The sequence below is a fragment of the Meleagris gallopavo genome, chromosome 29 (assembly GCF_905368555.1).
Source record: "Meleagris gallopavo chromosome 29, MGAL_WU_HG_1.1, whole genome shotgun sequence".
Classification (NCBI taxonomy): Eukaryota; Metazoa; Chordata; class Aves; order Galliformes; family Phasianidae; genus Meleagris; species Meleagris gallopavo.
The window spans coordinates 590,270-723,728 of NC_139432.1; the positions used below are offsets into that span (position 1 = coordinate 590,270).

General features: G+C 50.0%; 23 protein-coding genes and 1 pseudogene across 25 annotated transcripts; 12 read left to right on the plus strand and 12 right to left on the minus strand.

Annotated features, from left to right (window-relative positions):
• Window positions 1-4,297: 4,297 nt before the first annotated feature.
• On the minus strand, window positions 4,298-4,627 carry LOC100549445 (feather keratin 1-like; annotated as a pseudogene).
• A 5,101-nt stretch (window positions 4,628-9,728) lies between these two features.
• LOC109365212 (feather keratin 1-like) lies at window positions 9,729-10,542 on the plus strand. The gene is made up of 2 exons (XM_085210961.1): window positions 9,729-9,851; window positions 10,207-10,542. Exon 2 carries the CDS (start codon window positions 10,228-10,230, stop codon window positions 10,540-10,542), a length of 315 nt encoding a protein of 104 aa, XP_085067087.1. The 5' UTR covers window positions 9,729-9,851; window positions 10,207-10,227.
• Window positions 10,543-14,294: 3,752 nt separating this feature from the next.
• On the minus strand, window positions 14,295-14,995 carry LOC109364833 (feather keratin 1-like). The gene has a single exon (XM_019611431.3). It carries the CDS (start codon window positions 14,993-14,995, stop codon window positions 14,681-14,683), a length of 315 nt encoding a protein of 104 aa, XP_019466976.1. The 3' UTR covers window positions 14,295-14,680.
• A 2,677-nt stretch (window positions 14,996-17,672) lies between these two features.
• LOC146542549 (feather keratin 1-like) lies at window positions 17,673-18,486 on the plus strand. The gene is made up of 2 exons (XM_085210963.1): window positions 17,673-17,795; window positions 18,151-18,486. Exon 2 carries the CDS (start codon window positions 18,172-18,174, stop codon window positions 18,484-18,486), a length of 315 nt encoding a protein of 104 aa, XP_085067089.1. The 5' UTR covers window positions 17,673-17,795; window positions 18,151-18,171.
• A 3,752-nt stretch (window positions 18,487-22,238) lies between these two features.
• LOC146542550 (feather keratin 1-like) lies at window positions 22,239-22,939 on the minus strand. The gene has a single exon (XM_085210845.1). It carries the CDS (start codon window positions 22,937-22,939, stop codon window positions 22,625-22,627), a length of 315 nt encoding a protein of 104 aa, XP_085066971.1. The 3' UTR covers window positions 22,239-22,624.
• A 2,677-nt stretch (window positions 22,940-25,616) lies between these two features.
• Window positions 25,617-26,430, plus strand: LOC109364338 (feather keratin 1-like). Its single transcript, XM_085210962.1, has 2 exons — window positions 25,617-25,739; window positions 26,095-26,430. Exon 2 carries the CDS (start codon window positions 26,116-26,118, stop codon window positions 26,428-26,430), a length of 315 nt encoding a protein of 104 aa, XP_085067088.1. The 5' UTR covers window positions 25,617-25,739; window positions 26,095-26,115.
• Window positions 26,431-30,568: 4,138 nt separating this feature from the next.
• Window positions 30,569-30,883, minus strand: LOC104917389 (feather keratin 1-like). Its single transcript, XM_010728571.3, has one exon. The coding sequence runs from the start codon at window positions 30,881-30,883 to the stop codon at window positions 30,569-30,571; it is 315 nt and encodes a 104-aa protein (XP_010726873.1).
• A 2,678-nt stretch (window positions 30,884-33,561) lies between these two features.
• Window positions 33,562-34,375, plus strand: LOC146542551 (feather keratin 1-like). The gene is made up of 2 exons (XM_085210989.1): window positions 33,562-33,684; window positions 34,040-34,375. Exon 2 carries the CDS (start codon window positions 34,061-34,063, stop codon window positions 34,373-34,375), a length of 315 nt encoding a protein of 104 aa, XP_085067115.1. The 5' UTR covers window positions 33,562-33,684; window positions 34,040-34,060.
• Window positions 34,376-38,127: 3,752 nt separating this feature from the next.
• Window positions 38,128-38,828, minus strand: LOC146542552 (feather keratin 1-like). Its single transcript, XM_085210895.1, has one exon. It carries the CDS (start codon window positions 38,826-38,828, stop codon window positions 38,514-38,516), a length of 315 nt encoding a protein of 104 aa, XP_085067021.1. The 3' UTR covers window positions 38,128-38,513.
• Window positions 38,829-41,484: 2,656 nt separating this feature from the next.
• LOC146542553 (feather keratin 1-like) lies at window positions 41,485-42,298 on the plus strand. Its single transcript, XM_085210990.1, has 2 exons — window positions 41,485-41,607; window positions 41,963-42,298. The coding sequence occupies exon 2, from the start codon at window positions 41,984-41,986 to the stop codon at window positions 42,296-42,298; it is 315 nt and encodes a 104-aa protein (XP_085067116.1). The 5' UTR covers window positions 41,485-41,607; window positions 41,963-41,983.
• A 3,752-nt stretch (window positions 42,299-46,050) lies between these two features.
• On the minus strand, window positions 46,051-54,945 carry LOC146542554 (feather keratin 1-like). 2 transcript variants are annotated; one of them, XM_085210797.1, is made up of 2 exons: window positions 54,666-54,945; window positions 46,051-46,501 (listed from the first exon to the last, which is right to left on the minus strand). In XM_085210797.1, the coding sequence occupies exons 1-2, from the start codon at window positions 54,943-54,945 to the stop codon at window positions 46,437-46,439; spliced, it is 345 nt and encodes a 114-aa protein (XP_085066923.1). In that variant the 3' UTR covers window positions 46,051-46,436. The 2 variants fall into 2 exon arrangements, with proteins under 2 accessions (XP_085066923.1, XP_085066924.1); XM_085210798.1 differs by lacking the exon at window positions 54,666-54,945 and having other exon boundaries at window positions 46,051-46,751.
• Window positions 49,431-50,244, plus strand: LOC146542555 (feather keratin 1-like). The gene is made up of 2 exons (XM_085210800.1): window positions 49,431-49,553; window positions 49,909-50,244. Exon 2 carries the CDS (start codon window positions 49,930-49,932, stop codon window positions 50,242-50,244), a length of 315 nt encoding a protein of 104 aa, XP_085066926.1. The 5' UTR covers window positions 49,431-49,553; window positions 49,909-49,929.
• An 8,495-nt stretch (window positions 54,946-63,440) lies between the features above and the next one.
• On the minus strand, window positions 63,441-64,841 carry LOC146542556 (uncharacterized). The gene is made up of 3 exons (XM_085210777.1): window positions 64,707-64,841; window positions 64,126-64,278; window positions 63,441-63,776 (listed from the first exon to the last, which is right to left on the minus strand). The coding sequence occupies exons 1-3, from the start codon at window positions 64,839-64,841 to the stop codon at window positions 63,441-63,443; spliced, it is 624 nt and encodes a 207-aa protein (XP_085066903.1).
• A 1,432-nt stretch (window positions 64,842-66,273) lies between these two features.
• LOC146542557 (feather beta keratin-like) lies at window positions 66,274-67,325 on the plus strand. The gene is made up of 3 exons (XM_085210778.1): window positions 66,274-66,300; window positions 66,487-66,639; window positions 66,990-67,325. The coding sequence occupies exons 1-3, from the start codon at window positions 66,274-66,276 to the stop codon at window positions 67,323-67,325; spliced, it is 516 nt and encodes a 171-aa protein (XP_085066904.1).
• Window positions 67,326-72,310: 4,985 nt separating this feature from the next.
• LOC146542558 (uncharacterized) lies at window positions 72,311-73,711 on the minus strand. Its single transcript, XM_085210779.1, has 3 exons — window positions 73,577-73,711; window positions 72,996-73,148; window positions 72,311-72,646 (listed from the first exon to the last, which is right to left on the minus strand). The coding sequence occupies exons 1-3, from the start codon at window positions 73,709-73,711 to the stop codon at window positions 72,311-72,313; spliced, it is 624 nt and encodes a 207-aa protein (XP_085066905.1).
• A 1,432-nt stretch (window positions 73,712-75,143) lies between these two features.
• LOC146542559 (feather beta keratin-like) lies at window positions 75,144-76,195 on the plus strand. The gene is made up of 3 exons (XM_085210780.1): window positions 75,144-75,170; window positions 75,357-75,509; window positions 75,860-76,195. Exons 1-3 carry the CDS (start codon window positions 75,144-75,146, stop codon window positions 76,193-76,195), a joined length of 516 nt encoding a protein of 171 aa, XP_085066906.1.
• A 4,984-nt stretch (window positions 76,196-81,179) lies between these two features.
• Window positions 81,180-82,231, minus strand: LOC146542560 (feather beta keratin-like). Its single transcript, XM_085210781.1, has 3 exons — window positions 82,205-82,231; window positions 81,866-82,018; window positions 81,180-81,515 (listed from the first exon to the last, which is right to left on the minus strand). The coding sequence occupies exons 1-3, from the start codon at window positions 82,229-82,231 to the stop codon at window positions 81,180-81,182; spliced, it is 516 nt and encodes a 171-aa protein (XP_085066907.1).
• A 1,186-nt stretch (window positions 82,232-83,417) lies between these two features.
• LOC146542561 (uncharacterized) lies at window positions 83,418-85,064 on the plus strand. Its single transcript, XM_085210782.1, has 3 exons — window positions 83,418-83,591; window positions 84,227-84,379; window positions 84,729-85,064. The coding sequence occupies exons 1-3, from the start codon at window positions 83,418-83,420 to the stop codon at window positions 85,062-85,064; spliced, it is 663 nt and encodes a 220-aa protein (XP_085066908.1).
• A 4,985-nt stretch (window positions 85,065-90,049) lies between these two features.
• Window positions 90,050-91,101, minus strand: LOC146542562 (feather beta keratin-like). Its single transcript, XM_085210783.1, has 3 exons — window positions 91,075-91,101; window positions 90,736-90,888; window positions 90,050-90,385 (listed from the first exon to the last, which is right to left on the minus strand). The coding sequence occupies exons 1-3, from the start codon at window positions 91,099-91,101 to the stop codon at window positions 90,050-90,052; spliced, it is 516 nt and encodes a 171-aa protein (XP_085066909.1).
• A 1,186-nt stretch (window positions 91,102-92,287) lies between these two features.
• On the plus strand, window positions 92,288-93,934 carry LOC146542563 (uncharacterized). The gene is made up of 3 exons (XM_085210784.1): window positions 92,288-92,461; window positions 93,097-93,249; window positions 93,599-93,934. Exons 1-3 carry the CDS (start codon window positions 92,288-92,290, stop codon window positions 93,932-93,934), a joined length of 663 nt encoding a protein of 220 aa, XP_085066910.1.
• A 4,984-nt stretch (window positions 93,935-98,918) lies between these two features.
• LOC146542564 (feather beta keratin-like) lies at window positions 98,919-99,970 on the minus strand. The gene is made up of 3 exons (XM_085210785.1): window positions 99,944-99,970; window positions 99,605-99,757; window positions 98,919-99,254 (listed from the first exon to the last, which is right to left on the minus strand). Exons 1-3 carry the CDS (start codon window positions 99,968-99,970, stop codon window positions 98,919-98,921), a joined length of 516 nt encoding a protein of 171 aa, XP_085066911.1.
• A 1,186-nt stretch (window positions 99,971-101,156) lies between these two features.
• On the plus strand, window positions 101,157-102,803 carry LOC146542565 (uncharacterized). The gene is made up of 3 exons (XM_085210786.1): window positions 101,157-101,330; window positions 101,966-102,118; window positions 102,468-102,803. Exons 1-3 carry the CDS (start codon window positions 101,157-101,159, stop codon window positions 102,801-102,803), a joined length of 663 nt encoding a protein of 220 aa, XP_085066912.1.
• Window positions 102,804-106,761: 3,958 nt separating this feature from the next.
• Window positions 106,762-108,266, minus strand: LOC100548829 (feather beta keratin-like). Its single transcript, XM_085210787.1, has 3 exons — window positions 108,216-108,266; window positions 107,447-107,599; window positions 106,762-107,097 (listed from the first exon to the last, which is right to left on the minus strand). The coding sequence occupies exons 1-3, from the start codon at window positions 108,264-108,266 to the stop codon at window positions 106,762-106,764; spliced, it is 540 nt and encodes a 179-aa protein (XP_085066913.1).
• A 10,655-nt stretch (window positions 108,267-118,921) lies between these two features.
• Window positions 118,922-130,067, plus strand: LOC100548520 (gametocyte-specific factor 1-like). Of its 2 annotated transcripts, none has more exons than XM_010724429.4 (7): window positions 118,922-119,110; window positions 124,095-124,186; window positions 125,537-125,663; window positions 126,599-126,685; window positions 127,128-127,188; window positions 128,081-128,169; window positions 129,428-130,067. In XM_010724429.4, coding segments are annotated over exons 1-7 (480 nt in total). In that variant the 5' UTR covers window positions 118,922-119,088; the 3' UTR covers window positions 129,430-130,067. The 2 variants fall into 2 exon arrangements, with proteins under 2 accessions (XP_010722731.1, XP_010722732.1); XM_010724430.4 differs by having other exon boundaries at window positions 128,087-128,169.
• The last annotated feature ends 3,392 nt before the right edge of the window (window positions 130,068-133,459 follow it).

Genomic DNA, 133,459 nt, shown 5'->3' on the forward strand with positions numbered 1-133,459 from the left:
TCCGGGGGAAGAATGGAGCTGAATGAGGAGCAGTCTGCCAGCCCTCAGTGAGAGAGTTAAGGCACATGCTACCTGTGGAGCTGGAGGCCATGTAAGGATGCCAGCAGGTCTTCTCCTACACTTTGGTCCTCATGGGCCTGGCCAATATCTGTCACTTTCAGTTAGGTCTCCTTTAGACCATAGGTCAGGAGACACCCCAGCTAAGATCCAGCATCTCTCTGTTACACACTGCTGCCTCACTCCTTCTCCTGTATTTAGCTGTCACCCCAGTACCCAAAGTAAGATCAAGGCACAAGCGCGTGCTGAGAAATCCCCAGGGATGGTGGTGAGTAGAATGAGGAGGAGTGTGGCCTTCAGACTCACCTTGTTCCCAGATCACTGGAGGCAAGAGGAGTGGATGTGAGGGGGAGAAGAAGGGCCTGCTTTTATACTGTCCTGATATTGCCTCAGGCCTGAAGTCACTTTGCGTGGGTAGTAATTTGCCAACAGACTCACCTCAAATGCAAATTAGTCTTCCTAATCGCACAGGTTTTGTTTTGCTTGCTGTCAACTCTGCAATTACATTTCCTCATTTCTGACATGCCTATACTGTCATGTAGACTTTTTTCAAGTGCTGTTTTCTGAGACTCAACAATTAAGCAAGTAGAGTCACGTTAGCATAGGCAGAAAAGGAGCCCCATGTGTTGGAATGGTCACATTCACTCTGGGGACAGGGCATGTCTTGTGGCACCATGGGGGAATGGTTAACACTGTTAATCATTGATGATGTCCATCATTTTTAAGTGTTACTGTACTGAAATGAACACTTCACGATTCTATTCCTTAAGGACTTGTGTGGCAAGCCAAAGAGGCTTGTGGTTCATTATATTGGTCTCCATCTCTCTGTATTAAGACTTGGGACAGAGTTGAGGTGTTGGCTGAGCAAGGCTGTGCTTTTATTTATTAAAATATGGGTGAGAAAGAGAGGAAAAACTAAAGAAGAGAGGAAGTAGAGAAAAAAATGGAAAGGAAAGAAAAGCAAGTTATCACTGCAGATTTCTTCATGTCCTCAGGATCCATCCTCCTTCTTGTTCTTCTGGGTGGTTGAGGATTTGGTAGGATGAGCACCAGAGGCAGTGGGGTTGGCAACGCTTTTGATGTCATATGAAGATCCCTTACAATTGGGCCAGGAGTTATTGTCAGGCGGAGAGTATCTAGAATCATGTGCCATCCACATGCTGTACCACAGTCCTTCTCACTTTGGATGGTGGTTGTGAAGGGCCTTGGTTGTGTGTGGGGACAACAACGACCCAAGACCACCTTAAACAAGATGACTAACTCTTGGTTTCCTCTCACAGGAGAGTTATAGTTTTCATTCTGAGGCCTTCACAAGATTGTTAGTTTTGTCTGTAGGCAACAGTTAGATGCAAGTCCATCTCTTAACCAATCAGTGAAAATTCACAATGTTACATTCTGTATAGTGTTGTCACAGAGTCTGAACCAGAAAAAAACATTGCACTTCATTCCCACAGATGTGCCACATGGATCTTTCTTCAGCCTCTCTCTTGGCTCACTCTGACATTCACTGGCCATTGCCTTCACTGGCATCCAGGCTCTCCCAATGGATGTCCTCCTCTTAATCTTGTTAGCTGTAGAGAGAAAGCTTGCCAGTCTGTCTGAGAATGCAGTCTTAGTATTGGGAAAGCCAGTGCCCTACTGGAGTTGAGTCAGGCAAAAGACAAGGAAAGCATGAAGAAGACCTTCTTGGCAGATAAGTAATAAGATCAAGGCTAAGGCAAAGGGTGCTGCAGTACTGAAGGGGCGTCTTACTCGGGAACAGGGCACAAGGAGGAAGTGGAGGTGCTCAAAAGGTTCTTGGCCATGGTTTTAATGTGAAGATTTGATCCTGGCAAAGTTTGAGACTTCCTTTTAGTAGAGGATCAACAGACTGGAGTTAAATGAATGCACACACACAAGGGATTGGCAGATATCACTGCAAGGCTTCTCAACTGACTTTCAAAGTTGTGAAAAGCAAAGAGCATACAAGCAGGTGATAGTGAGTGGTCAGCATGGATTTAGAAAGAGGAAGCCAGGCCTGGACTGCCTCATAGTCTTACAACTGTCAGCCAAACTCAAACAAAAAGTATGAAGATTCTGAAAGATGGAAGTAATGTCAGGTAACCTGGGAGGAGTACAGTCACAATGTCCAGGCAGATAGGGATCAAGTAAGGAAAGCGAAAAGCCTGATAGACTTCAACCTGAGAAAGGAAATCAAGGACAACTAGAAGGGCTTCTACAAGTAATTCAGTGGCAAAAGAAAAACTAGAGAATATATGGATGCTCTCTTGAATGAAACAGCAGACCTGGTTACTTGGGACAGTAAAAAAGGCTAATTACTGAATGCCTTTTTTGTCTCTTTCTTATCTAGCAAGGCTGACCTTCAGGAATCCCAGGGCCCAGAGGCCAGGATGAATGGCTGGATGTAGCAAGATGTATCTTTGGTAGAAGAGGATTAGTTCATGGAATATTTGAGCAAAATGGAAGTTTGTAAGTCCATGGATCTTGATGGGATGGATCAGTAAGTGCTGAGGGAACTGGCAGATGTGATTGCAAGACAACTATTAATAAGCTTTATTCAGCTGTAGGAGCTGGGAGATGTGCCTGGAAACTGGAGTAACTAGCAGGGACTGCACCAGGAGTTCAAAAAGGTGAAAAAATATACAAATATCTAAACAGTAGGAGATTTTGGGGAGGGCATTTGCAAGCAGCAGTACAATCCAGCTGCCTTGAAGGGAAAGAACAATGACTGATGGAGCAGGTGTGAAGGTAGGCAGGGAGGGAGAAGGACAGAATGCATTCAGGGGAAAAGGAGCCCTTGAATATCCAAAACAGATCAGAGGATATGTGCACTTTTACAACAAAGTTGCAAAGAAGAACAGGATACTTCCACAGACATCTAACACCTGCTGGGACCGATCTAAGGGCTTGGAGTATGATATCTGCCAGGACTGTAGTGTTGCTGCCGAGTAAATCCATACACTCTTAATCCTAGAACTTGAAAGGAGTCTCTGTGAGCAAATGAGGAGGTCAGAAATGAGGAAATGAAATGCCTAAGTTGACCGAAAAAAAAAAACAAAGAAAAGATTATGCCATTAGGAAGGCTAATTTGCATTTGAGGTGAGTCTGCTGGCAAATTACTACCCATGTAAAGTGACTTTAGGCCTGAGGCAGTATCAGGACAGTATAAAAGAAGGCCCTTCTTCTCCCCCTCACATCCTCGTGGCCCTCGTCTGGACACTCCAGAAGCTCCAAAACTTCCTTGTGCTGCTGGCCCCAGGCCTGAACACAGTACTCCAAAATGGAGCCTCACAAGGACAAAGTAGAGGGGTGCAATCACCCTCCTCGCCCTGCTGGCCATCCCTCTTTTGGTGCAGCCAATACTGCTGGCTTTCTGGGCTGAAAATACACATTTCTGGCTCATCTCAAGTATTTTATCCACTTCCCAGCAGAGCTACTCTTCATACACTCATCACCCAGCCTGTATTGATGTTTGGAATTGCCATGATCCAGGTGTTGACCTTGAAGTTGATCTTGTTGAACTGCATGAGATCCACACATGACACCTCTTGAGCTTTGCAAAATCTTTCTGGATGGCATTCCTTCCCTCCAACAAGTTGACAGCACCATGTAGCTTGGTGTTATCTGCAAACTTCAGAAATGCATGCTCAATCCAACTATGTCACTGACAAAGATGATAAAATTTAGTGATCCTAGTACTGTCACCCATCTGCATTGGAAGTCATTTCTTAGGAAAAAAAAAAAAAAAAGAGAGAGGGAGAGAGTAAAGAGTACACACAACTAAGCATACTTAATGCAAGTCTGTGTTAACTATTGCTCATCAAAGCCAGTGCCATCAACACAATTCCGGAACTACTGAAGAATAATGTGTTTCTCCTCAGGCTTAAGTAGGACAGTGTCTTTAAGGGGAAGATTAAGTACAGAGGCTCAGGATAGTATGCAGCAGAACTTTAATTAGCTTAAAGAAGTAAAAATTTTCCTGTGACTGGAGGCTCCAGTGGTAGAGGCATCACAGAAAGATGAAAGTCTCTGCTATGTAACAAGTATTCGCCTGCTCACTCCAGAAAAGGAGAAGGGCCAGTAGCTTGTTCCTAGCCCAGGCTAGACCTATCCTTTTCCTATTGCAAGAGTTGCTATGTATCATCAAACCGATGGAAAACAAGATCCCAAAACTTTGTCCCCAGTTCTCTACAAACTTCAGGGTCAGGGGGAACTTTATTGAGAGCAGTGGCCAACAACTTCAGCAAGGGAGGCACCTCCTGCCACAGTTGAGGCTGATGAACCTGGAGAAGCCAAAGCCAGAGAGGCCAAAGCCTCCAGAAGAAATAGGCACACCCTCAGAACTGAGGATGCTGCCAACGGCAGCGGAGGTGGAGGATCCCACGGCGGTGCTCTGTGGGAAGGAGCTGAGGATGGGTCCGGGCAGGGTCACCACCATGGGAGAGGGCTGGATGACGACGTTGGAATCCTGGCACTGCCTGACGCAGGGCTTGTTGCAGCTGTTGGCCAGCAGAGTCGGGCCACAGGGCTAGCATGGCAGGTGTGGAGGGCACTGGTCATAGCAGGACATGTTTTGTGTCTAGTGGGGCACCTATTAGGACAGAGGGCCATGCAAAGAAAGGAGAGAGTGAGGAGCATCCTGCCATCCCAGCAGGAGAGAGTCAAGGCACTGTGCTGACTGAGGATATGGACGCTGTGTAAGGAAGCCCATGGTCTTCTCCTTCCCTTTGGCCCCATTGGCCCTGCCAAGAGCAATCAGGCACAGACAGGTTGCTGCCTATCCTGTGGCAGAGGAAACAGCTCATGCAAGACCCAGCATCACTTGATGCCACACAACAGCTGCCCCCTTCCCTCAAACAAGGCAAGCTGTCATTCCAAGACTATTTGTGGGGTTTCATATGTGCACCGAAATCTTAGAGGAGGAGGGGTTGTTGAAAGGGCTTCAGACTCACCTCGTTCCCAGGGAGATGGAGGCAAGAGCAGTGGATGAGAGAATAAGGAGATAGACCCATGTTCATACCACTCCAGCACCACCCCAGGCCTACAGTCACTCCACACAAGAAGCAATTTTCCAGACGAATAATCTCAAATGCAAGCTATCCTTTCTAATGGCGCAGGTTCGTTTTTTTAGTTTCTGTCAATTCTGCCATTTCATTTCCTTATTTCTGACCTTCCCAATTCGGCCATGATGACTCATTTCAAGTTTCAGAATGAGAGATGCAAGGAGTTTCCTTGCAGAAACACGTCAGTATGGGTAGAAGGCATTTTCGAAGTGCTGTAGGGGTTCTGTGTTGCAGGCAGGAGACATTTGCCTGGGGTAATGTCACGACGTTATTCTTAACCACCTCTGCCATCTTTACCCCTCTGGCACCACCCCAGTCCAAGAGTCACTCTACATTGGCATTAGTTTTCCAGCATACCTCAGCTCCAATTATCCTTCCTAATGGCACAGTGTTATTGTTGTGGTGGGTTTTTCATGTTGTTTTTTTGTTTGTTTGTTTTTCTGTTTTTCATCACTTCTACCATTTCATTTCCTCATTTCTAACATGCCTATCTGGCTATGCTATTTTCTTTCAAGTGCTGTTATGAAAAACCCAGGAAGTAAAGATCACAATCCTACCAGTAAAGGTAGGTCCTACAAAAAGGACCATCAGGTACTGGGATGATTGCATTAAAGCAGAGAACAGGGAAGGACTCAGTGGGCTGTAGGGTAATAACTGGTGACTTCTTTTGTAGAAAGAAGCCAAGCTCTTCACAGCATTGCAACTCTGTAGCAAGGAAAACTGCTCCAGGTAGAGTAGGATCAGGCATGGAAATGGTTAAACAAACTAAGCTGATACAAGTCCGTGGGACCTGATGGCATGAACATGAGGTAGGTGAGTAATGTTAGTGCAAGGCTGCTCTTAACTGATTTTCAAAGTCATGGAATCCAGGAAGCTTATCCTGTACTATCCATAGTCCTCTTAGTCTTCGACTACAAGGTATCATCAGACTCTGTGCCCTGTGAAATAGTTCAAGAAGGAAATGAACTCTAGAATTATAGGGAACAGATGAAAGACAGTCAAAGAAATAACAATCCAGACACATACATGGGGCAGCAGCCAAGGGAGTGTAGGGAGATGCCCAACATCCTTGCAAGGCCTCTCTCTATCTCCTTTACAAGTCTGTGGGAGAAAGGTAGATGTCTCAACCATCTTCAGAACAGACCCAAAGGACTTCCTAGATAAGAACAAGCTGGTCGGCACCTTTTCAGTTTTTCAATGCTGTCTCCTGCAAGAGTCTCATATCCAACCGCAGACATGATGGTGTATTACTGGATGAGTAGAATGACTCAGGGGTGGTGGCAGAATCTGCTTCCATCAAGTTGGTAGAGGGCAGCAACAGGAAACCAGCTCCGGGGCAGTGCTGCCAAACAGGGAGACCTTAACAGGCTGGAGGAATGAAGGAACCTCCTGGGATTCTAGAAGGCCAAATGACAAGTCCTGCAACCAGGAAGGAACAATCTCTCGAAGCAGCACAGACTAGGGACTGAACTACGCTACGGTCCTAAAATCACTGGACTTCCTCCAAGAAGGTCTACATCCAGGGTAGACATCAAGAATAGAAGTTTATAGATACATAGGCCTCATCATCCTGGCCAAAGAGATGGAGCTGTGTTTAGAAAGTTACATGAATGCTTTGTGGAAGGAAAGAAAGGATTGAAGAAAATATCTTCTCACTGCCTTAGACTCTTCTCTGTTTCCCAGGTGATAAGTTGTCTCCCAGCATTAGAGTGTCTGCACATCTCCCGTCTCATGTTCCAAAGCCCTCCTTAACCCAGAGCAAAACCCAACACTACTGGGGAAGCAAGGAAACTCCTGACCAATGAGCAAGGGCTGACAGGACCTCACACTTGCACATATCTGGAATGTTCATGAAGACAGTGTGCTCAGGAGGACCTTTGGCATAAAAACTTCTCCCAAACTCCATCAGGGAGGCTGCATGAATAATGCCCTTCCATGCCCTGAAGACATGGAAGGAGCAGGGACATGCTCCAAGAGTGCAAGTTTCTTGAAGATACTCTCCCTACAAATGGCAAGTCACAATCTAATTTTGGAGTGGCCATGACCAGTCTTTAGACATTAAGCAGTCAAACCAGAGTTCGTGCTGTCTACAAGCCTGAGTACATTATAGGGGAGACTCCTCCACCAGCCAGGACAACTTCATCTTTTCCCAGAGAAAACCAGTACTGAGAACCACGTTGTGCCTTGACACACAGCACCAGGCAGTCCCAGTGGCTATCCCCCTCCACCATGACCTTCTTGCCAACACTCCAGCAGCTCAGGCAGCTCAGAGGATGGTCAGCATGTTTTTCACAAGTGGTCAGGCCTTTGGGTTTGCTGCTTGTGAATATAACACTCTTTAACTGTATGGAAGGATCAGACTCTACAGAACTTTCTGAGTAATGGCTTGAGAGCAGCCCTGAGGAGAAGGATTTGGGGGGTGCCAGTTGATGAAAGGTTCAACATGAGCCAGCAGTGTGTGTTTCCAGCCCAGAAAGCCAAATGTATTCTGGGTTGCATCAAGAGCAGCATGACCAGGAGGTCAAGGGTGGTGATTCTGCTGCTCTATTCTGTTCCTGAGAGACCTCGCCCGGAGTACTGCATCCTGCTCTGGGATCCCTAACTCAAGAACAGCATGGATTTGTTGGAGCAGGTCCAGAGGAGGGCCACAAAGATGATCAGAGGGCTGGAGAACCTCCCCTATGAGGACAGGCTGAGAGAGCCAGAGCTCTTCAGCCTGGAGAAGAGAATTTTCTGGGGGAACTTTATAGCGACCTTCCAATACCTGAAGCGTTCCTACAGGAAATCTGTGGAGGGACTTCTTATGGGGGCAAATAGAGACAGGATGAGAGGAAATGGTTGTAAACTGGAAAAGGATCGACTTAGACTAAATATTAGGAAGAATTTCTTTACTGTGAGGGTGATGAGACACTGGAATAGTTTGCCCCGTGAGGTTGTGGATGCTCAATCCCTGGAGGCATTCAAAGCCAGGCTGGATGGAGCTTTGAGTGACTTTGTGTAGAGGGAGGCATCCTTGTATATAGCAGGGGGTTGGAACTAGATGAACGAAAAGGTCCCTTCCAACACAGACCATTCTATGATTCTATGATTCTGTGATTCTATGATTAATCACTGGATTTGGGATGGCAACATTATCCTTTTGGAAAACAGCTCTCAATACAGATTGTCATATGAACTCAAGTCTGCAACAAGATGGGATGAGGTCAGACAAACTAGCAAATTTCCCACTAAAAAGAGAAGTCTTGGGTGACCATGTATGAACACCATAGTAAAACTGCCTAAGCAGGCGATAAGCACTGTTTGGTGAAGAGGTCTTGAAGAAAATAGGGGAAAGAGAAGAATGTGTATTCTTCACTAGCAAAGTAGCTTTTTAGCATATAGATAGGAACTACATTAGCAGAAAGCTATGCGATCAATCGTTCGTGGAAACTGTAAAAGAAGCTTCCATTCCACGACCATCCCCAGCCACATGACACTTCCGGGACCCAGCAGCCCTTTTTCATTTCTGGCGAGCTTGCTTGCCTCTTCAACTGAGCTGTTTTTTCCTCCGTGCACTCATTCAGTCCATTCTTCCACAGCTTCACTAGGACCATCTCACGGAGGACAACGACAAAAGCCTTTCTGGACTCCAGCAAGGAAGTACACAGTCCTCTTCCCACATCCTTCAGGCTTGTTGTTTCTTTGTGATGAATCACCTTCATCAACCCATGACTTCTCCATAGTGAATCCACGCTGCGTGAGACACTGTAGATATTTTCATCCTTCATGAGCAGGGCTTTCCAGGATGCACTGTTCCGCCTCCTATCAAGAGACTGACCTGAAGACTCGGGTCCCCTAGCTCCCTGCTTCCACTCTCTCGGTCTTCTTAAACAGGAGTAACACGCACTTTCGCCCAGTCTTTGGGACACTTCTCCCAGTCACCAACCTACGCTCATCAAGTGGGGACAGCTCCCTCAGCTCTCATGGACTCATCTCATCATAAGACAAATAAGCCTAATGTGTTACACAGATCCAGTTTCCTCGAGGTTTCCCTGATCCAAAGCTACATCTCGACTGCTCCAGCTTTTCAGCGTGGCCTCTGAGCCATGGAATTCTTGCAAGCCACACTTGCTGGATAAGAAAGAAACAAAGAAGACAATCAGGACCTCAGCATTTTTGCTGTCCCCAGTAAGCAGGTCACCCATTTCCATGAGGAGAACACCCACCTAATTTTCCTTTCACCACTGAGATCTGTGTAGGAACCCTCTTTGTTGCCCTTCACGTCCCTTGACAGACTGAGTTCTGTCAGGCCTATGGCTCTCCTCACTTGATTCCTGACTGCACACACACTATGGCTGCATTCCTCTCACGTTACTCAACCGTGCTTTCTTCCCCAAGAGGCTTCGTATTGCTGTGTTTGTGTTTGGCCAACAGCATTTTCTTCACCCAGTTCTGCTCATTTTGGTGGTGTTGCCCTGGCGTAATCCTTAGGTCTCTCGCACCAACACCTGAAAGAGGTCAGCCTGGAAGAATTGGCGTTTCAGAAATGAGGAATGGAAATGAGGGAAACAAAACCACAACCTGCACCACTGGTCAGCATAATTTGCATGTGAGGTGAGTCTCCTGGAAAATTACTGCTCGCGTGCAGTGACTGTAGGCCTGGGGCGGTGCCCGTGCAGTATAAAAGCGGGCCCATCTTCTCTCTCTCTCATCCGCTCCTCTTGCCTCCATCACAAATAAGGAACAAGGTGAGTCTGAAGCCCTTTCATCACTCCGTCCTCCTCCGGAATTTCTCTGCACATACAGGTGCCTTCATCCTCTGCTGGGTCTTGGGAAGGCAGCTAGTGCAGGGAGACAGGAAAGGGCAGTCGGTGTGGTGTCAACAGATGCTAGGTCTCGCCGGAGGTGTCTCCTGAGCTATGGGCCAGGCAGCACCCTGAATGTGCCTGGTCACCCTTGGCGGGGCCAAATGTAAGGAGAAGGCCACAGGTCTCCTTGCACAGACTCCGTGTCTCCAGTCAGCACTGAGCCTTGGGACACTTGCGCTGGGAAGGCAGGCTGCTTCTTACTCTCCTCTTCTTTTGCTCCGGCCTCTCTGTCCCAACAGGTGCCCCTCCACACTCAAGACATGTCCTGCTACAACCAGTGCGTGCCACGCCTGCCCTGCCAGCCCTGCGGCCCCACCCCTCTGGGCAGCAGCTGCAACGAGCCCTGCGTCAGGCAGTGCCAGGACTCCAACGTCGTCATCCAGCCCTCTCCCGTGGTGGTGACTCTGCCCGGACCCATCCTCAGCTCCTTCCCGCAGAGCACCGCCGTCGGATCCTCCACCTCCGCTGCCGTTGGCAGCATCCTCAGCTCTGAGGGTGTGCCCATCTCCTCTGGAGGCTTTGGCCTCTCCGGCTTCGGCAGCCGCATCTGTGGCAGGAGGTGCTTCCCCTGCTAAAGCTGCTGGTGATGGTCCTGGAGGATTAGCTCTTGGGACGCAGAATTTGATAGCGGCCCTCGGAGAGAGAGCACGGAGAACTTCCTTTCATAGGGACAAGCAACACCTCTTGCAAAAAGCCGGGGCAAGCGTGAACTCTCAGAATGCGCTGCCCGCGTCTGCCTTTCCCCTCTTCCACTCCCTCCTTTTCCTCCTGACTTCTTATTTGTCACCTCTGCTCCTCTGGTCTGTCAAACCCAGAAGACCAGCCGAGGGAGGAGCTGATGGCACTTCTCCCTCTGTGGAAGAATGGCAGATGGACACCTGGCGGGGTATCCACCATGCCCATTAGTGCAGACTCTGTCCCTGCTGCTTCCTGCTTGATGTCCCCCCCTTGAAGCAACTTTCTTTCCCTCTTTTGACTCAATAAAGTCGTGGTGCATCTCAGTCTGTGCCTCTGCATCACTCACTCTACTCTGCAAGCACTGCACGTGCCTGCAGGATGTCTGCTACTCTGAAGACTTCTTCAGAGCAAACGTGTGTGACAGGTGGGGACCTCACCTTTTCCCCATCAGACCCAGCCTGAAAAAGTGTGCTGTTGGCTTTGACAGTCACCACTGTGGCAGAAGGTTCCTTCCTGCTAAATCTGCTGGCAATGGCCCTGTAGAAAGACCTCCAAAGTCCGTGAAGTTTGTAGCAGTCCTGAGAGAGAGCCCCGGCTCCAGCTTGGTCGTTCCCCCTGCGGGATGCCGCTCGTTACCAGCCTCCACCTGGACACAGAACCATTAATCACCACTCTCTGTCTGCGGCCTTTCAACCAATTCTTTATCCATGGGGTGGTCCACCCATCAAATCCACATCCCTCCAACTTGGAGACAAGGATGTGGTGGGGAACCATATCAAAGGCCTTGCTCAAGCTCAGGTCGCCTTGCCGTGACATCGGTCGCCTTGCCTTTGTCCACCAACATCGTCACTCCGTCACAGAAGGCCACCAGATTGGTCAAGCATGACCTTCCCCTTGTGAAGCCTTGTTGGCTGTCTCAGATCACACGCTCATTCCTCATGTGATCAAGCATGTCATCCAGGAGGATCTGTTCCATGATCTTCCCAGATGAGGTACAGAGGTGAGAGTCACTGGCCAGTAGTTCCTCAGATCCTCCTTACTCTCTTTCTTATCAATGGCAGTGACAGGACCCTTTTTCCCATTCACCTGATACCTCAACTGACGGCCACAACTTTTCTCTTATGACAGAGAACCAGCCTAGGGAGGACCCACTGGCCCTATGCTGCCTGTGGATAAGGCAGAAGGACAGCTGGAGGCATGGCAGCCATGGTCACGCAGCGCAGACTCCTTGGTCCTTCTGGCAGCAAGGCCTCCCCTTGCAGTGAGCTTGTTTCCAAATATTCACTCACCAAAGATCTCCTGCATCCCAATCAGCACGTCTGTCTTATTCCTCCCCTTGCAAAGGTGCTCCAAGAAGGGTGGGGAGAGAGATGTTTCTCAGCAGCGATCCTGGGAGGTGCTTCTGAAAGGTTTTCTGAACAAATGGTAAGAAATCTCAGCGGTCTCTATTCTCACCACTGCTTTTTAACAAGTTTCTCAGAGCCATGAACAGCGGGATTGGCTGTGCCCTCATGAGTCAAATTAGGGCTGCATGAAAGTATCCAGTGTAGTTCCGTGAGTGCTATCCACTTAGCTGTTCACACTAGTTCTTTTTTACCGATAAGCTCGGCAGTGTGAAGCAAGAAGTAAGGAAGGTGGAGGAAAAGCCCTGCTACCAATAGCACCACAGAACTCACTCCACTCGCCCCATGTCTTCCTTGCAACAGAGTCCAGTTTGGGGCTGCATGGTAGCGTGGCAAGAGAAAGCAAGCATTCTCTACTTCCCATCAACTAGTGATATTCTATCATGCTATGGCATGCAGGGAGTCCATAGGCCTAGGAGTTGTTTGGGAGGACAGAAGTTTTCATAACGAGACACTCCCTTCCTCCTTCCCCTTCTCCACCTTCATTGTTGGTGTGATGTCACATGGCATGGAGTACCCCTTGCATGAGAAACACTTGCAGTCAGTAAGTTTGACTCCGGAAAGGACCTCAGTGAAGCAGCATATTTTCGTCGCAATTGCAGTGGTAGACATACAGTCTCTTGAGGCAAGAGAGAAACTGCACGCCTTCTCAGCAAAATATCCCCTGCTACTTGTACCAATGCATACTACCATGTCTCTTAGTTTCTCATTGTTTGAGTATCCCAGGCTCACAATCTTCTCCACACAGTCACCAAGGAATATTTCAATATTAGATCCGCTTCCAATCTGTTGTTTTTAAGTATATTTTGTATTTCTCCATAGAGGTAGGAGGGCAATAATTCTTAAGGTTATGGCGTTCATTTTACAGGTTAAGTTTATATAACCTTTGTCCTGCCCTGTGCTAAGGATTAAAATTATCCTTGTCATTCTGCCCTCTCCTATGTCTACCCTGCAGATTTGCCTTCTCTCAGAACACACCGGTTTCTGCTTTTAAGCATGGTATCTGACGTGTCTTCTGCTAGCCTCTGCCCCAGCAACTTTTTGGAAAAGCATCCTATGCTGCATTTCATACGAAGGTTTAGGAAAGGCCAAACTTTGCTCTGAGAAGCTTCTAGTGCAAAACCACAATCCAACTCTCAGCCTCGAGTCTCTTGACGTCAGATGCCCCCTTGCTGCCTCCTCCCCACAGCTTGCCTTCCCCCAGCGTACAGGCTTTTGTTGGAGAGAGGTTGGAGAAAGCCTCGATGCCGTGCTTGCACTGCTCTGCAAGAGACAAAACGGTGGTATGATATCAATCACAGAACGACGGAGCACAGGGGTCGGAAGGGACCACTGGAGATCATCTAGCTCAAGTCCTTGCTAAAGAAGGTTCCCCACACTAGTTTGCAGAGGAAAGAATCCAAGAGACTTTTGAGTATCTCCAGAAAAGGAGACTTCGCCACCTCTCTGGGCAGCCTGTTCCAATGCTCCGTCAGTCAGTGCTGTACTAGTTTCTCCTGGGCTTTCTTCCAGAGGCTCCAGGCGCGGCCATTCTCCCCTGTTGTGCTAGTAAGCCCACTTTGCAGAGCCGGTGCTGCACGGACAGGCCCAACAACCACTGCACAAATGCTTCTTCATGTTTAATCTGTTCAAAGGCTTGATGATGCTCAGGACCCCAGTCAAGGAAGGCCCTCTTTCAACTCCCTCCCTGTAGAGGGCACTCAAGCTGACTATGGGCTGGAAGGTGCATTTTCCAGGACCCCACAGGAAATACCATGGGAAGGCATGCCTTTCTTTCCTAAAGGCTGCTGGGGACATAGTTGCTACCTTCCTGCTCTCATCCATAGAGACGTGGAAAATGCAACCTGAAGTTTTATTCTGAAGAAACGGACCTCTTCTTTGCAACCACTGACTTCCCCTCGCTTTACGTCAAAGCTGACCATTAGAAGAATTTGCACTGTTCTCTTACCTTTCTCAAAAACTTCCTCTGCTGTGTTACCCCAGACAAACATGTCTCTGAAAAGTTGTTAAAAAGTGCTGGTCCAAGTAAAGACCCTTGAGACCGCTACACAAGCCAAAATGTTTAGAAACCGGAGGGCAAAGTGATTCCTCCCCAGGCATGCCTAATACAATAGAAGCCTGTAGTACCAATTGTTCCAAGGAGAAGGAAGAACCCTTTCCCAGAACCAACACTTTGAAACATCTCTCCCCTACCCTCCACTGGGCAGCCTTTGCAAGGGAAAGGATAACACAGAGGTGCAGATTCAAATGCATTAAATCTTTAATGAGTGAAAATTTGGAATCTAGGTCCATGCAGGGGGAGGCCCTGCTGCCAGAAGCACTAGGGGCAGAGGAGATTCTGAGCGGCATGATCATGGCAGCCATGCCTCCAGCTCTGCATCTGCCCTTTGCGTGGATGGCACAGGGCCAGTTGGACATTCCGAGGCTGATTCAATGGCAGTCACAGTCCAGGAAAGTTGACAGAGAGCAGGAAGGACACAGGGAAAAAAAAAAGAAAAAATGATGGAAGAGGGGAAAAGAAGTCATGGAGCATGTTTTCTGAGAGATGAGATTTGCCCCGGTGCTCTCTCTCAGGTCTTCTTCAAACTTCATGGACTATGGAGGTCTTTCTCCGGGGCCATGGCCAGCAGCTTTAGCAGGGGAAGCATCGCCTGCCACTGAAGCCGCTGCCGAAGCCGGAGAAGCCAAAGCCTCCAGAGGAGATGGGCACACCCTCAGAGCTGAGGATGCTGCCAACGGCAGCGGAGGTGGAGGATCCGACGGCGGTGCTCTGCGGGAAGGAGCTGAGGATGGGTCCGGGCAGGGTCACCACCACGGGAGAGGGCTGGATGACGACGTTGGAGTCCTGGCACTGCCTGACGCAGGGCTCGTTGCAGCTGTTGGCCAGAGGGGTGGGGCCGCAGGGCCGACACTGCAGGCGTGGCACGCACTGGTCGTAGCAGGACATGTTTTGTGTCTGGAGGGGCACCTGTTGGGACAGAGGGTCAGGAGGATCTCAGAAGTGAGTGAGAAGCTGCCTGCCATCTCAGGAGGAGAGAGTCAAGGCACAGTGCTGCCTAGGGATATGGTGGATGTGTCAGGAAGCCCATGGGCTTCTCCTTCCCTTCCACTTCCTTTTGGCCAAGAGCGGACAGGCACAGCTAGGTCCTTGACTAGCTCATAGCTAAGGAGACACCTCAAGTATTGCCCAGCATCATGCCACACTGGCTGCCCCCTTCCCTCTCTCAGGGCAACCTGCTTCCCCAAGATCCAACCTAGGATAAAGGCACGTAGACGCGCAAACAAATCCCTGAGAAGCAGGTGATGGTAAAAGGGATTCAGACTCACCTCGTTCCCTGGGAGATGAAGGCGAGAGGTATGGATGATTGAGAGAGTGAGGAGACGGGCCTTCTTTTATACAGCTCGTGCTCTGCCCCAGGCCCACAGTCACTGTACTCTGGCAGTACTTTTTCAAGAGACTCTCCTCAAATGCAAATTATCCTTTCTAATGGCACAGGTTGTGGTTTTGGATTCCGTCAACCCTGTCATTTCATTTTCTTGTTTCTGACCTTCCCAATTTGTCCACGGAGGCACCTTTCAAGTTCCAGGATGAAAGGCACAAGGAGTTCCCTTGCAGAAACACGTCAATGCGGGTAGAAGACGTATTCTGTGCTTCAGGCACAGAATGGCATGTGTGTCTTGGGAAATGTCAGGACCTTATTTGTAACCGCCTTTGTAGCAAGGCAGGCATATCCTCATGTCAGTGCGGCCCACTTCTGAACACTCTGGACCTGCTTTGCCCGGGGACACATTTTGTCCTTCTCCATCAAGGTCTGTCTCTCAGACTACCCCACGAGCCTCTGTTCGTTCCCTAAGAAGCCAGGTGGGATGTTCTGCTGCTAGCAGATGTCTTCACCCACAGCTTACTCTTCTGGATCAGACATTTCTGTGTTTATTTGGCATTGTGCGCTCTCATCACAGTCTCCAGGCACGGAAACTATAGCACACCATCAGTTATTCTGTGGAAGGAGAGTATTGCCTTCCAGAGCCCTGCTCTAACCTAAAAAGCACCACGGAATAAGGTCCGTCCTTCTGAGTTGACGGCCTTGCTGCTTTTCTTTACAGTGCCTCGCTCCTCCTCTTCTCAGGGACGGGATTGCCTGGTGCGAGTGATGCTCAGGCCTGCCGACAGCATGCCCAGATGGGGAGACCCACGCCAAAAGGGTCACCCGTGGCAATGCAAAATTAGATTGTAAATTGCCTTGCACAGGGAGAGTCTCTTCAGAAAGATTTCCATAGGAATAAAGACATTAGCAAGCACTTTTGCACCACAACACATCTCCCTCTAGGTCAGCAGGGCAGAGAAGTGTTTTGTCCATGCAGCAAGGATGCATTGCTTCTTTGATTGAGTCTAGGAGAAACTTGTGAACATACGCCCTTCTTCATCACTTCCATTCCACGACCATCCCCAGCCACATGACACTTCCGGGACCCAGCAGCCCTTTTTCATTTCTGGCGAGCTTGCTTGCCTCTTCAACTGAGCTGTTTTTTCCTCCGTGCTCAGGAGCACTCATTCAGTCCATTCTTCCACAGCTTCACTAGGACCATCTCACGGAGGACAACGTCAAAAGCCTTTCTGAACTCCAGCAAGGAAGTACACAGTCCTCTTCCCACATCCTTCAGGCTTGTTGTTTCTTTGTGATGAATCACCTCCATCAACCCATGACTTCTCCATAGTGAATCCATGCTGCGTGAGACACTGTAGATATTTTCATCCTTCATGAGCATGGAAATGGGTTCCAAGCTCCAGGGCTTTCCAGGATGCACTGTTCCGCCTCCTATCAAGAGACTGACCTGAAGACTCGGGTCCCCTAGCTCCCTGCTTCCACTCTCTCGGTCTTCTTAAACAGGAGTAACACTCACTTTCGCCCAGTCTTTGGGACACTTCTCCCAGTCACCAACCTACGCTCATCAAGTGGGAACAGCTCCCTCAGCTCTCATGGACTCATCTCATCATAAGACAAATAAGCCTAATGTGTTACACAGATCCAGTTTCCTCGAGGTTTCCCTGATCCAAAGCTACATCTCGACTGCTCCAGCTTTTCAGCGTGGCCTCTGAGCCATGGAATTCTTGCAAGCCACACTTGCTGGATAAGAAAGAAACAAAGAAGACAATCAGGACCTCAGCATTTTTGCTGTCCCCAGTAAGCAGGTCACCCATTTCCATGAGGAGAACACCCACCTAATTTTCCTTTCACCACTGAGATCTGTGTAGGAACCCTCTTTGTTGCCCTTCACGTCCCTTGACAGACTGAGTTCTGTCAGGCCTATGGCTCTCCTCACTTGATTCCTGACTGCACACACACTATGGCTGCATTCCTCTCACGTTACTCAACCGTGCTTTCTTCCCCAAGAGGCTTCGTATTGCTGTGTTTGTGTTTGGCCAACAGCATTTTCTTCACCCAGTTCTGCTCATTTTGGTGGTGTTGCCCTGGCGTAATCCTTAGGTCTCTCGCACCAACACCTGAAAGAGGTCAGCCTGGAAGAATTGGCGTTTCAGAAATGAGGAATGGAAATGAGGGAAACAAAACCACAACCTGCACCACTGGTCAGCATAATTTGCATGTGAGGTGAGTCTCCTGGAAAATTACTGCTCGCGTGCAGTGACTGTAGGCCTGGGGCGGTGCCCGTGCAGTATAAAAGCGGGCCCATCTTCTCTCTCTCTCATCCGCTCCTCTTGCCTCCATCACAAATAAGGAACAAGGTGAGTCTGAAGCCCTTTCATCACTCCGTCCTCCTCCGGAATTTCTCTGCACATACAGGTGCCTTCATCCTCTGCTGGGTCTTGGGAAGGCAGCTAGTGCAGGGAGACAGGAAAGGGCAGTCGGTGTGGTGTCAACAGATGCTAGGTCTCGCCGGAGGTGTCTCCTGAGCTATGGGCCAGGCAGCACCCTGAATGTGCCTGGTCACCCTTGGCGGGGCCAAATGTAAGGAGAAGGCCACAGGTCTCCTTGCACAGACTCCGTGTCTCCAGTCAGCACTGAGCCTTGGGACACTTGCGCTGGGAAGGCAGGCTGCTTCTTACTCTCCTCTTCTTTTGCTCCGGCCTCTCTGTCCCAACAGGTGCCCCTCCACACTCAAGACATGTCCTGCTACAACCAGTGCGTGCCACGCCTGCCCTGCCAGCCCTGCGGCCCCACCCCTCTGGGCAGCAGCTGCAACGAGCCCTGCGTCAGGCAGTGCCAGGACTCCAACGTCGTCATCCAGCCCTCTCCCGTGGTGGTGACTCTGCCCGGACCCATCCTCAGCTCCTTCCCGCAGAGCACCGCCGTCGGATCCTCCACCTCCGCTGCCGTTGGCAGCATCCTCAGCTCTGAGGGTGTGCCCATCTCCTCTGGAGGCTTTGGCCTCTCCGGCTTCGGCAGCCGCATCTGTGGCAGGAGGTGCTTCCCCTGCTAAAGCTGCTGGTGATGGTCCTGGAGGATTAGCTCTTGGGACGCAGAATTTGATAGCGGCCCTCGGAGAGAGAGCACGGAGAACTTCCTTTCATAGGGACAAGCAACACCTCTTGCAAAAAGCCGGGGCAAGCGTGAACTCTCAGAATGCGCTGCCCGCGTCTGCCTTTCCCCTCTTCCACTCCCTCCTTTTCCTCCTGACTTCTTATTTGTCACCTCTGCTCCTCTGGTCTGTCAAACCCAGAAGACCAGCCGAGGGAGGAGCTGATGGCACTTCTCCCTCTGTGGAAGAATGGCAGATGGACACCTGGCGGGGTATCCACCATGCCCATTAGTGCAGACTCTGTCCCTGCTGCTTCCTGCTTGATGTCCCCCCCTTGAAGCAACTTTCTTTCCCTCTTTTGACTCAATAAAGTCGTGGTGCATCTCAGTCTGTGCCTCTGCATCACTCACTCTACTCTGCAAGCACTGCACGTGCCTGCAGGATGTCTGCTACTCTGAAGACTTCTTCAGAGCAAACGTGTGTGACAGGTGGGGACCTCACCTTTTCCCCATCAGACCCAGCCTGAAAAAGTGTGCTGTTGGCTTTGACAGTCACCACTGTGGCAGAAGGTTCCTTCCTGCTAAATCTGCTGGCAATGGCCCTGTAGAAAGACCTCCAAAGTCCGTGAAGTTTGTAGCAGTCCTGAGAGAGAGCCCCGGCTCCAGCTTGGTCGTTCCCCCTGCGGGATGCCGCTCGTTACCAGCCTCCACCTGGACACAGAACCATTAATCACCACTCTCTGTCTGCGGCCTTTCAACCAATTCTTTATCCATGGGGTGGTCCACCCATCAAATCCACATCCCTCCAACTTGGAGACAAGGATGTGGTGGGGAACCATATCAAAGGCCTTGCTCAAGCTCAGGTCGCCTTGCCGTGACATCGGTCGCCTTGCCTTTGTCCACCAACATCGTCACTCCGTCACAGAAGGCCACCAGATTGGTCAAGCATGACCTTCCCCTTGTGAAGCCTTGTTGGCTGTCTCAGATCACACGCTCATTCCTCATGTGATCAAGCATGTCATCCAGGAGGATCTGTTCCATGATCTTCCCAGATGAGGTACAGAGGTGAGAGTCACTGGCCAGTAGTTCCTCAGATCCTCCTTACTCTCTTTCTTATCAATGGCAGTGACAGGACCCTTTTTCCCATTCACCTGATACCTCAACTGACGGCCACAACTTTTCTCTTATGACAGAGAACCAGCCTAGGGAGGACCCACTGGCCCTATGCTGCCTGTGGATAAGGCAGAAGGACAGCTGGAGGCATGGCAGCCATGGTCACGCAGCGCAGACTCCTTGGTCCTTCTGGCAGCAAGGCCTCCCCTTGCAGTGAGCTTGTTTCCAAATATTCACTCACCAAAGATCTCCTGCATCCCAATCAGCACGTCTGTCTTATTCCTCCCCTTGCAAAGGTGCTCCAAGAAGGGTGGGGAGAGAGATGTTTCTCAGCAGCGATCCTGGGAGGTGCTTCTGAAAGGTTTTCTGAACAAATGGTAAGAAATCTCAGCGGTCTCTATTCTCACCACTGCTTTTTAACAAGTTTCTCAGAGCCATGAACAGCGGGATTGGCTGTGCCCTCATGAGTCAAATTAGGGCTGCATGAAAGTATCCAGTGTAGTTCCGTGAGTGCTATCCACTTAGCTGTTCACACTAGTTCTTTTTTACCGATAAGCTCGGCAGTGTGAAGCAAGAAGTAAGGAAGGTGGAGGAAAAGCCCTGCTACCAATAGCACCACAGAACTCACTCCACTCGCCCCATGTCTTCCTTGCAACAGAGTCCAGTTTGGGGCTGCATGGTAGCGTGGCAAGAGAAAGCAAGCATTCTCTACTTCCCATCAACTAGTGATATTCTATCATGCTATGGCATGCAGGGAGTCCATAGGCCTAGGAGTTGTTTGGGAGGACAGAAGTTTTCATAACGAGACACTCCCTTCCTCCTTCCCCTTCTCCACCTTCATTGTTGGTGTGATGTCACATGGCATGGAGTACCCCTTGCATGAGAAACACTTGCAGTCAGTAAGTTTGACTCCGGAAAGGACCTCAGTGAAGCAGCATATTTTCGTCGCAATTGCAGTGGTAGACACACAGTCTCTTGAGGCAAGAGAGAAACTGCACGCCTTCTCAGCAAAATATCCCCTGCTACTTGTACCAATGCATACTACCATGTCTCTTAGTTTCTCATTGTTTGAGTATCCCAGGCTCACAATCTTCTCCACACAGTCACCAAGGAATATTTCAATATTAGATCCGCTTCCAATCTGTTGTTTTTAAGTATATTTTGTATTTCTCCATAGAGGTAGGAGGGCAATAATTCTTAAGGTTATGGCGTTCATTTTACAGGTTAAGTTTATATAACCTTTGTCCTGCCCTGTGCTAAGGATTAAAATTATCCTTGTCATTCTGCCCTCTCCTATGTCTACCCTGCAGATTTGCCTTCTCTCAGAACACTCCGGTTTCTGCTTTTAAGCATGGTATCTGACGTGTCTTCTGCTAGCCTCTGCCCCAGCAACTTTTTGGAAAAGCATCCTATGCTGCATTTCATACGAAGGTTTAGGAAAGGCCAAACTTTGCTCTGAGAAGCTTCTAGTGCAAAACCACAATCCAACTCTCAGCCTCGAGTCTCTTGACGTCAGATGCCCCCTTGCTGCCTCCTCCCCACAGCTTGCCTTCCCCCAGCGTACAGGCTTTTGTTGGAGAGAGGTTGGAGAAAGCCTCGATGCCGTGCTTGCACTGCTCTGCAAGAGACAAAACGGTGGTATGATATCAATCACAGAACGACGGAGCACAGGGGTCGGAAGGGACCACTGGAGATCATCTAGCTCAAGTCCTTGCTAAAGAAGGTTCCCCACACTAGTTTGCAGAGGAAAGAATCCAAGAGACTTTTGAGTATCTCCAGAAAAGGAGACTTCGCCACCTCTCTGGGCAGCCTGTTCCAATGCTCCGTCAGTCAGTGCTGTACTAGTTTCTCCTGGGCTTTCTTCCAGAGGCTCCAGGCGCGGCCATTCTCCCCTGTTGTGCTAGTAAGCCCACTTTGCAGAGCCGGTGCTGCACGGACAGGCCCAACAACCACTGCACAAATGCTTCTTCATGTTTAATCTGTTCAAAGGCTTGATGATGCTCAGGACCCCAGTCAAGGAAGGCCCTCTTTCAACTCCCTCCCTGTAGAGGGCACTCAAGCTGACTATGGGCTGGAAGGTGCATTTTCCAGGACCCCACAGGAAATACCATGGGAAGGCATGCCTTTCTTTCCTAAAGGCTGCTGGGGACATAGTTGCTACCTTCCTGCTCTCATCCATAGAGACGTGGAAAATGCAACCTGAAGTTTTATTCTGAAGAAACGGACCTCTTCTTTGGAACCACTGACTTCCCCTCGCTTTACGTCAAAACTGACCATTAGAAGAATTTGCACTGTTCTCTTACCTTTCTCAAAAACTTCCTCTGCTGTGTTACCCCAGACAAACATGTCTCTGAAAAGTTGTTAAAAAGTGCTGGTCCAAGTAAAGACCCTTGAGACCGCTACACAAGCCAAAATGTTTAGAAACCGGAGGGCAAAGTGATTCCTCCCCAGGCATGCCTAATACAATAGAAGCCTGTAGTACCAATTGTTCCAAGGAGAAGGAAGAACCCTTTCCCAGAACCAACACTTTGAAACATCTCTCCCCTACCCTCCACTGGGCAGCCTTTGCAAGGGAAAGGATAACACAGAGGTGCAGATTCAAATGCATTAAATCTTTAATGAGTGAAAATTTGGAATCTAGGTCCATGCAGGGGGAGGCCCTGCTGCCAGAAGCACTAGGGGCAGAGGAGATTCTGAGCGGCATGATCATGGCAGCCATGCCTCCAGCTCTGCATCTGCCCTTTGCGTGGATGGCACAGGGCCAGTTGGACATTCCGAGGCTGATTCAATGGCAGTCACAGTCCAGGAAAGTTGACAGAGAGCAGGAAGGACACAGGGAAAAAAAAAAGAAAAAATGATGGAAGAGGGGAAAAGAAGTCATGGAGCATGTTTTCTGAGAGATGAGATTTGCCCCGGTGCTCTCTCTCAGGTCTTCTTCAAACTTCATGGACTATGGAGGTCTTTCTCCGGGGCCATGGCCAGCAGCTTTAGCAGGGGAAGCATCGCCTGCCACTGAAGCCGCTGCCGAAGCCGGAGAAGCCAAAGCCTCCAGAGGAGATGGGCACACCCTCAGAGCTGAGGATGCTGCCAACGGCAGCGGAGGTGGAGGATCCGACGGCGGTGCTCTGCGGGAAGGAGCTGAGGATGGGTCCGGGCAGGGTCACCACCACGGGAGAGGGCTGGATGACGACGTTGGAGTCCTGGCACTGCCTGACGCAGGGCTCGTTGCAGCTGTTGGCCAGAGGGGTGGGGCCGCAGGGCCGACACTGCAGGCGTGGCACGCACTGGTCGTAGCAGGACATGTTTTGTGTCTGGAGGGGCACCTGTTGGGACAGAGGGTCAGGAGGATCTCAGAAGTGAGTGAGAAGCTGCCTGCCATCTCAGGAGGAGAGAGTCAAGGCACAGTGCTGCCTAGGGATATGGTGGATGTGTCAGGAAGCCCATGGGCTTCTCCTTCCCTTCCACTTCCTTTTGGCCAAGAGCGGACAGGCACAGCTAGGTCCTTGACTAGCTCATAGCTAAGGAGACACCTCAAGTATTGCCCAGCATCATGCCACACTGGCTGCCCCCTTCCCTCTCTCAGGGCAACCTGCTTCCCCAAGATCCAACCTAGGATAAAGGCACGTAGACGCGCAAACAAATCCCTGAGAAGCAGGTGATGGTAAAAGGGATTCAGACTCACCTCGTTCCCTGGGAGATGAAGGCGAGAGTATGGATGACTGAGAGAGTGAGGAGACGGGCCTTCTTTTATACAGCTCGTGCTCTGCCCCAGGCCCACAGTCACTGTACTCTGGCAGTACTTTTTCAAGAGACTCTCCTCAAATGCAAATTATCCTTTCTAATGGCACAGGTTGTGGTTTTGGATTCCGTCAACCCTGTCATTTCATTTTCTTGTTTCTGACCTTCCCAATTTGTCCACGGAGGCACCTTTCAAGTTCCAGGATGAAAGGCACAAGGAGTTCCCTTGCAGAAACACGTCAATGCGGGTAGAAGACGTATTCTGTGCTTCAGGCACAGAATGGCATGTGTGTCTTGGGAAATGTCAGGACCTTATTTGTAACCGCCTTTGTAGCAAGGCAGGCATATCCTCATGTCAGTGCGGCCCACTTCTGAACACTCTGGACCTGCTTTGCCCGGGGACACATTTTGTCCTTCTCCATCAAGGTCTGTCTCTCAGACTACCCCACGAGCCTCTGTTCGTTCCCTAAGAAGCCAGGTGGGATGTTCTGCTGCTTGCAGATGTCTTCACCCACAGCTTACTCTTCTGGATCAGACATTTCTGTGTTTATTTGGCATTGTGCGCTCTCATCACAGTCTCCAGGCACGGAAACTATAGCACACCATCAGTTATTCTGTGGAAGGAGAGTATTGCCTTCCAGAGCCCTGCTCTAACCTAAAAAGCACCACGGAATAAGGTCCGTCCTTCTGAGTTGACGGCCTTGCTGCTTTTCTTTACAGTGCCTCGCTCCTCCTCTTCTCAGGGACGGGATTGCCTGGTGCGAGTGATGCTCAGGCCTGCCGACAGCATGCCCAGATGGGGAGGACCCACGCCAAAAGGGTCACCCGTGGCAATGCAAAATTAGATTGTAAATTGCCTTGCACAGGGAGAGTCTCTTCAGAAAGATTTCCATAGGAATAAAGACATTAGCAAGCACTTTTGCACCACAACACATCTCCCTCTAGGTCAGCAGGGCAGAGAAGTGTTTTGTCCATGCAGCAAGGATGCATTGCTTCTTTGATTGAGTCTAGGAGAAACTTGTGAACATACGCCCTTCTTCATCACTTCCATTCCACGACCATCCCCAGCCACATGACACTTCCGGGACCCAGCAGCCCTTTTTCATTTCTGGCGAGCTTGCTTGCCTCTTCAACTGAGCTGTTTTTTCCTCCGTGCTCAGGAGCACTCATTCAGTCCATTCTTCCACAGCTTCACTAGGACCATCTCACGGAGGACAACGTCAAAAGCCTTTCTGGACTCCAGCAAGGAAGTACACAGTCCTCTTCCCACATCCTTCAGGCTTGTTGTTTCTTTGTGATGAATCACCTCCATCAACCCATGACTTCTCCATAGTGAATCCATGCTGCGTGAGACACTGTAGATATTTTCATCCTTCATGAGCATGGAAATGGGTTCCAAGCTCCAGGGCTTTCCAGGATGCACTGTTCCGCCTCCTATCAAGAGACTGACCTGAAGACCCTGGTCCCCTAGCTCCCTGCTTCCACTCTCTCGGTCTTCTTAAACAGGAGTAACACGCACTTTCGCCCAGTCTTTGGGACACTTCTCCCAGTCACCAACCTACGCTCATCAAGTGGGGACAGCTCCCTCAGCTCTCATGGACTCATCTCATCATAAGACAAATAAGCCTAATGTGTTACACAGATCCAGTTTCCTCGAGGTTTCCCTGATCCAAAGCTACATCTCGATTGCTCCAGCTTTTCAGCGTGGCCTCTGAGCCATGGAATTCTTGCAAGCCACACTTGCTGGATAAGAAAGAAACAAAGAAGACAATCAGGACCTCAGCATTTTTGCTGTCCCCAGTAAGCAGGTCACCCATTTCCATGAGGAGAACACCCACCTAATTTTCCTTTCACCACTGAGATCTGTGTAGGAACCCTCTTTGTTGCCCTTCACGTCCCTTGACAGACTGAGTTCTGTCAGGCCTATGGCTCTCCTCACTTGATTCCTGACTGCACACACACTATGGCTGCATTCCTCTCACGTTACTCAACCGTGCTTTCTTCCCCAAGAGGCTTCGTATTGCTGTGTTTGTGTTTGGCCAACAGCATTTTCTTCACCCAGTTCTGCTCATTTTGGTGGTGTTGCCCTGGCGTAATCCTTAGGTCTCTCGCACCAACACCTGAAAGAGGTCAGCCTGGAAGAATTGGCGTTTCAGAAATGAGGAATGGAAATGAGGGAAACAAAACCACAACCTGCACCACTGGTCAGCATAATTTGCATGTGAGGTGAGTCTCCTGGAAAATTACTGCTCGCGTGCAGTGACTGTAGGCCTGGGGCGGTGCCCGTGCAGTATAAAAGCGGGCCCATCTTCTCTCTCTCTCATCCGCTCCTCTTGCCTCCATCACAAATAAGGAACAAGGTGAGTCTGAAGCCCTTTCATCACTCCGTCCTCCTCCGGAATTTCTCTGCACATACAGGTGCCTTCATCCTCTGCTGGGTCTTGGGAAGGCAGCTAGTGCAGGGAGACAGGAAAGGGCAGTCGGTGTGGTGTCAACAGATGCTAGGTCTCGCCGGAGGTGTCTCCTGAGCTATGGGCCAGGCAGCACCCTGAATGTGCCTGGTCACCCTTGGCGGGGCCAAATGTAAGGAGAAGGCCACAGGTCTCCTTGCACAGACTCCGTGTCTCCAGTCAGCACTGAGCCTTGGGACACTTGCGCTGGGAAGGCAGGCTGCTTCTTACTCTCCTCTTCTTTTGCTCCGGCCTCTCTGTCCCAACAGGTGCCCCTCCACACTCAAGACATGTCCTGCTACAACCAGTGCGTGCCACGCCTGCCCTGCCAGCCCTGCGGCCCCACCCCTCTGGGCAGCAGCTGCAACGAGCCCTGCGTCAGGCAGTGCCAGGACTCCAACGTCGTCATCCAGCCCTCTCCCGTGGTGGTGACTCTGCCCGGACCCATCCTCAGCTCCTTCCCGCAGAGCACCGCCGTCGGATCCTCCACCTCCGCTGCCGTTGGCAGCATCCTCAGCTCTGAGGGTGTGCCCATCTCCTCTGGAGGCTTTGGCCTCTCCGGCTTCGGCAGCCGCATCTGTGGCAGGAGGTGCTTCCCCTGCTAAAGCTGCTGGTGATGGTCCTGGAGGATTAGCTCTTGGGACGCAGAATTTGATAGCGGCCCTCGGAGAGAGAGCACGGAGAACTTCCTTTCATAGGGACCAAGCAACACCTCTTGCAAAAAGCCGGGGCAAGCGTGAACTCTCAGAATGCGCTGCCCGCGTCTGCTTTTCCCCTCTTCCACTCCCTCCTTTTCCTCCTGACTTCTTATTTGTCACCTCTGCTCCTCTGGTCTGTCAAACCCAGAAGACCAGCCGAGGGAGGAGCTGATGGCACTTCTCCCTCTGTGGAAGAATGGCAGATGGACACCTGGCGGGGTATCCACCATGCCCATTAGTGCAGACTCTGTCCCTGCTGCTTCCTGCTTGATGTCCCCCCTTGAAGCAACTTTCTTTCCCTCTTTTGACTCAATAAAGTCGTGGTGCATCTCAGTCTGTGCCTCTGCATCACTCACTCTACTCTGCAAGCACTGCACGTGCCTGCAGGATGTCTGCTACTCTGAAGACTTCTTCAGAGCAAACGTGTGTGACAGGTGGGGACCTCACCTTTTCCCCATCAGACCCAGCCTGAAAAAGTGTGCTGTTGGCTTTGACAGTCACCACTGTGGCAGAAGGTTCCTTCCTGCTAAATCTGCTGGCAATGGCCCTGTAGAAAGACCTCCAAAGTCCGTGAAGTTTGTAGCAGTCCTGAGAGAGAGCCCCGGCTCCAGCTTGGTCGTTCCCCCTGCGGGATGCCGCTCGTTACCAGCCTCCACCTGGACACAGAACCATTAATCACCACTCTCTGTCTGCGGCCTTTCAACCAATTCTTTATCCATGGGGTGGTCCACCCATCAAATCCACATCCCTCCAACTTGGAGACAAGGATGTGGTGGGGAACCATATCAAAGGCCTTGCTCAAGCTCAGGTCGCCTTGCCGTGACATCGGTCGCCTTGCCTTTGTCCACCAACATCGTCACTCCGTCACAGAAGGCCACCAGATTGGTCAAGCATGACCTTCCCCTTGTGAAGCCTTGTTGGCTGTCTCAGATCACACGCTCATTCCTCATGTGATCAAGCATGTCATCCAGGAGGATCTGTTCCATGATCTTCCCAGATGAGGTACAGAGGTGAGAGTCACTGGCCAGTAGTTCCTCAGATCCTCCTTACTCTCTTTCTTATCAATGGCAGTGACAGGACCCTTTTTCCCATTCACCTGATACCTCAACTGACGGCCACAACTTTTCTCTTATGACAGAGAACCAGCCTAGGGAGGACCCACTGGCCCTATGCTGCCTGTGGATAAGGCAGAAGGACAGCTGGAGGCATGGCAGCCATGGTCACGCAGCGCAGACTCCTTGGTCCTTCTGGCAGCAAGGCCTCCCCTTGCAGTGAGCTTGTTTCCAAATATTCACTCACCAAAGATCTCCTGCATCCCAATCAGCACGTCTGTCTTATTCCTCCCCTTGCAAAGGTGCTCCAAGAAGGGTGGGGAGAGAGATGTTTCTCAGCAGCGATCCTGGGAGGTGCTTCTGAAAGGTTTTCTGAACAAATGGTAAGAAATCTCAGCGGTCTCTATTCTCACCACTGCTTTTTAACAAGTTTCTCAGAGCCATGAACAGCGGGATTGGCTGTGCCCTCATGAGTCAAATTAGGGCTGCATGAAAGTATCCAGTGTAGTTCCGTGAGTGCTATCCACTTAGCTGTTCACACTAGTTCTTTTTTACCGATAAGCTCGGCAGTGTGAAGCAAGAAGTAAGGAAGGTGGAGGAAAAGCCCTGCTACCAATAGCACCACAGAACTCACTCCACTCGCCCCATGTCTTCCTTGCAACAGAGTCCAGTTTGGGGCTGCATGGTAGCGTGGCAAGAGAAAGCAAGCATTCTCTACTTCCCATCAACTAGTGATATTCTATCATGCTATGGCATGCAGGGAGTCCATAGGCCTAGGAGTTGTTTGGGAGGACAGAAGTTTTCATAACGAGACACTCCCTTCCTCCTTCCCCTTCTCCACCTTCATTGTTGGTGTGATGTCACATGGCATGGAGTACCCCTTGCATGAGAAACACTTGCAGTCAGTAAGTTTGACTCCGGAAAGGACCTCAGTGAAGCAGCATATTTTCGTCGCAATTGCAGTGGTAGACACACAGTCTCTTGAGGCAAGAGAGAAACTGCACGCCTTCTCAGCAAAATATCCCCTGCTACTTGTACCAATGCATACTACCATGTCTCTTAGTTTCTCATTGTTTGAGTATCCCAGGCTCACAATCTTCTCCACACAGTCACCAAGGAATATTTCAATATTAGATCCGCTTCCAATCTGTTGTTTTTAAGTATATTTTGTATTTCTCCATAGAGGTAGGAGGGCAATAATTCTTAAGGTTATGGCGTTCATTTTACAGGTTAAGTTTATATAACCTTTGTCCTGCCCTGTGCTAAGGATTAAAATTATCCTTGTCATTCTGCCCTCTCCTATGTCTACCCTGCAGATTTGCCTTCTCTCAGAACACTCCGGTTTCTGCTTTTAAGCATGGTATCTGACGTGTCTTCTGCTAGCCTCTGCCCCAGCAACTTTTTGGAAAAGCATCCTATGCTGCATTTCATACGAAGGTTTAGGAAAGGCCAAACTTTGCTCTGAGAAGCTTCTAGTGCAAAACCACAATCCAACTCTCAGCCTCGAGTCTCTTGACGTCAGATGCCCCCTTGCTGCCTCCTCCCCACAGCTTGCCTTCCCCCAGCGTACAGGCTTTTGTTGGAGAGAGGTTGGAGAAAGCCTCGATGCCGTGCTTGCACTGCTCTGCAAGAGACAAAACGGTGGTATGATATCAATCACAGAACGACGGAGCACAGGGGTCGGAAGGGACCACTGGAGATCATCTAGCTCAAGTCCTTGCTAAAGAAGGTTCCCCACACTAGTTTGCAGAGGAAAGAATCCAAGAGACTTTTGAGTATCTCCAGAAAAGGAGACTTCGCCACCTCTCTGGGCAGCCTGTTCCAATGCTCCGTCAGTCAGTGCTGTACTAGTTTCTCCTGGGCTTTCTTCCAGAGGCTCCAGGCGCGGCCATTCTCCCCTGTTGTGCTAGTAAGCCCACTTTGCAGAGCCGGTGCTGCACGGACAGGCCCAACAACCACTGCACAAATGCTTCTTCATGTTTAATCTGTTCAAAGGCTTGATGATGCTCAGGACCCCAGTCAAGGAAGGCCCTCTTTCAACTCCCTCCCTGTAGAGGGCACTCAAGCTGACTATGGGCTGGAAGGTGCATTTTCCAGGACCCCACAGGAAATACCATGGGAAGGCATGCCTTTCTTTCCTAAAGGCTGCTGGGGACATAGTTGCTACCTTCCTGCTCTCATCCATAGAGATGTGGAAAATGCAACCTGAAGTTTTATTCTGAAGAAACGGACCTCTTCTTTGGAACCACTGACTTCCCCTCGCTTTACGTCAAAGCTGACCTTTAGAAGAATTTGCACTGTACTCTTACCTTTCTCAAAAACTTCCTCTGCTGTGTTACCCCAGACAAACATGTCTCTGAAAGGTTGTTAAAAAGTGCTGGTCCAAGTAAAGACCCTTGAGACCGCTACACAAGCCAAAATGTTTAGAAACCGGAGGGCAAAGTGATTCCTCCCCAGGCATGCCTAATACAATAGAAGCCTGTAGTACCAATTGTTCCAAGGAGAAGGAAGAACCCTTTCCCAGAACCAACACTTTGAAACATCTCTCCCCTACCCTCCACTGGGCAGCCTTTGCAAGGGAAAGGATAACACAGAGGTGCAGATTCAAATGCATTAAATCTTTAATGAGTGAAAATTTGGAATCTAGGTCCATGCAGGGGGAGGCCCTGCTGCCAGAAGCACTAGGGGCAGAGGAGATTCTGAGCGGCATGATCATGGCAGCCATGCCTCCAGCTCTGCATCTGCCCTTTGCGTGGATGGCACAGGGCCAGTTGGACATTCCGAGGCTGATTCAATGGCAGTCACAGTCCAGGAAAGTTGACAGAGAGCAGGAAGGACACAGGGAAAAAAAAAAGAAAAAATGATGGAAGGGGGGAAAAGAAGTCATGGAGCATGTTTTCTGAGAGATGAGATTTGCCCCGGTGCTCTCTCTCAGGTCTTCTTCAAACTTCATGGACTATGGAGGTCTTTCTCCGGGGCCATGGCCAGCAGCTTTAGCAGGGGAAGCATCGCCTGCCACTGAAGCCGCTGCCGAAGCCGGAGAAGCCAAAGCCTCCAGAGGAGATGGGCACACCCTCAGAGCTGAGGATGCTGCCAACGGCAGCGGAGGTGGAGGATCCGACGGCGGTGCTCTGCGGGAAGGAGCTGAGGATGGGTCCGGGCAGGGTCACCACCACGGGAGAGGGCTGGATGACGACGTTGGAGTCCTGGCACTGCCTGACGCAGGGCTCGTTGCAGCTGTTGGCCAGAGGGGTGGGGCCGCAGGGCCGACACTGCAGGCGTGGCACGCACTGGTCGTAGCAGGACATGTTTTGTGTCTGGAGGGGCACCTGTTGGGACAGAGGGTCAGGAGGATCTCAGAAGTGAGTGAGAAGCTGCCTGCCATCTCAGGAGGAGAGAGTCAAGGCACAGTGCTGCCTAGGGATATGGTGGATGTGTCAGGAAGCCCATGGGCTTCTCCTTCCCTTCCACTTCCTTTTGGCCAAGAGCGGACAGGCACAGCTAGGTCCTTGACTAGCTCATAGCTAAGGAGACACCTCAAGTATTGCCCAGCATCATGCCACACTGGCTGCCCCCTTCCCTCTCTCAGGGCAACCTGCTTCCCCAAGATCCAACCTAGGATAAAGGCACGTAGACGCGCAAACAAATCCCTGAGAAGCAGGTGATGGTAAAAGGGATTCAGACTCACCTCGTTCCCTGGGAGATGAAGGCGAGAGGTATGGATGACTGAGAGAGTGAGGAGACGGGCCTTCTTTTATACAGCTCGTGCTCTGCCCCAGGCCCACAGTCACTGTACTCTGGCAGTACTTTTTCAAGAGACTCTCCTCAAATGCAAATTATCCTTTCTAATGGCACAGGTTGTGGTTTTGGATTCCGTCAACCCTGTCATTTCATTTTCTTGTTTCTGACCTTCCCAATTTGTCCACGGAGGCACCTTTCAAGTTCCAGGATGAAAGGCACAAGGAGTTCCCTTGCAGAAACACGTCAATGCGGGTAGAAGACGTATTCTGTGCTTCAGGCACAGAATGGCATGTGTGTCTTGGGAAATGTCAGGACCTTATTTGTAACCGCCTTTGTAGCAAGGCAGGCATATCCTCATGTCAGTGCGGCCCACTTCTGAACACTCTGGACCTGCTTTGCCCGGGGACACATTTTGTCCTTCTCCATCAAGGTCTGTCTCTCAGACTACCCCACGAGCCTCTGTTCGTTCCCTAAGAAGCCAGGTGGGATGTTCTGCTGCTTGCAGATGTCTTCACCCACAGCTTACTCTTCTGGATCAGACATTTCTGTGTTTATTTGGCATTGTGCGCTCTCATCACAGTCTCCAGGCACGGAAACTATAGCACACCATCAGTTATTCTGTGGAAGGAGAGTATTGCCTTCCAGAGCCCTGCTCTAACCTAAAAAGCACCACGGAATAAGGTCCGTCCTTCTGAGTTGACGGCCTTGCTGCTTTTCTTTACAGTGCCTCGCTCCTCCTCTTCTCAGGGACGGGATTGCCTGGTGCGAGTGATGCTCAGGCCTGCCGACAGCATGCCCAGATGGGGAGGACCCACGCCAAAAGGGTCACCCGTGGCAATGCAAAATTAGATTGTAAATTGCCTTGCACAGGGAGAGTCTCTTCAGAAAGATTTCCATAGGAATAAAGACATTAGCAAGCACTTTTGCACCACAACACATCTCCCTCTAGGTCAGCAGGGCAGAGAAGTGTTTTGTCCATGCAGCAAGGATGCATTGCTTCTTTGATTGAGTCTAGGAGAAACTTGTGAACATACGCCCTTCTTCATCACTTCCATTCCACGACCATCCCCAGCCACATGACACTTCCGGGACCCAGCAGCCCTTTTTCATTTCTGGCGAGCTTGCTTGCCTCTTCAACTGAGCTGTTTTTTCCTCCGTGCTCAGGAGCACTCATTCAGTCCATTCTTCCACAGCTTCACTAGGACCATCTCACGGAGGACAACGTCAAAAGCCTTTCTGGACTCCAGCAAGGAAGTACACAGTCCTCTTCCCACATCCTTCAGGCTTGTTGTTTCTTTGTGATGAATCACCTCCATCAACCCATGACTTCTCCATAGTGAATCCATGCTGCGTGAGACACTGTAGATATTTTCATCCTTCATGAGCATGGAAATGGGTTCCAAGCTCCAGGGCTTTCCAGGATGCACTGTTCCGCCTCCTATCAAGAGACTGACCTGAAGACCCTGGTCCCCTAGCTCCCTGCTTCCACTCTCTCGGTCTTCTTAAACAGGAGTAACACTCACTTTCGCCCAGTCTTTGGGACACTTCTCCCAGTCACCAACCTACGCTCATCAAGTGGGGACAGCTCCCTCAGCTCTCATGGACTCATCTCATCATAAGACAAATAAGCCTAATGTGTTACACAGATCCAGTTTCCTCGAGGTTTCCCTGACCCAAAGCTACATCTCGATTGCTCCAGCTTTTCAGCGTGGCCTCTGAGCCATGGAATTCTTGCAAGCCACACTTGCTGGATAAGAAAGAAACAAAGAAGACAATCAGGACCTCAGCATTTTTGCTGTCCCCAGTAAGCAGGTCACCCATTTCCATGAGGAGAACACCCACCTAATTTTCCTTTCACCACTGAGATCTGTGTAGGAACCCTCTTTGTTGCCCTTCACGTCCCTTGACAGACTGAGTTCTGTCAGGCCTATGGCTCTCCTCACTTGATTCCTGACTGCACACACACTATGGCTGCATTCCTCTCACGTTACTCAACCGTGCTTTCTTCCCCAAGAGGCTTCGTATTGCTGTGTTTGTGTTTGGCCAACAGCATTTTCTTCACCCAGTTCTGCTCATTTTGGTGGTGTTGCCCTGGCGTAATCCTTAGGTCTCTCGCACCAACACCTGAAAGAGGTCAGCCTGGAAGAATTGGCGTTTCAGAAATGAGGAATGGAAATGAGGGAAACAAAACCACAACCTGCACCACTGGTCAGCATAATTTGCATGTGAGGTGAGTCTCCTGGAAAATTACTGCTCGCGTGCAGTGACTGTAGGCCTGGGGCGGTGCCCGTGCAGTATAAAAGCGGGCCCATCTTCTCTCTCTCTCATCCGCTCCTCTTGCCTCCATCACAAATAAGGAACAAGGTGAGTCTGAAGCCCTTTCATCACTCCGTCCTCCTCCGGAATTTCTCTGCACATACAGGTGCCTTCATCCTCTGCTGGGTCTTGGGAAGGCAGCTAGTGCAGGGAGACAGGAAAGGGCAGTCGGTGTGGTGTCAACAGATGCTAGGTCTCGCCGGAGGTGTCTCCTGAGCTGTGGGCCAGGCAGCACCCTGAATGTGCCTGGTCACCCTTGGCGGGGCCAAATGTAAGGAGAAGGCCACAGGTCTCCTTGCACAGACTCCGTGTCTCCAGTCAGCACTGAGCCTTGGGACACTTGCGCTGGGAAGGCAGGCTGCTTCTTACTCTCCTCTTCTTTTGCTCCGGCCTCTCTGTCCCAACAGGTGCCCCTCCACACTCAAGACATGTCCTGCTACAACCAGTGCGTGCCACGCCTGCCCTGCCAGCCCTGCGGCCCCACCCCTCTGGGCAGCAGCTGCAACGAGCCCTGCGTCAGGCAGTGCCAGGACTCCAACGTCGTCATCCAGCCCTCTCCCGTGGTGGTGACTCTGCCCGGACCCATCCTCAGCTCCTTCCCGCAGAGCACCGCCGTCGGATCCTCCACCTCCGCTGCCGTTGGCAGCATCCTCAGCTCTGAGGGTGTGCCCATCTCCTCTGGAGGCTTTGGCCTCTCCGGCTTCGGCAGCCGCATCTGTGGCAGGAGGTGCTTCCCCTGCTAAAGCTGCTGGTGATGGTCCTGGAGGATTAGCTCTTGGGACGCAGAATTTGATAGCGGCCCTCGGAGAGAGAGCACGGAGAACTTCCTTTCATAGGGACCAAGCAACACCTCTTGCAAAAAGCCGGGGCAAGCGTGAACTCTCAGAATGCGCTGCCCGCGTCTGCTTTTCCCCTCTTCCACTCCCTCCTTTTCCTCCTGACTTCTTATTTGTCACCTCTGCTCCTCTGGTCTGTCAAACCCAGAAGACCAGCCGAGGGAGGAGCTGATGGCACTTCTCCCTCTGTGGAAGAATGGCAGATGGACACCTGGCGGGGTATCCACCATGCCCATTAGTGCAGACTCTGTCCCTGCTGCTTCCTGCTTGATGTCCCCCCTTGAAGCAACTTTCTTTCCCTCTTTTGACTCAATAAAGTCGTGGTGCATCTCAGTCTGTGCCTCTGCATCACTCACTCTACTCTGCAAGCACTGCACGTGCCTGCAGGATGTCTGCTACTCTGAAGACTTCTTCAGAGCAAACGTGTGTGACAGGTGGGGACCTCACCTTTTCCCCATCAGACCCAGCCTGAAAAAGTGTGCTGTTGGCTTTGACAGTCACCACTGTGGCAGAAGGTTCCTTCCTGCTAAATCTGCTGGCAATGGCCCTGTAGAAAGACCTCCAAAGTCCGTGAAGTTTGTAGCAGTCCTGAGAGAGAGCCCCGGCTCCAGCTTGGTCGTTCCCCCTGCGGGATGCCGCTCGTTACCAGCCTCCACCTGGACACAGAACCATTAATCACCACTCTCTGTCTGCGGCCTTTCAACCAATTCTTTATCCATGGGGTGGTCCACCCATCAAATCCACATCCCTCCAACTTGGAGACAAGGATGTGGTGGGGAACCATATCAAAGGCCTTGCTCAAGCTCAGGTCGCCTTGCCGTGACATCGGTCGCCTTGCCTTTGTCCACCAACATCGTCACTCCGTCACAGAAGGCCACCAGATTGGTCAAGCATGACCTTCCCCTTGTGAAGCCTTGTTGGCTGTCTCAGATCACACGCTCATTCCTCATGTGATCAAGCATGTCATCCAGGAGGATCTGTTCCATGATCTTCCCAGATGAGGTACAGAGGTGAGAGTCACTGGCCAGTAGTTCCTCAGATCCTCCTTACTCTCTTTCTTATCAATGGCAGTGACAGGACCCTTTTTCCCATTCACCTGATACCTCAACTGACGGCCACAACTTTTCTCTTATGACAGAGAACCAGCCTAGGGAGGACCCACTGGCCCTATGCTGCCTGTGGATAAGGCAGAAGGACAGCTGGAGGCATGGCAGCCATGGTCACGCAGCGCAGACTCCTTGGTCCTTCTGGCAGCAAGGCCTCCCCTTGCAGTGAGCTTGTTTCCAAATATTCACTCACCAAAGATCTCCTGCATCCCAATCAGCACGTCTGTCTTATTCCTCCCCTTGCAAAGGTGCTCCAAGAAGGGTGGGGAGAGAGATGTTTCTCAGCAGCGATCCTGGGAGGTGCTTCTGAAAGGTTTTCTGAACAAATGGTAAGAAATCTCAGCGGTCTCTATTCTCACCACTGCTTTTTAACAAGTTTCTCAGAGCCATGAACAGCGGGATTGGCTGTGCCCTCATGAGTCAAATTAGGGCTGCATGAAAGTATCCAGTGTAGTTCCGTGAGTGCTATCCACTTAGCTGTTCACACTAGTTCTTTTTTACCGATAAGCTCGGCAGTGTGAAGCAAGAAGTAAGGAAGGTGGAGGAAAAGCCCTGCTACCAATAGCACCACAGAACTCACTCCACTCGCCCCATGTCTTCCTTGCAACAGAGTCCAGTTTGGGGCTGCATGGTAGCGTGGCAAGAGAAAGCAAGCATTCTCTACTTCCCATCAACTAGTGATATTCTATCATGCTATGGCATGCAGGGAGTCCATAGGCCTAGGAGTTGTTTGGGAGGACAGAAGTTTTCATAACGAGACACTCCCTTCCTCCTTCCCCTTCTCCACCTTCATTGTTGGTGTGATGTCACATGGCATGGAGTACCCCTTGCATGAGAAACACTTGCAGTCAGTAAGTTTGACTCCGGAAAGGACCTCAGTGAAGCAGCATATTTTCGTCGCAATTGCAGTGGTAGACACACAGTCTCTTGAGGCAAGAGAGAAACTGCACGCCTTCTCAGCAAAATATCCCCTGCTACTTGTACCAATGCATACTACCATGTCTCTTAGTTTCTCATTGTTTGAGTATCCCAGGCTCACAATCTTCTCCACACAGTCACCAAGGAATATTTCAATATTAGATCCGCTTCCAATCTGTTGTTTTTAAGTATATTTTGTATTTCTCCATAGAGGTAGGAGGGCAATAATTCTTAAGGTTATGGCGTTCATTTTACAGGTTAAGTTTATATAACCTTTGTCCTGCCCTGTGCTAAGGATTAAAATTATCCTTGTCATTCTGCCCTCTCCTATGTCTACCCTGCAGATTTGCCTTCTCTCAGAACACTCCGGTTTCTGCTTTTAAGCATGGTATCTGACGTGTCTTCTGCTAGCCTCTGCCCCAGCAACTTTTTGGAAAAGCATCCTATGCTGCATTTCATACGAAGGTTTAGGAAAGGCCAAACTTTGCTCTGAGAAGCTTCTAGTGCAAAACCACAATCCAACTCTCAGCCTCGAGTCTCTTGACGTCAGATGCCCCCTTGCTGCCTCCTCCCCACAGCTTGCCTTCCCCCAGCGTACAGGCTTTTGTTGGAGAGAGGTTGGAGAAAGCCTCGATGCCGTGCTTGCACTGCTCTGCAAGAGACAAAACGGTGGTATGATATCAATCACAGAACGACGGAGCACAGGGGTCGGAAGGGACCACTGGAGATCATCTAGCTCAAGTCCTTGCTAAAGAAGGTTCCCCACACTAGTTTGCAGAGGAAAGAATCCAAGAGACTTTTGAGTATCTCCAGAAAAGGAGACTTCGCCACCTCTCTGGGCAGCCTGTTCCAATGCTCCGTCAGTCAGTGCTGTACTAGTTTCTCCTGGGCTTTCTTCCAGAGGCTCCAGGCGCGGCCATTCTCCCCTGTTGTGCTAGTAAGCCCACTTTGCAGAGCCGGTGCTGCACGGACAGGCCCAACAACCACTGCACAAATGCTTCTTCATGTTTAATCTGTTCAAAGGCTTGATGATGCTCAGGACCCCAGTCAAGGAAGGCCCTCTTTCAACTCCCTCCCTGTAGAGGGCACTCAAGCTGACTATGGGCTGGAAGGTGCATTTTCCAGGACCCCACAGGAAATACCATGGGAAGGCATGCCTTTCTTTCCTAAAGGCTGCTGGGGACATAGTTGCTACCTTCCTGCTCTCATCCATAGAGATGTGGAAAATGCAACCTGAAGTTTTATTCTGAAGAAACGGACCTCTTCTTTGGAACCACTGACTTCCCCTCGCTTTACGTCAAAGCTGACCATTAGAAGAATTTGCACTGTACTCTTACCTTTCTCAAAAACTTCCTCTGCTGTGTTACCCCAGACAAACATGTCTCTGAAAAGTTGTTAAAAAGTGCTGGTCCAAGTAAAGACCCTTGAGACCGCTACACAAGCCAAAATGTTTAGAAACCGGAGGGCAAAGTGATTCCTCCCCAGGCATGCCTAATACAATAGAAGCCTGTAGTACCAATTGTTCCAAGGAGAAGGAAGAACCCTTTCCCAGAACCAACACTTTGAAACATCTCTCCCCTACCCTCCACTGGGCAGCCTTTGCAAGGGAAAGGATAACACAGAGGTGCAGATTCAAATGCATTAAATCTTTAATGAGTGAAAATTTGGAATCTAGGTCCATGCAGGGGGAGGCCCTGCTGCCAGAAGCACTAGGGGCAGAGGAGATTCTGAGCGGCATGATCATGGCAGCCATGCCTCCAGCTCTGCATCTGCCCTTTGCGTGGATGGCACAGGGCCAGTTGGACATTCCGAGGCTGATTCAATGGCAGTCACAGTCCAGGAAAGTTGACAGAGAGCAGGAAGGACACAGGGAAAAAAAAAAGAAAAAATGATGGAAGAGGGGAAAAGAAGTCATGGAGCATGTTTTCTGAGAGATGAGATTTGCCCCGGTGCTCTCTCTCAGGTCTTCTTCAAACTTCATGGACTATGGAGGTCTTTCTCCGGGGCCATGGCCAGCAGCTTTAGCAGGGGAAGCATCGCCTGCCACTGAAGCCGCTGCCGAAGCCGGAGAAGCCAAAGCCTCCAGAGGAGATGGGCACACCCTCAGAGCTGAGGATGCTGCCAACGGCAGCGGAGGTGGAGGATCCGACGGCGGTGCTCTGCGGGAAGGAGCTGAGGATGGGTCCGGGCAGGGTCACCACCACGGGAGAGGGCTGGATGACGACGTTGGAGTCCTGGCACTGCCTGACGCAGGGCTCGTTGCAGCTGTTGGCCAGAGGGGTGGGGCCGCAGGGCCGACACTGCAGGCGTGGCACGCACTGGTCGTAGCAGGACATGTTTTGTGTCTGGAGGGGCACCTGTTGGGACAGAGGGTCAGGAGGATCTCAGAAGTGAGTGAGAAGCTGCCTGCCATCTCAGGAGGAGAGAGTCAAGGCACAGTGCTGCCTAGGGATATGGTGGATGTGTCAGGAAGCCCATGGGCTTCTCCTTCCCTTCCACTTCCTTTTGGCCAAGAGCGGACAGGCACAGCTAGGTCCTTGACTAGCTCATAGCTAAGGAGACACCTCAAGTATTGCCCAGCATCATGCCACACTGGCTGCCCCCTTCCCTCTCTCAGGGCAACCTGCTTCCCCAAGATCCAACCTAGGATAAAGGCACGTAGACGCGCAAACAAATCCCTGAGAAGCAGGTGATGGTAAAAGGGATTCAGACTCACCTCGTTCCCTGGGAGATGAAGGCGAGAGGTATGGATGACTGAGAGAGTGAGGAGACGGGCCTTCTTTTATACAGCTCGTGCTCTGCCCCAGGCCCACAGTCACTGTACTCTGGCAGTACTTTTTCAAGAGACTCTCCTCAAATGCAAATTATCCTTTCTAATGGCACAGGTTGTGGTTTTGGATTCCGTCAACCCTGTCATTTCATTTTCTTGTTTCTGACCTTCCCAATTTGTCCACGGAGGCACCTTTCAAGTTCCAGGATGAAAGGCACAAGGAGTTCCCTTGCAGAAACACGTCAATGCGGGTAGAAGACGTATTCTGTGCTTCAGGCACAGAATGGCATGTGTGTCTTGGGAAATGTCAGGACCTTATTTGTAACCGCCTTTGTAGCAAGGCAGGCATATCCTCATGTCAGTGCGGCCCACTTCTGAACACTCTGGACCTGCTTTGCCCGGGGACACATTTTGTCCTTCTCCATCAAGGTCTGTCTCTCAGACTACCCCACGAGCCTCTGTTCGTTCCCTAAGAAGCCAGGTGGGATGTTCTGCTGCTTGCAGATGTCTTCACCCACAGCTTACTCTTCTGGATCAGACATTTCTGTGTTTATTTGGCATTGTGCGCTCTCATCACAGTCTCCAGGCACGGAAACTATAGCACACCATCAGTTATTCTGTGGAAGGAGAGTATTGCCTTCCAGAGCCCTGCTCTAACCTAAAAAGCACCACGGAATAAGGTCCGTCCTTCTGAGTTGACGGCCTTGCTGCTTTTCTTTACAGTGCCTCGCTCCTCCTCTTCTCAGGGACGGGATTGCCTGGTGCGAGTGATGCTCAGGCCTGCCGACAGCATGCCCAGATGGGGAGGACCCACGCCAAAAGGGTCACCCGTGGCAATGCAAAATTAGATTGTAAATTGCCTTGCACAGGGAGAGTCTCTTCAGAAAGATTTCCATAGGAATAAAGACATTAGCAAGCACTTTTGCACCACAACACATCTCCCTCTAGGTCAGCAGGGCAGAGAAGTGTTTTGTCCATGCAGCAAGGATGCATTGCTTCTTTGATTGAGTCTAGGAGAAACTTGTGAACATACGCCCTTCTTCATCACTTCCATTCCACGACCATCCCCAGCCACATGACACTTCCGGGACCCAGCAGCCCTTTTTCATTTCTGGCGAGCTTGCTTGCCTCTTCAACTGAGCTGTTTTTTCCTCCGTGCTCAGGAGCACTCATTCAGTCCATTCTTCCACAGCTTCACTAGGACCATCTCACGGAGGACAACGTCAAAAGCCTTTCTGGACTCCAGCAAGGAAGTACACAGTCCTCTTCCCACATCCTTCAGGCTTGTTGTTTCTTTGTGATGAATCACCTCCATCAACCCATGACTTCTCCATAGTGAATCCACGCTGCGTGAGACACTGTAGATATTTTCATCCTTCATGAGCAGGGCTTTCCAGGATGCACTGTTCCGCCTCCTATCAAGAGACTGACCTGAAGACCCTGGTCCCCTAGCTCCCTGCTTCCACTCTCTCGGTCTTCTTAAACAGGAGTAACACGCACTTTCGCCCAGTCTTTGGGACACTTCTCCCAGTCACCAACCTACGCTCATCAAGTGGGGACAGCTCCCTCAGCTCTCATGGACTCATCTCATCATAAGACAAATAAGCCTAACGTGTTACACAGATCCAGTTTCCTCGAGGTTTCCCTGACCCAAAGCTACATCTCGATTGCTCCAGCTTTTCAGCGTGGCCTCTGAGCCATGGAATTCTTGCAAGCCACACTTGCTGGATAAGAAAGAAACAAAGAAGACAATCAGGACCTCAGCATTTTTGCTGTCCCCAGTAAGCAGGTCACCCATTTCCATGAGGAGAACACCCACCTAATTTTCCTTTCACCACTGAGATCTGTGTAGGAACCCTCTTTGTTGCCCTTCACGTCCCTTGACAGACTGAGTTCTGTCAGGCCTATGGCTCTCCTCACTTGATTCCTGACTGCACACACACTATGGCTGCATTCCTCTCACGTTACTCAACCGTGCTTTCTTCCCCAAGAGGCTTCGTATTGCTGTGTTTGTGTTTGGCCAACAGCATTTTCTTCACCCAGTTCTGCTCATTTTGGTGGTGTTGCCCTGGCGTAATCCTTAGGTCTCTCGCACCAACACCTGAAAGAGGTCAGCCTGGAAGAATTGGCGTTTCAGAAATGAGGAATGGAAATGAGGGAAACAAAACCACAACCTGCACCACTGGTCAGCATAATTTGCATGTGAGGTGAGTCTCCTGGAAAATTACTGCTCGCGTGCAGTGACTGTAGGCCTGGGGCGGTGCCCGTGCAGTATAAAAGCGGGCCCATCTTCTCTCTCTCTCATCCGCTCCTCTTGCCTCCATCACAAATAAGGAACAAGGTGAGTCTGAAGCCCTTTCATCACTCCGTCCTCCTCCGGAATTTCTCTGCACATACAGGTGCCTTCATCCTCTGCTGGGTCTTGGGAAGGCAGCTAGTGCAGGGAGACAGGAAAGGGCAGTCGGTGTGGTGTCAACAGATGCTAGGTCTCGCCGGAGGTGTCTCCTGAGCTGTGGGCCAGGCAGCACCCTGAATGTGCCTGGTCACCCTTGGCGGGGCCAAATGTAAGGAGAAGGCCACAGGTCTCCTTGCACAGACTCCGTGTCTCCAGTCAGCACTGAGCCTTGGGACACTTGCGCTGGGAAGGCAGGCTGCTTCTTACTCTCCTCTTCTTTTGCTCCGGCCTCTCTGTCCCAACAGGTGCCCCTCCACACTCAAGACATGTCCTGCTACAACCAGTGCGTGCCACGCCTGCCCTGCCAGCCCTGCGGCCCCACCCCTCTGGGCAGCAGCTGCAACGAGCCCTGCGTCAGGCAGTGCCAGGACTCCAACGTCGTCATCCAGCCCTCTCCCGTGGTGGTGACTCTGCCCGGACCCATCCTCAGCTCCTTCCCGCAGAGCACCGCCGTCGGATCCTCCACCTCCGCTGCCGTTGGCAGCATCCTCAGCTCTGAGGGTGTGCCCATCTCCTCTGGAGGCTTTGGCCTCTCCGGCTTCGGCAGCCGCATCTGTGGCAGGAGGTGCTTCCCCTGCTAAAGCTGCTGGTGATGGTCCTGGAGGATTAGCTCTTGGGACGCAGAATTTGATAGCGGCCCTCGGAGAGAGAGCACGGAGAACTTCCTTTCATAGGGACCAAGCAACACCTCTTGCAAAAAGCCGGGGCAAGCGTGAACTCTCAGAATGCGCTGCCCGCGTCTGCTTTTCCCCTCTTCCACTCCCTCCTTTTCCTCCTGACTTCTTATTTGTCACCTCTGCTCCTCTGGTCTGTCAAACCCAGAAGACCAGCCGAGGGAGGAGCTGATGGCACTTCTCCCTCTGTGGAAGAATGGCAGATGGACACCTGGCGGGGTATCCACCATGCCCATTAGTGCAGACTCTGTCCCTGCTGCTTCCTGCTTGATGTCCCCCCTTGAAGCAACTTTCTTTCCCTCTTTTGACTCAATAAAGTCGTGGTGCATCTCAGTCTGTGCCTCTGCATCACTCACTCTACTCTGCAAGCACTGCACGTGCCTGCAGGATGTCTGCTACTCTGAAGACTTCTTCAGAGCAAACGTGTGTGACAGGTGGGGACCTCACCTTTTCCCCATCAGACCCAGCCTGAAAAAGTGTGCTGTTGGCTTTGACAGTCACCACTGTGGCAGAAGGTTCCTTCCTGCTAAATCTGCTGGCAATGGCCCTGTAGAAAGACCTCCAAAGTCCGTGAAGTTTGTAGCAGTCCTGAGAGAGAGCCCCGGCTCCAGCTTGGTCGTTCCCCCTGCGGGATGCCGCTCGTTACCAGCCTCCACCTGGACACAGAACCATTAATCACCACTCTCTGTCTGCGGCCTTTCAACCAATTCTTTATCCATGGGGTGGTCCACCCATCAAATCCACATCCCTCCAACTTGGAGACAAGGATGTGGTGGGGAACCATATCAAAGGCCTTGCTCAAGCTCAGGTCGCCTTGCCGTGACATCGGTCGCCTTGCCTTTGTCCACCAACATCGTCACTCCGTCACAGAAGGCCACCAGATTGGTCAAGCATGACCTTCCCCTTGTGAAGCCTTGTTGGCTGTCTCAGATCACACGCTCATTCCTCATGTGATCAAGCATGTCATCCAGGAGGATCTGTTCCATGATCTTCCCAGATGAGGTACAGAGGTGAGAGTCACTGGCCAGTAGTTCCTCAGATCCTCCTTACTCTCTTTCTTATCAATGGCAGTGACAGGACCCTTTTTCCCATTCACCTGATACCTCAACTGACGGCCACAACTTTTCTCTTATGACAGAGAACCAGCCTAGGGAGGACCCACTGGCCCTATGCTGCCTGTGGATAAGGCAGAAGGACAGCTGGAGGCATGGCAGCCATGGTCACGCAGCGCAGACTCCTTGGTCCTTCTGGCAGCAAGGCCTCCCCTTGCAGTGAGCTTGTTTCCAAATATTCACTCACCAAAGATCTCCTGCATCCCAATCAGCACGTCTGTCTTATTCCTCCCCTTGCAAAGGTGCTCCAAGAAGGGTGGGGAGAGAGATGTTTCTCAGCAGCGATCCTGGGAGGTGCTTCTGAAAGGTTTTCTGAACAAATGGTAAGAAATCTCAGCAGTCTCTATTCTCACCACTGCTTTTTAACAAGTTTCTCAGAGCCATGAACAGCGGGATTGGCTGTGCCCTCATGAGTCAAATTAGGGCTGCATGAAAGTATCCAGTGTAGTTCCGTGAGTGCTATCCACTTAGCTGTTCACACTAGTTCTTTTTTACCGATAAGCTCGGCAGTGTGAAGCAAGAAGTAAGGAAGGTGGAGGAAAAGCCCTGCTACCAATAGCACCACAGAACTCACTCCACTCGCCCCATGTCTTCCTTGCAACAGAGTCCAGTTTGGGGCTGCATGGTAGCGTGGCAAGAGAAAGCAAGCATTCTCTACTTCCCATCAACTAGTGATATTCTATCATGCTATGGCATGCAGGGAGTCCATAGGCCTAGGAGTTGTTTGGGAGGACAGAAGTTTTCATAACGAGACACTCCCTTCCTCCTTCCCCTTCTCCACCTTCATTGTTGGTGTGATGTCACATGGCATGGAGTACCCCTTGCATGAGAAACACTTGCAGTCAGTAAGTTTGACTCCGGAAAGGACCTCAGTGAAGCAGCATATTTTCGTCGCAATTGCAGTGGTAGACACACAGTCTCTTGAGGCAAGAGAGAAACTGCACGCCTTCTCAGCAAAATATCCCCTGCTACTTGTACCAATGCATACTACCATGTCTCTTAGTTTCTCATTGTTTGAGTATCCCAGGCTCACAATCTTCTCCACACAGTCACCAAGGAATATTTCAATATTAGATCCGCTTCCAATCTGTTGTTTTTAAGTATATTTTGTATTTCTCCATAGAGGTAGGAGGGCAATAATTCTTAAGGTTATGGCGTTCATTTTACAGGTTAAGTTTATATAACCTTTGTCCTGCCCTGTGCTAAGGATTAAAATTATCCTTGTCATTCTGCCCTCTCCTATGTCTACCCTGCAGATTTGCCTTCTCTCAGAACACTCCGGTTTCTGCTTTTAAGCATGGTATCTGACGTGTCTTCTGCTAGCCTCTGCCCCAGCAACTTTTTGGAAAAGCATCCTATGCTGCATTTCATACGAAGGTTTAGGAAAGGCCAAACTTTGCTCTGAGAAGCTTCTAGTGCAAAACCACAATCCAACTCTCAGCCTTGAGTCTCTTGACGTCAGATGCCCCCTTGCTGCCTCCTCCCCACAGCTTACCTTCCCCCAGCGTACAGGCTTTTGTTGGAGAGAGGTTGGAGAAAGCCTCGATGCCGTGCTTGCACTGCTCTGCAAGAGACAAAACGGTGGTATGATATCAATCACAGAACGACGGAGCACAGGGGTCGGAAGGGACCACTGGAGATCATCTAGCTCAAGTCCTTGCTAAAGAAGGTTCCCCACACTAGTTTGCAGAGGAAAGAATCCAAGAGACTTTTGAGTATCTCCAGAAAAGGAGACTTCGCCACCTCTCTGGGCAGCCTGTTCCAATGCTCCGTCAGTCAGTGCTGTACTAGTTTCTCCTGGGCTTTCTTCCAGAGGCTCCAGGCGCGGCCATTCTCCCCTGTTGTGCTAGTAAGCCCACTTTGCAGAGCCGGTGCTGCACGGACAGGCCCAACAACCACTGCACAAATGCTTCTTCATGTTTAATCTGTTCAAAGGCTTGATGATGCTCAGGACCCCAGTCAAGGAAGGCCCTCTTTCAACTCCCTCCCTGTAGAGGGCACTCAAGCTGACTATGGGCTGGAAGGTGCATTTTCCAGGACCCCACAGGAAATACCATGGGAAGGCATGCCTTTCTTTCCTAAAGGCTGCTGGGGACATAGTTGCTACCTTCCTGCTCTCATCCATAGAGATGTGGAAAATGCAACCTGAAGTTTTATTCTGAAGAAACGGACCTCTTCTTTGGAACCACTGACTTCCCCTCGCTTTACGTCAAAGCTGACCATTAGAAGAATTTGCACTGTACTCTTACCTTTCTCAAAAACTTCCTCTGCTGTGTTACCCCAGACAAACATGTCTCTGAAAGGTTGTTAAAAAGTGCTGGTCCAAGTAAAGACCCTTGAGACCGCTACACAAGCCAAAATGTTTAGAAACCGGAGGGCAAAGTGATTCCTCCCCAGGCATGCCTAATACAATAGAAGCCTGTAGTACCAATTGTTCCAAGGAGAAGGAAGAACCCTTTCCCAGAACCAACACTTTGAAAAATCTCTCCCCTACCCTCCACTGGGCAGCCTTTGCAAGGGAAAGGATAACACAGAGGTGCAGATTCAAATGCATTAAATCTTTAATGAGTGAAAATTTGGAATCTAGGTCCATGCAGGGGGAGGCCCTGCTGCCAGAAGCACTAGGGGCAGAGGAGATTCTGAGCGGCATGATCATGGCAGCCATGCCTCCAGCTCTGCATCTGCCCTTTGCGTGGATGGCACAGGGCCAGTTGGACATTCCGAGGCTGATTCAATGGCAGTCACAGTCCAGGAAAGTTGACAGAGAGCAGGAAGGACACAGGGAAAAAAAAAAGAAAAAATGATGGAAGAGGGGAAAAGAAGTCATGGAGCATGTTTTCTGAGAGATGAGATTTGCCCCGGTGCTCTCTCTCAGGTCTTCTTCAAACTTCATGGACTATGGAGGTCTTTCTCCGGGGCCATGGCCAGCAGCTTTAGCAGGGGAAGCATCGCCTGCCACTGAAGCCGCTGCCGAAGCCGGAGAAGCCAAAGCCTCCAGAGGAGATGGGCACACCCTCAGAGCTGAGGATGCTGCCAACGGCAGCGGAGGTGGAGGATCCGACGGCGGTGCTCTGCGGGAAGGAGCTGAGGATGGGTCCGGGCAGGGTCACCACCACGGGAGAGGGCTGGATGACGACGTTGGAGTCCTGGCACTGCCTGACGCAGGGCTCGTTGCAGCTGTTGGCCAGAGGGGTGGGGCCGCAGGGCCGACACTGCAGGCGTGGCACGCACTGGTCGTAGCAGGACATGTTTTGTGTCTGGAGGGGCACCTGTTGGGACAGAGGGTCAGGAGGATCTCAGAAGTGAGTGAGAAGCTGCCTGCCATCTCAGGAGGAGAGAGTCAAGGCACAGTGCTGCCTAGGGATATGGTGGATGTGTCAGGAAGCCCATGGGCTTCTCCTTCCCTTCCACTTCCTTTTGGCCAAGAGCGGACAGGCACAGCTAGGTCCTTGACTAGCTCATAGCTAAGGAGACACCTCAAGTATTGCCCAGCATCATGCCACACTGGCTGCCCCCTTCCCTCTCTCAGGGCAACCTGCTTCCCCAAGATCCAACCTAGGATAAAGGCACGTAGACGCGCAAACAAATCCCTGAGAAGCAGGTGATGGTAAAAGGGATTCAGACTCACCTCGTTCCCTGGGAGATGAAGGCGAGAGGTATGGATGACTGAGAGAGTGAGGAGACGGGCCTTCTTTTATACAGCTCGTGCTCTGCCCCAGGCCCACAGTCACTGTACTCTGGCAGTACTTTTTCAAGAGACTCTCCTCAAATGCAAATTATCCTTTCTAATGGCACAGGTTGTGGTTTTGGATTCCGTCAACCCTGTCATTTCATTTTCTTGTTTCTGACCTTCCCAATTTGTCCACGGAGGCACCTTTCAAGTTCCAGGATGAAAGGCACAAGGAGTTCCCTTGCAGAAACACGTCAATGCGGGTAGAAGACGTATTCTGTGCTTCAGGCACAGAATGGCATGTGTGTCTTGGGAAATGTCAGGACCTTATTTGTAACCGCCTTTGTAGCAAGGCAGGCATATCCTCATGTCAGTGCGGCCCACTTCTGAACACTCTGGACCTGCTTTGCCCGGGGACACATTTTGTCCTTCTCCATCAAGGTCTGTCTCTCAGACTACCCCACGAGCCTCTGTTCGTTCCCTAAGAAGCCAGGTGGGATGTTCTGCTGCTTGCAGATGTCTTCACCCACAGCTTACTCTTCTGGATCAGACATTTCTGTGTTTATTTGGCATTGTGCGCTCTCATCACAGTCTCCAGGCACGGAAACTATAGCACACCATCAGTTATTCTGTGGAAGGAGAGTATTGCCTTCCAGAGCCCTGCTCTAACCTAAAAAGCACCACGGAATAAGGTCCGTCCTTCTGAGTTGACGGCCTTGCTGCTTTTCTTTACAGTGCCTCGCTCCTCCTCTTCTCAGGGACGGGATTGCCTGGTGCGAGTGATGCTCAGGCCTGCCGACAGCATGCCCAGATGGGGAGGACCCACGCCAAAAGGGTCACCCGTGGCAATGCAAAATTAGATTGTAAATTGCCTTGCACAGGGAGAGTCTCTTCAGAAAGATTTCCATAGGAATAAAGACATTAGCAAGCACTTTTGCACCACAACACATCTCCCTCTAGGTCAGCAGGGCAGAGAAGTGTTTTGTCCATGCAGCAAGGATGCATTGCTTCTTTGATTGAGTCTAGGAGAAACTTGTGAACATACGCCCTTCTTCATCACTTCCATTCCACGACCATCCCCAGCCACATGACACTTCCGGGACCCAGCAGCCCTTTTTCATTTCTGGCGAGCTTGCTTGCCTCTTCAACTGAGCTGTTTTTTCCTCCGTGCTCAGGAGCACTCATTCAGTCCATTCTTCCACAGCTTCACTAGGACCATCTCACGGAGGACAACGTCAAAAGCCTTTCTGGACTCCAGCAAGGAAGTACACAGTCCTCTTCCCACATCCTTCAGGCTTGTTGTTTCTTTGTGATGAATCACCTCCATCAACCCATGACTTCTCCATAGTGAATCCACGCTGCGTGAGACACTGTAGATATTTTCATCCTTCATGAGCAGGGCTTTCCAGGATGCACTGTTCCGCCTCCTATCAAGAGACTGACCTGAAGACCCTGGTCCCCTAGCTCCCTGCTTCCACTCTCTCGGTCTTCTTAAACAGGAGTAACACGCACTTTCGCCCAGTCTTTGGGACACTTCTCCCAGTCACCAACCTACGCTCATCAAGTGGGGACAGCTCCCTCAGCTCTCATGGACTCATCTCATCATAAGACAAATAAGCCTAACGTGTTACACAGATCCAGTTTCCTCGAGGTTTCCCTGATCCAAAGCTACTGCTCATCTCATTGCTACTGCAAATCTCGACTGCTCCAGCTTTTCAGCGTGGCCTCTGAGCCATGGAATTCTTGCAAGCCACACTTGCTGGATAAGAAAGAAACAAAGAAGACAATCAGGACCTCAGCATTTTTGCTGTCCCCAGTAAGCAGGTCACCCATTTCCATGAGGAGAACACCCACCTAATTTTCCTTTCACCACTGAGATCTGTGTAGGAACCCTCTTTGTTGCCCTTCACGTCCCTTGACAGACTGAGTTCTGTCAGGCCTATGGCTCTCCTCACTTGATTCCTGACTGCACACACACTATGGCTGCATTCCTCTCACGTTACTCAACCGTGCTTTCTTCCCCAAGAGGCTTCGTATTGCTGTGTTTGTGTTTGGCCAACAGCATTTTCTTCACCCAGTTCTGCTCATTTTGGTGGTGTTGCCCTGGCGTAATCCTTAGGTCTCTCGCACCAACACCTGAAAGAGGTCAGCCTGGAAGAATTGGCGTTTCAGAAATGAGGAATGGAAATGAGGGAAACAAAACCACAACCTGCACCACTGGTCAGCATAATTTGCATGTGAGGTGAGTCTCCTGGAAAATTACTGCTCGCGTGCAGTGACTGTAGGCCTGGGGCGGTGCCCGTGCAGTATAAAAGCGGGCCCATCTTCTCTCTCTCTCATCCGCTCCTCTTGCCTCCATCACAAATAAGGAACAAGGTGAGTCTGAAGCCCTTTCATCACTCCGTCCTCCTCCGGAATTTCTCTGCACATACAGGTGCCTTCATCCTCTGCTGGGTCTTGGGAAGGCAGCTAGTGCAGGGAGACAGGAAAGGGCAGTCGGTGTGGTGTCAACAGATGCTAGGTCTCGCCGGAGGTGTCTCCTGAGCTATGGGCCAGGCAGCACCCTGAATGTGCCTGGTCACCCTTGGCGGGGCCAAATGTAAGGAGAAGGCCACAGGTCTCCTTGCACAGACTCCGTGTCTCCAGTCAGCACTGAGCCTTGGGACACTTGCGCTGGGAAGGCAGGCTGCTTCTTACTCTCCTCTTCTTTTGCTCCGGCCTCTCTGTCCCAACAGGTGCCCCTCCACACTCAAGACATGTCCTGCTACAACCAGTGCGTGCCACGCCTGCCCTGCCAGCCCTGCGGCCCCACCCCTCTGGGCAGCAGCTGCAACGAGCCCTGCGTCAGGCAGTGCCAGGACTCCAACGTCTTCATCCAGCCCTCTCCCGTGGTGGTGACTCTGCCCGGACCCATCCTCAGCTCCTTCCCGCAGAGCACCGCCGTCGGATCCTCCACCTCCGCTGCCGTTGGCAGCATCCTCAGCTCTGAGGGTGTGCCCATCTCCTCTGGAGGCTTTGGCCTCTCCGGCTTCGGCAGCCGCATCTGTGGCAGGAGGTGCTTCCCCTGCTAAAGCTGCTGGTGATGGTCCTGGAGGATTAGCTCTTGGGACGCAGAATTTGATAGCGGCCCTCGGAGAGAGAGCACGGAGAACTTCCTTTCATAGGGACCAAGCAACACCTCTTGCAAAAAGCCGGGGCAAGCGTGAACTCTCAGAATGCGCTGCCCGCGTCTGCCTTTCCCCTCTTCCACTCCCTCCTTTTCCTCCTGACTTCTTATTTGTCACCTCTGCTCCTCTGGTCTGTCAAACCCAGAAGACCAGCCGAGGGAGGAGCTGATGGCACTTCTCCCTCTGTGGAAGAATGGCAGATGGACACCTGGCAGGGTATCCACCATGCCCATTAGTGCAGACTCTGTCCCTGCTGCTTCTTGCTTGATGTCCCCCCCTTGAAGCAACTTTCTTTCCCTCTTTTGACTCAATAAAGTGTGGTGCATCTCAGTCTGTGCCTCTGCATCACTCACTCTACTCTGCAAGCACTGCACGTGCCTGCAGGATGTCTGCTACTCTGAAGACTTCTTCAGAGCAAACGTGTGTGACAGGTGGGGACCTCACCTTTTCCCCATCAGACCCAGCCTGAAAAAGTGTGCTGTTGGCTTTGACAGTCACCACTATGGCAGAAGGTTCCTTCCTGCTAAATCTGCTGGCAATGGCCCTGTAGAAAGACCTCCAAAGTCCGTGAAGTTTGTAGCAGTCCTGAGAGAGAGCCCCGGCTCCAGCTTGGTCGTTCCCCCTGCGAGATGCCGCTCGTTACCAGCCTCCACCTGGACACAGAACCATTAATCACCACTCTCTGTCTGCGGCCTTTCAACCAATTCTTTATCCATGGGGTGGTCCACCCATCAAATCCACATCCCTCCAACTTGGAGACAAGGATGTGGTGGGGAACCATATCAAAGGCCTTGCTCAAGCTCAGGTCGCCTTGCCGTGACATCGGTCGCCTTGCCTTTGTCCACCAACATCGTCACTCCGTCACAGAAGGCCACCAGATTGGTCAAGCATGACCTTCCCCTTGTGAAGCCTTGTTGGCTGTCTCAGATCACACGCTCATTCCTCATGTGATCAAGCATGTCATCCAGGAGGATCTGTTCCATGATCTTCCCAGATGAGGTACAGAGGTGAGAGTCACCGGCCTGTAGTTCCTCAGATCCTCCTTACTCTCTTTCTTATCAATGGCAGTGACAGGACCCTTTTTCCCATTCACCTGATACCTCAACTGACAGCCACAACTTTTTACTTATGATAGAGAGCTGCTCAGAATCCATCTCAGCCTGCTCTTTCCGAACCCTTAGATGCATGCCCTCTGGCCCCACAGTCTTGTACACATTCAGTCTCATGCGGCTGCTTTGGACTTGCTCTGCCCTTACAGTGGGGGAGGATTTACTCCCCTGGTCCCCACCTAGATGTTTAGGGATGCACGGTTCAGGGACGTGAGAAATATTCGAGTCCTGGCTGCCACTGAAGACCGAGTGAGATAGGTGTCCATCTGTCCCACAGTATCCCTGGCTTTATGTCCAGCTTTGCTGCCTCTCCATCCTGACGTGCCCTCAAGGCCTCAGTGCACATTCTGCAGGAGGTATCCATGATGAACCTGAGTGAGGATCCTGGGGCTGCAGGAGGCTTGTGCTGAAAATGGCCCCAGAGCAAGACAGGAGAGGGAGTGAGTTAGAGAACCAGGCTGCACTTGGTATAGCTGGGATGGAGCTAATTTTTTCACCACAGCCCATATTGTGCCGTCTATCAAAGGTGTGTCTGAAACATGAGGCATAATACATCACAAGTACACTTTTAGCACAGCATCAGTTCCTGCTTTGTTTCCCCCTCTGCACCCCCGCAGGGTAGGCCCCACAACAGCCCAGTTTCTCCTGTGCTGTGGTTTGAGACAGCTACAGATTTTATCACAGCACCAGAGGGGTAAACTACAATTATCATATTCCTTTAATGGTTGCTGATCATAGTCTTTTCTGGTTTGCTCCTGAGATTGTTCTCTACCTTCCAGTTTTCTGTGATCTGTGCCACATTCTCTCTTTTGTTATACATCAGATCTGAGATCTTGTGTCTGTCTTTCTCAGAATTGGTCTTGAGCCTAATCTGGTAATCATGCCCTACATTATTCCATCTCTGAGATTCAGAAACATTGAACATTAAGTATCACAGTCTTGTTATCTTCATGTGGCAGTCAATTTGTAGATATAAGAAGTGGTACCTTCCCCTCCATTCTCTGTGGGCAACTGCGACTGCTTTGGACTATTGTGAACATCCTTGGACAACAAGCATTCTGCTATTGCCTGTTCTCCAGAAGACATTGTTTTGTTTATCTAAGGTTAAACAGTTAGTTATGAGCACTATCCCAGAATCATCCCCAGTGCAGTGTGAAAGAGGATGGCAGGGTTTGTGGGAGGATATGGACAGGTGTGTGCCGCTGCTGTCTCCTCCCATGATTTTGAACTTCACCCCAAACAAGTATGGAATCCTTAAATACTAGTAGAATGGTTGAAAGAAGACCTGGGTTGCTTCCAGATGGGGATATTCACTGAATCACAGAACCACAGAACTGTTAAGGTTAGAAGGCACCTCTAGAGAGCATTGAGACCAACCACCCAGTTTAAGTATGTTCCCCACAGCAGGTCATACAGGTACTCATCTGGATGGGTCTTGAATATATCCAGAAAATGTGACTCCTCAGCCTCTCTGAATTGCCTGACCCAGTGCTTCCTCACTCATGTTCTCATATTCTTATTTTCCATAGTTCCACAGCAATGCCAGAATGTTACAGTTTCCTGTGTAGTTTCCCCTTTAGTGAAGCGACTTCTGCTTCACATTTGTAAGAAATACATGATGGATACTCCAATCAGGACCAAAGGGTCCCTGCTTCCAGCCAGGAAGAAGAAATGGACAAACAAATTTGTTGAACTACGCTGATCTGATGAATTGGCTCCTAAGACTCACAGGTGTGTAGAAGCCTCTAGTGAGCACAAGTGCACTGTGTACCCTGAAGCTTTCACGTCACCAAAGCAGGGAACTCAGCTGTCTGCCTGCAGTGACAGGGGCATTCCAGCAGCTGTCTGTACACCTGGAATTGATTGCCCCAGGGATGGAGCATACCATACCATTTGCCACTGCTTGATCAAGACTGCACTGGAATAGCTGGGAATCTCCTGAACACCTGCACTATATTGATGACATCTTCCTGTAGGGTAACACATCAGAGGATGATTTTGAGAAATGGACAAAAATCATTCATTCATCTTCTGAAGGTTGGTATTGACATAAAATTCATTTCTAGGGTGTAAAATACAGAATTCACATTGCTGTATCACCATGGATTTGAGTAAGAAGGTAGCATCTATTCCCCCACTTGCTATTAAGGAAGAAAGACAAGCTATCTGTGGCCCTGTGGATTCTGGGGAATGCACATCCAGCCCACAGTCAGCTTGAGAGCTCTCTGTGTCAAGAGACTCAAAAGGCAAAGTACTTTGAGTGTCTTTCTGAGCAACAACAAGCCTTTGAACAGAGTAAAAAGGAAATACAAACTTTCTCCAAATTGGAAAGATATAGATTTGTTTGATGGATGTTCAGTGGAACAAAAACTGGTTGCAGGATTGAGTCCAGATAGTGGTGCTCAGTGGCTCAATATCTGCATGGGGATTGGTGATGAGTGGTGTCCCCCATGGGTTGGTGCTGGGACTGATACTTTTTAATATCTTCATCAGTGACATTGACAGTATGGTCAAGTGCACCCTCAGCAATTTGTACCAGTTTGCTGTGTCTTGCAATTGGCACACCACACCTACTGGATGCCATACCAGAGACCTAGACAGTCTTGAGCTGTGGGCTCAAGTGAACATCATGAGTCTTTCACCTGGGTTGAGGCAACCCCCACTAGCAATACAAGCTGGGAGATGAAAGGATTGAGCATTGCCCTGTCAAAAAAGACCTGTGGACAGAACCACTTTACAGAATAATCACTGACAAACATCCCAAGATATCACGGCACAAGCTTCATAGGGGAATGGATAACACAGAGGCAATGATAAGGATGCAGGTAAATTTAATGAGGCAAAAGAGAGAAACAACATCAAACATGCTAGAAGCACCAGGAACAGATAACAGTCTGCAGGACATGAAGCTGGTAGATGTACCGCCATCTATCCATCCACCTTTTCCACAGAGGGAGAAGGGCAAGCACGTCCTACAAATTGTGACTTTATGGGATTTGCAGTCTAGGGGAGCAGATGGTGAGCAGCAAAGGCACAGTAAGGAGAACAGAGATGGAAAAGGGGAAAGGAAGATGTGGATCACATTTTCAGTGTGATCAGGCTGGCTCCAATGCTCTGTCTCAAGTCCCACAGAGACTTCGTGCACCCTGAGATTCTTTCTCCAGGGCCATCACCAGCAGCTTTAGCAAGGGAAGCACCTCCTGCCACTGAAGCGGCTGCCAAAGCCAGAGAGGCCAAAGCCTCCTGAGGAGATGGGCACACCCTCAGAGCTGAGGATGCTGCCAACGGCAGCGGAGGTGGAGGATCCGACAGCGGTGTTCTGCGGGAAGGAGCTGAGGATGGGTCCGGGCAGGGTCACCACCACGGGAGAGGGCTGGATGAAGACGTTGGAGTCCTGGCACTGCCTGACGCAGGGCTCGTTGCAGCTGCTGCCCAGAGGGGTGGGGCCGCAGGGCTGGCAGGGCAGGCGTGGCACGCACTGGTCGTAGCAGGACATGGCTTGAGTGTGGAGGGGCACCTGTTGGGACAGAGGGTCAGGAGGACACAGAAGTGAGAGAGGAGCAGCTTGCCATCCCAGCAGGACGAAGCCAAGGCACTGTGCTGGCCAGGGATATGGACGCTGTGTAAGGAAGCCTATGGTCTTCTCTCTCTCCATAGCTCCATACAAACAGACAAGAGTGGCCAGGCTCAGGCAGGTCAATGCCCATCTCGCTCCTCAAGAGACACCTCTGGCAAGACCCAGCATCTCCCCATGTTGCATATGCTGCACCATTCCCTATAACAGAGCAGCTGCTCTCCCAAGCACAACATAACATGGAGGCACTTGTATGTGCAGAGAAATCCTAAAAGAAGAGCTTGTGAAAGGGCTTTGCACTCACCTCGTTCCCAGGAAGACAGAGGCAAGAGGAGTGGATGACTGAGCAAGGAGTTGGGCCTGCTTTTATACCATTCCAGCACTGCCCCAGGCCCACAGTCACTCTACGCAGACTGTAATTTTCCACGAGACTCACCTCAAATGCAAATTCTCTCTCCTAATGGCACAGGTTGGCTTTTTGGTTTCTGTCAACCCTGACATTTCATTTCCTTCTTTCTGACCTTCACAAACTGGCTGTGTGGACACCTTTCAAGTTCCAGGATGACAGGCACAAGGAATTTCCTTGCGGAAACACATCCCTATGGGTGTAAGATGCATCCCAAGTCCCCAAGGGATTCTGTGCTACAGGCACTGCACGTGTCTCAGGGGAAATGTCATGACTTATTTGTAACCACCTTATCAGCAACGAAGGCATATCCTCCTGTCAGTGCAGCCCTGTCCAGGATATTCTGAGCCTTCTTTGTCTGAGAACTCATTCTGCCCTTTTCCCTCCTTGCTCATTCCTTGGAACGGCAGGTGGGCAGTTTTGCTGCCTTGCAAATTCTTTTCCACTCAAAGGCATTTGTTCTGAGAACGTTTGAATGTTTGCTTGACTGATAATTCCACTCTCATGACATTTTCTGGGATCATCAGCCAACCCATGCCATCAGCTATTTGATGTAAGTAGAACATTGCCTTCCTGAGCCCTGTTATTACCCAAAACGCCCCATGGAATCTGGTCTCTAGAGTAGATGGCTATGCTGGTTTTCTGGACAGAGCCTAGATTCCCCTCTTCTCAGGAATGGATTTTCCATATTTGAGTAGGATTCTTCCCAGCGTGGTGTTCAGGCCTGCAAACAACACGCCTGCTGGGGAAGCCTCACATCAAAAGGCTGGCGCATGGCCGATCTAAAATTAGATTCAAAACTGCCATCTCTCAGGAGAGACTCTTCAGGAAGCCTGGCTTCTATACATATTCTTTTGCGTTTTTGGAGCACGTCTCATCTCCCCCAGTGTCTGCAGGGCAGGAAAGTGTTTTGTTCATGCAGCAATTATACCTTGCCTGTTTCATGGTGTTGGGGAGAACTTTTGTAACAATGACCTTCTTGATCACATGCATTCAGCAAACATCCCCAGCTACCCAACAGTGCCAGGACCCAGCAGTCCTTGCTCATTAGAGGGGAGGACACATGCTGCCCCAACAAAGCTGTTTTTTGGTCTGGCTAAGGAGGGCTCATTCAGACCATTCATCTACAGCTTCACGATGACCATCTAATTGAGGACAGTGTCAAAAGCCTTACTGAACTCCTGCAAAAATATATCCCGTACTCTTTCCCGTCCACCAGGTTTCTATTTCATTGTAGACACTTATCAGCTTGATCAGACCATGACTTCTCCACCGTAAATCCATGCTGATTGCTGAATCTGATACATTCGCCATTCATGTGCCGAGAAAGAATTCGAAGAATGCACTGCTCCAGCAGCTCCATATGACTGAGACAGAGAGTCCTTGTCATTCCTTCGCTCCTCCTTCTTGGTCTTCTTAAACAGGAGTGATATGCACCTTCCCCCAGTCTTTGGGACACACACTTCTCCCAGTCACCAACAGTGGGGACAGCTCCCTCAGCATTCATGGGCACATTTTACCATGGAGCAAATAAGCCTAAGGAATTAAAAATATCCTGTTTTCTCAAGCTTTCCTTGACCCAAAGGTACATCTTGAAAGCTCCCATTTTTCAGCCTGGCCCCTGAGCCCTGGGATTCCTGAAAGCCACACTTGCTGGACAAGAAAGAAACAAAGAAGTCAATCAGTGTCTCAGCATTTTCAATGCCCGATTTACAGGTCACCCATTTCCATGAGGAGAACACTCACACATTCTTCACACCTCTTGCAAAATGAAGGGGCCAGCATGGACTCTCAGAATGCTCTGCCCATGTCTGTCTTTCCTCTCTTCCACTCTCTCCTTTGCCTCCTGATGCCTTGTTTTTCAACTCTGCTCTTCTAGTCCATCAAACCCAGACTACCAGCCAAGAGAGGAGCTATTGGCATTTCTCCCTGTGCAGAAAAAATGGCAGATGGACAGCTGGAGGGATTTCCACCATGTCCATTAGTGCAGACTCTGTCCCTGGTTATTCCTGCATGTTGGCCACCCCTTGGAGTAATTTTGTTCCCCTCTTTTCACTCAATAAAATGGTGGTGCATCTCAGTCTGTGCCTCTGCATCACTCACTCTACTCCGCAAACACTCCAGCTGCCAGCAGGACATCATCAGCTGCTCTGGAGACTTCAGAGATACTGTGAGATAGCATTTGGCGACCATCACCCTTTCCCCATCAGGACTCACCTGGAACAGTGAGCAGTTGGCTCCCTTAGGGGAGCTCTATCACTAATGGGTGACAAAGATGTCCACTAGTCCCACAATACCCCTGGCCTTCAGGTCTAGCTTCATTGCCTCTATGTCCTGACGTGCCATCTCGGCCTCAGTGCACATCCTGCAGGAGGTGACCATTGCTGATCCTGAGTGAGGAGCCAGAAAGGCAAAAGGGCAGTCCCTCAGAGGAAGGAGAAGGCCTATTCTTATTTTTGATCATAATAAACGGACTTCTGCTTCATATTTAGAAGATCAGTGTGGAAAATACTCAGTCAGGAAGAAAGGGTCTCTGCCTCCAGCCAGATGGAGGAAATGGATCAACAGAGGGTGGGAAGCAAGTAAGAGTCTTGTGCCTGCCAGGTTCATTATGCTGGCTCAAAGGGCCATTCAGGAGCTCTCTGAGGAAGTGCAGTCCTCTTTTATTACTTATTACACAGTGCTGAGACCATCAGAACATAAGAAATAGAATGAACAGTAAAGTGAATGGCAGTCTCTGAAGAGCTCTGGATATTTTCATGCAGCCTTAATTTGGATCCTAGTTGTTCACCCAACCCCACTGTCCACCTCAATGAAAAACAAGAAAAAAACAGAGGTACATATAAACACCCCTGAAATGTCTTACCAGTTGTTCAGAATAACAGTCAGAACCACTTCCCAGAATGACTACAGAAAAACATAACTCTCCGAAGACATCACAGCACAAGCTTTATAGGGAATGGATAACATGGAGGCACTGATTAGGATGCGGCCTCAAAAGCGACTCAAAAGAATAACTGAGTGCAGTCTGGTGCAACATGTTTTGAACAGAATTAACAGAAAAAAGCATGTGCAGTTCTTCTCGGGCCTGACTGTGCAGCACCAGCTCTGCAAATTGGGCTTTCTAACATAGCTGAGGAGAATGGCCTCACTCAGACCCACTGGCAGAAAACTCAGGAGAAACTAGAACAGCACTCACTGACAGAGCACTGGAACAGGCTGTACAGAGAGATGGTTGAGCCTTTTTCTCTGGATGCATTCAAAATTCTCTTGGACTCTTTTTAAAGAAGGGCCCCACAAGTGAAAGTAAAAAGGCAAGAAGACTTCACAGTGACTGAGAATGAGGGGGCTGAAGGGGAATAGTTAGAGATAGTTTATAGAAGCAAGAATGTAGAGCTTGTTAGAAAATAAGAGGTGGCAGACAGTGGGTCTGGGATATTAAGTGGGATGAATGCCATAAAGATAAGGGTTTGAGAACAGCCAAAGGACATTTGTCAGGGAGGTGACTAGATGTCCACAGGGGAAGAAGAAACCAGTTTGGGGGGATGCCCCCCCGAAGGGCCAGAAGTTTACAGCAAGAAAGATCAGAAGCCTTCACAAAGAAAACAACAAATCTTCATCCCACAACCCACTAAGCAAAAGGAAGAGGGGAGGGTCTGCATGCTAATGAACTCTCGGGGGTGTAATGAATATGTATACAAATTCCGGGAAACCTATTGATTATGTATTAGTTTGGCCTATATCTATAGCACGATTTTTCCAGACGGTGTGCAAATTAGGAGGATGTATCAGCCTTGCAGCCAGTGTCTACACAGCACGGAATAAACAGTACCTTCTTTGTAATCTTACTTGGGCCCCCGTGGGCAATTGGGAAAGAAAAGAACACGGACCCAGCCTCAGCTCCTTCCCACAGAAAACCGCCGTGGGATCCTCCACCTCCGCTGCTGTTGGCAGCATCCTCAGCTCTGAGGGTGTGCCCATCTCCTCTGGAGGCTTTGGCCTCTCTGGCTTTGGCAGCCGCTTCAGTGGCAGGAGGTGCTTCCCTTGCTAAAGCTGCTGGCAGCGGCCCTGGAGAAAGACAACTCAGGATGGAGGTCCAAGAATTTATTAACAGAGCTGCTCTGGAGCATTGGGATCTTGTTTTCGTTGGGTCCAAGCAATGCCAACACAATGCCTGTTCTTGCAAATGAACAGGTCCACCATGGACTCTCAGGAAGCACTGTCCATGTTTGCCTTTCCCCTCTTCCACTCTCTCCTTTGCCTCCTGATGCCTTGTTTGTCACCTACGCCCCTCTGGTCTGTCAACCCCAGGAATCAAGCTTAGGGAGGATAGGATGGCCCTTCTTCCTCTGCGCAAAAGGCAGATGGAAAGTAGGTCGGACATCCACCATGGCCACACAGTGCCTACTCTGTCCCTAGTTATTCCTGCATGTTGGCCACCCCTTGGAATAATTTTGTTCCCCTCTTTTCACTCAATAAAATGGTGGTGCATCTCAGTCTGTGCCTCTGCATCACTCACTCTACTCCGCAAACACTCCAGCTGCCAGCAGGACATCATCAGCTGCTCTGGAGACTTCAGCGATAGCGTGAGATATCACTTGGCAACCATCTCCCTTTCCCCATCAGGACTCACCTGGAACAGTGAGCAGTTGGCTCCCATGGGAGAGAACTGCCACTACCACTTGACAAAAGCGTCCACCAGCCATAATCAGCCTCCCCCTGGATATAGTGCCATTCACCACACCCCTCTGTCTACGGCCTTCCAACCAATTCCTTATCCGCTGAATAGTCCACACCACAAGACTGTATCTCTCCAATTGAGACGTAAGGATATGGGGGGGGGACCATGTCAAAGGCCTTGCACAAACCCAGGTAGATGGCATTGGCCACTTCCCCTTCCTCCACCAATGACATCACTCCACCACAGAAGGCCACCAGACTGGTCAGGCAAAACCTTCTTCTGGCAAAGCCACGTCTTATAGGAGGATCTGTCCCATGATCTTCCCAGGCACAGCGGTGAGACTCACCGGCCTTTAGTTCCCCGGGTCCTCCTTCCTCCCTTTCTTGTGAGTGAGAGTGATGCTTCCTTTTTTTCCGTTCCCCGGGGACATCACCCAAGAGCCATGACTTTTCAAGTATGACGGAGAGCTCATCAGACACATCAGCCAGCTCCTTTAGGGCCCTGCGATGTATGCCATTTGGCCCCACAGACACGAACACATCCAGTCTCATGAAGGGTTCTCGGTCTCCCTCTGCCCTTACAGAGAGAGGGGATTTACTCTTCCAGGTCCCACCTAGAGGCCCACGGTTGCGAGCTTCAGGGACACCACAGATACAAGAATCCTGCCTGCCAGAGAAGATCGAGGCAAAACCTCATCCACTGCCTCAGCCTTCTCCATATCAGTTGTAGTCAGAGATAATTTTCTCGACCAATGCCAGGTGGTGCCATCTTCCTTCTAAAGGTGTGGCTGAAACAGCCGCAGTAACACATCACACTTTTAGCACAGCATCACTTCCTTGTCTGTTTCCCACCCACCCTGCAACCCCACCGAGCAGGCTACGATCTCACCGCGATGGAGTTAACATACCCCGCAACAGCTCACTTGGTGCTGTGCTGTAGGTTCACATAACTACACATCTGATCACGACACCAGGGGGGGAAATTACAGATATCATGTTTCTTTAACGGTTGCTGATCACAATCTTGACCGGCTTGCTCTTGAGATTGTTCTCTATCATCCTGTTTTCTGTGATCTGTGCCACATTCTCTCCTCTGCCATGCAGCCCATCTGAGAGCTTGTGTCCGTCTTCCTCCGCACCGGTCTTGAGCCTAGTCCAGCACTCGCATCCTACATGGCTATCATCTTTGCATTTCCACAACCGTCGCTTGCAGTACATTAACAACAAAAGTCTTGCTTTTCTCCTCTGGCAGTTGATTGATAAAAGATATAAGGTGTGGTAACTTTCCCTCTTTTTCCTCTGGGCCAATTACAACTGCTTTTCAGTGTTCTGAACATCCTTGGAAAACCAACATTCACCTATTTATTCCTCTCCGGTAGGTATTGCTTTATTTTTCTAAGGTTAGACAGTTAGTTAAGAGCACCAGCCTAGAACCAGCCCCAGAGCAGTGTGGAGGAGGATGGCAGGGTGGGTGGGAGGATATGGACAGGTGTGTGTCACTGCTGCCTCCTCCCATGGTTCTGAACTTCACGCCAAACTAGTGTGGAATCCTTAAACACAGATAGGATGGTTGAAGGACGTACGCTGTGACGCTGGGCTCCTTCAGCATGATCATATTCACAGAATCACAGCAGCACAGAAGCATAGAAGCAGAGAAGCACTGTCGAGAGTGGAAGGGACCTCTAGAGAGCATCAGGACCAACTGTCCCATGTGAGCACGTTCCCTACAGCAGGTAGTACAGGTAGACGTGCAGACAGGTCTGGAGTATCTCCTGAGGAGGAGACTCCACAACCTATCCAAACTGCCTGTTCCAGAGCTTCATCACTCATATTCTATTCCAGGTGACATTACACTCAGCAAGAAAAGCTGAGGAAAGAGAAGGAGGACAGGAGAGTCACCTTGCGAAAACATCTGTCCTCTCCTACCGCTTCTAAGCAATTGGACGCCGTGCATCTCTAGACATGGCTGAATATCACTTCCTGAAGGGAAGAAGAACATACCTGTTTTCTCTCTCTTTGCTTCCATGCAGCCTCTGCTTGCTTCCCCATTTCACTTGCCTTTAATTATCTTCGTCTTATCTCAAGCCCTGAGCCTTCTCTTTCCATTCAAGCTTCTCAGTCCCCTATTTCTTTCAGGAGGGCGACTGAGAGAGTGGTCTAATCAACCTCTCTTGGCTTTCATTCAGAAACCACCACAATGGGCAGAAGACTATGATGGGACGACGCATTAGAGGAAGGCCCAAATTGACCCTTGGCATATTGCATGACACATCAAATTGTGTGCAGCAATTAAACCACGGAGAGTAATTCCCAAAGGAGCCACTCCTCAGAGGTTGGGTGTACTGTTAGGATCTGACAAGTGACTGTCTTTGCATCCCTTCCTTTCCCCCTTTAGTTTTTCCTTCCCTTCTTACACTGTATTTAATTTGACACGTGAGTTCTTCTCATTCCTCCTAGTCCTATTGTGATCTCTATATCAAAGAGAGTGCGGAGCAACCGAGACTCTGGCGGGATCTTTTTTGCATACCTGGGACATTGCACTGGCTTATAGGGCCGTTTGGGAGCTCTCCAAGGAAGTGCAGTGTCCAGCAGCAAAGGCTGCAGAGAGACTGGCAGCCAAGGAAAGGGACCTGCGGAATAGCCACAGGACACAGCTGGCCACCATCACACAGGTTCTGCCAAAGCCCTGATAGGCAGCTGGCTTGAGGCCATCCAGACTTCACTTCACGTACAACTTCCGTACTCTCAGAGCCGTCACGGAGTTAACTAGATCAATCTATGCCCGTGACGGGGGGGCAGTAGGCCTCTCGGCCCCTGGGTTCAAGTGAACATTCCTGAGATATCTTACCAATTGTTCAGAACAGCAGTCAGAACCACTTCCCAGAACGAATACAGAGAAACATCTCTCCCCAAACACATTAGGGCACAGGCTTCGTAGGAGAACGGAGAACACACAGGCAATGATTAGGATGCAGTCAAATTTATTGAGGCAAAAGAGAGAAACGATGTCACACACCCAGGAAGCACCATGAACAGATGACAGCCCGCAGTGCATGAATCTAATGGGTGAACTGCCATCTATCCATCTGCCCTTTCCACAGAGGGAGAAGGGCCATCAGGTCCTCCCTCGGCTGGTTTTGTGGGACTGATTGTCCAGAGGAGCAGATGGTGATGAGCAATGGCACCGGAAGGAGACGAGAGATAGAAAAGGGGGAAGGAAGACACGGATCACATTTTCAGTGTGATCGGACTGGCTCCATTGCTTTGACTCAAGTCCCACAAAGATTTTGTGCACCCTGGGGATCTTTCTCCAGGGCCGCTGCCAGCAGCTTTAGCAGGGGAAGCACCTCCTGCCACTGAAGCGGCCGCCAAAGCCAGAGAGGCCAAAGCCTCCAGAGGAGATGGGCACACCCTCAGAGCTGAGGATGCTGCCAACGGCAGCGGAGGTGGAGGATCCGACGGCGGTGTTCTGCGGGAAGGAGCTGAGGATGGGTCCGGGCAGGGTCACCACCACGGGAGAGGGCTGGATGAAGACGTTGGAGTCCTGGCACTGCCTGACGCAGGGCTCGTTGCAGCTGCTGCCCAGAGGGGTGGGGCCGCAGGGCTGGCAGGGCAGGCGTGGCACGCACTGGTCGTAGCAGGACATGGCTTGAGTGTGGAGGGGCACCTGTTGGGACAGAGGGTCAGGAGGACACCGAAGCGAGAGAGGAGCATCCCGCCATCCCAGCAGGAGAGAGCCAAGGCACTGTGCTGGCCGGGGATATGGAGGCTGTGTAAGGAAATCTGTTTTCCAGTTCTTCCCTAAAGCTCCCATGCTACAGCCAATCGCTACCAGGTTAATGACTAGCCCGTAGCACAGCTCATGCAAGACCCAGCATCTCTCCCTCTCGCACGTGCCGCCCCATTCCCCATAACACAGTAGGCTGCTTTCCCAAAACACAACATAATGTGGAGGCACTTGTATGTGCAGAGAAATCCCAAAAGAAGAAGAGCTTGTGAAAGGGCTTTGCACTCACCTCGTTCCCAGGGAGACGGAGGCAAGAGGAGTGAATGATTGAGTGAGGAGTTGGGCCTGCTTTTATACCACTCCAGCACTGCCCCAGGCCCACAGTCACTCTACGCAGACTGTAATTTTCCACGAGACTCACCTCAAATGTAAATTCTCTCTTCTAGTGGCACAGGTTGGCTTTTTGGTTTCTGTCAACCCTGACATTTCATTTCCTTCTTCCCGACCTTCACAAATTGGCTGTGCGGACACCTTTCAAGTTCCAGGATGACAGGCACAAGGAATTTCCTTGCAGAAACACGTCACCATGGGTGTAAGATGCATCCCAAGTGCCCGAGGGATTCTGTGCTACAGGCACTGCACGTGTCTCAGGGGAAATGTCATGACTTATTTGTAACCACCTTATCAGCAACGAAGGCATGTTCTCCTACCAATGCAGTCCCTTTCAAGACACCCAGAGCCTTTGTTGCCTGCATTCCCATTTGGTCCTTCTCCCTCCCTGCCTGTGCCTCAGGCTGCTCATTCCCTGGAACGGCAGGTGGGCAGTGCTGCTGCTTGCAAATGCAGTAAGCATACAGCTTACTGTTCTACGAACACGATCGAATGTTCACCGGCCATCATCCACTCTCGTGGCAGTTTCTTGGTCATCAGTCTACCCATGCCATCAGCTTTTTTGTGGAACAACATTTCCTTCCTTTCGCCAAAAGTCCCGCGGAATCTGGCCATCCTCTAGAGTAGATGACTGTGCTGGTTTTCTCGTCGGCGCCTTGCTCCATCTCCTCTCAGGAATGGAGTTACTCTGTGCGCGGAGGATCCCTCCATGGTGCTCAGGTCAGCAGACAGCACACACAGGGTGCCAAACGGGTGGCTCATAGCCAATCCAAAATCAGATTCAGAATTGCCGTGTGTCAGGAAAGTCTCTTCAGGAAGCTTGGCTTCTAAAGATATTCTCTTTGTACTCTCAGAACGCATCCCAGCTCCCTCCGTGCCTGCAGGGCAGGGAGTACTTTGTATGGGAGATCTCCTGCAACTATGGCCCTTTTGATCACATCCATTCCTCAAACATCCCCAGCCATCTGACAGTTCTGGGAGCCACCAGGTTTCACTTGCTTGAGGAGAGGACACATGCCTCTCCAAAAGAGCTGTTTTTTTCACGAGGCTGAGGACAGCTCATTCAGAACCTTGTTCACTATTCTTCAGCAGCTTCACTATGGCCATCTTATTGAGGACAGTGCCAAAAGCCTTACTGAACTCCAGCAAGAATATATCCTGTTCTCTTCCCTGTCCACCAGGCTTTCTATTTCATTGTAGACACTTATCAGCTTGATCAGACCATGGTGAATCCATGCTGATTACAGCATCCGATACCTTCAGACTCTGTGTGCCAGGAAGCAGTTTTCAGGATGCACTGCTCCAGCAGCTCCATACGACTGAAACGTACACTCCAGTAGCTCCCTCGCATCTGCTTCTTGGTCTTCTTAAACAGGAGTGAGATGCACCTTCCCCCAGTCTTTGAGGCACTTCTCCCAGTCACCAACCGACGTTGGTGATCAAGAGTGGACAGCTCCCTCAGCACTCATGGGTGCATCTCATCATGGGACAAATGAGCCTAAGGTGTTAGAAATATCCAGTTTGCTCAGGTTTTCCTTGACCCAAAGGTACATCTCGATAGCTCCCGTTTTCAGCCTGGCCTCTGAGCCATGCGATTCACTTGCTGGACACGAAAGAAACAAAGAAGACAATCAGGACCTCAGCATTTTTGCTGTCCCGAGTGACTAACCAGGTCTCCTACTTACTTCAGGAGAACACTCACATGTTCTCTTATTTTCCTTTAACCACTCAGACCCAGCTGAAGCCTCTTTTGTTGCCCTTGATGTCCTTTGCAAGACTGCTTTCTATCAGGCCTTAGGCTTTCCCCACCTGATCCCTGGCTGCATGGACACTCAGGCGTTATTCTGCCCACGTTACCCATCCTGGCTTCCATCCTCCAGATGTTTCATATTTTTGGTTTTGGGTATTTCCAGCAGCTTTGCTTTCCCCCATGTTAGGCCACTTGACAATTTACCTGACAGAAATCTTGGTGGCTGGAGGTTCTGAGCTTGCTGCACTATTGCCTGGACTGTGAGATTTCAGTGGGAGGAGGGGACTTGAGAGAACCATGGAGCATGTCTGCGAGGATGAGAAGGTGCTAAGCTGCAGATTGTAGTGCCGTGAGGAGATGGCTCTCTTCCTACTAAGGCAATTGCCAACCATTCATTGGGTCTCTCAGCTGAGCACTTGAAAGAAGTTATCTTGGCAAAATAGTCATGACAGGAATGGGGAAATTAAATGGCAGAGTCAGGGGAATTAAAACCACCACCTCTGCCATTAGGAAGGATTATTTGCATTTGAGGTGAGTCTCTGGGAAAATTACCGCTTGCTTAGAGTGACTGCTGGCCTCAGGCAGCACACAAGCCGTATAAAAGTGGGTCCATCTCCTCTCTCTCTCACCCACTCCTCTTGCCTCCATCTCCCTGGGAACGAGGTGAGTCTGAAGCCCTTTCACCATCCCCTCTTCCTCCACAACTTCTCTGCTCATGCAAGAGTCTTCATCCTCTGTTGAGTCTTGGCACGGCAGCACAAACTGGGAGAGGAAAGGGGGCAGCAAGTGGGGTATCTGGCTAAGAGGTCTCCTGAGCCACAGGCAAGGCAGGGACCTGCCTGAGCCTGGCTGCTGCTGGCAGGACCTGTGGGGCCACTGGGAAAGACAAGAACACGGGCTCCCTTACACAGCCTCCATATCCCCGGCCAGCACAGTGCCTTGGCTCTCTCCTGCTGGGATGGCGGGATGCTCCTCTCTCGCTTCGGTGTCCTCCTGACCCTCTGTCCCAACAGGTGCCCCTCCACACTCAAGCCATGTCCTGCTACGACCAGTGCGTGCCACGCCTGCCCTGCCAGCCCTGCGGCCCCACCCCTCTGGGCAGCAGCTGCAACGAGCCCTGCGTCAGGCAGTGCCAGGACTCCAACGTCTTCATCCAACCCTCTGCCGTGGTGGTGACCCTGCCCGGACCCATCCTCAGCTCCTTCCCGCAGAACACCGCCGTCGGATCCTCCACCTCCGCTGCCGTTGGCAGCATCCTCAGCTCTGAGGGTGTGCCCATCTCCTCTGGAGGCTTTGGCCTCTCTGGCTTTGGCGGCCGCTTCAGTGGCAGGAGGTTCTTCCCCTGCTAAAGCTGCTGGCAGCGGCCCTGGAGAAAGACCTCCCAGGATCCAGAATTTATTAACAGAGCTGCGCTGGAGCATTGGGATCTTGTTTTTGTAGGGTCCAAGCAATGCCAACACAATGCCTGTTCTTGCAAATGAACAGGTCCACCATGGGCTCTCAGGAAGCACTGTCCATGTTTGCCTTTCCCCTCTTCCACTCTCTCCTTTGCCTCCTGATGCCTTGTTTGTCACCTACGCCCCTCTGGTCTGTCAACCCCAGGAATCAAGCTTAGGGAGGACAGGATGGCCCTTCTTCCTCTGCGCAAAAGGCAGATGGAAAGCAGGTCAGACATCCACCATGGCCGCACAGTGCCGACTCTGTCCCTGGTTATTCCTGCATGTTGGCCACCCCTTGGAGTAATTTTGTTCCCCTCTTTTCACTCAATAAAATGGTGGTGCATCTCAGTCTGTGCCTCTGCATCACTCACTCTACTCCGCAAACACTCCAGCTGCCAGCAGGACATCATCAGCTGCTCTGGAGACTTCAGCGATAGCGTGAGATATCACTTGGCAACCATCACCCTTTCCCCATCAGGACTCACCTGGAACAGTGAGCAGTTGGCTCCCATGGGAGAGAACTGCCACTACCACTTGACAAAAGCGTCCACCAGTGCCACGGTTTCGCTGGCCTTCAGGTCAAGCTTTGCTGCCTCCCTGTCACAGAATCATAGAATCACAGAATGATTTGGGTCAGAAAGATCCACACAGATCATCGGGTTCAACACCCCTGCACCAGGCAGGGCCACCAACCTCCAGATGTGGGACTAGAACTGGTTGCCCAGGGGCCTATCCAACCTGGTCTTGAACACCTCCAGGAATGGAGCATCCACTGCCTCTCTGGCAACCCGTTCCAGCACCTCATCACTCTCTCTGTAAAGAACTTGCCCCTGACATCCAACGTAAGCCTTCCCTCCTTGAGCTTATAACTATTCCCCCTTTTCCTATTACTGTCTACCCTTGTAAAAAGTTGATTGCCCTCCTGTTTATAATCCCCTTTTTAAATACTGGAAGACTGCAATGAGCTCTCCTCACTGTCTTTTTGTCTTCATGCTGAACAAGCCCAGCATCCTCAGCCTGTCTTCATGGTGGAGTTGCTCCAGTCCTCTAATCACCTTCTGGACCCTCTCCAACAGCTCTACATCTTTCCTGTAATTGGGTGCCCCAGCCCTGAACACAGGTCTCCAGGTGGGGTCTCACAAGGGCAGGGTAGAGAGGGACAACCACCTCCCCATCCATGCTGGCCACCTCTCTTCTGATGGAGTCTAGGGTACCATTGACCTTCCAAGCTGCAGGAGCACACTGATGGTTCATGTTTACATTTCCATCCACCAGGACACCCACCACCTTCTCCACAAGGAGATCCTCTCCCAGTCTGTATACGCATTTGGGGTTACTCCGACCCAAGTGCAAAACCTCGCACTCTGCCATGTTGAACCTCATTATGTTCACACAGGCCCAGCTTTTGAGTTTGTCAAAATCCCTCTGGATGGCTTCCCTTCCTTCTAACATGTCAGCTACACCACTCAGCTTTGTGTCATCGGCAAACTTGCTGAGGGTACACTCAAGCCCACGGTCAGTGTCATTGAGGAAGATGTTGAGGAGCGCCAGAACCAACGCCGGCCCCTGGGGAGCACTGCTCATAATCAGCCTCCCCCTGGATATAGTGCCATTCACCACACCCCTCTGTCTACGGCCTTCCAACCAATTCCTTATCCGCTGAATAGTCCACCCCACAAGACTGTATCTCTCCAATTGAGACGTAAGGATATGGGGGGGGGGACCATGTCAAAAGCCTTGCACAAACCCAGGTAGATGGCATTGGCCACTTCCCCTTCCTCCACCAATGACATCACTCCACCACAGAAGGCCACCAGACTGGTCAGGCAAAACCTTCTTCTGGCAAAGCCACGTCTTATAGGAGGATCTGTCCCATGATCTTCCCAGGCACAGCGGTGAGACTCACCGGCCTTTAGTTCCCCGGGTCCTCCTTCCTCCCTTTCTTGTGAGTGAGAGTGATGCTTCCTTTTTTTCCGTTCCCCGGGGACATCACCCAAGAGCCATGACTTTTCAAGTATGACGGAGAGCTCATCAGACACATCAGCCAGCTCCTTTAGGGCCCTGCGATGTATGCCATTTGGCCCCACAGACACGAACACATCCAGTCTCATGAAGGGTTCTCGGTCTCCCTCTGCCCTTACAGAGAGAGGGGATTTACTCTTCCAGGTCCCACCTAGAGGCCCACGGTTGCGAGCTTCAGGGACACCACAGATACAAGAATCCTGCCTGCCAGAGAAGATCGAGGCAAAACCTCATCCACTGCCTCAGCCTTCTCCATATCAGTTGTAGTCAGAGATAATTTTCTCGACCAATGCCAGGTGGTGCCATCTTCCTTCTAAAGGTGTGGCTGAAACAGCCGCAGTAACGCATCACACTTTTAGCACAGCATCACTTCCTTGTCTGTTTCCCACCCACCCTGCAACCCCACCGAGCAGGCTACGATCTCACCGCGATGGAGTTAACATACCCCGCAACAGCTCACTTGGTGCTGTGCTGTAGGTTCACATAACTACACATCTGATCACGACACCAGGGGGGGAAATTACAGATATCATGTTTCTTTAACGGTTGCTGATCACAATCTTGACCGGCTTGCTCTTGAGATTGTTCTCTATCATCCTGTTTTCTGTGATCTGTGCCACATTCTCTCCTCTGCCATGCAGCCCATCTGAGAGCTTGTGTCCGTCTTCCTCCGCACCGGTCTTGAGCCTAGTCCAGCACTCGCATCCTACATGGCTATCATCTTTGCATTTCCACAACCGTCGCTTGCAGTACATTAACAACAAAAGTCTTGCTTTTCTCCTCTGGCAGTTGATTGATAAAAGATATAAGGTGTGGTAACTTTCCCTCTTTTTCCTCTGGGCCAATTACAACTGCTTTTCAGTGTTCTGAACATCCTTGGAAAACCAACATTCACCTATTTATTCCTCTCCGGTAGGTATTGCTTTATTTTTCTAAGGTTAGACAGTTAGTTAAGAGCACCAGCCTAGAACCAGCCCCAGAGCAGTGTGGAGGAGGATGGCAGGGTGGGTGGGAGGATATGGACAGGTGTGTGTCACTGCTGCCTCCTCCCATGGTTCTGAACTTCACGCCAAACTAGTGTGGAATCCTTAAACACAGATAGGATGGTTGAAGGACGTACGCTGTGACGCTGGGCTCCTTCAGCATGACGATATTCACAGAATCACAGCAGCACAGAAGCACAGAAGCAGAGAAGCACAGCACTGTCGAGGGTGGAAGGGACCTCTAGAGAGCATCAGGACCAACTGTCCCATGTGGGCACGTTCCCTACAGCAGGTAGTACAGGTAGACGTGCAGACAGGTCTGGAGTATCTCCTGAGGAGGAGACTCCACAACCTATCCAAACTGCCTGTTCCAGAGCTTCATCACTCATATTCTATTCCAGGTGACATTACACTCAGCAAGAAAAGCTGAGGAAAGAGAAGGAGGACAGGAGAGTCACCTTGCGAAAACATCTGTCCTCTCCTACCGCTTCTAAGCAATTGGACGCCGTGCATCTCTAGACATGGCTGAATATCACTTCCTGAAGGGAAGAAGAACATACCTGTTTTCTCTCTCTTTGCTTCCATGCAGCCTCTGCTTGCTTCCCCATTTCACTTGCCTTTAATTATCTTCGTCTTATCTCAAGCCCTGAGCCTTCTCTTTCCATTCAAGCTTCTCAGTCCCCTATTTCTTTCAGGAGGGCGACTGAGAGAGTGGTCTAATCAACCTCTCTTGGCTTTCATTCAGAAACCACCACAATGGGCAGAAGACTATGATGGGACGACGCATTAGAGGAAGGCCCAAATTGACCCTTGGCATATTGCATGACACATCAAATTGTGTGCAGCAATTAAACCACGGAGAGTAATTCCCAAAGGAGCCACTCCTCAGAGGTTGGGTGTACTGTTAGGATCTGACAAGTGACTGTCTTTGCATCCCTTCCTTTCCCCCTTTAGTTTTTCCTTCCCTTCTTACACTGTATTTAATTTGACACGTGAGTTCTTCTCATTCCTCCTAGTCCTATTGTGATCTCTATATCAAAGAGAGTGCGGAGCAACCGAGACTCTGGCGGGATCTTTTTTGCATACCTGGGACATTGCACTGGCTTATAGGGCCGTTTGGGAGCTCTCCAAGGAAGTGCAGTGTCCAGCAGCAAAGGCTGCAGAGAGACTGGCAGCCAAGGAAAGGGACCTGCGGAATAGCCACAGGACACAGCTGGCCACCATCACACAGGTTCTGCCAAAGCCCTGATAGGCAGCTGGCTTGAGGCCATCCAGACTTCACTTCACGTACAACTTCCGTACTCTCAGAGCCGTCACGGAGTTAACTAGATCAATCTATGCCCGTGACGGGGGGGCAGTAGGCCTCTCGGCCCCTGGGTTCAAGTGAACATTCCTGAGATATCTTACCAATTGTTCAGAACAGCAGTCAGAACCACTTCCCAGAACGAATACAGAGAAACATCTCTCCCCAAACACATTAGGGCACAGGCTTCGTAGGAGAACGGAGAACACACAGGCAATGATTAGGATGCAGTCAAATTTATTGAGGCAAAAGAGAGAAACGATGTCACACACCCAGGAAGCACCATGAACAGATGACAGCCCGCAGTGCATGAATCTAATGGGTGAACTGCCATCTATCCATCTGCCCTTTCCACAGAGGGAGAAGGGCCATCAGGTCCTCCCTCGGCTGGTTTTGTGGGACTGATTGTCCAGAGGAGCAGATGGTGATGAGCAATGGCACCGGAAGGAGACGAGAGATAGAAAAGGGGGAAGGAAGACACGGATCACATTTTCAGTGTGATCGGACTGGCTCCATTGCTTTGACTCAAGTCCCACAAAGATTTTGTGCACCCTGGGGATCTTTCTCCAGGGCCGCTGCCAGCAGCTTTAGCAGGGGAAGCACCTCCTGCCACTGAAGCGGCCGCCAAAGCCAGAGAGGCCAAAGCCTCCAGAGGAGATGGGCACACCCTCAGAGCTGAGGATGCTGCCAACGGCAGCGGAGGTGGAGGATCCGACGGCGGTGTTCTGCGGGAAGGAGCTGAGGATGGGTCCGGGCAGGGTCACCACCACGGGAGAGGGCTGGATGAAGACGTTGGAGTCCTGGCACTGCCTGACGCAGGGCTCGTTGCAGCTGCTGCCCAGAGGGGTGGGGCCGCAGGGCTGGCAGGGCAGGCGTGGCACGCACTGGTCATAGCAGGACATGGCTTGAGTGTGGAGGGGCACCTGTTGGGACAGAGGGTCAGGAGGACACCAAAGCGAGAGAGGAGCATCCCGCCATCCCAGCAGGAGAGAGCCAAGGCACTGTGCTGGCCGGGGATATGGAGGCTGTGTAAGGAAATCTGTTTTCCAGTTCTTCCCTAAAGCTCCCATGCTACAGCCAATCGCTACCAGGTTAATGACTAGCCCGTAGCACAGCTCAGGCAAGACCCAGCATCTCTCCCTCTCGCACGTGCCGCCCCATTCCCCATAACACAGTAGGCTGCTTTCCCAAAACACAACATAATGTGGAGGCACTTGTATGTGCAGAGAAATCCCAAAAGAAGAAGAGCTTGTGAAAGGGCTTTGCACTCACCTCGTTCCCAGGGAGACGGAGGCAAGAGGAGTGAATGATTGAGTGAGGAGTTGGGCCTGCTTTTATACCACTCCAGCACTGCCCCAGGCCCACAGTCACTCTACGCAGACTGTAATTTTCCACGAGACTCACCTCAAATGTAAATTCTCTCTTCTAGTGGCACAGGTTGGCTTTTTGGTTTCTGTCAACCCTGACATTTCATTTCCTTCTTCCCGACCTTCACAAATTGGCTGTGCGGACACCTTTCAAGTTCCAGGATGACAGGCACAAGGAATTTCCTTGCAGAAACACGTCACCATGGGTGTAAGATGCATCCCAAGTGCCCGAGGGATTCTGTGCTACAGGCACTGCACGTGTCTCAGGGGAAATGTCATGACTTATTTGTAACCACCTTATCAGCAACGAAGGCATGTTCTCCTACCAATGCAGTCCCTTTCAAGACACCCAGAGCCTTTGTTGCCTGCATTCCCATTTGGTCCTTCTCCCTCCCTGCCTGTGCCTCAGGCTGCTCATTCCCTGGAACGGCAGGTGGGCAGTGCTGCTGCTTGCAAATGCAGTAAGCATACAGCTTACTGTTCTACGAACACGATCGAATGTTCACCGGCCATCATCCACTCTCGTGGCAGTTTCTTGGTCATCAGTCTACCCATGCCATCAGCTTTTTTGTGGAACAACATTTCCTTCCTTTCGCCAAAAGTCCCGCGGAATCTGGCCATCCTCTAGAGTAGATGACTGTGCTGGTTTTCTCGTCGGCGCCTTGCTCCATCTCCTCTCAGGAATGGAGTTACTCTGTGCGCGGAGGATCCCTCCATGGTGCTCAGGTCAGCAGACAGCACACACAGGGTGCCAAACGGGTGGCTCATAGCCAATCCAAAATCAGATTCAGAATTGCCGTGTGTCAGGAAAGTCTCTTCAGGAAGCTTGGCTTCTAAAGATATTCTCTTTGTACTCTCAGAACGCATCCCAGCTCCCTCCGTGCCTGCAGGGCAGGGAGTACTTTGTATGGGAGATCTCCTGCAACTATGGCCCTTTTGATCACATCCATTCCTCAAACATCCCCAGCCATCTGACAGTTCTGGGAGCCACCAGGTTTCACTTGCTTGAGGAGAGGACACATGCCTCTCCAAAAGAGCTGTTTTTTTCACGAGGCTGAGGACAGCTCATTCAGAACCTTGTTCACTATTCTTCAGCAGCTTCACTATGGCCATCTTATTGAGGACAGTGCCAAAAGCCTTACTGAACTCCAGCAAGAATATATCCTGTTCTCTTCCCTGTCCACCAGGCTTTCTATTTCATTGTAGACACTTATCAGCTTGATCAGACCATGGTGAATCCATGCTGATTACAGCATCCGATACCTTCAGACTCTGTGTGCCAGGAAGCAGTTTTCAGGATGCACTGCTCCAGCAGCTCCATACGACTGAAACGTACACTCCAGTAGCTCCCTCGCATCTGCTTCTTGGTCTTCTTAAACAGGAGTGAGATGCACCTTCCCCCAGTCTTTGAGGCACTTCTCCCAGTCACCAACCGACGTTGGTGATCAAGAGTGGACAGCTCCCTCAGCACTCATGGGTGCATCTCATCATGGGACAAATGAGCCTAAGGTGTTAGAAATATCCAGTTTGCTCAGGTTTTCCTTGACCCAAAGGTACATCTCGATAGCTCCCGTTTTCAGCCTGGCCTCTGAGCCATGCGATTCACTTGCTGGACACGAAAGAAACAAAGAAGACAATCAGGACCTCAGCATTTTTGCTGTCCCGAGTGACTAACCAGGTCTCCTACTTACTTCAGGAGAACACTCACATGTTCTCTTATTTTCCTTTAACCACTCAGACCCAGCTGAAGCCTCTTTTGTTGCCCTTGATGTCCTTTGCAAGACTGCTTTCTATCAGGCCTTAGGCTTTCCCCACCTGATCCCTGGCTGCATGGACACTCAGGCGTTATTCCGCCCACGTTACCCATCCTGGCTTCCATCCTCCAGATGTTTCATATTTTTGGTTTTGGGTATTTCCAGCAGCTTTGCTTTCCCCCATGTTAGGCCACTTGACAATTTACCTGACAGAAATCTTGGTGGCTGGAGGTTCTGAGCTTGCTGCACTATTGCCTGGACTGTGAGATTTCAGTGGGAGGAGGGGACTTGAGAGAACCATGGAGCATGTCTGCGAGGATGAGAAGGTGCTAAGCTGCAGATTGTAGTGCCGTGAGGAGATGGCTCTCTTCCTACTAAGGCAATTGCCAACCATTCCTTGGGTCTCTCAGCTGAGCACTTGAAAGAAGTTATCTTGGCAAAATAGTCATGACAGGAATGGGGAAATTAAATGGCAGAGTCAGGGGAATTAAAACCACCACCTCTGCCATTAGGAAGGATTATTTGCATTTGAGGTGAGTCTCTGGGAAAATTACCGCTTGCTTAGAGTGACTGCTGGCCTCAGGCAGCACACAAGCCGTATAAAAGTGGGTCCATCTCCTCTCTCTCTCACCCACTCCTCTTGCCTCCATCTCCCTGGGAACGAGGTGAGTCTGAAGCCCTTTCACCATCCCCTCTTCCTCCACAACTTCTCTGCTCATGCAAGAGTCTGCATCCTCTGTTGAGTCTTGGCACGGCAGCACAAACTGGGAGAGGAAAGGGGGCAGCAAGTGGGGTATCTGGCTAAGAGGTCTCCTGAGCCACAGGCAAGGCAGGGACCTGCCTGAGCCTGGCTGCTGCTGGCAGGACCTGTGGGGCCACTGGGAAAGACAAGAACACGGGCTCCCTTACACAGCCTCCATATCCCCGGCCAGCACAGTGCCTTGGCTCTCACCTGCTGGGATGGCGGGATGCTCCTCTCTCGCTTCGGTGTCCTCCTGACCCTCTGTCCCAACAGGTGCCCCTCCACACTCAAGCCATGTCCTGCTACGACCAGTGCGTGCCACGCCTGCCCTGCCAGCCCTGCGGCCCCACCCCTCTGGGCAGCAGCTGCAACGAGCCCTGCGTCAGGCAGTGCCAGGACTCCAACGTCTTCATCCAGCCCTCTCCCGTGGTGGTGACCCTGCCCGGACCCATCCTCAGCTCCTTCCCGCAGAACACCGCCGTCGGATCCTCCACCTCCGCTGCCGTTGGCAGCATCCTCAGCTCTGAGGGTGTGCCCATCTCCTCTGGAGGCTTTGGCCTCTCTGGCTTTGGCGGCCGCTTCAGTGGCAGGAGGTGCTTCCCCTGCTAAAGCTGCTGGCAGCGGCCCTGGAGAAAGATCCCCAGGGTGCACAAAATCTTTGTGGGACTTGAGTCAAAGCAATGGAGCCAGTCCGATCACACTGAAAATGTGATCCGTGTCTTCCTTCCCCCTTTTCTATCTCTCGTCTCCTTCCGGTGCCATTGCTCATCACCATCTGCTCCTCTGGACAATCAGTCCCACAAAACCAGCCGAGGGAGGACCTGATGGCCCTTCTCCCTCTGTGGAAAGGGCAGATGGATAGATGGCAGTTCACCCATTAGATTCATGCACTGCGGGCTGTCATCTGTTCATGGTGCTTCCTGGGTGTGTGACATCGTTTCTCTCTTTTGCCTCAATAAATTTGACTGCATCCTAATCATTGCCTGTGTGTTCTCCGTTCTCCTACGAAGCCTGTGCCCTAATGTGTTTGGGGAGAGATGTTTCTCTGTATTCGTTCTGGGAAGTGGTTCTGACTGCTGTTCTGAACAATTGGTAAGATATCTCAGGAATGTTCACTTGAACCCAGGGGCCGAGAGGCCTACTGCCCCCCCGTCACGGGCATAGATTGATCTAGTTAACTCCGTGACGGCTCTGAGAGTACGGAAGTTGTACGTGAAGTGAAGTCTGGATGGCCTCAAGCCAGCTGCCTATCAGGGCTTTGGCAGAACCTGTGTGATGGTGGCCAGCTGTGTCCTGTGGCTATTCCGCAGGTCCCTTTCCTTGGCTGCCAGTCTCTCTGCAGCCTTTGCTGCTGGACACTGCACTTCCTTGGAGAGCTCCCAAACGGCCCTATAAGCCAGTGCAATGTCCCAGGTATGCAAAAAAGATCCCGCCAGAGTCTCGGTTGCTCCGCACTCTCTTTGATATAGAGATCACAATAGGACTAGGAGGAATGAGAAGAACTCACGTGTCAAATTAAATACAGTGTAAGAAGGGAAGGAAAAACTAAAGGGGGAAAGGAAGGGATGCAAAGACAGTCACTTGTCAGATCCTAACAGTACACCCAACCTCTGAGGAGTGGCTCCTTTGGGAATTACTCTCCGTGGTTTAATTGCTGCACACAATTTGATGTGTCATGCAATATGCCAAGGGTCAATTTGGGCCTTCCTCTAATGCGTCGTCCCATCATAGTCTTCTGCCCATTGTGGTGGTTTCTGAATGAAAGCCAAGAGAGGTTGATTAGACCACTCTCTCAGTCGCCCTCCTGAAAGAAATAGGGGACTGAGAAGCTTGAATGGAAAGAGAAGGCTCAGGGCTTGAGATAAGACGAAGATAATTAAAGGCAAGTGAAATGGGGAAGCAAGCAGAGGCTGCATGGAAGCAAAGAGAGAGAAAACAGGTATGTTCTTCTTCCCTTCAGGAAGTGATATTCAGCCATGTCTAGAGATGCACGGCGTCCAATTGCTTAGAAGCGGTAGGAGAGGACAGATGTTTTCGCAAGGTGACTCTCCTGTCCTCCTTCTCTTTCCTCAGCTTTTCTTGCTGAGTGTAATGTCACCTGGAATAGAATATGAGTGATGAAGCTCTGGAACAGGCAGTTTGGATAGGTTGTGGAGTCTCCTCCTCAGGAGATACTCCAGACCTGTCTGCACGTCTACCTGTACTACCTGCTGTAGGGAACGTGCCCACATGGGACAGTTGGTCCTGATGCTCTCTAGAGGTCCCTTCCACCCTCGACAGTGCTGTGCTTCTCTGCTTCTGTGCTTCTGTGCTGCTGTGATTCTGTGAATATCGTCATGCTGAAGGAGCCCAGCGTCACAGCGTACGTCCTTCAACCATCCTATCTGTGTTTAAGGATTCCACACTAGTTTGGCGTGAAGTTCAGAACCATGGGAGGAGGCAGCAGTGACACACACCTGTCCATATCCTCCCACCCACCCTGCCATCCTCCTCCACACTGCTCTGGGGCTGGTTCTAGGCTGGTGCTCTTAACTAACTGTCTAACCTTAGAAAAATAAAGCAATACCTACCGGAGAGGAATAAATAGGTGAATGTTGGTTTTCAAGGATGTTCAGAACACTGAAAAGCAGTTGTAATTGGCCCAGAGGAAAAAGAGGGAAAGTTACCACACCTTATATCTTTTATCAATCAACTGCCAGAGGAGAAAAGCAAGACTTTTGTTGTTAATGTACTGCAAGCGACGGTTGTGGAAATGCAAAGATGATAGCCATGTAGGATGCGAGTGCTGGACTAGGCTCAAGACCGGTGCGGAGGAAGACGGACACAAGCTCTCAGATGGGCTGCATGGCAGAGGAGAGAATGTGGCACAGATCACAGAAAACAGGATGATAGAGAACAATCTCAAGAGCAAGCCGGTCAAGATTGTGATCAGCAACCGTTAAAGAAACATGATATCTGTAATTTCCCCCCCTGGTGTCGTGATCAGATGTGTAGTTATGTGAACCTACAGCACAGCACCAAGTGAGCTGTTGCGGGGTATGTTAACTCCATCGCGGTGAGATCGTAGCCTGCTCGGTGGGGTTGCAGGGTGGGTGGGAAACAGACAAGGAAGTGATGCTGTGCTAAAAGTGTGATGCGTTACTGCGGCTGTTTCAGCCACACCTTTAGAAGGAAGATGGCACCACCTGGCATTGGTCGAGAAAATTATCTCTGACTACAACTGATATGGAGAAGGCTGAGGCAGTGGATGAGGTTTTGCCTCGATCTTCTCTGGCAGGCAGGATTCTTGTATCTGTGGTGTCCCTGAAGCTCACAACCGTGGGCCTCTAGGTGGGACCTGGAAGAGTAAATCCCCTCTCTCTGTAAGGGCAGAGGGAGACCGAGAACCCTTCATGAGACTGGATGTGTTCGTGTCTGTGGGGCCAAATGGCATACATCGCAGGGCCCTAAAGGAGCTGGCTGATGTGTCTGATGAGCTCTCCGTCATACTTGAAAAGTCATGGCTCTTGGGTGATGTCCCCGGGGAACGGAAAAAAAGGAAGCATCACTCTCACTCACAAGAAAGGGAGGAAGGAGGACCCGGGGAACTAAAGGCCGGTGAGTCTCACCGCTGTGCCTGGGAAGATCATGGGACAGATCCTCCTATAAGACGTGGCTTTGCCAGAAGAAGGTTTTGCCTGACCAGTCTGGTGGCCTTCTGTGGTGGAGTGATGTCATTGGTGGAGGAAGGGGAAGTGGCCAATGCCATCTACCTGGGTTTGTGCAAGGCTTTTGACATGGTCCCCCCCCCCATATCCTTACGTCTCAATTGGAGAGATACAGTCTTGTGGGGTGGACTATTCAGCGGATAAGGAATTGGTTGGAAGGCCGTAGACAGAGGGGTGTGGTGAATGGCACTATATCCAGGGGGAGGCTGATTATGAGCAGTGCTCCCCAGGGGCCGGCGTTGGTTCTGGCGCTCCTCAACATCTTCCTCAATGACACTGACCGTGGGCTTGAGTGTACCCTCAGCAAGTTTGCCGATGACACAAAGCTGAGTGGTGTAGCTGACATGTTAGAAGGAAGGGAAGCCATCCAGAGGGATTTTGACAAACTCAAAAGCTGGGCCTGTGTGAACATAATGAGGTTCAACATGGCAGAGTGCGAGGTTTTGCACTTGGGTCGGAGTAACCCCAAATGCGTATACAGACTGGGAGAGGATCTCCTTGTGGAGAAGGTGGTGGGTGTCCTGGTGGATGGAAATGTAAACATGAACCATCAGTGTGCTCCTGCAGCTTGGAAGGTCAATGGTACCCTAGACTCCATCAGAAGAGAGGTGGCCAGCATGGATGGGGAGGTGGTTGTCCCTCTCTACCCTGCCCTTGTGAGACCCCACCTGGAGACCTGTGTTCAGGGCTGGGGCACCCAATTACGGGAAAGATGTAGAGCTGTTGGAGAGGGTCCAGAAGGTGATTAGAGGACTGGAGCAACTCCACCATGAAGACAGGCTGAGGATGCTGGGCTTGTTCAGCATGAAGACAAAAAGACAGTGAGGAGAGCTCATTGCAGTCTTCCAGTATTTAAAAAGGGGATTATAAACAGGAGGGCAATCAACTTTTTACAAGGGTAGACAGTAATAGGAAAAGGGGGAATAGTTATAAGCTCAAGGAGGGAAGGCTTACGTTGGATGTCAGGGGCAAGTTCTTTACAGAGAGAGTGATGAGGTGCTGGAACGGGTTGCCAGAGAGGCAGTGGATGCTCCATTCCTGGAGGTGTTCAAGACCAGGTTGGATAGGCCCCTGGGCAACCAGTTCTAGTCCCACATCTGGAGGTTGGTGGCCCTGCCTGGTGCAGGGGTGTTGAACCCGATGATCTGTGTGGATCTTTCTGACCCAAATCATTCTGTGATTCTATGATTCTGTGACAGGGAGGCAGCAAAGCTTGACCTGAAGGCCAGCGAAACCGTGGCACTGGTGGACGCTTTTGTCAAGTGGTAGTGGCAGTTCTCTCCCATGGGAGCCAACTGCTCACTGTTCCAGGTGAGTCCTGATGGGGAAAGGGTGATGGTTGCCAAGTGATATCTCACGCTATCGCTGAAGTCTCCAGAGCAGCTGATGATGTCCTGCTGGCAGCTGGAGTGTTTGCGGAGTAGAGTGAGTGATGCAGAGGCACAGACTGAGATGCACCACCATTTTATTGAGTGAAAAGAGGGGAACAAAATTACTCCAAGGGGTGGCCAACATGCAGGAATAACCAGGGACAGAGTCGGCACTGTGCGGCCATGGTGGATGTCTGACCTGCTTTCCATCTGCCTTTTGCGCAGAGGAAGAAGGGCCATCCTGTCCTCCCTAAGCTTGATTCCTGGGGTTGACAGACCAGAGGGGCGTAGGTGACAAACAAGGCATCAGGAGGCAAAGGAGAGAGTGGAAGAGGGGAAAGGCAAACATGGACAGTGCTTCCTGAGAGCCCATGGTGGACCTGTTCATTTGCAAGAACAGGCATTGTGTTGGCATTGCTTGGACCCTACAAAAACAAGATCCCAATGCTCCAGCGCAGCTCTGTTAATAAATTCTGGATCCTGGGAGGTCTTTCTCCAGGGCCGCTGCCAGCAGCTTTAGCAGGGGAAGAACCTCCTGCCACTGAAGCGGCCGCCAAAGCCAGAGAGGCCAAAGCCTCCAGAGGAGATGGGCACACCCTCAGAGCTGAGGATGCTGCCAACGGCAGCGGAGGTGGAGGATCCGACGGCGGTGTTCTGCGGGAAGGAGCTGAGGATGGGTCCGGGCAGGGTCACCACCACGGCAGAGGGTTGGATGAAGACGTTGGAGTCCTGGCACTGCCTGACGCAGGGCTCATTGCAGCTGCTGCCCAGAGGGGTGGGGCCGCAGGGCTGGCAGGGCAGGCGTGGCACGCACTGGTCGTAGCAGGACATGGCTTGAGTGTGGAGGGGCACCTGTTGGGACAGAGGGTCAGGAGGACACCGAAGCGAGAGAGGAGCATCCCGCCATCCCAGCAGGTGAGAGCCAAGGCACTGTGCTGGCCGGGGATATGGAGGCTGTGTAAGGGAGCCCGTGTTCTTGTCTTTCCCAGTGGCCCCACAGGTCCTGCCAGCAGCAGCCAGGCTCAGGCAGGTCCCTGCCTTGCCTGTGGCTCAGGAGACCTCTTAGCCAGATACCCCACTTGCTGCCCCCTTTCCTCTCCCAGTTTGTGCTGCCGTGCCAAGACTCAACAGAGGATGAAGACTCTTGCATGAGCAGAGAAGTTGTGGAGGAAGAGGGGATGGTGAAAGGGCTTCAGACTCACCTCGTTCCCAGGGAGATGGAGGCAAGAGGAGTGGGTGAGAGAGAGAGGAGATGGACCCACTTTTATACGGCTTGTGTGCTGCCTGAGGCCAGCAGTCACTCTAAGCAAGCGGTAATTTTCCCAGAGACTCACCTCAAATGCAAATAATCCTTCCTAATGGCAGAGGTGGTGGTTTTAATTCCCCTGACTCTGCCATTTAATTTCCCCATTCCTGTCATGACTATTTTGCCAAGATAACTTCTTTCAAGTGCTCAGCTGAGAGACCCAAGGAATGGTTGGCAATTGCCTTAGTAGGAAGAGAGCCATCTCCTCACGGCACTACAATCTGCAGCTTAGCACCTTCTCATCCTCGCAGACATGCTCCATGGTTCTCTCAAGTCCCCTCCTCCCACTGAAATCTCACAGTCCAGGCAATAGTGCAGCAAGCTCAGAACCTCCAGCCACCAAGATTTCTGTCAGGTAAATTGTCAAGTGGCCTAACATGGGGGAAAGCAAAGCTGCTGGAAATACCCAAAACCAAAAATATGAAACATCTGGAGGATGGAAGCCAGGATGGGTAACGTGGGCGGAATAACGCCTGAGTGTCCATGCAGCCAGGGATCAGGTGGGGAAAGCCTAAGGCCTGATAGAAAGCAGTCTTGCAAAGGACATCAAGGGCAACAAAAGAGGCTTCAGCTGGGTCTGAGTGGTTAAAGGAAAATAAGAGAACATGTGAGTGTTCTCCTGAAGTAAGTAGGAGACCTGGTTAGTCACTCGGGACAGCAAAAATGCTGAGGTCCTGATTGTCTTCTTTGTTTCTTTCGTGTCCAGCAAGTGAATCGCATGGCTCAGAGGCCAGGCTGAAAACGGGAGCTATCGAGATGTACCTTTGGGTCAAGGAAAACCTGAGCAAACTGGATATTTCTAACACCTTAGGCTCATTTGTCCCATGATGAGATGCACCCATGAGTGCTGAGGGAGCTGTCCACTCTTGATCACCAACGTCGGTTGGTGACTGGGAGAAGTGCCTCAAAGACTGGGGGAAGGTGCATCTCACTCCTGTTTAAGAAGACCAAGAAGCAGATGCGAGGGAGCTACTGGAGTGTACGTTTCAGTCGTATGGAGCTGCTGGAGCAGTGCATCCTGAAAACTGCTTCCTGGCACACAGAGTCTGAAGGTATTGGATGCTGTAATCAGCATGGATTCACCATGGTCTGATCAAGCTGATAAGTGTCTACAATGAAATAGAAAGCCTGGTGGACAGGGAAGAGAACAGGATATATTCTTGCTGGAGTTCAGTAAGGCTTTTGGCACTGTCCTCAATAAGATGGCCATAGTGAAGCTGCTGAAGAATAGTGAACAAGGTTCTGAATGAGCTGTCCTCAGCCTCGTGAAAAAAACAGCTCTTTTGGAGAGGCATGTGTCCTCTCCTCAAGCAAGTGAAACCTGGTGGCTCCCAGAACTGTCAGATGGCTGGGGATGTTTGAGGAATGGATGTGATCAAAAGGGCCATAGTTGCAGGAGATCTCCCATACAAAGTACTCCCTGCCCTGCAGGCACGGAGGGAGCTGGGATGCGTTCTGAGAGTACGAAGAGAATATCTTTAGAAGCCAAGCTTCCTGAAGAGACTTTCCTGACACACGGCAATTCTGAATCTGATTTTGGATTGGCTATGAGCCACCCGTTTGGCACCCTGTGTGTGCTGTCTGCTGACCTGAGCACCATGGAGGGATCCTCCGCGCACAGAGTAACTCCATTCCTGAGAGGAGATGGAGCAAGGCGCCGACGAGAAAACCAGCACAGTCATCTACTCTAGAGGATGGCCAGATTCCGCGGGACTTTTGGCGAAAGGAAGGAAATGTTGTTCCACCAAAAAGCTGATGGCATGGGTAGACTGATGACCAAGAAACTGCCACGAGAGTGGATGATGGCCGGTGAACATTCGATCGTGTTCGTAGAACAGTAAGCTGTATGCTTACTGCATTTGCAAGCAGCAGCACTGCCCACCTGCCGTTCCAGGGAATGAGCAGCCTGAGGCACAGGCAGGGAGGGAGAAGGACCAAATGGGAATGCAGGCAACAAAGGCTCTGGGTGTCTTGAAAGGGACTGCATTGGTAGGAGAACATGCCTTCGTTGCTGATAAGGTGGTTACAAATAAGTCATGACATTTCCCCTGAGACACGTGCAGTGCCTGTAGCACAGAATCCCTCGGGCACTTGGGATGCATCTTACACCCATGGTGACGTGTTTCTGCAAGGAAATTCCTTGTGCCTGTCATCCTGGAACTTGAAAGGTGTCCGCACAGCCAATTTGTGAAGGTCGGGAAGAAGGAAATGAAATGTCAGGGTTGACAGAAACCAAAAAGCCAACCTGTGCCACTAGAAGAGAGAATTTACATTTGAGGTGAGTCTCGTGGAAAATTACAGTCTGCGTAGAGTGACTGTGGGCCTGGGGCAGTGCTGGAGTGGTAAAAAAGCAGGCCCAACTCCTCACTCAATCATTCACTCCTCTTGCCTCCGTCTCCCTGGGAACGAGGTGAGTGCAAAGCCCTTTCACAAGCTCTTCTTCTTTTGGGATTTCTCTGCACATACAAGTGCCTCCACATTATGTTGTGTTTTGGGAAAGCAGCCTACTGTGTTATGGGGAATGGGGCGGCACGTGCGAGAGGGAGAGATGCTGGGTCTTGCATGAGCTGTGCTACGGGCTAGTCATTAACCTGGTAGCGATTGGCTGTAGCATGGGAGCTTTAGGGAAGAACTGGAAAACAGATTTCCTTACACAGCCTCCATATCCCCGGCCAGCACAGTGCCTTGGCTCTCTCCTGCTGGGATGGCGGGATGCTCCTCTCTCGCTTCGGTGTCCTCCTGACCCTCTGTCCCAACAGGTGCCCCTCCACACTCAAGCCATGTCCTGCTACGACCAGTGCGTGCCACGCCTGCCCTGCCAGCCCTGCGGCCCCACCCCTCTGGGCAGCAGCTGCAACGAGCCCTGCGTCAGGCAGTGCCAGGACTCCAACGTCTTCATCCAGCCCTCTCCCGTGGTGGTGACCCTGCCCGGACCCATCCTCAGCTCCTTCCCGCAGAACACCGCCGTCGGATCCTCCACCTCCGCTGCCGTTGGCAGCATCCTCAGCTCTGAGGGTGTGCCCATCTCCTCTGGAGGCTTTGGCCTCTCTGGCTTTGGCAGCCGCTTCAGTGGCAGGAGGTTCTTCCCCTGCTAAAGCTGCTGGCAGCGGCCCTGGAGAAAGATCCCCAGGGTGCACAAAATCTTTGTGGGACTTGAGACAAAGCAATGGAGCCAGTCCGATCACACTGAAAATGTGATCCGTGTCTTCCTTCCCCCTTTTCTATCTCTCGTCTCCTTCCGGTGCCATTGCTCATCACCATCTGCTCCTCTGGACAATCAGTCCCACAAAACCAGCCGAGGGAGGACCTGATGGCCCTTCTCCCTCTGTGGAAAGGGCAGATGGATAGATGGCAGTTCACCCATTAGATTCATGCACTGCGGGCTGTCATCTGTTCATGGTGCTTCCTGGGTGTGTGACATCGTTTCTCTCTTTTGCCTCAATAAATTTGACTGCATCCTAATCATTGCCTGTGTGTTCTCCGTTCTCCTACGAAGCCTGTGCCCTAATGTGTTTGGGGAGAGATGTTTCTCTGTATTCGTTCTGGGAAGTGGTTCTGACTGCTGTTCTGAACAATTGGTAAGATATCTCAGGAATGTTCACTTGAACCCAGGGGCCGAGAGGCCTACTGCCCCCCCGTCACGGGCATAGATTGATCTAGTTAACTCCGTGACGGCTCTGAGAGTACGGAAGTTGTACGTGAAGTGAAGTCTGGATGGCCTCAAGCCAGCTGCCTATCAGGGCTTTGGCAGAACCTGTGTGATGGTGGCCAGCTGTGTCCTGTGGCTATTCCGCAGGTCCCTTTCCTTGGCTGCCAGTCTCTCTGCAGCCTTTGCTGCTGGACACTGCACTTCCTTGGAGAGCTCCCAAACGGCCCTATAAGCCAGTGCAATGTCCCAGGTATGCAAAAAAGATCCCGCCAGAGTCTCGGTTGCTCCGCACTCTCTTTGATATAGAGATCACAATAGGACTAGGAGGAATGAGAAGAACTCACGTGTCAAATTAAATACAGTGTAAGAAGGGAAGGAAAAACTAAAGGGGGAAAGGAAGGGATGCAAAGACAGTCACTTGTCAGATCCTAACAGTACACCCAACCTCTGAGGAGTGGCTCCTTTGGGAATTACTCTCCGTGGTTTAATTGCTGCACACAATTTGATGTGTCATGCAATATGCCAAGGGTCAATTTGGGCCTTCCTCTAATGCGTCGTCCCATCATAGTCTTCTGCCCATTGTGGTGGTTTCTGAATGAAAGCCAAGAGAGGTTGATTAGACCACTCTCTCAGTCGCCCTCCTGAAAGAAATAGGGGACTGAGAAGCTTGAATGGAAAGAGAAGGCTCAGGGCTTGAGATAAGACAAAGATAATTAAAGGCAAGTGAAATGGGGAAGCAAGCAGAGGCTGCATGGAAGCAAAGAGAGAGAAAACAGGTATGTTCTTCTTCCCTTCAGGAAGTGATATTCAGCCATGTCTAGAGATGCACGGCGTCCAATTGCTTAGAAGCGGTAGGAGAGGACAGATGTTTTCGCAAGGTGACTCTCCTGTCCTCCTTCTCTTTCCTCAGCTTTTCTTGCTGAGTGTAATGTCACCTGGAATAGAATATGAGTGATGAAGCTCTGGAACAGGCAGTTTGGATAGGTTGTGGAGTCTCCTCCTCAGGAGATACTCCAGACCTGTCTGCACGTCTACCTGTACTACCTGCTGTAGGGAACGTGCTCACATGGGACAGTTGGTCCTGATGCTCTCTAGAGGTCCCTTCCACTCTCGACAGTGCTGTGCTTCTCTGCTTCTATGCTTCTGTGCTGCTGTGATTCTGTGAATATCGTCATGCTGAAGGAGCCCAGCGTCACAGCGTACGTCCTTCAACCATCCTATCTGTGTTTAAGGATTCCACACTAGTTTGGCGTGAAGTTCAGAACCATGGGAGGAGGCAGCAGTGACACACACCTGTCCATATCCTCCCACCCACCCTGCCATCCTCCTCCACACTGCTCTGGGGCTGGTTCTAGGCTGGTGCTCTTAACTAACTGTCTAACCTTAGAAAAATAAAGCAATACCTACCGGAGAGGAATAAATAGGTGAATGTTGGTTTTCCAAGGATGTTCAGAACACTGAAAAGCAGTTGTAATTGGCCCAGAGGAAAAAGAGGGAAAGTTACCACACCTTATATCTTTTATCAATCAACTGCCAGAGGAGAAAAGCAAGACTTTTGTTGTTAATGTACTGCAAGCGACGGTTGTGGAAATGCAAAGATGATAGCCATGTAGGATGCGAGTGCTGGACTAGGCTCAAGACCGGTGCGGAGGAAGACGGACACAAGCTCTCAGATGGGCTGCATGGCAGAGGAGAGAATGTGGCACAGATCACAGAAAACAGGATGATAGAGAACAATCTCAAGAGCAAGCCGGTCAAGATTGTGATCAGCAACCGTTAAAGAAACATGATATCTGTAATTTCCCCCCCTGGTGTCGTGATCAGATGTGTAGTTATGTGAACCTACAGCACAGCACCAAGTGAGCTGTTGCGGGGTATGTTAACTCCATCGCGGTGAGATCGTAGCCTGCTCGGTGGGGTTGCAGGGTGGGTGGGAAACAGACAAGGAAGTGATGCTGTGCTAAAAGTGTGATGCGTTACTGCGGCTGTTTCAGCCACACCTTTAGAAGGAAGATGGCACCACCTGGCATTGGTCGAGAAAATTATCTCTGACTACAACTGATATGGAGAAGGCTGAGGCAGTGGATGAGGTTTTGCCTCGATCTTCTCTGGCAGGCAGGATTCTTGTATCTGTGGTGTCCCTGAAGCTCGCAACCGTGGGCCTCTAGGTGGGACCTGGAAGAGTAAATCCCCTCTCTCTGTAAGGGCAGAGGGAGACCGAGAACCCTTCATGAGACTGGATGTGTTCGTGTCTGTGGGGCCAAATGGCATACATCGCAGGGCCCTAAAGGAGCTGGCTGATGTGTCTGATGAGCTCTCCGTCATACTTGAAAAGTCATGGCTCTTGGGTGATGTCCCCGGGGAACGGAAAAAAAGGAAGCATCACTCTCACTCACAAGAAAGGGAGGAAGGAGGACCCGGGGAACTAAAGGCCGGTGAGTCTCACCGCTGTGCCTGGGAAGATCATGGGACAGATCCTCCTATAAGACGTGGCTTTGCCAGAAGAAGGTTTTGCCTGACCAGTCTGGTGGCCTTCTGTGGTGGAGTGATGTCATTGGTGGAGGAAGGGGAAGTGGCCAATGCCATCTACCTGGGTTTGTGCAAGGCTTTTGACATGGTCCCCCCCCCCATATCCTTACGTCTCAATTGGAGAGATACAGTCTTGTGGGGTGGACTATTCAGCGGATAAGGAATTGGTTGGAAGGCCGTAGACAGAGGGGTGTGGTGAATGGCACTATATCCAGGGGGAGGCTGATTATGAGCAGTGCTCCCCAGGGGCCGGCGTTGGTTCTGGCGCTCCTCAACATCTTCCTCAATGACACTGACCGTGGGCTTGAGTGTACCCTCAGCAAGTTTGCCGATGACACAAAGCTGAGTGGTGTAGCTGACATGTTAGAAGGAAGGGAAGCCATCCAGAGGGATTTTGACAAACTCAAAAGCTGGGCCTGTGTGAACATAATGAGGTTCAACATGGCAGAGTGCGAGGTTTTGCACTTGGGTCGGAGTAACCCCAAATGCGTATACAGACTGGGAGAGGATCTCCTTGTGGAGAAGGTGGTGGGTGTCCTGGTGGATGGAAATGTAAACATGAACCATCAGTGTGCTCCTGCAGCTTGGAAGGTCAATGGTACCCTAGACTCCATCAGAAGAGAGGTGGCCAGCATGGATGGGGAGGTGGTTGTCCCTCTCTACCCTGCCCTTGTGAGACCCCACCTGGAGACCTGTGTTCAGGGCTGGGGCACCCAATTACGGGAAAGATGTAGAGCTGTTGGAGAGGGTCCAGAAGGTGATTAGAGGACTGGAGCAACTCCACCATGAAGACAGGCTGAGGATGCTGGGCTTGTTCAGCATGAAGACAAAAAGACAGTGAGGAGAGCTCATTGCAGTCTTCCAGTATTTAAAAAGGGGATTATAAACAGGAGGGCAATCAACTTTTTACAAGGGTAGACAGTAATAGGAAAAGGGGGAATAGTTATAAGCTCAAGGAGGGAAGGCTTACGTTGGATGTCAGGGGCAAGTTCTTTACAGAGAGAGTGATGAGGTGCTGGAACGGGTTGCCAGAGAGGCAGTGGATGCTCCATTCCTGGAGGTGTTCAAGACCAGGTTGGATAGGCCCCTGGGCAACCAGTTCTAGTCCCACATCTGGAGGTTGGTGGCCCTGCCTGGTGCAGGGGTGTTGAACCCGATGATCTGTGTGGATCTTTCTGACCCAAATCATTCTGTGATTCTATGATTCTGTGACAGGGAGGCAGCAAAGCTTGACCTGAAGGCCAGCGAAACCGTGGCACTGGTGGACGCTTTTGTCAAGTGGTAGTGGCAGTTCTCTCCCATGGGAGCCAACTGCTCACTGTTCCAGGTGAGTCCTGATGGGGAAAGGGTGATGGTTGCCAAGTGATATCTCACGCTATCGCTGAAGTCTCCAGAGCAGCTGATGATGTCCTGCTGGCAGCTGGAGTGTTTGCGGAGTAGAGTGAGTGATGCAGAGGCACAGACTGAGATGCACCACCATTTTATTGAGTGAAAAGAGGGGAACAAAATTACTCCAAGGGGTGGCCAACATGCAGGAATAACCAGGGACAGAGTCGGCACTGTGCGGCCATGGTGGATGTCTGACCTGCTTTCCATCTGCCTTTTGCGCAGAGGAAGAAGGGCCATCCTGTCCTCCCTAAGCTTGATTCCTGGGGTTGACAGACCAGAGGGGCGTAGGTGACAAACAAGGCATCAGGAGGCAAAGGAGAGAGTGGAAGAGGGGAAAGGCAAACATGGACAGTGCTTCCTGAGAGCCCATGGTGGACCTGTTCATTTGCAAGAACAGGCATTGTGTTGGCATTGCTTGGACCCTACAAAAACAAGATCCCAATGCTCCAGCGCAGCTCTGTTAATAAATTCTGGATCCTGGGAGGTCTTTCTCCAGGGCCGCTGCCAGCAGCTTTAGCAGGGGAAGAACCTCCTGCCACTGAAGCGGCCGCCAAAGCCAGAGAGGCCAAAGCCTCCAGAGGAGATGGGCACACCCTCAGAGCTGAGGATGCTGCCAACGGCAGCGGAGGTGGAGGATCCGACGGCGGTATTCTGCGGGAAGGAGCTGAGGATGGGTCCGGGCAGGGTCACCACCACGGCAGAGGGTTGGATGAAGACGTTGGAGTCCTGGCACTGCCTGACGCAGGGCTCGTTGCAGCTGCTGCCCAGAGGGGTGGGGCCGCAGGGCTGGCAGGGCAGGCGTGGCACGCACTGGTCGTAGCAGGACATGGCTTGAGTGTGGAGGGGCACCTGTTGGGACAGAGGGTCAGGAGGACACCGAAGCGAGAGAGGAGCATCCCGCCATCCCAGCAGGAGAGAGCCAAGGCACTGTGCTGGCCGGGGATATGGAGGCTGTGTAAGGGAGCCCGTGTTCTTGTCTTTCCCAGTGGCCCCACAGGTCCTGCCAGCAGCAGCCAGGCTCAGGCAGGTCCCTGCCTTGCCTGTGGCTCAGGAGACCTCTTAGCCAGATACCCCACTTGCTGCCCCCTTTCCTCTCCCAGTTTGTGCTGCCGTGCCAAGACTCAACAGAGGATGAAGACTCTTGCATGAGCAGAGAAGTTGTGGAGGAAGAGGGGATGGTGAAAGGGCTTCAGACTCACCTCGTTCCCAGGGAGATGGAGGCAAGAGGAGTGGGTGAGAGAGAGAGGAGATGGACCCACTTTTATACGGCTTGTGTGCTGCCTGAGGCCAGCAGTCACTCTAAGCAAGCGGTAATTTTCCCAGAGACTCACCTCAAATGCAAATAATCCTTCCTAATGGCAGAGGTGGTGGTTTTAATTCCCCTGACTCTGCCATTTAATTTCCCCATTCCTGTCATGACTATTTTGCCAAGATAACTTCTTTCAAGTGCTCAGCTGAGAGACCCAAGGAATGGTTGGCAATTGCCTTAGTAGGAAGAGAGCCATCTCCTCACGGCACTACAATCTGCAGCTTAGCACCTTCTCATCCTCGCAGACATGCTCCATGGTTCTCTCAAGTCCCCTCCTCCCACTGAAATCTCACAGTCCAGGCAATAGTGCAGCAAGCTCAGAACCTCCAGCCACCAAGATTTCTGTCAGGTAAATTGTCAAGTGGCCTAACATGGGGGAAAGCAAAGCTGCTGGAAATACCCAAAACCAAAAATATGAAACATCTGGAGGATGGAAGCCAGGATGGGTAACGTGGGCGGAATAACGCCTGAGTGTCCATGCAGCCAGGGATCAGGTGGGGAAAGCCTAAGGCCTGATAGAAAGCAGTCTTGCAAAGGACATCAAGGGCAACAAAAGAGGCTTCAGCTGGGTCTGAGTGGTTAAAGGAAAATAAGAGAACATGTGAGTGTTCTCCTGAAGTAAGTAGGAGACCTGGTTAGTCACTCGGGACAGCAAAAATGCTGAGGTCCTGATTGTCTTCTTTGTTTCTTTCGTGTCCAGCAAGTGAATCGCATGGCTCAGAGGCCAGGCTGAAAACGGGAGCTATCGAGATGTACCTTTGGGTCAAGGAAAACCTGAGCAAACTGGATATTTCTAACACCTTAGGCTCATTTGTCCCATGATGAGATGCACCCATGAGTGCTGAGGGAGCTGTCCACTCTTGATCACCAACGTCGGTTGGTGACTGGGAGAAGTGCCTCAAAGACTGGGGGAAGGTGCATCTCACTCCTGTTTAAGAAGACCAAGAAGCAGATGCGAGGGAGCTACTGGAGTGTACGTTTCAGTCGTATGGAGCTGCTGGAGCAGTGCATCCTGAAAACTGCTTCCTGGCACACAGAGTCTGAAGGTATTGGATGCTGTAATCAGCATGGATTCACCATGGTCTGATCAAGCTGATAAGTGTCTACAATGAAATAGAAAGCCTGGTGGACAGGGAAGAGAACAGGATATATTCTTGCTGGAGTTCAGTAAGGCTTTTGGCACTGTCCTCAATAAGATGGCCATAGTGAAGCTGCTGAAGAATAGTGAACAAGGTTCTGAATGAGCTGTCCTCAGCCTCGTGAAAAAAACAGCTCTTTTGGAGAGGCATGTGTCCTCTCCTCAAGCAAGTGAAACCTGGTGGCTCCCAGAACTGTCAGATGGCTGGGGATGTTTGAGGAATGGATGTGATCAAAAGGGCCATAGTTGCAGGAGATCTCCCATACAAAGTACTCCCTGCCCTGCAGGCACGGAGGGAGCTGGGATGCGTTCTGAGAGTACGAAGAGAATATCTTTAGAAGCCAAGCTTCCTGAAGAGACTTTCCTGACACACGGCAATTCTGAATCTGATTTTGGATTGGCTATGAGCCACCCGTTTGGCACCCTGTGTGTGCTGTCTGCTGACCTGAGCACCATGGAGGGATCCTCCGCGCACAGAGTAACTCCATTCCTGAGAGGAGATGGAGCAAGGCGCCGACGAGAAAACCAGCACAGTCATCTACTCTAGAGGATGGCCAGATTCCGCGGGACTTTTGGCGAAAGGAAGGAAATGTTGTTCCACCAAAAAGCTGATGGCATGGGTAGACTGATGACCAAGAAACTGCCACGAGAGTGGATGATGGCCGGTGAACATTCGATCGTGTTCGTAGAACAGTAAGCTGTATGCTTACTGCATTTGCAAGCAGCAGCACTGCCCACCTGCCGTTCCAGGGAATGAGCAGCCTGAGGCACAGGCAGGGAGGGAGAAGGACCAAATGGGAATGCAGGCAACAAAGGCTCTGGGTGTCTTGAAAGGGACTGCATTGGTAGGAGAACATGCCTTCGTTGCTGATAAGGTGGTTACAAATAAGTCATGACATTTCCCCTGAGACACGTGCAGTGCCTGTAGCACAGAATCCCTCGGGCACTTGGGATGCATCTTACACCCATGGTGACGTGTTTCTGCAAGGAAATTCCTTGTGCCTGTCATCCTGGAACTTGAAAGGTGTCCGCACAGCCAATTTGTGAAGGTCGGGAAGAAGGAAATGAAATGTCAGGGTTGACAGAAACCAAAAAGCCAACCTGTGCCACTAGAAGAGAGAATTTACATTTGAGGTGAGTCTCGTGGAAAATTACAGTCTGCGTAGAGTGACTGTGGGCCTGGGGCAGTGCTGGAGTGGTATAAAAGCAGGCCCAACTCCTCACTCAATCATTCACTCCTCTTGCCTCCGTCTCCCTGGGAACGAGGTGAGTGCAAAGCCCTTTCACAAGCTCTTCTTCTTTTGGGATTTCTCTGCACATACAAGTGCCTCCACATTATGTTGTGTTTTGGGAAAGCAGCCTACTGTGTTATGGGGAATGGGGCGGCACGTGCGAGAGGGAGAGATGCTGGGTCTTGCATGAGCTGTGCTACGGGCTAGTCATTAACCTGGTAGCGATTGGCTGTAGCATGGGAGCTTTAGGGAAGAACTGGAAAACAGATTTCCTTACACAGCCTCCATATCCCCGGCCAGCACAGTGCCTTGGCTCTCTCCTGCTGGGATGGCGGGATGCTCCTCTCTCGCTTCGGTGTCCTCCTGACCCTCTGTCCCAACAGGTGCCCCTCCACACTCAAGCCATGTCCTGCTACGACCAGTGCGTGCCACGCCTGCCCTGCCAGCCCTGCGGCCCCACCCCTCTGGGCAGCAGCTGCAACGAGCCCTGCGTCAGGCAGTGCCAGGACTCCAACGTCTTCATCCAGCCCTCTCCCGTGGTGGTGACCCTGCCCGGACCCATCCTCAGCTCCTTCCCGCAGAACACCGCCGTCGGATCCTCCACCTCCGCTGCCGTTGGCAGCATCCTCAGCTCTGAGGGTGTGCCCATCTCCTCTGGAGGCTTTGGCCTCTCTGGCTTTGGCAGCCGCTTCAGTGGCAGGAGGTGCTTCCCCTGCTAAAGCTGCTGGCAGCGGCCCTGGAGAAAGATCCCCAGGGTGCACAAAATCTTTGTGGGACTTGAGTCAAAGCAATGGAGCCAGTCCGATCACACTGAAAATGTGATCCGTGTCTTCCTTCCCCCATTTCTATCTTTCGTCTCCTTCCGGTGCCATTGCTCATCACCATCTGCTCCTCTGGACAATCAGTCCCACAAAACCAGCCGAGGGAGGACCTGATGGCCCTTCTCCCTCTGTGGAAAGGGCAGATGGATAGATGGCAGTTCACCCATTAGATTCATGCACTGCGGGCTGTCATCTGTTCATGGTGCTTCCTGGGTGTGTGACATCGTTTCTCTCTTTTGCCTCAATAAATTTGACTGCATCCTAATCATTGCCTGTGTGTTCTCCGTTCTCCTACGAAGCCTGTGCCCTAATGTGTTTGGGGAGAGATGTTTCTCTGTATTCGTTCTGGGAAGTGGTTCTGACTGCTGTTCTGAACAATTGGTAAGATATCTCAGGAATGTTCACTTGAACCCAGGGGCCGAGAGGCCTACTGCCCCCCCGTCACGGGCATAGATTGATCTAGTTAACTCCGTGACGGCTCTGAGAGTACGGAAGTTGTACGTGAAGTGAAGTCTGGATGGCCTCAAGCCAGCTGCCTATCAGGGCTTTGGCAGAACCTGTGTGATGGTGGCCAGCTGTGTCCTGTGGCTATTCCGCAGGTCCCTTTCCTTGGCTGCCAGTCTCTCTGCAGCCTTTGCTGCTGGACACTGCACTTCCTTGGAGAGCTCCCAAACGGCCCTATAAGCCAGTGCAATGTCCCAGGTATGCAAAAAAGATCCCGCCAGAGTCTCGGTTGCTCCGCACTCTCTTTGATATAGAGATCACAATAGGACTAGGAGGAATGAGAAGAACTCACGTGTCAAATTAAATACAGTGTAAGAAGGGAAGGAAAAACTAAAGGGGGAAAGGAAGGGATGCAAAGACAGTCACTTGTCAGATCCTAACAGTACACCCAACCTCTGAGGAGTGGCTCCTTTGGGAATTACTCTCCGTGGTTTAATTGCTGCACACAATTTGATGTGTCATGCAATATGCCAAGGGTCAATTTGGGCCTTCCTCTAATGCGTCGTCCCATCATAGTCTTCTGCCCATTGTGGTGGTTTCTGAATGAAAGCCAAGAGAGGTTGATTAGACCACTCTCTCAGTCGCCCTCCTGAAAGAAATAGGGGACTGAGAAGCTTGAATGGAAAGAGAAGGCTCAGGGCTTGAGATAAGACGAAGATAATTAAAGGCAAGTGAAATGGGGAAGCAAGCAGAGGCTGCATGGAAGCAAAGAGAGAGAAAACAGGTATGTTCTTCTTCCCTTCAGGAAGTGATATTCAGCCATGTCTAGAGATGCACGGCGTCCAATTGCTTAGAAGCGGTAGGAGAGGACAGATGTTTTCGCAAGGTGACTCTCCTGTCCTCCTTCTCTTTCCTCAGCTTTTCTTGCTGAGTGTAATGTCACCTGGAATAGAATATGAGTGATGAAGCTCTGGAACAGGCAGTTTGGATAGGTTGTGGAGTCTCCTCCTCAGGAGATACTCCAGACCTGTCTGCACGTCTACCTGTACTACCTGCTGTAGGGAACGTGCCCACATGGGACAGTTGGTCCTGATGCTCTCTAGAGGTCCCTTCCACCCTCGACAGTGCTGTGCTTCTCTGCTTCTGTGCTTCTGTGCTGCTGTGATTCTGTGAATATCGTCATGCTGAAGGAGCCCAGCGTCACAGCGTACGTCCTTCAACCATCCTATCTGTGTTTAAGGATTCCACACTAGTTTGGCGTGAAGTTCAGAACCATGGGAGGAGGCAGCAGTGACACACACCTGTCCATATCCTCCCACCCACCCTGCCATCCTCCTCCACACTGCTCTGGGGCTGGTTCTAGGCTGGTGCTCTTAACTAACTGTCTAACCTTAGAAAAATAAAGCAATACCTACCGGAGAGGAATAAATAGGTGAATGTTGGTTTTCCAAGGATGTTCAGAACACTGAAAAGCAGTTGTAATTGGCCCAGAGGAAAAAGAGGGAAAGTTACCACACCTTATATCTTTTATCAATCAACTGCCAGAGGAGAAAAGCAAGACTTTTGTTGTTAATGTACTGCAAGCGACGGTTGTGGAAATGCAAAGATGATAGCCATGTAGGATGCGAGTGCTGGACTAGGCTCAAGACCGGTGCGGAGGAAGACGGACACAAGCTCTCAGATGGGCTGCATGGCAGAGGAGAGAATGTGGCACAGATCACAGAAAACAGGATGATAGAGAACAATCTCAAGAGCAAGCCGGTCAAGATTGTGATCAGCAACCGTTAAAGAAACATGATATCTGTAATTTCCCCCCCTGGTGTCGTGATCAGATGTGTAGTTATGTGAACCTACAGCACAGCACCAAGTGAGCTGTTGCGGGGTATGTTAACTCCATCACGGTGAGATCGTAGCCTGCTCGGTGGGGTTGCAGGGTGGGTGGGAAACAGACAAGGAAGTGATGCTGTGCTAAAAGTGTGATGCGTTACTGCGGCTGTTTCAGCCACACCTTTAGAAGGAAGATGGCACCACCTGGCATTGGTCGAGAAAATTATCTCTGACTACAACTGATATGGAGAAGGCTGAGGCAGTGGATGAGGTTTTGCCTCGATCTTCTCTGGCAGGCAGGATTCTTGTATCTGTGGTGTCCCTGAAGCTCGCAACCGTGGGCCTCTAGGTGGGACCTGGAAGAGTAAATCCCCTCTCTCTGTAAGGGCAGAGGGAGACCGAGAACCCTTCATGAGACTGGATGTGTTCGTGTCTGTGGGGCCAAATGGCATACATCGCAGGGCCCTAAAGGAGCTGGCTGATGTGTCTGATGAGCTCTCCGTCATACTTGAAAAGTCATGGCTCTTGGGTGATGTCCCCGGGGAACGGAAAAAAAGGAAGCATCACTCTCACTCACAAGAAAGGGAGGAAGGAGGACCCGGGGAACTAAAGGCCGGTGAGTCTCACCGCTGTGCCTGGGAAGATCATGGGACAGATCCTCCTATAAGACGTGGCTTTGCCAGAAGAAGGTTTTGCCTGACCAGTCTGGTGGCCTTCTGTGGTGGAGTGATGTCATTGGTGGAGGAAGGGGAAGTGGCCAATGCCATCTACCTGGGTTTGTGCAAGGCTTTTGACATGGTCCCCCCCCCATATCCTTACGTCTCAATTGGAGAGATACAGTCTTGTGGGGTGGACTATTCAGCGGATAAGGAATTGGTTGGAAGGCCGTAGACAGAGGGGTGTGGTGAATGGCACTATATCCAGGGGGAGGCTGATTATGAGCAGTGCTCCCCAGGGGCCGGCGTTGGTTCTGGCGCTCCTCAACATCTTCCTCAATGACACTGACCGTGGGCTTGAGTGTACCCTCAGCAAGTTTGCCGATGACACAAAGCTGAGTGGTGTAGCTGACATGTTAGAAGGAAGGGAAGCCATCCAGAGGGATTTTGACAAACTCAAAAGCTGGGCCTGTGTGAACATAATGAGGTTCAACATGGCAGAGTGCGAGGTTTTGCACTTGGGTCGGAGTAACCCCAAATGCGTATACAGACTGGGAGAGGATCTCCTTGTGGAGAAGGTGGTGGGTGTCCTGGTGGATGGAAATGTAAACATGAACCATCAGTGTGCTCCTGCAGCTTGGAAGGTCAATGGTACCCTAGACTCCATCAGAAGAGAGGTGGCCAGCATGGATGGGGAGGTGGTTGTCCCTCTCTACCCTGCCCTTGTGAGACCCCACCTGGAGACCTGTGTTCAGGGCTGGGGCACCCAATTACGGGAAAGATGTAGAGCTGTTGGAGAGGGTCCAGAAGGTGATTAGAGGACTGGAGCAACTCCACCATGAAGACAGGCTGAGGATGCTGGGCTTGTTCAGCATGAAGACAAAAAGACAGTGAGGAGAGCTCATTGCAGTCTTCCAGTATTTAAAAAGGGGATTATAAACAGGAGGGCAATCAACTTTTTACAAGGGTAGACAGTAATAGGAAAAGGGGGAATAGTTATAAGCTCAAGGAGGGAAGGCTTACGTTGGATGTCAGGGGCAAGTTCTTTACAGAGAGAGTGATGAGGTGCTGGAACGGGTTGCCAGAGAGGCAGTGGATGCTCCATTCCTGGAGGTGTTCAAGACCAGGTTGGATAGGCCCCTGGGCAACCAGTTCTAGTCCCACATCTGGAGGTTGGTGGCCCTGCCTGGTGCAGGGGTGTTGAACCCGATGATCTGTGTGGATCTTTCTGACCCAAATCATTCTGTGATTCTATGATTCTGTGACAGGGAGGCAGCAAAGCTTGACCTGAAGGCCAGCGAAACCGTGGCACTGGTGGACGCTTTTGTCAAGTGGTAGTGGCAGTTCTCTCCCATGGGAGCCAACTGCTCACTGTTCCAGGTGAGTCCTGATGGGGAAAGGGTGATGGTTGCCAAGTGATATCTCACGCTATCGCTGAAGTCTCCAGAGCAGCTGATGATGTCCTGCTGGCAGCTGGAGTGTTTGCGGAGTAGAGTGAGTGATGCAGAGGCACAGACTGAGATGCACCACCATTTTATTGAGTGAAAAGAGGGGAACAAAATTACTCCAAGGGGTGGCCAACATGCAGGAATAACCAGGGACAGAGTCGGCACTGTGCGGCCATGGTGGATGTCTGACCTGCTTTCCATCTGCCTTTTGCGCAGAGGAAGAAGGGCCATCCTGTCCTCCCTAAGCTTGATTCCTGGGGTTGACAGACCAGAGGGGCGTAGGTGACAAACAAGGCATCAGGAGGCAAAGGAGAGAGTGGAAGAGGGGAAAGGCAAACATGGACAGTGCTTCCTGAGAGCCCATGGTGGACCTGTTCATTTGCAAGAACAGGCATTGTGTTGGCATTGCTTGGACCCTACAAAAACAAGATCCCAATGCTCCAGCGCAGCTCTGTTAATAAATTCTGGATCCTGGGAGGTCTTTCTCCAGGGCCGCTGCCAGCAGCTTTAGCAGGGGAAGAACCTCCTGCCACTGAAGCGGCCGCCAAAGCCAGAGAGGCCAAAGCCTCCAGAGGAGATGGGCACACCCTCAGAGCTGAGGATGCTGCCAACGGCAGCGGAGGTGGAGGATCCGACGGCGGTATTCTGCGGGAAGGAGCTGAGGATGGGTCCGGGCAGGGTCACCACCACGGCAGAGGGTTGGATGAAGACGTTGGAGTCCTGGCACTGCCTGACGCAGGGCTCGTTGCAGCTGCTGCCCAGAGGGGTGGGGCCGCAGGGCTGGCAGGGCAGGCGTGGCACGCACTGGTCGTAGCAGGACATGGCTTGAGTGTGGAGGGGCACCTGTTGGGACAGAGGGTCAGGAGGACACCGAAGCGAGAGAGGAGCATCCCGCCATCCCAGCAGGAGAGAGCCAAGGCACTGTGCTGGCCGGGGATATGGAGGCTGTGTAAGGGAGCCCGTGTTCTTGTCTTTCCCAGTGGCCCCACAGGTCCTGCCAGCAGCAGCCAGGCTCAGGCAGGTCCCTGCCTTGCCTGTGGCTCAGGAGACCTCTTAGCCAGATACCCCACTTGCTGCCCCCTTTCCTCTCCCAGTTTGTGCTGCCGTGCCAAGACTCAACAGAGGATGAAGACTCTTGCATGAGCAGAGAAGTTGTGGAGGAAGAGGGGATGGTGAAAGGGCTTCAGACTCACCTCGTTCCCAGGGAGATGGAGGCAAGAGGAGTGGGTGAGAGAGAGAGGAGATGGACCCACTTTTATACGGCTTGTGTGCTGCCTGAGGCCAGCAGTCACACTAAGCAAGCGGTAATTTTCCCAGAGACTCACCTCAAATGCAAATAATCCTTCCTAATGGCAGAGGTGGTGGTTTTAATTCCCCTGACTCTGCCATTTAATTTCCCCATTCCTGTCATGACTATTTTGCCAAGATAACTTCTTTCAAGTGCTCAGCTGAGAGACCCAAGGAATGGTTGGCAATTGCCTTAGTAGGAAGAGAGCCATCTCCTCACGGCACTACAATCTGCAGCTTAGCACCTTCTCATCCTCGCAGACATGCTCCATGGTTCTCTCAAGTCCCCTCCTCCCACTGAAATCTCACAGTCCAGGCAATAGTGCAGCAAGCTCAGAACCTCCAGCCACCAAGATTTCTGTCAGGTAAATTGTCAAGTGGCCTAACATGGGGGAAAGCAAAGCTGCTGGAAATACCCAAAACCAAAAATATGAAACATCTGGAGGATGGAAGCCAGGATGGGTAACGTGGGCGGAATAACGCCTGAGTGTCCATGCAGCCAGGGATCAGGTGGGGAAAGCCTAAGGCCTGATAGAAAGCAGTCTTGCAAAGGACATCAAGGGCAACAAAAGAGGCTTCAGCTGGGTCTGAGTGGTTAAAGGAAAATAAGAGAACATGTGAGTGTTCTCCTGAAGTAAGTAGGAGACCTGGTTAGTCACTCGGGACAGCAAAAATGCTGAGGTCCTGATTGTCTTCTTTGTTTCTTTCGTGTCCAGCAAGTGAATCGCATGGCTCAGAGGCCAGGCTGAAAACGGGAGCTATCGAGATGTACCTTTGGGTCAAGGAAAACCTGAGCAAACTGGATATTTCTAACACCTTAGGCTCATTTGTCCCATGATGAGATGCACCCATGAGTGCTGAGGGAGCTGTCCACTCTTGATCACCAACGTCGGTTGGTGACTGGGAGAAGTGCCTCAAAGACTGGGGGAAGGTGCATCTCACTCCTGTTTAAGAAGACCAAGAAGCAGATGCGAGGGAGCTACTGGAGTGTACGTTTCAGTCGTATGGAGCTGCTGGAGCAGTGCATCCTGAAAACTGCTTCCTGGCACACAGAGTCTGAAGGTATCGGATGCTGTAATCAGCATGGATTCACCATGGTCTGATCAAGCTGATAAGTGTCTACAATGAAATAGAAAGCCTGGTGGACAGGGAAGAGAACAGGATATATTCTTGCTGGAGTTCAGTAAGGCTTTTGGCACTGTCCTCAATAAGATGGCCATAGTGAAGCTGCTGAAGAATAGTGAACAAGGTTCTGAATGAGCTGTCCTCAGCCTCGTGAAAAAAACAGCTCTTTTGGAGAGGCATGTGTCCTCTCCTCAAGCAAGTGAAACCTGGTGGCTCCCAGAACTGTCAGATGGCTGGGGATGTTTGAGGAATGGATGTGATCAAAAGGGCCATAGTTGCAGGAGATCTCCCATACAAAGTACTCCCTGCCCTGCAGGCACGGAGGGAGCTGGGATGCGTTCTGAGAGTACGAAGAGAATATCTTTAGAAGCCAAGCTTCCTGAAGAGACTTTCCTGACACACGGCAATTCTGAATCTGATTTTGGATTGGCTATGAGCCACCCGTTTGGCACCCTGTGTGTGCTGTCTGCTGACCTGAGCACCATGGAGGGATCCTCCGCGCACAGAGTAACTCCATTCCTGAGAGGAGATGGAGCAAGGCGCCGACGAGAAAACCAGCACAGTCATCTACTCTAGAGGATGGCCAGATTCCGCGGGACTTTTGGCGAAAGGAAGGAAATGTTGTTCCACCAAAAAGCTGATGGCATGGGTAGACTGATGACCAAGAAACTGCCACGAGAGTGGATGATGGCCGGTGAACATTCGATCGTGTTCGTAGAACAGTAAGCTGTATGCTTACTGCATTTGCAAGCAGCAGCACTGCCCACCTGCCGTTCCAGGGAATGAGCAGCCTGAGGCACAGGCAGGGAGGGAGAAGGACCAAATGGGAATGCAGGCAACAAAGGCTCTGGGTGTCTTGAAAGGGACTGCATTGGTAGGAGAACATGCCTTCGTTGCTGATAAGGTGGTTACAAATAAGTCATGACATTTCCCCTGAGACACGTGCAGTGCCTGTAGCACAGAATCCCTCGGGCACTTGGGATGCATCTTACACCCATGGTGACGTGTTTCTGCAAGGAAATTCCTTGTGCCTGTCATCCTGGAACTTGAAAGGTGTCCGCACAGCCAATTTGTGAAGGTCGGGAAGAAGGAAATGAAATGTCAGGGTTGACAGAAACCAAAAAGCCAACCTGTGCCACTAGAAGAGAGAATTTACATTTGAGGTGAGTCTCGTGGAAAATTACAGTCTGCGTAGAGTGACTGTGGGCCTGGGGCAGTGCTGGAGTGGTATAAAAGCAGGCCCAACTCCTCACTCAATCATTCACTCCTCTTGCCTCCGTCTCCCTGGGAACGAGGTGAGTGCAAAGCCCTTTCACAAGCTCTTCTTCTTTTGGGATTTCTCTGCACATACAAGTGCCTCCACATTATGTTGTGTTTTGGGAAAGCAGCCTACTGTGTTATGGGGAATGGGGCGGCACGTGCGAGAGGGAGAGATGCTGGGTCTTGCCTGAGCTGTGCTACGGGCTAGTCATTAACCTGGTAGCGATTGGCTGTAGCATGGGAGCTTTAGGGAAGAACTGGAAAACAGATTTCCTTACACAGCCTCCATATCCCCGTCCAGCACAGTGCCTTGGCTCTCTCCTGCTGGGATGGCGGGATGCTCCTCTCTCGCTTCGGTGTCCTCCTGACCCTCTGTCCCAACAGGTGCCCCTCCACACTCAAGCCATGTCCTGCTATGACCAGTGCGTGCCACGCCTGCCCTGCCAGCCCTGCGGCCCCACCCCTCTGGGCAGCAGCTGCAACGAGCCCTGCGTCAGGCAGTGCCAGGACTCCAACGTCTTCATCCAACCCTCTGCCGTGGTGGTGACCCTGCCCGGACCCATCCTCAGCTCCTTCCCGCAGAACACCGCCGTCGGATCCTCCACCTCCGCTGCCGTTGGCAGCATCCTCAGCTCTGAGGGTGTGCCCATCTCCTCTGGAGGCTTTGGCCTCTCTGGCTTTGGCGGCCGCTTCAGTGGCAGGAGGTACTTTCCCTGCTAAAGCTGCTGGCAGCGGCCCTGGAGAAAGATCCCCAGGGTGCACAAAATCTTTGTGGGACTTGAGACAAAGCAATGGAGCCAGTCCGATCACACTGAAAATGTGATCCGTGTCTTCCTTCCCCCTTTTCTATCTCTCGTCTCCTTCCGGTGCCATTGCTCATCACCATCTGCTCCTCTGGACAATCAGTCCCACAAAACCAGCCGAGGGAGGACCTGATGGCCCTTCTCCCTCTGTGGAAAGGGCAGATGGATAGATGGCAGTTCACTCATTAGATTCATGCACTGCGGGCTGTCATCTGTTCATGGTGCTTCCTGGGTGTGTGACATCGTTTCTCTCTTTTGCCTCAATAAATTTGACTGCATCCTAATCATTGCCTGTGTGTTCTCCGTTCTCCTACGAAGCCTGTGCCCTAATGTGTTTGGGGAGAGATGTTTCTCTGTATTCGTTCTGGGAAGTGGTTCTGACTGCTGTTCTGAACAATTGGTAAGATATCTCAGGAATGTTCACTTGAACCCAGGGGCCGAGAGGCCTACTGCCCCCCCGTCACGGGCATAGATTGATCTAGTTAACTCCGTGACGGCTCTGAGAGTACGGAAGTTGTACGTGAAGTGAAGTCTGGATGGCCTCAAGCCAGCTGCCTATCAGGGCTTTGGCAGAACCTGTGTGATGGTGGCCAGCTGTGTCCTGTGGCTATTCCGCAGGTCCCTTTCCTTGGCTGCCAGTCTCTCTGCAGCCTTTGCTGCTGGACACTGCACTTCCTTGGAGAGCTCCCAAACGGCCCTATAAGCCAGTGCAATGTCCCAGGTATGCAAAAAAGATCCCGCCAGAGTCTCGGTTGCTCCGCACTCTCTTTGATATAGAGATCACAATAGGACTAGGAGGAATGAGAAGAACTCACGTGTCAAATTAAATACAGTGTAAGAAGGGAAGGAAAAACTAAAGGGGGAAAGGAAGGGATGCAAAGACAGTCACTTGTCAGATCCTAACAGTACACCCAACCTCTGAGGAGTGGCTCCTTTGGGAATTACTCTCCGTGGTTTAATTGCTGCACACAATTTGATGTGTCATGCAATATGCCAAGGGTCAATTTGGGCCTTCCTCTAATGCGTCGTCCCATCATAGTCTTCTGCCCATTGTGGTGGTTTCTGAATGAAAGCCAAGAGAGGTTGATTAGACCACTCTCTCAGTCGCCCTCCTGAAAGAAATAGGGGACTGAGAAGCTTGAATGGAAAGAGAAGGCTCAGGGCTTGAGATAAGACGAAGATAATTAAAGGCAAGTGAAATGGGGAAGCAAGCAGAGGCTGCATGGAAGCAAAGAGAGAGAAAACAGGTATGTTCTTCTTCCCTTCAGGAAGTGATATTCAGCCATGTCTAGAGATGCACGGCGTCCAATTGCTTAGAAGCGGTAGGAGAGGACAGATGTTTTCGCAAGGTGACTCTCCTGTCCTCCTTCTCTTTCCTCAGCTTTTCTTGCTGAGTGTAATGTCACCTGGAATAGAATATGAGTGATGAAGCTCTGGAACAGGCAGTTTGGATAGGTTGTGGAGTCTCCTCCTCAGGAGATACTCCAGACCTGTCTGCACGTCTACCTGTACTACCTGCTGTAGGGAACGTGCCCACATGGGACAGTTGGTCCTGATGCTCTCTAGAGGTCCCTTCCACCCTCGACAGTGCTGTGCTTCTCTGCTTCTGTGCTTCTGTGCTGCTGTGATTCTGTGAATATCGTCATGCTGAAGGAGCCCAGCGTCACAGCGTACGTCCTTCAACCATCCTATCTGTGTTTAAGGATTCCACACTAGTTTGGCGTGAAGTTCAGAACCATGGGAGGAGGCAGCAGTGACACACACCTGTCCATATCCTCCCACCCACCCTGCCATCCTCCTCCACACTGCTCTGGGGCTGGTTCTAGGCTGGTGCTCTTAACTAACTGTCTAACCTTAGAAAAATAAAGCAATACCTACCGGAGAGGAATAAATAGGTGAATGTTGGTTTTCCAAGGATGTTCAGAACACTGAAAAGCAGTTGTAATTGGCCCAGAGGAAAAAGAGGGAAAGTTACCACACCTTATATCTTTTATCAATCAACTGCCAGAGGAGAAAAGCAAGACTTTTGTTGTTAATGTACTGCAAGCGACGGTTGTGGAAATGCAAAGATGATAGCCATGTAGGATGCGAGTGCTGGACTAGGCTCAAGACCGGTGCGGAGGAAGACGGACACAAGCTCTCAGATGGGCTGCATGGCAGAGGAGAGAATGTGGCACAGATCACAGAAAACAGGATGATAGAGAACAATCTCAAGAGCAAGCCGGTCAAGATTGTGATCAGCAACCGTTAAAGAAACATGATATCTGTAATTTCCCCCCCTGGTGTCGTGATCAGATGTGTAGTTATGTGAACCTACAGCACAGCACCAAGTGAGCTGTTGCGGGGTATGTTAACTCCATCGCGGTGAGATCGTAGCCTGCTCGGTGGGGTTGCAGGGTGGGTGGGAAACAGACAAGGAAGTGATGCTGTGCTAAAAGTGTGATGCGTTACTGCGGCTGTTTCAGCCACACCTTTAGAAGGAAGATGGCACCACCTGGCATTGGTCGAGAAAATTATCTCTGACTACAACTGATATGGAGAAGGCTGAGGCAGTGGATGAGGTTTTGCCTCGATCTTCTCTGGCAGGCAGGATTCTTGTATCTGTGGTGTCCCTGAAGCTCGCAACCGTGGGCCTCTAGGTGGGACCTGGAAGAGTAAATCCCCTCTCTCTGTAAGGGCAGAGGGAGACCGAGAACCCTTCATGAGACTGGATGTGTTCGTGTCTGTGGGGCCAAATGGCATACATCGCAGGGCCCTAAAGGAGCTGGCTGATGTGTCTGATGAGCTCTCCGTCATACTTGAAAAGTCATGGCTCTTGGGTGATGTCCCCGGGGAACGGAAAAAAAGGAAGCATCACTCTCACTCACAAGAAAGGGAGGAAGGAGGACCCGGGGAACTAAAGGCCGGTGAGTCTCACCGCTGTGCCTGGGAAGATCATGGGACAGATCCTCCTATCAGACGTGCCTTTGCCAGAAGAAGGTTTTGCCTGACCAGTCTGGTGGCCTTCTGTGGTGGAGTGATGTCATTGGTGGAGGAAGGGGAAGTGGCCAATGCCATCTACCTGGGTTTGTGCAAGGCCTTTGACATGGTCCCCCCTCCATATCCTTACGTCTCAATTGGAGAGATACAGTCTTGTGGGGTGGACTATTCAGCGGATAAGGAATTGGTTGGAAGGCCGTAGACAGAGGGGTGTGGTGAATGGCACTATATCCAGGGGGAGGCTGATTATGGCTGGTGGACGCTTTTGTCAAGTGGTAGTGGCAGTTCTCTCCCATGGGAGCCAACTGCTCACTGTTCTAGGTGAGTCCTGATGGGGAAAGGGAGATGGTTGCCAAGTGATATCTCACGCTATCACTGAAGTCTCCAGAGCAGCTGATGATGTCCTGCTGGCAGCTGGAGTGTTTGCGGAGTAGAGTGAGTGATGCAGAGGCACAGACTGAGATGCACCACCATTTTATTGAGTGAAAAGAGGGGAACAAAATTACTCCAAGGGGTGGCCAACATGCAGGAATAACTAGGGACAGAGTAGGCACTGTGTGGCCATGGTGGATGTCCGACCTACTTTCCATCTGCCTTTTGCGCAGAGGAAGAAGGGCCATCCTGTCCTCCCTAAGCTTGATTCCTGGGGTTGACAGACCAGAGGGGCGTAGGTGACAAACAAGGCATCAGGAGGCAAAGGAGAGAGTGGAAGAGGGGAAAGGCAAACATGGACAGTGCTTCCTGAGAGCCCATGGTGGACCTGTTCATTTGCAAGAACAGGCATTGTGTTGGCATTGCTTGGACCCTACAAAAACAAGATCCCAATGCTCCAGCGCAGCTCTGTTAATAAATTCTGGATCCTGGGAGGTCTTTCTCCAGGGCCGCTGCCAGCAGCTTTAGCAGGGGAAGTACCTCCTGCCACTGAAGCGGCCGCCAAAGCCAGAGAGGCCAAAGCCTCCAGAGGAGATGGGCACACCCTCAGAGCTGAGGATGCTGCCAACGGCAGCGGAGGTGGAGGATCCGACGGCGGTATTCTGCGGGAAGGAGCTGAGGATGGGTCCGGGCAGGGTCACCACCACGGGAGAGGGCTGGATGAAGACGTTGGAGTCCTGGCACTGCCTGACGCAGGGCTCGTTGCAGCTGCTGCCCAGAGGGGTGGGGCCGCAGGGCTGGCAGGGCAGGCGTGGCACGCACTGGTCGTAGCAGGACATGGCTTGAGTGTGGAGGGGCACCTGTTGGGACAGAGGGTCAGGAGGACACCGAAGCGAGAGAGGAGCATCCCGCCATCCCAGCAGGAGAGAGCCAAGGCACTGTGCTGGCCGGGGATATGGAGGCTGTGTAAGGAAATCTGTTTTCCAGTTCTTCCCTAAAGCTCCCATGCTACAGCCAATCGCTACCAGGTTAATGACTAGCCCGTAGCACAGCTCATGCAAGACCCAGCATCTCTCCCTCTCGCACGTGCCGCCCCATTCCCCATAACACAGTAGGCTGCTTTCCCAAAACACAACATAATGTGGAGGCACTTGTATGTGCAGAGAAATCCCAAAAGAAGAAGAGCTTGTGAAAGGGCTTTGCACTCACCTCGTTCCCAGGGAGACGGAGGCAAGAGGAGTGAATGATTGAGTGAGGAGTTGGGCCTGCTTTTATACCACTCCAGCACTGCCCCAGGCCCACAGTCACTCTACGCAGACTGTAATTTTCCACGAGACTCACCTCAAATGTAAATTCTCTCTTCTAGTGGCACAGGTTGGCTTTTTGGTTTCTGTCAACCCTGACATTTCCTTCTTCCCGACCTTCACAAATTGGCTGTGCGGACACCTTTCAAGTTTCACGATGACAGGCACAAGGAGTTTCCTTGCAGAATCACATCACTATGGGTGTAAGACGCATCCCAAGTGTATCTTTCATGTGCCAGGAAAGGATTCTCTAGATGCACTGCTCTATCAGCTCCATAGGACTGAGGCCTACAGTCTTGCAGCTCCTTCGCTCCTGCTTGTTGGTCTTTTTAAACAGAAATGACATGCACTTTCCCGCAGTCTTTGGGACACTTCTCCCAGTCACCAACCGAGGCTTCATATTTTTGTGTTTGAGTTTGGCCAAGAATTTTTTTGTCTCCCCATGCATGTCTCCTGACACTTACCTTACGTACTCTTTGTTTTGATGCCTCACCCCTGAGTTTCCAGGAGGTTATCCTTGCGTATTAACCAGCTTCCTTGGGCTCCTCTTTCTTCCAGGGTCTTATGATAATCTAGGCACTGGTTTCTTGAAAAGGTCATTGTCAGCTCTCCAGAAGTCCAGAATTGTGAGATTGCTGTGACCACTTTGCTGCCTTTAGGATATTCAGCACTACCATCTCATGGACACTGATGCCAATGCTGCCTTTCACATTCACATTCAACATAACACCATCCTTTCCGTGAGGATGGGGTCCAATACCACACCTCTCCTCAGGGCTTCTCTGTCATTTAGAGAAGGAAGCTCCACAGAGAACAAATCTCCTGGTTTGCTTATACCCTGCTGAGTTGTTCCTCCTGCAGATACCATGATGGCTGGAGGTTTTGATCTTGCTGCACAATGGCTAGTGACTGTCAGATTAGAGGGAGAGGGAGTAGAAAGAACCATGTGGCATGTCTGTAAGGAAGAGAAGCCTTAGGGGTATGGCTGCAGATTGTAGTGCTGTGAGGAATTGATTCTATTCCTACTAAGGGAGTTACCAACCATTCCTCCTCCAGAGGCTCCCAAGCCATGCCCTGTCCACTGACTGAACACAACTGCTCCTCCACTCTCTGCTTCTATTCTGTTGATTGTAATGTTATTGTACTGGTGTAATCCTTAGGTCACTCACACAACACTTGAAGGAAGTTATCTCGGCATAGTAGACATGTCAAAAATGAGGAAATGAAATTGCAGAGTTGAGGGAGACAAAACCACAACCTGCACCATTAGGAAGGATTATTTGCATTTGAGGTGAGTCTCTGGGAAAATTACTGCCTGAGTGGAGCGATTACGGGCCTGAGGCAGTGGTGGAACAGTATAAAAGTATATTCACCTCCTCATTCCCTCATCCACTCCTTGCTTCCATCTCTCTGCGAACGAGGTGAGTCCAAATCCCTTCCACCACCCTCTCATCCTCTGGGATTTCTCCATGCATCCAAGTGCCTTCATCCTAGGCAGGGCATAGGCAGGCAGCTGTTGCACATTGGGCAGAACCGTTGGTATCAAAGGGAAATAAAAAACATGAGGTTCCTTACATGGCATTCGTTTCCCCAGCCAGCACAGTACCTTGGCTCTCTCCTACTGAAATTCTTCCTGCTCCTCTCTCGCTTCTGTGTCCTCCTGACCCTCCGTCCCTACAGGTGCCCCTCCACACTCAAGCCATGTCCTGCTACGACCAGTGCGTGCCACGCCTGCCCTGCCAGCCCTGCGGCCCCACCCCTCTGGGCAGCAGCTGCAACGAGCCCTGCGTCAGGCAGTGCCAGGACTCCAACGTCTTCATCCAACCCTCTGCCGTGGTGGTGACCCTGCCCGGACCCATCCTCAGCTCCTTCCCGCAGAACACCGCCGTCGGATCCTCCACCTCCGCTGCCGTTGGCAGCATCCTCAGCTCTGAGGGTGTGCCCATCTCCTCTGGAGGCTTTGGCCTCTCTGGCTTTGGCAGCCGCTTCAGTGGCAGGAGGTTCTTCCCCTGCTAAAGCTGCTGGCAGCGGCCCTGGAAAAAGACCCCAGGGCCCCAGGAGTTGGAAGCAGAACTGAGACAGAGCATTGGCGTTCAGCCTGCGCTCTCAGAAGCCATTTCTGCCTTTCCCACTCCCTTTTTTCCACCCTGTGCCATTGCTGCTCACCATCTGCTCCCCTCGACAGTCAGTCCCACAAAGCCAGCATAGGGAGGATCTGATGGCCTTCTGTGGAAAGGGCAGATGGACAGCTGGCAATATGTCCACCATGGTCATGCAGTACAGACTATAAACCGTCCCTAAAGCTTTCTGCACCAGAGCCTTCCCTCCCAGTGATCTCATTTCCCTCTTTTGCCTCATTAAATTTTTGCTGCATCCCAGCTTTTGCGTCTGTGTTATCCTTCCTTGGTAGGCAGTCCTGGTTCCAGCTGCCAGGAAGAAAGCAGTTGCTCTGTCAATGTCAGTGGGTATGTAGGTCACACCAGAACCATTCCACTTTTCCAAAGGATGGGCAGAGTGAGACATTGTGCTGTGGGTCCACTTGGAAAAGCACTGCCACTCCCATACGCCGATGTTGTTCAACAGTCCCACAGTGTCTCTGGCTTTCAGACCCGTCTTTGCTGCCTCTCTGTTCTGATGTGTCCTCTCAGACACAATGTACATCTTGCTTGGTCACTGCTGGCCTTCATTAAGCAGTCAGTTCTGCTGGATGCATTAGAGGTTTGCAGACCCACGTTCACTTGGGGAGGGGAGGAAATGGAATTTGTCTTCCTCCAGATGTTGTTCTGCTTTTCAGGTACACATGGTTCGATTTTATTGTCAAAGAACCTGGAAGTGTTCATGAATTCTCTTGAACTACACATAACCCTGATTTGGGGGCTACCTCGTCACTATCCCTATATTTGGAAAGCAGTACATGCTATTTAACATTTAGGGTTGTCAGTATACACTGCCAGCAAGGGAGGAGCTGCTTTTCCTTCTGTTTGTCTATTCTTCAAGAAAAAAGAAGATGTTTAGATAGATCAGTTCAAGTTAACACTGACTAGCATGGCCTCAGATAGCAAAAAGGACTTTTTCAAGTATGCCAACAGCAAGAATAAGTTGAAGGAAAGCACTGTACAGATACTTGTTGCATACAGTCACCTAACAAGTAAGGACAAGGAAAAGACAGAGGTGTTTAATGCTTTTTTTATTCTCAGTTTTTAATAGCAGTGACAGACCTTGGGCTGCCCAGTTCTCAGAGTTAGAGCACCATGACTGGAGGAGCAATGACTTCCCATCTATGCTCACCAGAATTGCAAGGAAGCAGTCACATCAGCTCAACATTTGTAAGTCAATGGATCCTGACATGCTTTACCCTAGAGTACTGAAGGAATTAGCAGATGTTACAGCTGAATCCCTCTCAACAATTTATCAAAGGTTGTAGGAGTCTAGGGAGGTCTCTCATGACAGGAAGCCAATGTCATGACCCACAAAAAGATGCAGACCTGTAAAAGACCCAAGAAAATGCAAACCTGTCACTCTAACCTCAGGCTCTAGAAAAGTCATAGAAAAGATTATCCTGAGGGTTACTGAATGACAGTTGAAGAACAAAGTTATTATCAAACACAGTCAATATGGGTTCATGAAGGGAAACTCCTGCCTTGATAATTCAATCTTCTACAAAAAGTCACCTGCTTGGTGAACGAAGGGAAGGCAGTGAAAGTAACCTTCCTGAATTGTAGTGCAGCCATTGATACTGTCTCTCATAGTTTCCTTCTGAAAAAAATGTCCAACTCTAAAATAAACAGGTTCAAACTACACTGGATGATGGACTGGCTTGATAGCAGAGCTCAAAATATCATAGTGAATGGGGCTATATCTGGCTTGTGGTCAGTCACTAGCAGTATTCCCCAGGCCTCAGTTCTAGGGCTAATCCCATTGAAAATTTTTATCAGCAGTCTAGGTGCAGGACTAGAATGCATCCTCAGCAAGTTTCCGATTATATTAAACTGGGAGGTGTTCAGGACTCCCTAGAGGGATCACAGAATCAAACAGAATCACAGAATGGCCCAGATTGGAAGGGACCTCAAGGATTATGAAGCTCCAAGCCCCCGGCACAGGCAGGACCACCAACTTCCACATTTCATACCAGACCAGGCTGCCCAGGGCCCCATACAACCTGGCCTTGAACACCTCCAGGGATGGGACATCCACAGCCTCTCTGACAACCTGTTCCAGCACCTCACCACTCTCTCTGTAAAGAACTTTCTCCTGACATCCAACCTAAATCTTCCCTCCTTCAACTTCAAACCATTTCCCCTTGTCCTGCTATTATCTCCCCTTTCAAAGAGTTGACTCCCCTCCTGTTTGTAGGCTCCCTTTAGGTACTGAAAGGCTGCAATGAGGTCACCCCACAGCCTTCTCTTCTCCAGGCTGAACAAGCCCAGCTCCCTCAGCCTGTCTTTGTAGTGAAGGTGCTCCAGCCCTCTGATCATCTTTGTGGTTCTCATCTGCACCCTCTCCAACAGCCCTCCATCTTTCTTGTACTGGGGGCTCCAGACCTGGACACAGTACTCCAGATGGGGCCTCACAAGAGCAGAGTAGAGGGGGATCTCCCTGTCTCTGCTGACCCCTCTTCTGATGGAGCCCAGGATACCATTAGCTTTCTGAGCTGCAAGAGCACACTGCTAGCTCACGTTAAGCTTTTCATCCATCAGAATCCCAGGATCCTTCTCTGCAGGGCTATTCTCAAAGACTGCTCCTTCTAGTCTGTGGATCGATGCCTGGGATTCTTCTGGCCCAAGTGCAAAACATTGCACTTTGCTGTGTTGAATCTCATTAGATTCACCCGGGCTCACCTTTCAAGTGTGTAGAGGTTCCTCTGAATGGCATCCCTTCCTTCCACCGTGTCAACCACACCACTCAGCTTGGTGCCATCAGCAAACTTGCTGAGGGCGCACTCCATTCCATCACTGACGTCATTGCTAAAGATGTTAAAAAGCACTGGTCCCAAAACAGACCCCTGGGGGACACCACTCATTAGCAGCCTCCACCTGGACATAGAACCATTAATCACCACTCTCTGTCTACGGCCTTTCAACCAATTCCTTATCCATCGAGTGGTCCACCCATCAAATCCACATCCCTCCAACTTGGAGATAAGGATGTGGGGAACCATATCAAAGGCCTTGCTCAAGCACAGGTCACCTTGCCATGACATTGGTCGCCTTGCCTTTGTCCACCAATGCCATCACTCCATCACAGAAGTCCACCAGATTGGTCAAGCATGACCTTCCCCTGGCAAAGCCATGCTGGCTGTCTCGGATCACTCGCTCATTCCTCATGTGATCAGGCTTGTTATCCAGGAGGATCTGTTCCATGATCTTCCCAGGTACAGAGCTCAGAGTAACCGGTCAGTAGTTTCCCGGGTCCTCCCTGTTTCCTTTCTTATAAATGGGAGTGACATGACTTTATCCCATTCACTTGGGACCTCAACTGACAGCCACAACTTTTCAAATATGATGGAGAGCAGCTCAGCAACCACCTCAGCCAACTCCTTCAGAACCCTGGGATGCATGCCATCTGGCCCCATGGACTTGTACGCATTCAGTCACATGCGGTGGTCTCAGACTTGCTTGGACCACCTTACAGTGGATGGAAATTTACTCCCCAACTCCCCACCTACAGGTTTAGGGATGCAGGGCTCAGGGATGTGAGAAATACGAGAATCCCACCTGCCAGTGAAGACTGAGGCAAAGAACTCATTCAGTACCTCAGCCTTCTCTTCATCTGTTGAAGCCACTTCTCCTTTTACATTTACCAAAGGAGGTACACTCACTTTGGTCTGTCTCTTCTGACCAATGTACCCGTAGAATTCTTCATATTGTTTTCAACATCCCTCACCATGTTCAGTTCTGCCTGTGCCTTGGCTTTCCTGATCTCACATCTGCAAGTCCGGATGGCATCCCTGTATTCTTCCCATACGACACACCCTTGTTTCCAGAGCTTGTATGCACCTTTCTTTGCCCTGAAAGATAAGATAAGAGGGATAAGAGGTCTTACAAAGGAATCTAGGTATATTAGTGAATTGGGTAATCATCAATGGCATGAAGTTCAACAAAAGTTGATGCCGGATCTTGGAAATGGGACAGAGCAGTAACAGACAAAGGTACAGACTGGGAGATGAGTGACTAGAGAGCAGCTCAGCAGAAAGGGATCTGGCCATGCTGCTCAGCAATAGGTACAGCATGAGCTGGCAGTATGCCCTGGCAGCCAACACAGTAAACATCATTTTGGAATTCAACCACAGGTGTCCAACCTTTTGGCTTCCCTGGTCCACACTGAGTGAAGAGGAATTTTCTGGGGCCACGTGCCGCGGATAGTGTCCTAATTAAATTGTTCTCAAGCGGGGAAGCACGGCAGTACTCAATATGAATGATCAAGCTTCACTTTATTGTTGCACACACAGTTTATATATGATTCTAATACACGTGTTCACTTACTATTGGAGCACAAGGTGGGCGGCTAGGTGGGCTGCCTAGCTTCAACCAATGCTCAGCCAGTATTCACGCCTGCCACTGAGCTCATCCGCTTATCAGCCCCCCACACATCCACAGAGCATAGCTGCAGATTTGGGCCCGCTGTTTACACGCTGCCCCAAGGACGCTGTGATTCCCATCTAACTCCCAGTATTTTCTCATGGGTATGCACTCTGTGCCGCCGCACCAGCTATGCTCGTACATATTCTCATGGCTGCCCTGCTCTTGCAGCCGTTCCCCAACAGCCACGTATGAAATATACAATGTAGTTAACACATATAAGTAACAAAACATTTTTTAAAAAATTATTAAAATATAAAGAAAGGGAGCAACAAAAACAAAAGAACTACCAAGATTCAAGTGCCCCATTTGCAGCCTCACGCTATGATGTTCCTAGCCTGTTTTTTACCAGGAAACTTTGCCATAGAGCTTACTGAGCTTCATCCTTGAAAATAGTTCACAAATATACATACTTCAAATATACATGCTTCTGAAAAGCAATGAGGAGAATAAGGTGTGACTGCGAAGTGAGTGATATTTTTTTCTGCAAAATAGCTCTTATAAAAGCCTAGTTAAGAGATATGATCTTTTTTTTAGTTGAATATCTGATTGTAACTCCATAATTTCCACTTGAAAACACAGGTAATTTATTCATGTCAACTGAAAAGAGTTGCAAATATACCCAAAATTTGATGATATTTATTTTGCAGTCTTGAAACTGTTCTCAATCTCCTTTATCAAAATGGAAAGCAAGGTTGCATATTTTTCTATGTTCACAGGACTATGTTTAGCCAGTGCATCAAAATGCATAAAATTATTTGCCTTATCTCGAGTTAGCTCTGCACTCTGCCCTCCTCATGTCACAGTTTCAGTCCAGACAGCACTGACAGAATAGAGAACAATACAAAGCTACAGCGGGGAAGGTTCAGACTGGACATTAGAAAAAAAATGTTTAATGACAGGGTGGTCAAACACTGAAACAGAATCACAGAATCACAGAATCACAGAATCACAGAATCACAGAATTGTAGGGGTTGGAAGGGACCTCTAGAGATCATCGAGACCAACCCCCCTGCCAAAGCAGGTTCCCTACACCAGGTCGCACAGGTAGGCGTCCAGGCGAGACTTGAATATCTCCAGAGAAGGAGACTCCACAACCCCCCTGAGCAGCCTGTTCCAGTGCTCCGTCACCTCACCGTGAAGAAGTTCTTACGCACATTCGTGCGAAACTTCCTATGCTGCAGCTGATGTCCGTTTCCCCTCGTCCTGTCTCCACGTACCACTAAAAAGAGACTGGCCTCACCACTATGGCCGCCACACCTCAGATATTTATAAACCTGGATCAGGTCCCCTCTCAGTCGCCTTTTCTCAAGGCTGAACAGACCCAGTTCACTCAGCCTTTCTTCATGGAGATGCTCCAGGCCCTTCACCATCTTTGTGGCCCTCCGCTGGACTCTTTCCAAGAGATCCCTGTCTTTTTTGTACTGGGGAGCCCAGAACTGGACACAGCACTCCAGATGAGGCCTCACCAGGGCAGAGTAGAGGGGGAGGATCACCTCCCTCGACCTGCTGGACACGCTCTTCTTAATGCACCCCAGAATGCCATTGGCCTTTTTGGCCACGAGGGCACACTGCTGGCTCATGGCCAACCTGTCGTCCACAGGCTTTCTAGAAAGGTTGTTGATGCCCCAGACTTGTCAGCGTTCAAGAGGCATTTGGATAATGCCCTCAGTAACACGCTTTAACTTTTGGATAGCCCTGAAGTGGTCAAGTAGTTGGACTGGATGATTGCTGAATGTCCCATCCAAATGAACTATTTTATTCTAAGTATGAGAACAAGAAGGGGGCAAGGCAAGGCTCATTGTTGCCCAGGATGAGTTTCGCAGAAGTCAAGCATGCTCTGTCACTGAATGACCTGGGACCCTGAAGAAAGGTTCCTGTCATTTCTCCCGGTTGCTATGAGAAGGGAGCAAATGGTTGTTGAAGAAATGGTTGATTCAGGTTCTGCTTAAGATTCTGCAGCATAGGACAGGCACACAAGTAATCTAACAATGATTCCCTCTTCTAGTATATCTTCTTCTAAAAGAAATTAGCAGACTGAAGGCTAGTTCCTTTTCCTAATCCATATGAGTCTCTTCATTCAAAGTCAGTCCTACAAGGAGAGAACACTTGAAGAACTGAGTTGCAAGCATACATTGTCCATGGTGGATAGAAGTAGAGACAGAATGAAGAGAACGCAGAGAAAATAGAGAACATTTTTAGCTCTACAGGAAATAGTTACCAAAATGTCATTTAGAGGGAGACTTTAAATGACATTTGTTTTCATTGCAGAAAATTGCCAATTGTAGCCTTGTGCTGTGATGTTCTTGACCAGTTTTTACCAGGAAACTTTGCCATGTAGCAATACACAAACCTACTCATGATTATGATATCCACTGAGCACTCCAAAGTGCAGCAAACTTTTTTCAGGTGTGTGTTTTTGCAGGGAGGACTGCAGAGAGAACCAGAGACCATGCTGCAGTGCAAAACAGACCTCTCTTGAATTGTTCAGCTTTCTCTCCCTCACCTCTGGGCACACTGCTGGCTTTTGTTCAGGCAGCTGCTATCTAACATCCCCAGATCCTTTTCAGCCACTCTGTCTCAAGCCTGTAGCACTGCAAGGGAATTAGCAACCAAAGGCACTTGGTCCTGTTGAAGCTCACTCCATTGGCTTCAGACCATCGACCCATTCTATCCAGATCCCTCTGTAGGGCCTTTCTACCCTCAGGCACATCAACACTTCCTCCCAACTTGGTGTCATCCGCAAACTTACAGATAAGATACACTCAGTTCTCTCATCCAGGTAATCAATTAAGGTACTAAACAGAGTTGGACCTTATACTAACCCCTGGGGAACACTAGTAGTGACAGTAGTGACCAGTTGCCAGCTGGATTTAACTCCATTCTCCACTACTCTCTGGGCCTGGCCCTCCATCCAGTTCTTTACCCAACAAATAGTGTACTGTCCAAGCCATGAGCTGCAGCTTCTCTGGGAGAATACTGTGGGAAACAGTGCCAAAGTGTTTACTAAAGTCTAAGGAAATTACAATCACAGCCTTTCCCTCATCACCTAGTCTTAGAAAGAGATGAGGTTAGTCAAGAATAATGCATTTCCTCTACTTTCTCCATTCTTTGTTATTTGGTATGTGGACTCATTAAGTATTTATGTAGTTTTTCCTCATTAGCTGCTGTTGTGCTATCCACATGTATTTGTTTTATTCTAAAGTGAAATCATACCTGAACTAGGACTATTTGCTAACACACTTAGAGCAGATTGGAGATTTGATGCTTTTTTTCCTTCTAGTTCTTTAAATATGTAGTGTGAAAACTGTGGAATATTCTTCAAATTTCTCTAAACAATATTATTCAAATTTCTCTAAACACAACAAAAATTCTATGAATAGCTAATAATTGTTAACCTATATTAAATACAGGCACAAGTCTGCAAATGCCATCTGATGAGAAAGAAAATAGCTGTTGAAATTGTGGGCATGCCCATGCTCCTTTCCTGACTTTATGTTTGTTAATACTAAAGGCTTCAGAATTTTTTACCTGGAAAGGCATCACACAAGTTGGTGACATCCACAGATTTGCTGAGATTGTGTTCAACCACACCATCGATGTAATTGATGAAGATATCAAAGAGCATCTGTCCCTTTACTGATCCCTGAGGGACACCATTTGTCACTGATCTCTATCTGGATACTGAACCATTGATTACCACTCTCTAGGTACAATCTTGCAACCAGATCTTCATCCAATGAACAGTTCACCTGTCAAATCAATATCTTTCCAAATTAGAGATTAGGATGTTGTGAGGAAACCACGTCAAAGGTCTTGCTGAAGTCCAAACAGATGACACCAGTCGTTCTTCCCTTGATCACTGACAGTTACGAGATCATAACAAGCCACAAGGTTGATCAGGCAAGACCTGTCCTTGGCAAAGTCATGCTGGTTCTTCTGTATCACTTCCCTCTCTTCTGTGTGCCTTAGCACAGATGCCAATAGGATCTGCTCTATCATCTCCTGCAGTACGGAGATGAGGCTGACAGGTCAGCCGTGTGGGTCATTAGTCCTCCTAAAAATGGATATGATATTCCCTTTCTTCCACTAGGGATTTCACCTGACCGCCAGGACTTTTCAAATATCATTGACAGTGGCTTGGCTACTACGCTGGCCAATTCCCTCAGGGATATATATCATCAGGACCCATAGACTTGTGGATGCTCAGCTTTCTCAGGTGGTTGCAAACCTGATCTTTGCAGGAGGGACACTGCTGCCCCAGTTCCTACCTCCAAACCACCCAGTAGCAAAGGCTGTTTGTAGAGCAGTCACTAGCAAAGACCAAGGCAAAAAAGTTGAGTGCCTCAGCTATCTCCTTATCTGTTGTTACCAGCCTGCCTGTATTTATCACTAGGTGCAGAACACCCTCCTGGACTTTCCTTTTCCAGTTAATGCACCTACAGAAGCTTTTCTTATTCTTTCTGGTTCTGGCCAGATTCAGGTCCAGCTGGGCCTTAGCATTCGTGATCCTATCTCTATATACCTCCCACAATACCCAACCCCACTTCCACTGCCTGTGCATTTTCGTTTTGTTTTCTAGTTTGATCAGCAGGTTCTGGTTCAGCCATGCCGATCTCTTACCTTCAATACTTCCCATTAATTGCCTAGAACTCAAATTATTGACACCACCGCGCAGGCGCAGAGGGCATTGTTGCTAGGGGACACTACGCATGCGCAGAGAGAAGTGTTTGCTAGGAGACGCTGCGCATGCGCAGAGGGGAGAAGTGGCTGCTATGAGACTGCGCATGCGCAGAGGGATAAGTGGTTGCTAGGAGACGCCGCGCATGCGCAGAGGGGGATAAGTGGCAGCACAGCAGGTGGTTTCTGGCTGAGGCGCTGGGGCGAGGCGGTGCCGTTTGACTCCGCTCCGCTTTTCTCTCTACGCCCTGAAGGCCTTCCCGGCCCGGTACCGCAGCCCTTCCCCACTATGGAGGTAGAAGATGATTTGGGTGAGGCTCGAGGCGGGGTCGGCGGGTGGCAGGGGAAGACAGTCTCTCGGCGCTGCGGGCTGGGCCCGGTCCGGCCTACCCCGCCCTGCTGCTCTGCCCCTCCTCGTCCTGTCCCGAATCCCAAAGCAGACGAAGCAGGACGGGCACGCTGTGAGCTGGCAGGGGGTGTTGCAGGCTGGTTCTGTCTCTGTGTGACCGAGCTGATGCTGTGAATCGAGCAGAGGGAAATCTGCATCTTCTGTAGTGTTTTCCAGATATTTTGTGTCCATGAACTGCATTTGCTGCTGCAGGTTATTCAGAGCGTTTGGGATGCTGACGTTCTGGCTGCTTTTCCTACATTAGCAGGAGCCAAAAAGCAGAGCCTCAGCATCATGCTAGGATTGGTATCTGGTGGCCCACCTTTTGCCTTGCCTGGGCCACATATACATAGCTTGCACCAAAAGTATTGCCTCTTATTTATTTCTACAGAAACTACGGTGGCTACAGGGAGCACAATAACGCAGATTAATAGTGCACATTCACAGCTATGTAAAAAAGAAAGAAACTAATTTTTGACATAATCAGTGCTGTTGCAGATTACATTCTTTACTGGTGGATTTTCACCAGTAAAGAACACAATGCATGTGTGCTCCTCAAAAATCTGTGCCAGCAGAGGTGACATGCTCTTACTGTCACCGTTGCTTTCGATGTAAACAATCATATTACAAATTGCATTGCTTGTATCAGACATAGTGTTGCCAGCAGGAGTAGAGAAGTAAGCAATTATTCCTCTATTCTCAGCTGTGATGAAGCAGCATCTCAAGTGCTGTGTTCTGTTCTGGGCCCCTCACTACAAGAATCACATTTATGCCCTGGAGCATGTCCAGAGAAAGGCAGCAGAATTATGAGGGGGCTGGAGCACAAGTCTTGTGTGGAGTGGTTCAGGGTGCTGGGATTGTTTAGTCTAGAGAAAGGAGGTTACGGTGAGGTGGGGGTTAGTGTCTCCTCCCACATAACTAGCAATAGGATGAGAGGGAATGGCTTCGAGTTACACCTGGCAAGATTCAGGTTGGACATTAGGAAAAATTTCTTCTCTGAAAAAGTGGTCAGGCGCTGGAATGGGCTGCCCGGGGAGGTGGTGGAGTCACCATCCCTGGAGCTGTTCAAGAAACATTAGATGTTGTACTGAGGGACATGATTCAGTGAGAAAATATTGATAGTAGGTGGCCAGTTGACCTAGATGATCTTGGAAATCTTTTCCAGCCTTGGTGATTCTGTGGTTCAATGAAACGTACCACCCAATGCCTCACTGTGCTCACATCCACTGTTTGGTCTCCTTTAATGTTCAGCAAGCGTGCGTGCATATCAGTGGGTGCCATTTTTTTTGCGTGGAGGAGTTCAATTCCACATCTTTGCTTCATGCACATGTCAGTGTCAGGTGCCATTTTGTTAACTTGTGTCTCCACTGCCATCTGCCACATGGCAATGAATGTAATGGATATTAGTGGGAAGGTGCAGCCTCTACTGCCATGAGTTAGACGTGTCTGATGTAGGCACAAGAGTAAGGCCAGTGTGTTAATTAGGTACTTAGTCAGCAGCCAGTTATTTTTGTAAACAATTTCTTGACCAAACACAGCAACTGACCTACTTAGCACACGACCTTTTGGCCAGCTAGCACCTCCCAGTGGAACCTCACAACTAACAAAGACTTGCAAGACTGCCATGTTAACACAGAGCGTGCATGGTATGAGATTTTAATATATGCAGCAATTCTCAGAACAGGTAGGCACTTTGTGTGAGTATTCAGACATGCTGAATATAATACAGTTCTTTGTGCTTCAGCTCCTGTGTATGCACATTAGGTGGAGCAACCCATGTTCACCCAGTACTGCAATAAAGTAATGTTGGCTTTCTAACCTGGCATTCAGGTTGGTGAGATTCAATTTCCAGATTTTGGTGACACCTCCTGACCTCACAGCGCTTCAGGTGATGCCATTATGGACCCTTCTCATCATCAGTGCCCAAAATGGGTCCAGAACACCTAGAAGGAGAGTGTGTCCCAGCCCTGAAAGCTTTGCAGAAAGCAGGTGGCAAAATGGAGCTGGAAGGTGGGAGGCAGGGCTGCACACCATGCTGTCCTGGTGAGTAAGTGGCAGCTGCAAACAAAAGTCATGTTTTTACACCCCACTCTCTCTGCGTGAGAAAAGAAACCTCATTTTATTACTGCCAAATTAAATTAGCATCCTGCTGCTTCCTGTCACCACATTGATGAGCTCAAAAACACCTCATTGCTTCATATTGCAACCGAAATGTAAATGGTCAGTGGATGTACAGACTAGAGGAAAGATACTTTTGCAATGTGAGACACCTTTTTTTTAAAAGAAAGAAAAAAAAAAGCAAAAAAAAAAAAAAAAAGCTTGGATTCTGCAAGCAATTTCTCTGTTTTTCCACCTGCAGGATGGGCGTGCAGCCCAGTGACGGAGCAGGTCTCTAAAGTTGTAGGACAAACAGTCCTCAAGGTGTGGGGATATGTATGGAAGATGTCTGGTAATAGGGATCATGAGCTTCCCGGTGACGCAGCCATGCTTTGTTCTGTGATGGGTTCCCTACCCTGACATTATGAGACAGTTGTTAATATGTACAGCAATTCTTAGGTGGGCACTTCATGGAAATTGCCTGAATATTCACGCATGTTGTGTATATATAATCTGTATGCTTAGCTCCTGGGTGTGTATCCCGGATAGGGCAGTCCCCCATGCACCTGTAATGAAGAATGCCTGCTTCCTAATACCACATTGGTCTTAAGGAGTTTTATTCAGACAGACTTGTCCAGTGACAGAGCCAAGGAGCATCCCATTAGCTCGTTGTTGACCAGGGCAGCATTGTGTGTGATTTCCATGCTTTCGTGCCCCAGAGCCTTTGCTTGCTGCAGTCTTTGGATTAATAACTGCATCTGTTTACCTGGCCAGGCCAGCTCTGTGACTTTTGTGGTTGCTGTTTGATGTAGTAGTAAAGGCTCCCTTTCTTCTCCATCAGGTACTCATCCTTGCTTTCTTCTTTGTGCTGAGAATGCCCATGTAAACCTAATGAGATTCAAGAGCACCAAGAGTAAGGTGTTGGGCTGGGGCAATCCCAGATCTGTATACAGACTGGGAGATCTCCTTGCAAGCAGCTTTGCAGAGGAGGACTTGGGGATGCTGGTAGCTGAAAAAAAAATTAATATGAGCTAGCAGTGTGCACTTGCAGCCCAGAATGCCAGCAGTATCCTGGGCTACATCGACAGGGGAGTAGCAGCAGGGTGAGGGAGGTGATTGTCCCCCTCTACTCAGCTCTTGTGAGACCCCATATGCAGTACTGCTTCCAGGCCTGTGGCCAGCAGCACAGGAATGATGTGGAGCTTTTGGAGAGGGTCCAAAGGAGAGCCGTGAGGATGCACAGAGGGCTTGAGCACCTCTCCTGTGAAGGCAGGCTGAGGGAGCTGGGCTTGTTCAGCCTGGAGAAGAGAAGGCTGCGGGGAGATCTTTAAGCATTTAAAGGGAGATTATACAGGAGGGAAATCAACTTCTTCTGTAGGTAGGTAGTAAAAGGACAAGGGGAAATTGTTTTAAACTAAAGGAGAGAAGATCTAGATGAGGTATCCAGGAAGTTTTACATTAAGAGTGTGGTAAGGTGCTGGAACAGACTGCCCAGAGAAGGTGTGGATGCCCCATCCCTGGAGATGTTTGAGGCCAGCTGGATGGGGCCCTAGGCAACCTGATGTGGTGACTGGCAACCAGCCTGCAGCAGAGGTTGGAACTAGATGTTCTTTGAGGTCGCTTCCAACCCAAGCCAGTCTATAATTCCAGGGAAAGCTGAACCTGTATAAAGCTTCTCAGAGCATCTTAATAATGAAATCTTTGATTTTCAGCTTTTCTAGTGACCCTTAACTGACTGGTTCATGGCAGTGAGGTGCTGACAGCAGCAGTGTTGCACAGCTGGAGTGCAAAGAAGGATTAGGTTCTTCTTTCCTGGTGGCTCAGAACATGAAGTCAGCTCAGTGTGACTTGGGAAAAGCATCTCGATGAGCTGCCAGCCTGTGGGCTGCAACAGCTCCTGACCTGGCTCTTGAGACAACTGAACACCAATTGTGTGAGAGAAGAGGATGTGGTGGCGAGAGAGAGCTTAAGCAGCAGCAGCCAATGCTTAGATCTATTTAAGGTATTTTGTAATCTCTCTTAAGTGCACCAAAAGCCTGTGCACAAAGGCAGAAATGATGAAAGAAATCTAGTGTGGCCTTCTGTGAGTGCACAACAAACACCCCCACAGGTAGCAGCAGGTAGTAGGGCAACCTGTGCCTCCTCCTTGCTGCTGCTCTTTTCCTCACTGAGGATCTGGGAATGTTTATATGGCATGTATGTATGTACTTCTTCTGCTTCCCTGCTCACTGCCTGTATTTCTAGGTGTTTTGGTAACTCCTTAGCTCCTAAATAATTGCTTGATTTGGAAGAAGTTTCACTTGAAAGCTTCATGCATCATATTAGGCATGCTCCTTCCTCAGAAATTAAACTAAATTGTCTGGCGTCCTTCCTCCAGCAAATCTAGCTGTTCATCAGAAAAGACTTGGCTGAGAAGTTCCTGAGGGCCCTGGTGGGTGTATCATCATCCCAGAGATTCCCCCTAAGATAGCTGGAGAAGTACTACTGTCTCATTAATTTTGGGTACCTGTGGTTACCTGTCTAATAAGATATTTTAAGAAGCTATTATTCACTGTACTGCTGACTGTTCTTTTTTTTTTTTTTTTGACAATGCCTCAGTCAACCCAAACTTGTAAATCGATTCGTTTAATTATACAAAACAGGTGATGCCTTAGCAATGAGTTTCAAAGAAAGAACGACTCTCTTAACTTCCTGAGATGACATCCCTGATGTGGTGGTATGTTTTTTCCACTTCACTCTGTTAGTGATGTTACGTCTTGTCTTTCTTACTAGTTTGTTTTTTCTCTCTTTCTGTTCTTCAAATCTATTAGATGATCCAGAGAGATTAATACAGTGTCCATATAATAAACAACATCAAATCAGAGCCTGTCGTTTTCCCTATCATCTTGTGAAGTGCAGGAAGGTAAGCTGAATTGCTGAACAAGGCACCAGATGGGGGTTGTGTGTGTGTGTAAATACAGTGTGCATATTCTCACTCTTATTGTGTTGTCTGGATGACTTAAGTAAGTTCTTTACAAATTATCCCATTTAGTATTTACTTCATGTATATATTATATATATATATATATTTTTTTTAATTACTTCTTTAGAAATAGCTTCAAGCACATTGACTCACTTAAAACCAGTGTGGCTCTTCATGATTAGGTCAGGGAGAAATTTATGGTCTCTTTGAGATCAGATAAATTTTCCCACTTTAAGTTCAAGAGAAAACTCAGGCTGAGTTACATGCACCTAATCTGTCCCATTAGAACAGAAGTTGGATGTTGCAGTTTGTTGAGTGATAGAAATGCTGCTGTAACTTTTTTTTATGTTGCTTATAAGTATTTAATGTGCACATGTGCAGAAACTGGACATCCTGGCTTCAGCACGTTTGGGAGAGAGTTTTGGGTTCTTTTACCTCTCCATCTGTTATCTAGAATTTGAATACAAATCATGTAATAGGAAGCATTCCATCTTCTATTCTCATCTGTACCCTCAAGGTTTGTTTTATTTAACCTACCAAATGCCACAGTCTGAGTGTTGGTTTCTGCTGAGAGTTGTTCCTCTTTTAGCTTACCAGTAAATTTACCAAATATATTTTTTTCAAAACAGTCTAGCAGTGCTATGCCCTCCAGTGAAAATGCAGCTGTAGGGTGAATGTTCTGTTCTCAGCATTTTGGGTAACCTTGCATGGTGCCGGGAGCTGAACTTAATTCCTGTGGGTCCCTTCCAGCTAAGGATATTCTGTGATTCTATTAATACTTGTTTTGAAAGGATTAATGAATTTCTCTGGCTTTGTGCTGACTTGCTTTAAAATATCTGAATAGTTTAGATTTACCTAACATCTCCTTGCTGTTATTTTTGAAATAGTTTCATCTGTGCCTTAAACCATGAGGCCACATTGCCAGAGTTGCAGCAAATTGTAGGGTGTGTAGCTGAGGGTGTGTTTCATTTGAATCAACTCTTTGTTTTTTTCTAATGAACTGTGTTTTAAATAAGTCTGTTAGACAGCTTCATCTTGCAGTTGTAGTAAGTATCTGGCCAATATTTTGCCATTCCTTGTTTAGTCTCTTTTAAAGCAACGTCACCAGTTACTGTGGAATCATAAAATGACTCAAGTTGGAAGGGACTGTAAGGATCATATAGTTCTAACCCACCTGCCATGGGCAGGGCTGCCACCCACCAGATCATTTTCTCTTGCTAATCTGTAGAAAACACAAGGAAAAGTGAACTTGGTCGATCTGGCACATGATTTCTGTTTTCCCTTTTCCAGAGTCACCCTGAAGTTGCAAAGTTATTGGCCACGTGCCCGTTCAATGCTCGCCATCTCGTTCCTCGAGCCGACCTCGTTGATCATATATCGAAGTGCAGGGACAAGGGGTTCATTGAGCATGATATAGGTAAGAGAGCTTTGAAGATGCAGATTCACCGCAGGGACTGAAGGCCTCCTGTTTGTCCAGATCGTTCATATGGTAAACAAAACTGGGAGTCATTTATTGTCTGTAGTTTTGCAAGGCACAGCAGCCTTCAGAAACCCGAGTCTTGCTTCAGTTTATTGGATAGATTCATTACAACACTGCAGATGTGCAAGATAGGCCTTGCACGTATTTTGTTCCCAGGCTTTCTGAATAACATGGTTGTATGCAAGACTGCATATTGACATACCACTGCCAGGAGCTGTGATGCTTTACTTACTAGAAGGACAGTACAGATGATCTCATCTCATCTCATCTCATTGAGGCTTGAGTACTGGTGCCACATGAAAAGTTGATTTGCGTGAAATAGATGCTATGAAAATCCCTGCAGTTGGGGCAACCTGAGTCATGTATTCCCACCAAGAGGTGGGTCTGCTCCTCTTGCAGGGTTTTCTGTTGTTGATTTGATTTGTCTATCATACCATTTCTATCTCCTGCCCAGTGAAACAGCATGGGTGGGTCTGTCCCAAATTATTTAGAAGGGCATCCTGTGCTATATACAGTGAGTTTTCAGTTCTCTTCAGTGGCTCTTCAACTGTTGCCACACTAAAGAACAGATAGATTTCCACCTTCTGTAGAGTTGCAGTGAGGCTAACAGTCATGCCAGCATTCATGTTAACAGGTTTTCTCTCCACTTAAGCACTCCTGCTGCCAACTCCCAGGGAATGCAGCCATCTCCTGTTCTTTGAAGAAGCTATTTATGATTTCAAATCAGTGTTTGGCTCCTGGGTGTGTCTAACCTGTTTAAATTACATGAACTTTCCTCTAAAGCAAAGAACTATTTTACAGTTTGATCCAATGTACTTAACGCTTCTGAAGCAGGACAGACTACAGTCACTGATTTTTCTTTCTTCCTGAAGCACACTGTTCTTCTGGCTTCCAAAGAGATGAGGTGAATGCTGTAAGCACATGGCAGGCACCTCCATGTGATGAAGACTGGGAAACAGGTGGGGAACTTCTTCCTTCTCTGCTGTGCTGCCTTCTTCTCGGTTCTGTCCTCCATCTCTACAACATAAGTTCAGAGATGCCATTCACTTAGGTGTTGCATGTAAGACACTCTGCTTATGTTCTTTACTACTAAATGTCCATCTCTTGGCTTAGCAGGCTTTTCTTGGCATGGAGGCATGCCTGCTGTGATTGACATGGAGGTACATTTCCAAACATCCACCCTTTCCCATAAAAGCTATTCTAGTTTTTCAGCAGTGATAAAAATGGGGACATGATAACGTTTATTTTCCTCAGTTAAATACCAGTGAAACAGACATCAATATCAACTACTATTCCTTCTTGAACATGTCAAAATAATGATGAAGATGCTCCCAATCTGATGTAATTGTGCCTTACTGGAGTTTCTTAGTACTGAGCCTCATCATCTGTTTACTTTTGCAGAGTTGCTAGAGCAGCCAAATTCCCCTTTTGTTTGGGGCATGACCAACTCTGGCATAAACAGGTAAGGAGTGCAAATTTCATAACTTACAACAGTGTTTTTTGTACAGAGAAATATTGCAACCTACTTCCAGTCCAGCCTTGATTGCTGGACGTTTGCTGGCTTTGCTGATGTACAGACCCAGGGGAAGAGGGGAAACATTAACAGTGAATGTTTTAATGCTGCTGGTTCATTGTTACCTTCTTTCTTTTGGCTGGCCCTTACAAGAGAAGGGCACTTTGAGGGGCTAGCCAGTGTGCAGTTCTGCTGGATGTCTGGCCAATGTATGAGAGATGAGCCAATATGCTGACTTGGAGGTATGGCCTGATGCCTCCCTTTGGAGGAGTTTGTTCAAACAGTTACTCCTCTCCTCTTGAACTAATGGTTAGCTAGCAGTCCTTTGTGACCGCTTGTCGCTTTATACTTGGCAGATGTGCCGGTGTAAGGGCCCTGTGTTAGCAGAAATCCCCTCTTGCCCTTTGTAAAGTGTAATCACAGTATAGGTTTAGATGAAGGAGAAGCATGGCGGGCAGCTGTGCACTTGATGGAGCTGCCCTGTCTGGCATCATTGAGCCAACAGTAGATCACTATTGCAGGCTGTATGTGAGGTCTGACAGTATGTTTTAAGATTTGTCTAAGCCAGTGTGCAGAAACAGTTTTCCAGCTGGCAGCCCTGCAGTTATATATGGGCTTAAGCATGATGTAGTCCTCCTGTAAAAGTTTAACAGTGCTGTCTAGCTTCACTCATTACAATCTCTGGAAGACTTTATAGTGTTTAGAGCATATATAGATATTCTAAATGTCACCACTGCCAGGCAGCAAAGTTCCATCTCCTTGTGTTCCTGCTCCATACTATAGTAAAGTGCATAAATTTGAGCAATTACATTAGTCAAGAGGAGTAACTAAATTCTTTCAGTTGCAGTGTCAGCTCTGGACAAAAGAATTACCTTCCTTCAAGTGTACGTGCGCCTGAGTCCTCCCCATATGCAGCATCATGGAAAGACTGTAAGTAGAGTGCATGTGGTTTGAGTGCTGTAACTTCTGTAACAGTGACAGCTAATGACATTTTTGGCTATAGTAGTGCTTTGTGGGAACTACGTGGACAGGAGAGATACTATATAATATTTTTTTTTCCTAAGGAATCTGATGTTTGGATTATCTTCTGTATCTTTTCTCTGAAATAAAATATACAAATAATGCTTCATGTTCCTGACAGACTTCCTTAGAATGGTGCTAATTTAAGTAGCCCTGCTACCCAGTCACTTCAGCCTCATCTCTAAACAAGTCCATTCTTGCTACCCACTGCTCACGCACATGCTCCCCACTTAGGCCACATGATTTTCCTGCTTTGTGTAGCTGTGCTCACTGTCAGGCCTAGTGAGCTCAGAGTAGGGGTAAAACTGGGACTACTTAACCCAGCATTGCTAGGGAGAAAAAAATATCTAACTGCATCTGGAGGTGGGAGGAAGAGAGCTTCATGTTGAAGTGACAGGTGCTGAAATCACAGAAGTCCTCACAGGAGAGGAAAAGTAAGAAACAACAACATGGGAGTTTGTACATCGTGCTGAAATGTGGTACCTTGGGCTGATCCTTTAAAACAAGCTTATACACTGCAAAAGAGGTGCATTCGGTGCTTAGTATGATAATGGTTTGGTGTTAGCTATAAGTGAACAGATGTAGTTATGCTCAGAGAAAAGAAATGCCCTGCATAAACCACAGCTTTGCATGAATTCAGGTCTTGGTGTAGAGGGAACTTATGTGGTTCCCAGCTTCCATTGAAATGGGACTACACAACAGAGTAACTTCCAGGTATTTCTGCTATGCACCTTAAATATACGTCCTGCACCTGCAAAGCAGCACTATGTGTTCCTCTTTTCAGAACTGTAGGTGTCTCAAGTGATTTATATGGATGCTGTACTGGATATCTGGGAAAATACTAAGTTTTTTGCTGAGTAGATACAGAAAATTTTTCTCAGTGGTAACCAGTGGTCATAAGATCTGTGGTTAGTGAAGTCATTTGAGGGTCTTTTATAGCCTGCAGAGCATAAAATATGTTGTGAGAGTTTCTTCAGCCTTGAAGGAGGCTGAGACTTCTTATTGCATCTGCATAAAGATTAGTAAAGATCACTTTATCAAATCTAGAAGTATATTTCTGTGTATGCGCTTTCTGCTTTTTATCTTGTCAGCATCTGAGTGTGTCCACTAAGGATAAATTAGGATTTTATAGTATATTTTCATTTATACTCTCCTGTCTTCTTTCTAGAAAGCATCCTGATCGTGTCATTGCAGCTTCAAGCCATAAGCCGTCACTTCATCGTGTGGGTGCATGGTGTTTCAATTCATACAGTAATGGGGAATCCTCTGTGAATTCCTTACAACATACAATTCTAGCATGCAATCCTTACAACATGCAATTATGCAGTCCTTACGATGTTCACGTACACAGGTGAAATCTAGACCTAAGTATTTGTCAAGTTTCCATTGGAGTTTTGCAGTTCTTACTTAGAGAAAAGTTTTCCAATGTTTAGAGCATGTTTGAAAGCTCTAACATAGCTGTTCTTTCCTGAGGATGGGGAAAAGTTTAGTTTACTATCAGTACATCTAGGACTGTGGAATTGTTTGGATTAAATAGTATGCTTCCTAAAAAATGAATGCAAAGTGCAAAATAAGATCTAAATTACAAGCACGAAAAACTAAGAAACGACACAAGGTATTTGTCTAGAATAAAGTTAATGCCACTGATGTTTTGAAAAGAGTTCTCAAAATACTGACTTCTTACCATTAGTGTTACTGCCAGTGTAAAATAATGTTTGCTGACTAGCATAATGTGCAAAATTAGGGTTGGTTTTGTCAAGATTCTTGTTGTTCAGAATGACAGTTCATAATAAAAAGATTTTGAATCACATGGCCTTGGACCTGTTTTATTTTTCTAAAAGGCAACTGCAGTGATTTGTTATATTCTTGTTGTGTTGAGTAAGCAAACTTTACTTACTCAGGAAGCCCTCTAATTTTACAGACAGATGCCCTCGTTCATCCCGATTAATGTGTGTTCTGTTTGATAAAAGAGCACATTTAATTGTTATTTGGTGGAAGGCTGGCAGTACTTAGTGCAGTAACTCCCTTCCCTTAACCACAACAAGCAGGAAAGCTGTCATTTTGCTGCTTCCTATGGTGATTGGGAAGGCAAGACTAACTAGCTTTTTAAGGGTATAAAACATGATGACCTTTCCTCCACCATTAAGATTATTTAAAATCCAAGTATCATTTGTGATTGGATTGTTGGGATGAAGCTCCCTCTGATTACTTTGTGTTCACCACAGGGCAAGGAATATTTTTAAAAGTGAGTTAAATGATGCCTATTCCAAAGTGGCAGAGCCAAGGGCTTTCATGTGACTGTTACTGTGGTTGTGCCTCTGTAGTCCTCGGTCTCTTGTGATGGACAGGCTGTCCAGTGCAGGATCCTTCACTCCTTTCTAGCCACTGCTGGATGTGTCATTTTCACAGGAGAAGCTGATGGTGCATAAATAGAAGATAGAATTAAATCTATTCAGGGACATAAAGAAGAACATTAAGAAATTCTGCAGGTGTACCAGTGATAAAAGATAGGCCAGGAAATGTGCGGGCCCTCTCAGGAAGGAAACTGGAGACCTGGTCACAAGAGATATGGAGAAAGCCATGGTGCTCAATGACTTCTTTGCTTCAGTCTTCATTGGCAAGGGCTCTAGCTGTACTGCCCAAGCTGCAGAAAGCACAAGTAAAAGTAAGAACTGAGAGGAGGAAGATCTGCCCCTTTTAAGTGAAGATTAGATTTGAGACCATCTACAGAACCTGAAGGTGCTGGTGGTCTGTGGGACTCGATGAGACCCATCCACAGGTTCTGAGGGAAATGGCAGATGAATTTGTTAAGCTTGTTATCCATCATATTTGAAAAGTCACGGCACTCTGATGAAGTTCCCACTGATAGAAAAGTGGAAACAAAACTCCCATTTTCAAGAAGGCAAGAGGAAAAAAGATCCAGGGAACTACAGGCCAGTCAGTCTCACCTGTGTGCCTGGCAAGATCATGGAGCAGATCTTCCTGAAGGCTCTAATGAGGCACATGGAAAATAAAGATGAGGTGATTAGTGGTAACCAACATGGCTTCATCAATGGCAAATCATGTTTGGCAAACTTGGTGGCCTTTTGTGATGGTTACAGCATCCGTGGATAAAGGAATAGCAACTGACATCAGCTGCCTGGACCTGTGCAAAGCACTTGACACTGCCCCGCGTGACATTCTGATCACAAAATTGAACAAAAAATAATTTGATGGATGGACCACCTACTCGACAAGGAATTGGATGGATGGCTGCACTCAGAGATTTGTGTTCAACCCAGTGGAGAATGGTGACAGGTGGCATTTCTCAGGGATTGGTGTTGGGACTGGTGCCATTTAATGTTGTAGGCAACATGGACAGTGGGATTGAGTGCACCCTCAGCAGGTTTGCAGATGACACCAAGCTGAGTGGTGAAGTTGACACAGTGGAGGGAAGGGATGCCATCCAGAGGAACATAGACTGGCTTCAGAGTTGGGTCCACGCCAACCTCATGAAGTTCAGCAGGGCCAAGTGCAAGGTCCTGCACATGGGTTGGGGCAATCCCAAGCATAGGTACAGGCTGGATGGAGAATGGCTTGAGAGCAGCCCTGAGGAGAAGGATTTGGGGCTGTCAGTTGATGAAAGACTCAATGTGAGCCAGCAGTGTGTGCTTGCAGCCCAGAAGGCCAATCGTGTCCTGGGTTGCATCAGGAGAAGTGTGACCAGCAGGGCAAGGGAGGGGATTCTGCCCTCTGCTCTGCTCTTGTGAGACCCCAGCACAAGAAAGACATGGAGCTGTTGGAGCAGGTCCAAGGGAGGAACACAAAGATGATCAGAGGGCTGGAGCACCTCCCCTGTGAGAACAAGCTGAGAGAGCTGGGGCTTTTCAGCCTGAAGAAGAGAAGGCTCCAGGGGGACCTTCTAGTGGCCTTGCAGTACCTAAAGTGGCCTACAGGAAAGCTGGGGAGGGTCTTTTTAGAAGGGCACATAGCAACAGGATGATGGGAAATGGCTTTAAACTGGAAGAGAGTAGATTTAAACTACATAATAGGAAGAAGTTCTTTACTGTGAGAGTGGTGAGACACTGGAACAGGTTGCCTAGTGAGATTGTGGATGCTCCCTCCCTGGAGGTGTTCAAGGAGCAACCTTGGGAGGTGTCCCTGCCTTTAGGGAAGCAGGGGGTTGGAGCTGAAGGTCCCTTCCAACCCCAACTATTCTATGATTCTGTGACTCTTCCACCAGCTTGAGTTTTGTTGTGGCACAAGTACTGTTAAACTCGCTCTGTGAGCACTCTTATGGCTGCACCCTGCCTGCTGGGCCATTTCTGCCTTGTCTGAATGTACAAGCTGAATGGCAACAGGACTGGTCTGACTAGAAATCTGTATGGAAATTTGGGATATAAATGGTTGTTTGTGTCTGCAGTTGTGATGGGTGACTCAGGAGGGAAGAGAAGAGGTAAATTTACATTTAGGCACAGATTCTTCTCTGTTGTGGAGCTTGCACGATTTAGCAATGCTTTCCATCAGCAGAATCACACTAGCCCAGGAAGAACATCCTTTCTCCAGCTTTCCCCCTCACTTCATCAGCTGCAGAGTGCTGAGAAAGGGATTAACCACTTTCTTCTCCAATCCTGTGACCAAAGGCAGATTGTACTCATTCAATTTCTTCACTGTGCTGGAGTAAGAATGCTGGGGGGGAGGGCCTCTGCCTTTATGTGCATTTCTTTTCAGGATCAAGATCTTGATAAGAGTGACTTTGATTCTTACAGCCTGCTCCTCTGGCATTCAGTGCTTTGCATCACCCAGGTCTCTGGGCCTTTTATTGCTGGCACCAGGAAGACCATACAAGTCCACGCAATCCTCGTTTCACAGCCTCTTTTGTGCCCTTCCACTTCTTCTATAGTTAAGATGAACGTAACCCATAATCCCACTTGTGAGGATTGTACTCACAACTACAGTGCCCATATACATGATTTCACATCCAGGCTGATGTTCACCAACCTGGAAAACACTCCCCTGCCTCTCCCACACGTCAGACTGTGATCTCTTTCCTCAGTGTTGCTTTCAGCTAATGGGGGCTTGGGGTAGTTGCATTTGTTCCCAATTGAGAACATCAGGGGACATCCAGTGCCCATTCCACCCCATCAAAGGAAGAAGGTTCCTTACTACTGTGAATAAAGCAGCTTTAAATCTCATCAGTTAAATCCTGCCTAGTCACTGC

Bases quoted from the DNA above. Each gene is read 5' to 3' on its own strand.
- LOC109365212 (XM_085210961.1), top strand. From the start codon at position 10,228: ATGTCCTGCTACAACCAGTGCGTGCCACGCCTGCCCTGCCAGCCCTGC.
- LOC109364833 (XM_019611431.3), bottom strand. From the start codon at position 14,995: ATGTCCTGCTACGACCAGTGCGTGCCACGCCTGCAGTGTCGGCCCTGC.
- LOC146542549 (XM_085210963.1), top strand. From the start codon at position 18,172: ATGTCCTGCTACAACCAGTGCGTGCCACGCCTGCCCTGCCAGCCCTGC.
- LOC146542550 (XM_085210845.1), bottom strand. From the start codon at position 22,939: ATGTCCTGCTACGACCAGTGCGTGCCACGCCTGCAGTGTCGGCCCTGC.
- LOC109364338 (XM_085210962.1), top strand. From the start codon at position 26,116: ATGTCCTGCTACAACCAGTGCGTGCCACGCCTGCCCTGCCAGCCCTGC.
- LOC104917389 (XM_010728571.3), bottom strand. From the start codon at position 30,883: ATGTCCTGCTACGACCAGTGCGTGCCACGCCTGCAGTGTCGGCCCTGC.
- LOC146542551 (XM_085210989.1), top strand. From the start codon at position 34,061: ATGTCCTGCTACAACCAGTGCGTGCCACGCCTGCCCTGCCAGCCCTGC.
- LOC146542552 (XM_085210895.1), bottom strand. From the start codon at position 38,828: ATGTCCTGCTACGACCAGTGCGTGCCACGCCTGCAGTGTCGGCCCTGC.
- LOC146542553 (XM_085210990.1), top strand. From the start codon at position 41,984: ATGTCCTGCTACAACCAGTGCGTGCCACGCCTGCCCTGCCAGCCCTGC.
- LOC146542555 (XM_085210800.1), top strand. From the start codon at position 49,930: ATGTCCTGCTACAACCAGTGCGTGCCACGCCTGCCCTGCCAGCCCTGC.
- LOC146542554 (XM_085210797.1), bottom strand. From the start codon at position 54,945: ATGTCCTGCTACGACCAGTGCGTGCCACGCCTGCCCTGCCAGCCCTGC. The intron at 46,502-54,665 runs GCCGCTTCAGTG...TGCCCATCTCCT, and splicing joins TGGCCTCTCTGGCTTTGGCA to CTGGAGGCTTTGGCTTCTCC.
- LOC146542556 (XM_085210777.1), bottom strand. From the start codon at position 64,841: ATGGCCAGATTCCGCGGGACTTTTGGCGAAAGGAAGGAAATGTTGTTC. The intron at 64,279-64,706 runs GTAGAACAGTAA...CTGTGCCACTAG, and splicing joins GTGAACATTCGATCGTGTTC to AAGAGAGAATTTACATTTGA. The intron at 63,777-64,125 runs GTGAGTGCAAAG...CTGTCCCAACAG, and splicing joins TCCGTCTCCCTGGGAACGAG to GTGCCCCTCCACACTCAAGC.
- LOC146542557 (XM_085210778.1), top strand. From the start codon at position 66,274: ATGGAGCATGTCTGCGAGGATGAGAAG. The intron at 66,301-66,486 runs GTGCTAAGCTGC...CTCTGCCATTAG, and splicing joins ATGTCTGCGAGGATGAGAAG to GAAGGATTATTTGCATTTGA. The intron at 66,640-66,989 runs GTGAGTCTGAAG...CTGTCCCAACAG, and splicing joins TCCATCTCCCTGGGAACGAG to GTGCCCCTCCACACTCAAGC.
- LOC146542558 (XM_085210779.1), bottom strand. From the start codon at position 73,711: ATGGCCAGATTCCGCGGGACTTTTGGCGAAAGGAAGGAAATGTTGTTC. The intron at 73,149-73,576 runs GTAGAACAGTAA...CTGTGCCACTAG, and splicing joins GTGAACATTCGATCGTGTTC to AAGAGAGAATTTACATTTGA. The intron at 72,647-72,995 runs GTGAGTGCAAAG...CTGTCCCAACAG, and splicing joins TCCGTCTCCCTGGGAACGAG to GTGCCCCTCCACACTCAAGC.
- LOC146542559 (XM_085210780.1), top strand. From the start codon at position 75,144: ATGGAGCATGTCTGCGAGGATGAGAAG. The intron at 75,171-75,356 runs GTGCTAAGCTGC...CTCTGCCATTAG, and splicing joins ATGTCTGCGAGGATGAGAAG to GAAGGATTATTTGCATTTGA. The intron at 75,510-75,859 runs GTGAGTCTGAAG...CTGTCCCAACAG, and splicing joins TCCATCTCCCTGGGAACGAG to GTGCCCCTCCACACTCAAGC.
- LOC146542560 (XM_085210781.1), bottom strand. From the start codon at position 82,231: ATGGAGCATGTCTGCGAGGATGAGAAG. The intron at 82,019-82,204 runs GTGCTAAGCTGC...CTCTGCCATTAG, and splicing joins ATGTCTGCGAGGATGAGAAG to GAAGGATTATTTGCATTTGA. The intron at 81,516-81,865 runs GTGAGTCTGAAG...CTGTCCCAACAG, and splicing joins TCCATCTCCCTGGGAACGAG to GTGCCCCTCCACACTCAAGC.
- LOC146542561 (XM_085210782.1), top strand. From the start codon at position 83,418: ATGCGTTCTGAGAGTACGAAGAGAATATCTTTAGAAGCCAAGCTTCCT. The intron at 83,592-84,226 runs GTAACTCCATTC...CTGTGCCACTAG, and splicing joins AGGGATCCTCCGCGCACAGA to AAGAGAGAATTTACATTTGA. The intron at 84,380-84,728 runs GTGAGTGCAAAG...CTGTCCCAACAG, and splicing joins TCCGTCTCCCTGGGAACGAG to GTGCCCCTCCACACTCAAGC.
- LOC146542562 (XM_085210783.1), bottom strand. From the start codon at position 91,101: ATGGAGCATGTCTGCGAGGATGAGAAG. The intron at 90,889-91,074 runs GTGCTAAGCTGC...CTCTGCCATTAG, and splicing joins ATGTCTGCGAGGATGAGAAG to GAAGGATTATTTGCATTTGA. The intron at 90,386-90,735 runs GTGAGTCTGAAG...CTGTCCCAACAG, and splicing joins TCCATCTCCCTGGGAACGAG to GTGCCCCTCCACACTCAAGC.
- LOC146542563 (XM_085210784.1), top strand. From the start codon at position 92,288: ATGCGTTCTGAGAGTACGAAGAGAATATCTTTAGAAGCCAAGCTTCCT. The intron at 92,462-93,096 runs GTAACTCCATTC...CTGTGCCACTAG, and splicing joins AGGGATCCTCCGCGCACAGA to AAGAGAGAATTTACATTTGA. The intron at 93,250-93,598 runs GTGAGTGCAAAG...CTGTCCCAACAG, and splicing joins TCCGTCTCCCTGGGAACGAG to GTGCCCCTCCACACTCAAGC.
- LOC146542564 (XM_085210785.1), bottom strand. From the start codon at position 99,970: ATGGAGCATGTCTGCGAGGATGAGAAG. The intron at 99,758-99,943 runs GTGCTAAGCTGC...CTCTGCCATTAG, and splicing joins ATGTCTGCGAGGATGAGAAG to GAAGGATTATTTGCATTTGA. The intron at 99,255-99,604 runs GTGAGTCTGAAG...CTGTCCCAACAG, and splicing joins TCCATCTCCCTGGGAACGAG to GTGCCCCTCCACACTCAAGC.
- LOC146542565 (XM_085210786.1), top strand. From the start codon at position 101,157: ATGCGTTCTGAGAGTACGAAGAGAATATCTTTAGAAGCCAAGCTTCCT. The intron at 101,331-101,965 runs GTAACTCCATTC...CTGTGCCACTAG, and splicing joins AGGGATCCTCCGCGCACAGA to AAGAGAGAATTTACATTTGA. The intron at 102,119-102,467 runs GTGAGTGCAAAG...CTGTCCCAACAG, and splicing joins TCCGTCTCCCTGGGAACGAG to GTGCCCCTCCACACTCAAGC.
- LOC100548829 (XM_085210787.1), bottom strand. From the start codon at position 108,266: ATGTTGAATGTGAATGTGAAAGGCAGCATTGGCATCAGTGTCCATGAG. The intron at 107,600-108,215 runs GTAGTGCTGAAT...CTGTGCCACTAG, and splicing joins GCATCAGTGTCCATGAGATG to AAGAGAGAATTTACATTTGA. The intron at 107,098-107,446 runs GTGAGTGCAAAG...CTGTCCCAACAG, and splicing joins TCCGTCTCCCTGGGAACGAG to GTGCCCCTCCACACTCAAGC.
- LOC100548520 (XM_010724429.4), top strand. From the start codon at position 119,089: ATGGAGGTAGAAGATGATTTGG. The intron at 124,187-125,536 runs GTAAGCTGAATT...TCCCTTTTCCAG, and splicing joins ATCTTGTGAAGTGCAGGAAG to AGTCACCCTGAAGTTGCAAA. The intron at 125,664-126,598 runs GTAAGAGAGCTT...TTCTTCCTGAAG, and splicing joins GTTCATTGAGCATGATATAG to CACACTGTTCTTCTGGCTTC.